A 102,911-nucleotide genomic window follows, 5' to 3' on the forward strand; every position below is an offset into this window, starting at 1 on the left:
AATGAATATGCAAGTGGTGGCTTGCATGTGTGAAACAGCCAGCACAGATCAAGCACTCGAGTCTAGAAAACATGCATGGTACTTCTCAATGTAAGTTGTTCACTCATTCTGCTGTGACTAGTCATTGAATGAGATATATACATGGTCGAAATGAAATAAAAAATAAAATAAATCCTTCCAGTAGCACCTTAGAGACCAACTAAGTTTGTTATTGGTATGAGCTTTCATGTGCATGCACACTTCTTCAGATCAATGAAAGGTCATACCAATAACAAACTTAGTTGGTCTCTAAGGTGCTACTGGAAGGATTTTTTTTATTTTGTTTTGACTACGGTGGACCAACACAGCTACCTACCTGTAACTAATACATACATGGTGTAATTCATCCCTCAATGGAGTAAAAAAAGTACACACACACACACACACACACTATTTTTACTCCATTGAGGGATGAATATATATCAACAGCCCAGAGGAGGGAGGTGGGAATCCATGACCAGCCCATTCCCATTTTGGTGCATTTTGGTTCTGGTGAAATTTGAAAACTGAAAAGGCTTGTTTTGAAAAGGGAGAGCCCTCGTATCTCAGGGTTGGCAACATTTCTCGCCCTCATGACTGCAGAGAGGAAAAAAAGGATGGCAAACACTCCTGACATGGCCTGTACTGCCAAACAGGTTTCATACCCCCTTTCATAAGGTGTCTGTGCTGCTATCATTACACTCTAATACTGAGATGAGCATAAAGCAATTACTGCTAGCATACTTCATGCCTTTTCCTTCTGCCCTCCTGAAACGTTACTTCTGTATTCCTGGTTTAGAGTAGCTAGAAAGTCCTTTGTCAAAAGGAAAGGCCTACATGTGATAATGCCCGTATGTGGGCTGTTACTCCCCCCAGTGTAAGTACATCACCTCCTGTGCGATGTTAACCCTGTGTTAACTCAACTGCTCACACTACATAGAAGGGGTTGTTACAGGAGTCCATGTAGAAGAAAGTCTAGCATGCACTGATGCATCATATTGACTGTCGGCAATGTCTGTAGGGGTCCCACTGTCGTACAATGGAGATCCTGAGGAAGGGGTGGTGACAGAATGAGGGAGGGTGGGATAGTGGGTCATGGAGCCTCGTAAAAACTGGGATCCTATCCCACTGGGCATCCCACCTGACTGTGACACAGGCGAGACGGTGCTGTTGCTGACAGACCACAGGTTGGGATACTGGCTGCAAGAGAAAGAAAGAAAGAGATTTCAGAATGCAAACTTGACTTGGGGCCCCAGTATTGCCTCATGAACAGAATGTTGAACTTGGACTCTCTCCAGTCACATAGGCATTGCATAGCCTTGGACAGTTTATTCTTCCAGCCTCCAAGCCCCAGCTGCAAAAGTTGGCAGGCCGCATCTGGCTCGCGAGCTGTAGTTTGAGGACCCCTTGTCTTAGAATGATATTTTCCCTGGTTTTGACAATTAGTATGCAGATTAGGTTCACAGCAGAATTTTAGGGTCTGCAACCGAATTGGGAAATCCTTCAAAGGGAAATAAAGCCCCACCTCATTAGAGGCCCTTAAGACAAGTCCATAGGAAGGAGAAGTAGTTGCACCCCCCACTCCTTTAAAAAACTAATTGCAAGGAGGCTAAAGGGGTTACAAGTCAGGGGTGGGGAACATGTTCTGTCCAGTGGGCTGGATTCCAAATACCCCAACACACACAGGCAATTTTGACAGGTGGGTGAGACACCCACCTGTTAATCACCTGACATCAGAATGATATTTTCCCTGGTTTTGACAATTAGTATGCAGATTAGGTTCACAGCAGAATTTTAGGGTCTGCAACCGAATTGGGAAATCCTTCAAAGGGAAATAAAGCCCCACCTCATTAGAGGCCCTTAAGACAAGTCCATAGGAAGGAGAAGTAGTTGCACCCCCCACTCCTTTAAAAAACTAATTGCAAGGAGGCTAAAGGGGTTACAAGTCAGGGGTGGGGAACATGTTCTGTCCAGTGGGCTGGATTCCAAATACCCCAACACACACAGGCAATTTTGACAGGTGGGTGAGACACCCACCTGTTAATCACCTGACATCACAATGATGTCTACTGACTCAAAACAAAAAAACCAAATCTTTTGTGGGCACAACTTACATCAGGTATGGGGCAGGTTGGCATGGTTTGGGGGAAATGGCCTAATGGGCCCAACTGGGATGTGTGCTGGGCCTAATTAGGCTTTCAGGCCAGAGATTTACCACATCCAATACCAGTGTTACTTCCTCAGCAGTTTTCCTAATAAAAAGGCACATTCCAGAAATTCGATGGCTTCCTTGCTCAGGGAATACAGCCTACCTGGAGCTGGTTGGTGGACTGGTACTGTGACTCATAGGCAGCATGCTTGTCGGGGGTGGGACACCTAAACTGGACCAGTTGTCATGGGATTGGAGCATAGAAAGGCAGGCTGAAGAACTATCACCATATGCTGCTGTAAAAGAAAGCATCTGTATGAGAAGTGCAGCCCCTATTTTCAGTGCAAATACATGCTCTAGAATTATTTATATTTATACTTGGCAGGGAGTGGGAGAGTCAAAGTGATTTGTTTTCCTCCTTCGGTTTTGTTTGTGGACTATAGATGGAATTATGCACAGACAAGTGTTTTGATTCAGGTACCTGGTTCAGCAAGGAAAAGACTTGACACTGGGCACAGACAGTCTCTAACTGAGTGCTGTGTCTTGCCAGCATTGGTGTACATCTGTGAAATAGGCATATACCAGACTCCCACACAGAATGAACAATAAATGATATTAATAATAGGCTGTCAAGGAGAAGTAAAACAAAAAATCACTTGGCTCTCTCTCACACACAAAGCATTAATAAGCAATAAGGCAGAGTGAAAAATAAATCAAATCACTGTCTGCTACTTCTTGACAACAGTCATCAAGTGCACTATGAACAGTTTTTTGTCCATTCTCTATGTTCATGTTGTTATTTGATCAGCCAGTTGATTTCCCACAATAGCAAACCACCAGAGGCCAGTAATAAATAAATAAAAACTTACTTGGAGAATTGGTTCTATGTGTGTATGGATTCGGATAAGGGGCAGGGCGGTGATTCCTCAGGGAGGAGTACCTTTCGCAACTGTGAGCAGGGGAGAGTGACAGGGGCCCTCCAAACTGTGGATGAGGATTGGCAGGAGGGCACAGAGTCCCTGTTCCAGGAATCAGCCAGCCACCTACTGCAAGAAAAGGAGACATTTCACTAGGCCAACACATAGCAGCAAGACCTGTGCACAACTGATGTCCCGGAGCACCAAGTAACTAAATCCTTTTATTTATAGAGGAGCTACAAAAATGGCATCCTTGTTATAAGTTCTCTCCCCCTCCCCCAACATCCAGGCTGTATTTCAATTATTGGTTTTAACTAGTTTGCTTCTATGACTCTTATTTTATAATGTTGTAAGCTGCCCTGAATCCCAACTTGGGAGAAAGACAATATATAAACGACATAAATAAATAAATAGAAATAATTGCCCCGCTTGTGATGTCATCAAACTGTGCATTCCACTTCCAGCAAGGGTAACATCACACTAAAATACCCAAAAACTTTACACTACCGCCAGTATTCATAGATTTCAATGGGATTTCAAAGAGCATCTTTCAGAATTTGTGAGATGCTTGGCCTAGTGTTTGCATTTTATTCATTTAGGGCAGTGAAACTGCACTATCTGTTCTTCTGTATTTCCAGTCTGTTTTCAGTGCCATGGATATAAATGCTTCCATGCTTTCTTCCCTGCATCAAAGATTATAGATACAGGCCTCTGCCATTAAAAGCAATCAAGAGTTTCAGTGACAACTTCAGTGGGATATGGACTGTTTGTAAGCATAGATTTACTTTTGGGCAAGGCATTATGAAATGTGCAAATTCTATCCTGGTTCAATAAAGTAGTTGCCAGTGTAGGTTGGAATTTAATTAAGTTTTACTCAGAGCAGTCCCACTGAAATTAATGAATGTAACTAAGTTAAGTCCATTAATTTCAGTGGGTCTACTCTGGGTAAAACTTAAGTTGTGAATACATCCCATATTATATTAATTCTTCACAATCCCACAGTTCCCCAGTGTGTGCTTTGGGGAAACTGGATACAGATTCTTCTTCTCCCTCAAAGTTCAAGAAGGAGAAGGGGCAAAAAAGAAAAAGGTTGAGCACTATTACACAAATGAATCTCGCTATAAGAACTTTTAAAAATATACTATAGGTCTTTGTGATTAAATGTACTGCACACAATTAGAAAAATGCAAACCCAGAATATATAGGCAAAAGAAACAAAAGTAGCTACAATGTTTTGGAAAAGGGCACATTTACAAGTCAGCACTCTGACTTGTACTATATTTATGTAAAATATCCTTAGATACATAGCAAAAAAAGGTACCTGAGCAAAGGAGAACTGATTTTGGAGGCATACTATAAAATAATTTTCAGAAGATTGCTTAGACATACATTGCGAATACCCTGACTGCTGACCATCTCCCACTTCATCCATCATGTCCTTGTGGTCACTTCTGCCAAAGAAATCATATTTTGTAGCCAAAAGAGATTAAATTATTTGCAGAAATATGATTCATAAATGCAACTGAAAGCAGACAACAGATCTCACCTTTCTTTTGCATCAAGAAAAGCTTTTGCAAAGGGATTGTACTTAATTTTTAAAGCTGTTATCTAAAAAAAACAAACACAGAAAAAAAAGTCTCAAATTGACATTTTTACACATTTTTTTCCATAAAGTAGTCACACAACATTTCTATCAACTCCCCAGGGTAGTTCACAATGGTTTCTATTGGGAAAATGGCTCAGAATGAAATTAACTAAACAGCAACTAAACAGCTCACACACTGCAACAGCATGCTTTGAAATCATTCTCTCCACCACAACCCACCCCCCTTTGCCTGATTTAAATGCCTGGTTTTATTATCCTGTTAAGGAAGTACATAAGAGGGGGGGATACACTAAAAACAGTTATAAAAAGTTTCAGGTTTCTGGGTAACACAACAGTGAAAAATACATTGATCATGAATATCACTGTCACATTAAAAACAAAGTAGTTAACATCTTTTGAGTTATTAATCAAGCATACATAATATAACAGCAAAGGACTTGTATCACACCTTTACCAGTTGTTATTCAAGGAAACACAAGAAGTTAAAATTTCTTATGTGGGGAACTGCAAGTGTTGCTTGCAGAATTAACAGAAGACTGGTAAACTATTTGGTTTTGGGCTCCTTAACTGCTCATTATGAGTTTCACATAATGTAGTTTTTGAAAACTTATCACTCACTGATATCTAACCATTGTGAAATCTATGTCCGTCCACAACCTGCACACAGTGTTTTGGAAATTATTTGTACTGAAAGGGGTGTTTAGAGGCAAATACATACATATATAACATTCACCACTTGAGGGCTTTTTAGTAACTTGGTTATAAATTTGCCTTTCAGCTTTTTTGGGAAACGATACTTAAGAGTTACTGTTACTGGAAGGATTTTTGTTTGTTTGTTTTGACTATGGCAGACCAACAGGGCTACCTACCTGCTGATCATACAGTTTGATTAGTTGCACTACTTTGGTATCAGTTATGAAAAAAACACTTTTCATTAAAAGTTGACCCAGAAACTGTAATGACAACAAATCTGCTCCCGAGTTTAATTGGATACTGAAAGCTAGAAATATAATAGTTAGATTAAACTTTAGCAACTGATTCAGACGCAACAGGCTAGACTGGTGGTTACTTATTACATTCTTAGAAAGAGGACACATATAAAGCAAGATTAACATTTTATATAAACATACCCAAGCAACACTATTTGCCCTATTTTGGCAACTAAGCAATCACATTATTTACATTCCTTTACACTACTCTAAATGAGAAGCTGTGGGCTTTTAGGTTAGGGTACAGGTTAAAGGTATAAAGCAACATAAAATAACATCACATATTGGTCAATGCTGAAGCTACTCTTGAAATTTCAAGAGTTATTTTCTCACATTCAGTAATCGAGTTTGGGATTTTCCAGTACTCTTTTCAGCTTACAGGGTGGGGGGATGCAATCAAACATTTTAAAATATGGATTTTTACACCCTCTCTCAATTTACAGCCTGTGAAAAGTCGTTTGGTGTTAACGGTATGCAATCTAGGTTCTCTTGAGTCAAACAATCTGTTTACAAGGAGTTTTTCAAAATGAGAATGTTGGATCATGCTGTCACCTTGAAACTATTTTCTACATTAAATATCCTCAAAATCTTGCATGTATTGAGAATCTGTGAACATTTAATTATATTTTAACCTGATTCATTGGCTAAGCACAACATATTAAATTTGATTAAGGTCTTAAACACATCTTATTTAAAAACAAATTCCACATAGTTTGGAGGTGGGGGATTGGAAAAAAGTCCAACATTTAATTAGAATTTTCTACAAACAAGGTTGTGATGTGAAGGCATAAGGTCAGAAAATACAGCAGTTGTTGCTCTTCTTTGTCTGAATAAAAGACAATTTTATTCTGAAAATTTTAACTGAACAAGCTCATTTGACATTCAACTGAAAATGCAGCAAAGGGGTTGCTTTTTTACTAGAGGTATGAAACAAACAAGTTATAAAGAATTATTTGTGCAGACCTCCATGTTATAAAGTCAAGCCTTCCTTAGAATTATAGAGTTGCAAGGGACCCTGTAATCATCTAGTCCAATCCCCTGCAAAGCAGGAATAAGCAGCTGTTCCTACTATGATTAAATATCTCTGGCTGACAGCTACTCAAATCTTGTCTTCAAAACCTCTTTCCTTCAAACAAGGAAATACACAATACACAAATCTTACTCGGCTTAGTCTTCTTATACTTACAACATTTCTCCCAATCTACCTACCTTCCAGACACTCCACTGCTTTTTAATTGTCCAGTTCTAGGTGGAGATGAACAATTCTTACATCTCCTTCACGGCATCCTTTTAAATTCTTGTACACAATCAACATTTCCCACTACCACCTTAGCATCCCCTTCCTTAATGCAACAAATTTCTCCATGCAGGGCTCGTCCTCATTTTGTTCCTACCTCTTCGTTTTGGTAAGCTGTCACAGCTATAAACTGGGTCTCCGGGAAAGAATGACTGGTGATCATTCGCTGCGGGCCACCAACTCTCACTATATGAATCCTAGGCTCATACTTGTGCAAGGAGTTCAACATGATCTGTCAATATAGGGACAACAGTAGTCAGAGAATGTACTATATGGTGTGGGTTTTTCTTAAAGGATGATAAAGAGTAATTGACTAGGATGATAAAGAGTAATTGACTAGCTTAAATATTAAAAAATGAGAAGGGGGGCAGCCAAAGTTTGTATATAGCTAAGTGATACCCAGCATAAACTTACTGAAATAAATAGATATGACTAATTTAAGTATATTGATTTAAGCAACACTATGCAACCAAACTGTCTCAATCACTACCCTTATTTAAAATAATGGCCCAGTTCACATGATCATATCTCAGCTTAATAAGATGAGATATTAACCAATATTTTGCCTGTGCATACAGCCCATTCATGGGTTAAGCAATCAAACCAAGAAGCCTCTAATTAATCAGTTTCCCAGTTCATCAAAATGAGGGGACTATAGTTACCAGCTTTGGAGAAAGTAAAGATCTTAATTAAGCATTAAGTTCGTTTAATATCCAGGATACACAGTGAGAAATGACACTCAGTAAAGACACACATGAAACTATCCTTAATGGAAATAGGTTTTCCTGACGATTGGAGTCTATTCTAAAGTTTCCAAAATTTGCCAATTGCCAAGCAAGCTCTCTGTCCCACAATGTGCTACCACCTACAGTACTTTCTTAGTTAAACAGCATAAGCCTACTCAGGTGAACTCTGAAGTCCCCCTACATTCAATGAGTCTTACTGCCAGGTAAGCGTGCTTAGGGTTACAGTCTCAAGAGAGTTTTTTGAGGTTACATTTGTTAATCCTTCTCTGTACTTGAAAGTCACACAAAGACTGGTTACTGTTATTCCAAAGTGGCAGGCCAAAGACTAGAACGATCAGAGGCTAACTTTGCACTGGCTATCAACTAATTTCTGGGCTTAATTCAAAGTGCTGGTTTTGACCTTTAAAACTTTCAAATCCCATGACCCCAATATTCAAGGACCCCCTCTCTCCAAATGAACAGACCTGCACCCTGCAGTTGTCATCTGAACCCTTCTCTGTGTGCTACTTCCACTGGAGGTCTGCAGGGTAGCAAGAAGAGAATGCCTGGTTGCCCATGTTCCCATCTTCCACAAATTTCCCCAAGGTCTGAACTGGGCTTACAAAGGTGCACATGCATGGGGTCTCTTCAGACAAAGTTGTGGAAGTTGGAAGAGGGGGCAGGCAGAAGACCTGACTCCAATGCCCCCACACTGTGGTCACTGAACACCTGGAACCAGCTAACAATAAATGAACGCAGGGTAGGCTTGTGATGGGGTAGCAATGAGTAACACTGCAGCCTTGGAACAGGGGTCAAACCATGACCTCTGATGTGAGGAGTGTTACACTTACACAGTAGTGCCCCCCCCCCAGTTCTAGTCTATAAAATATAGACAGAGAGACACACAGAGATCCTCTTTCTGGAAACTGCCAATCTCTTCAGGAGGTTCAGAAAAACTGGCAGCCACTATTCCGTGAGGTAACTAGCATCTGGTACCGCCAAATTCTGGAAACCTGTTCATATAGTGCAGAAGAAGGGGAGACGCTCCTACAACCTCTCAGTACTGGACCTCTGCACATCACTATGTCGTGAACTGGAAATGAGAATAAGACTGTAGCCTTAAGCACGCTTAGTTGAAGTTAACTCCAACCAAATCAGCAGCCTTCTTCTGTCCGCGGGGTGGAGAAAACGTGCTAAGAAAGGGCGCGCAAAGGTGCTGCGTTTCGTTATTTCCCATTTAGGGCCTGTTCTCTTTCCCCATAGTGGCGGCGCTCTCGCTTTCGAGGCGGGCAACCGCTGGAGGGAAGGAAGGCCCTCTTCGGCCCCGCCGCCCTCGGCCAACCCCGCCGAGGGGTCTTCCTCACCTGTCCGCCTCCGTTGAGCTTATTGGTGAGTTTGACCTTGCTGAAGGAAACGGGCGCCTTCATCCAGTGCGCGCCGAAGTTGGGCGAATCCGGGTGGATGTAGACGCAGCTCGGGGCCTGTGGCTCGGGCTTGCCGCCAGGCACCCACTCGCCATTCACGTACTTCCAGCGGTGGTTGTCGGCGGCCACGAAGTCCAGCAGGAAGGAGTACATGGCGTTGGGGTCGAGCCCGGACACGCTCGCCTTCAGCACCGGGAACATCCGCCTGTAGGGAAGGAGACGCGCGTTGAGGCCCGGTAAGAGGTGGGCGCGCCCTCCGGCTAGGCCTCGGGGCCCCAAGAGAGCGAGAAGCAGGGAAAGCCCGAGCCAAAGCAGCGCCCGGCTTCGCGGAGAGCAAGGCCTCGCCGCCCTCGGGCTTCCTTTCGCACAGGTTCTTCAGGCCTCAATCAAGACAAATACTGTAGGTCTGATTTCACCCCAACAGGACTAAGCTGTTGGGCTGCCATTCCTACGCGCGGCTGGAAGGAAGCCCCATTGGTGTTTACTTCCAAGTAAACGTGCATGGGGTAAGGTTGGCCGACTTCCACTGGCTTTCACTAAAGCCTAGTGAAATCCACGGGACGGAATTTGCCATACAGGCTCGCCGTCCATTACGGACCCTAAGCCGCCTTATTTTGAAAGGAAGCGCTGGCATCCGTCCGATTCCGTCGCGTTTCCTGACGAATAAACAGTTTTAGGGACGAGGTGCAAATATCTTTAGGAAATTACCACGGAGGTGTAAGCAGCCCATTGCCCTCAAACTATAGGGAAGCCAATTCCATTGAAACGACTTGCGATTTGCATTATGGTCCTCATTGCCTAGGTCCTTTGATTTGGAAGGAAGTCCCAACCGATTTCACTGAAATTCAATTGCGAGTAACGTGCACGCTTGTAAACAAGAAACCCGAGTTTTTGTTTATGTTATTTCTCCGATTTGGTTTTTAACGGGCTTACGGTGACATATAATGCTAGTCTTTAAGGTGCCGCAAGACCCTTTGTTGCTATTGCTGCAAAGGACTAACAAGGCTACACCTCTGGAGGTGATTGTAAAGCGTTGGATCCAGACTTAAGTCCGTCGACCTTAGTTCCCTGCTTCACATAATCTCTGACTAACTTTCAACAGTGGTTTCAGTGGGACCTACGGTCAGTTAGAATCCAACCCAATAACCCAATACTAACAAATAGTTGTTTGTAGGTTGATGGGAAATTCGCAGAATCAATAAACTGGAGGAGACAACATCACAGAGCAAATAGTCGGGGTGGAAGGCAGTCGTTTTTAAAGACTGTCATAAAGCACTGGGGCCAAAGTTCTGAAATTGATAAAACATCTTACAGACAATAAGACGTAATGTAGTGTTGCTTTTATGTAAATATGTTTGGAGCAAGAGTATTGAAGACTTTTTAAAAGGATTGTCTGGAACCAGTTGCTTAGGGTGGTATTTATCTAGGCTTTGCTCAGAGTAGACCCATTGAAATTAATAGACATAATTGAGACATGCTCATTAATTTCAGTGAGTCTACTCATAATAAATCTTAGCCAAAAACCGTCCTTAGTTTTGCCTAGAAGTCTCTGCGGATTGAGGAAGTTTCCATTCCAAATTTACCATGCAAAACCCCCTGGTTTTGCACCTGAATTGCGGGGACCCTTTTCTGCCTTGCAGCAAACGCTCTGATGCAAATGGACGGAAGTTTGGCGCATCGCAAGGTGTATTTTGCACAGGGGCAAAACGAGAGAGACGGCCGCCCAAAAGTGCGTGCAAAATTCGCCTTGAAAGCGCGCCACTGCAATGATAAGTACTTACACCTAAGGAGGCTTTCCAAGAACAGCCGCTACCTTACAAACGAAGCTGAGCTGTCTAGGACAAGTAATTGAAGAGTGAGGTGCATGAGAACCAAAGGCCCTGCCTGAAAAGCTCACCAGAACGGATTGCAAACTGAATTTGTATAGATCAACGGAGTAGTAGCGAGAAGGAACTATTAACGAAGCTTTAGAGGACACGAGAAAGGGCGATGGGAAAGAGAGAGGACATGTAGCAGAAGCGGAGGTGGCCAAGAGGAAGAGAAAGGCAGCCAGCAATGAGGTGTGCTCCACGGAAAACAACAACAGGAGGACACCGAGACGCGACAGCATGGGAGGCATGTCCTCCATCCGTGACCTGAGCTCCAGGAGGATTGGGAATAAATCCTATGAGTTTTTGCTCCTGTGGGGCAAGTCACTGGAAGCAGGGGGTGCATCTTATCTACCTGAGATGGTCCACCTCCACCTGCCTGCCTTCTCCTACCTTCCGTTCTTGGTGACGATCATCTCGTTGGTGAGCTCCTTGAAGCGCAGCCACAGCTCGCTCTCCTCCAGGGTGACGCGCAGCTCCCTCTCGGTGGGGTCGCCCTTCTCGCTGCCCGCCTGCAGCTCATTCTCCACGGCGCTTAGCAGGTGATCCACCCGGTACTGCAGGCTCTTACCGGAGCTGTCCGTGCTCGGAGAGGTCATCCTTCCTTCCCGCCCTGCCCGAGAGCCTCCTTACTGAGCTAGCTCCTCCAGGGTATCTGGTTCCCACGCTATCCACCGTGGAGAACCTGTCCAGGGTGACCCCGCTCGAAGTTGTAAATGGGGAGGAGGGAAGTATAGACGAAGTTGCAGGGGGAGGAGGGACCCGCAGTTTGGGTGCGGAGGGGTTAATTCCACTTGACCTCTGACAGGCGCTACTCGAAACTGCTCAAGCGGGGAGCAATTACGTGGCCCCCTATAAGTAGCTTCCTGGTGACATCACAATGCCGAAAGGGGGCTCACCTGATTGGAGGAGAGTCTCTTTGATGTGTCCGGCCCGCCCACCTGATTGGCTCCCTGCGGTCATATCAGAACGTTGCCCGCGCGGGGGGGGGGGGGAAGCCTGTGATGTTAATTGCAGCCAGTGGGATTAAACGCGGTATATTTTATGTAAATTTGCCCCCAAATGTTTGCACCTCTATCAAAGCCGCCGGTGACTGGGGATGCTGCAGCCCCAGAGGAAATGGGCCATGTCAGCAAGAGCGCCATAACCGGGGAGTAGCATCCCCTTGGCCTGGCTTGGCAGCACCACCTACCCATCGGCAGATGCGGCGGGGCCCTTCAGCAAAGATCAAGACGGCTTTGGGTCGAATAGTTGCGGCCAGACGTTGCGCCCACATTCAGACTTTCGTGCTTTCAGAACCCTTTTCAAACTCTAATCTCCAGTGGCTCGGTGTTAAAACCACATTTCTACGCATATCGATACGATTCGATTCAAAGAGCAAGTAAATGGGGCTGGGTGGCCGTGGAAATAACATATGCCGTCCTCTACGGTCGGCAGAGTTTTCCTATTTCCATGACAATCCTATGCATGTTCACTCGAAATATGTCCCATTGTTTCTAACGGAGCTCCCTCCCAGATATATGACAAGCAACCTTAGCTAGTTTACAGCTCAGGCCTTTCCTCAGTAGTAGTAGGTGGGTGTTCTTCTGCCTCTTTCTGGAAAACTGAAGCCTCCCTCGACCAGCGGCCTGCCTCACAGGTTTTGCTCTTGGGTTTCCTTTCCTCGCTCGTATATACTACGAAGAGGACTGGGCTGCAAGTTGAACGTGTTTGCTGCCACTGTCTCTTGCGCGTCGCATGACTGGTTGGGTTGGGCATTGGGTTCCAGTCTGCTGGTGCCCCATGGAGTGTGTGTGTGTGTGTGAAGTAGATGCCCAGTCGGTTGCCTGACGTGCATAGGAGTCAACTCCTAGGGGCCGAGGTCCCTTTGCCCCATAGGCGTAGCCAAGGGGGGCGGGGGCAGCTGCCCCCCTAAATCAAGTAAATCAATAAAAAGGTTCTGCCTCCCTAACATGAAGCCTGCCCCACTTAACATAAATCCTGGCTACGCCCATGCTTCGCCCCCCTCCCCCCAAAATTGAGCCCCTCCAGTTGGTGGGGATTGACATTCAAATAGTTTATATGCGGCCGCATCGGGATTGATTATATGGGGAGGGGCTTACCTGCCGCTGCCCCCACTCCATATTTTAATCAAGTTGGCACCCCTGCTGCCATGTAAACTCAAGGAAGGGAAGAAGTGGACAATTTCCCACCCTTTCCTACCAATGATATGTCGAATTATATGTTCTATTTCAACTCAGAAACAAAGTATCCGCGGCTAATTATGGTGACTCTTCCTCGGGCGATGGTTCTTTGAAAGCTCAGACACCGCTGGAGAGAAGGGAGACAGGGACCTGGCCGTATCCTCAAATTAATGGTGGTGGTAAAACGCAGGAGGTGGGTCTGGGTCTGCTGCATCCCCGGGGGCAGAATTGTGCCTTGGGACTAACATTGGAGGAAACAGGCCTGGCTGCAACCCGAGAGAGAATGAATTTTATGTTGTGAACCGCCTGAAATTTACAGATGAAGGGCGGTTTACAAATTTAATTAATGTTAAGATGAAAGGGCCAGCGTGGTGTCGTGCTTAGAATGTCGCATTGGGACCTGGGAGACCGGGGTTCGAGTCTCCTCCATGTCATGATGCTCCCTGGGTGACTTTGGGCCAGTCACTGCCTCTCAGCCGAACCTACCCCACAGGGTTGTTGTGGGGATTAAAGGATTCATTGAGCAGGAGCAACACCAGGTACAGCTCCTTGGAGGAAAATATGAATAGACCCCCCCAAAAAAGAAACTCCTCCTGTGCCTGAGGAAGTGGCTTCTACCAGCCATTGAAATACCCGGCCCGTGGCCCCCAGAGCAGCGCTTTGGCGGAGCAGGGCTCCCTACTTTAGGTGGCTACGCGGCTCCCGTTTCGCAAGAGGCTCCTTGTTTTCCATCAGGTTCCCCGACCCATTTCCTGCCCATTGTGCCCTCCCGCTCCCGCCCCGCCTTCCCCGCAGAGATTCCCACAGCAGAGTCATAAAACGTCTCCCTTCCTGGGAAGGCCCGACCGCCAAGGGACAGTCGGGGGACTCGCCCGCGCCGCAGTTCCCCTTTCCGCGCAGGCGGCGGAAAAAACCCTGACGGCGAAGGGCAGGAAGAGTCCGTCGGAAAGGGGCCGCCTTGGTCGGAAGACGCAGCACATAACGGCGCGGGGTTTCTTTTAGGCAGGCTGGACAGAAGGTCGCAACTCTGCCAGGGGCTGCGCCACCGCATTTCTTAGACATCACCGTCGTTCATACACCGGTTATTCCCATTGAAGCTTTGGGCATGTGTAGATTGCATTAGATGATCGGTGTTCGCGTTACCCCAGGAACTCTCCTGGTCCTGCTTTGCCCCAAAGAGCTTCCAATCTTCCCATTAAGTACACAGCGAGTCAAGCTTAGAAGTCTCTGGCCCCTCCATTCAGTTTAACTCATTTGGGCGAAGGAAGAAAAGAAAAGTTATATAATAACATACATACATACATACATACATACATACATACATAAATTAATAGCAGCCATATGAAGCAGGGGGATTGGATCGCATATGGAAATGTGATAAACCATTTCCCCGTGGGCAGCTTTCCTGTGCCCAGCCCTTTTCCCGATGTGCTTAGGAGACCGAGGTTCAAATCCCCATTTAGCAATATATTGCTGCATTGCAGAGGGTTGGACTAGATGATCCTCAGGGTCCCATCCAACTCCGGCGTTGTATGATTCTGTGACTTTATCTCCCCTCGGAGCCAAGAGCCGCGCAAAAAGCTTTCAGTTTGGTTGAGTCTCGCAGGTGGCTCAGCCTTCCGAGCGGGCTGCCGCCTTGTTCCGGGTGGACCAGCAGCCGCAGCCCCTTTGGCTTCTGCTGCTCTCCTGCGGGCAGAGGAAGGACGAGAGTCCTGGCGGAGAGGCGAGAGGACAGGCTTCTGGCGCGCCGCGTGCTGCGCGCTTCTGAGGGCGCAAGAGGGATCAGCCAGCATCCCATAAAGCCCTCTTGTCCTTTTCTCCTCGAAAAACTCAGGGGAAAAGTCACGCAACTACTAGGAAAGTGACTGTGAAGATCCTGAAACAACTCGGGTGAATCAAGCCCATTCCAGCCATTTCCTCTGGTTCAGTAAAGCAATTTCAGTGGAAGTGGAGCTGCATAGTCCAGCTTAGTTAGTCAAGCGATCCACAGAGCAGTTTAGGCTCGGTCCTTGCCGTTAAGACCGCGATTCGATGGATGCTTAATTCTCAGTACATCCGATTTGGCTCACAAGCGCAACCCCAGGCGCTCCTGACACCATTACTTGGACTAGAGAGCCCCACTTGATGTCGGTGGAAGGCACAGACCCATCATGCCCAGGTTTACTGGGAAACAGTCCGAACTCGGCGGGACTCACAGTTCTGCGAAGACAGGCGGAGGGCTGCTGGTCAAGGGGCTGAAGGAAATCCTCGTTTTTTTAAAACTCATTCCTTGAGTAGGATAGAATGTATGTACGTATGTATGGTATATTAGTATAATAAATTAATACACTCACGTTATAGGGAGGAGGGGGAGGCATTAATCTGTGTGTGTGTGTATAAATTATCATAATCATTCCACCTTTTCTCCAGACAGGAACTCAAAGTGGCTTAAAGATAAAATAGAATAATGTAAGAAATAAACATTTCACGTATACATATATACATGCACACACATACTATACACTCAGAGAGAGGGGGGGGAGAGAGAGCGCATTAACAGGCTATTGCTTATTGAGGTTTATTCAAAAATACAGGTTAACTCAGAATTAAGTCCCACTGAGCTGAGTAGGATTTACTCGTTTGCAAGTGGGCCAAGGTCTGTTTTATGCTTTTTCAAATGGTTGCCTCTTCCTACAAACACGCGTCCATCTTGACCCAACACGCAACAGCGTACAGTAAACGTCCACTTACTGCAATTACGTTTGTTTCCAAACAAGTTTGCTTAGCATCGCAACCTAGCGACGAGAAAACGGACTGGCCGGTAAGCACGTGTAAATGCCATCCTCTTGCTGGGGGAAAAATCAATTTGGGGACATTGAGCTGGATTTATTCACATTCTATATCAAAAAATGTGGTATTAATAACTCTTAACCTATGAGAGAGATTTGTATGGAACCAGCAATACCGATAATACAGAAGGAAGAAAAACAACCACCAAGTCGCTTATAACACACACGCATCCCATACATAACTGTGATACGGAACACACAAGCACACTTCTAGACACGGGATGTAGTTCCACAAGTTGCAGCAAAATGAGTGAGAAGGAAATATGCTGAGAAAGTTATTAACTTGAATACGGCGTCGTTTCCAACTTCTAGAATTTCTGTTGAGGAAGACGCAAGTCAAGCATTCAGTCTAATGTGTGAGCAATCTAATTTGTATTGAATTTATGCTGTAGGCTAAACCGCACTTAGGTCTAGGGCGGTATACAAATTTAAATAAATAAACAAATAGCTTTGAAATGTTAAAAAATATATTGTATGGCTTGTTCAAAGTGGAGATCTGTTTGGGCACAATCCGGGAAACACTCCTCATTTGTAAATCTGTTGGCGTTCAGAGGGAAATGCTTAAACACCGGTTGTTTTCTTCCGTGGAGCAGCTTGCATCGCGCTTTTTGAGCAGCGAGAGATGCGCTCTGGGGCTTTTGAATTCTGAAGGATCGCGTGGCGGTGGCCGGACCCACATCGTGGTACTCAGACCTCATTGGGCTTTCAAATCCCCCTCCATCTTCTTCCCCCGCCCTTCCCGCTCCTGTTTAATGCCCATCGCAAAGCGAAGCGGTGACGTTTTATTTTGCCACTAGTAAAGATCCCTTTGTTAAGCGGAGCCGTCAATAGCTTTCCCCCAAAGAGCCCTTAGCCCCGTTCCGTAGACGGCGCGCACGCGAATCTTGTTGAGGTTCAGCTACTGCGCAATCTCGCGCAGGAGGAAGCCCGTTGGGTTCAATAGAGCCTACTTCTAGGACGCGGGCTCCCGCACGTCTACTCAGGAGTAAGCCCCGCTAAGTTAAAGGGGGCTTCCTCCTCCCAGGTCAGTGACATATAGGCTTGCCACGTTCGTGGCTTTACGCGGGGCCATAGGAGCCAAGTCCTAGGGGCGGAGGTCACTTCGCACCCCCTAAAATATTTGAGAGGTCTAGGCCCCCCAGAGTTGACAGACCATTTTCCATTTCTGGAAAGGGCACCGTGTCCTGTGGTCGATTAAGGGGAGCTTACCTGCTCGCCCCCATATTTTATTCTAGTTGGCACTCCTGCTGCACCTTTGCAGCTACTTGGTCACAGGAGCGAGCCATGAAAGAATGACAGAATCAGAGCAGGGACCCCGAGGGTCATCTAGTCCAACCCCCTGCAATGCAGGAATATTGAGCTGCCTCGGACAGGGATCGAACCCGCGACCTTGGAGTTGTCAGCAGCGCGCTCTAATCAGTTTAGCTGACCAGTCTGTTCCTGAAGAAGCCCCCGCCTCTCAGCCCCGCCCCGGCCTTTGTAATGAGGCGCCCCTAGCCCTTCTCCTCCCCATCTTTTCCCCTGAGTGATCTTAATGGCGCTTGGAAGAAAAGCAGCTCCCCACCTTCGCAGCCTTTTCAGCAGGAGCTGCCGTGCATGACCGTTTATAGCCAAAAACTTCCTCCAGCCCCACGGCTGTAAAATCTCCCGATTTAGATCGCGGCTCTCCTTTCGTTACGCTAGGCGAGGGACGGGGTCCGCTCTCTCGCTCTCTCCAGGCCCGGCTTGGTGCCGCGCTTCCTCCGGTACCTCCTTCTTCCCCGCTGCCCAGGCCAGTCCGAAAGGTGCTTGGCGAGGGTGTCGGCTCTTTGGGATGCGCAAAAACCCTTGATCATGCCTTGTCAGTTGAAAGCTCGTCCTCCCTGAAGTCAACAGGTGTTTGTCCAGTGCAAAGATTTACAGTACCTGACTTGTCTGTATGCCTGCGAATTTAATTAAATTTATTCTATCACATTTCTATGCCAACTTTCCCTCTAAAGAAGCTCAAGGTGCGATGTACCGGGTTCGCTTCCTCCCCATTTCATCCTCACAACAACCCTGTGAGGTAGGTCAGGCTGTGAAATGGTGACTGGCCCAAGGGAACCTATTGTGCTCTGTCTGCCAAGTGGTCCCAACACTCTAACCATTACATTGCATTGGCCTTCATGGAAGGAGAGGGGCGTTTACTGCTCCATTCTGGTTATAGGCAAAAAGTGTCTGTTGCCTTTCCAAAGCCATGCTGAAACCAGTGGAACTTCTGAAATTAGCTATATAATTATTTTCAAATAAATCAATCTCATTTTTCATGAAAGAGTTTAAGGTAGACTTCATGGGTAGCCACAGAGGTGTGTGCATGTAAGGCCCCGGAACTTGCCCCCTTCAGAATCCAAACTATATTTATTTTAATGTACACACACCCCAACCCAGCTAGTCAGCAAGAGATTTAGAGTGATCTCTGAGACCTGAGTGGCTGCCAAATTCAAACTCTCTGCACTTCTTTTGGCTGAGAGCCTTCCTGGGCCAGCAAGCAGTTTGGGTCAATGCTGCTTGTTCCGATCTAATGATGCTTCTGCAAATCTTACAAGCTTTGGAAATCCTAAAAATGCCATGATAATATCAGCAAAGGCATTGTGGTGCCTTTTTTGTGACCAGGTGAGCTTAGGGGTGCTGCTGGACCCAGCCCTGCTTTTTGAAGGACAGGTAGCAGGGATGTGGCCCAGAATAGAAGCCAAGAGTAACCCAGCAGAAGAGAAACCAAGAGTGCTGACAAGGTATACCGGAAATGGGCAACAAACATCTTTTTTACTGGGAGACAGAAATTTAACGCTACTGTTTTGATAGGTTGAAGGTTAAAAGAAAGGCACAAGGATTCTCTATAATATAAGGCTGCTAGAGAAAGCAGAGAAGCAGAGCTGCTTGTATTTGTATAGCTGTGGGTATCTGAAACTATTTCAAAAAGCAGAAGACTGCTACAGAGCCCCAGACACATACTGAAGATGCATTTGTGAAAGCTAACGCTTCCATGAGATTCTCAGTTTTAGCAGATGAAACAGCAGCTATTTCTGGCTTAGAACAGCTGTCTCCAGGTGTAAGATTTGTGGAAGAAACTGAAAGGAATGCACCTGTACATGCGGAATTCCTTGCTTTAGGCACAGCCCAAATGCAATTTTATCTGCTTGTTCCAATTTTGGACTAAAGGTCAATAAGCTAGTTGAACAAGGATATGATGATTGTACAACCAAGGTAGCAAAAATGGTGAGGTTCAAGCATACATCAGGGCAATATATCCTCAGGCATCCTTTGTCCTCTGCCTATCCCCTGGGACTGTAAATTATCTAAACAGTGGAAGTAATGTCGTGAACTGCTCTGAGAACTATTAGTATAGAGCAGTATACAAATTTAATTAATTAATAATAATAATAATAGGATGTGCACTATGAAAGCCATCATAACTTTTCTCCCATGAAAGCATCCAAAGACAACATCTAATACCCAGCATACCAATGCTATGTGAAATATGGTGAACTAAAAACGTCAGAAAGGTACACAAGTATTGTCTCAGAACTCAAACTACAGTATTGGCAGGATCAAGCAACACCAAGACCAAATAACTTTTGTACCAGTTGTGTGCTTCAAGGACATTAACTTTTATTGTCTGTTTTGTGCTCATAAGCAAATATTCTTCAGTACTGGAGATGGTCATTCAGACTCTGAAATATGTGAAAGTTAGATGTAATGGAAATAAGAGCACATGTATGCGACTTGCTGGGAGTTACAGAACAGCACAGGAATGCTAGTGAGGAGACCTACAGCACAATAACAGAGAAGTGGAAGAAAGTGGCTGTAGAACTTAAATCATCAAACCATACAACAGAAAAACTGCCAATCATCTCAGCCAGTCCACAGAGTTCTACCAATCTGCATTATTTGCCTGGTTACAGGTAGGTAGCCGTGTTGGTCTGCCATAGTCAAAACAAACTAAAAAAAATAAAAAAAATCCTTCCAGTAGCACCTTACAACTTAGTTGGTCTCTAAAGTGCTACTGGAAGGAATTTTTTTAATTTTTTATTCTCTGCCTGGATATGCTTATTACCTCACTGAAATGAGGTTGCAGGGATGAAAACCAACCTGCTTATAGTTTGCTAAAAAAACCCCACAAAACTAAAAACCTTGCACACAGGATCAAGGATGTTGCTTCCATAAATATCAGGCTGAAATGCTTCAATTCGGACAAATGTGAACTCCCAGAAGCATTAACCATATAGTACCAACAATCTGTGAAAATGGAATAAAGAAAAACTAAGAGAAGGAGTCCCAAATCATCCACTTCTCATGTCACTCAAGTGGTCAACAATAAGAAAAATTCGGTGCCTCCTAGCAGAAGTACAGTGTTTTCAAATCCTGCACCACAGCCACCTTCACAGAAACCAAAGTTTAAAAGGGGCATGAAAGGGAAAACTAAAGCACCAGGAGCAGAAAGCAAAGGAGCACAGTCTGCTCCAGTCCAGCACTCATTTCTCACTGATGTATCAGATGTTCAAGAGATGGAGAAAGGACTTCTGAGTCTTCTGAGTGACTTCCACTCTGACAAACTTCAAGCATTTGGAAATGAATGTTCCATAGAGCAAATGGAACATGTAAGAGGAATGCAGGAGAAGCTGGCCTGCTTGCATCTAGAGCTTTATGGGGAGTTGGAAGAACTTCCTCCAGATAAGAGAAAAGTAGCTAGTGACTCCAGTCTTGATAGACTGCTGTCAGATCTGGAAGAACTGAATTCCTGTATACAAAAACTTCATTTAGCAGATGTTCAAGATGTTCCGAATACCAGCAAAAGCTAAAATGCACCTTGTCTTTGTTTGTGTTTCGGAAACCCAGGGTGTCTTATTTCATTTCCAGTGGACTCTCTCTCTTGCTTCTGCAGTAAACTATTTATATGCAAGTGAACATATTCACACATTCCTCTTAGCAGATGCGAGTTCTGCATATCTGTCAGGGTTGGAATCTAGGGTACAGGATGACCATGTCTTGCTGCTATGCTTTGCATTGCTGCCTTATCTACCATGAAGTGTTTGGAAAACTTGAAAATGTGTTTTTATGCTGAGTGTTCAGATGATTTTGAGTTCTATATAAGTATGATTTTTAATATAACATGTTCAACTTTAATTAAATTAATAATGGAGCGTGGTGTTCCTGCTGCTTTCCCACAGTGCAGACAATCAGCTTAGACGTTCCTGTGTGTCTTTTTTAGGTGATGCTGTTAAATGAGTGTTTATTTCAGCAATAAAATAATTCTTAAAAAAAACAACCTTGCACACAGACCACACCCATTTCCATGCATCTCTCTCCCCTATTCTGAAATCCTTTTGCGTGCACACCCTATAATGATGTATGTTACTATGTATGTTACTGTATCTTTTAAGAGGAATTGAAGCCTATCAGTTTGTTGAGTTAGAGGTTAAATTCATCTGGTGGATGTTTGGTGTTTGCTTGTTATATACAATATCTCTTCTAAATTGTTGCGTTGAATCTGTAACTTCGTGTTGAGGACAACACATGGTACCAGAAGTGAAATAAATTGTGTGAAAGTAAGGTAAAGGTAAAGGTATCCCTGACCATTAGGTCCAGTTGCGGACGACTCTGGGGTTGCGGCACTCATCTCACTTTATGCCGAGGGAGCCGGCATACAGCTTCCGGGTCATGTGGCCAACATGACAAAGCCACTTCTGGCGAACCAGAGCAGCACACGGAAACACCGTACCTATTTATCTACTTGCACTTTGACGTGCTTTTGAACTGCTAGGTTGGCAGGGGCAGGGACCGAGCAACAGGAGCTCACCCAGTCGCAGGGATTCAAACTGCTGGCAAGCCCTAGGCTCTGTGGTTGAACCCACAGCGTATGTGATATTTGAGGGCTCCACATCCTTTATCTCTTTCACATGAGGCAGCTGAGGAATGGAACAAAGAGATGTTCCCCAAGACGGGCTGGGGGTGGGGAGTGGTGGTTTTAAACAATGGGAAAACTTTGATTGAAGCAGGGAAGGAGCTAATGAAGAGAGCACAATGACAGACCTGTGCTATATATTATAGAGACATGCCATCTGAGGACAATGCTTAATTGCATCTAGTAGAGTGGACTGCAATCTACAAATGCAAATGCTGTAATATGTCTAATGTGTCACAAGACTCTTTGTTGTGTTAGGCCAGGCTTCCTCAACCTCGGCGCTCCAGATGTTTTGAGACTACAATTCCCATCATCCCTGACCACTAGTCCTGCTAGGTAGGGATCATGGGAGTTGTAGGTGAAAAACATCTGGAGGGCCGAGGTTGAGGAAGCCTGTGTTAGGCTGTAGTAAGCCCCATCTATGCTAGTTCTATACACACATACCTGGAACTAAGTGGGGCTTACTTCAGAGCAGGAATCTCTATTCCTGCATAGTCATGTAAACTGGTCTAAATAAGTTGCCAGAAGTCCCTGGGACTAAACAGGCTTGAATCCACAGATGAATTGTACTGAGCATGAGGATGTCAGTGACATTACCGTAACTTTGAAAAGTTGCACATAGCAAAGGCTATTATGTAGACACCTCAGACTCTAAACACTTGTCAAGGGGGAACAGCCCTATTAATTTCAGTGGAATTAGCTGTACTTTCACATCATAGCCTTGACCTGGACGCTCCCTCACCCCCAGGCTCTTGTGATCAGCCAGAAGTTCTGTAAGCTTTTAGGAATCTTTTACAATGGGACGGTCCACTTGTGTGCAATAGGAAATGCCTCCATCAGCTCATAGCTAATCTACTTGTGACCAGAGTTTATATAACAGCTGATTCCCACAGCCACATTGTCATGGTGATAATTTGGGTTCTGAGAGTGAGGTGTACTGTATATGATCATAATGTTTGCTTTCTTTTACCCTTTGACTCAGCCCAACCTGCATTTATTATGCAGTAAATGTAGGTTGAATTTTATTCCTCATGAAGCATTCACATAACCACTTCACCACACAACCCAGATAAAGTCTGACCACATCCTCACATTTCCACTTTGGTCCTGTGAATTGGTTCCCTCACCTTACTTAGTGCCTGCTGTAGTATGGTTCTTGTGGTACCTTGAAGACTAACATATATTATTATGGTGTCTTCCAAGGCAAGTTCAGAACCAATGTTCTGAAATCAGATAGTGGCTTGTTTCTCTTCCCTGTAACTTTATGGTTCTGAGTTTCTTTGTCTAGACAAGGTAACCTTCCCTCTTCCATCAACCATGTCAAGGAACATGGTTGTCCTCTATTGTCCTTTTGGTGCATGTTGAATACATTTCTCTTTCAACAAGTCTTCAAAGTGGAGACTTTTAGCCTAGCTGCTATCTGTATTGGATTGGAAATCAATTTTTTATAGGTGGTGTGTGTGTAGTTTAAAAACTTTTTTACATCCAAATGTCTTACCTGTTTTGATATATGTAGTTGTTATTGTAAGCTTTTATTGCATTGTAAAATGTAAATTGCTTTGAGGTGGCTGATGGGAAGTGATACATAAATGAAATTGATGACAACAACAACAACAACAACAACAACAACAAGGCGGTAAACAAGCTCAGACTGAGATCTAAGACTGAACATAGTGGGGCTGACTGCTGAATGAAGAGGCCTAGGACTGAGCTCCGTGGGTGAACTCCACAAACCAGTATGAATTAATGCCAACAAACTGCTGAATCTACCCAGTCAGGTGACGTTACTTACATACTGATATTCAATTTCACTGAAGTGAATCGAATGGAACTGTTTTAAATCTAGGTACCTTGGTTTATACTCCTGGTTTGTGGCTTCGGCTGCTGGACTCAGTAGCATTTCCCTTCAATCCCCTGCCTCCCCTTTGATCAGGCAATTTTTATTTTTTGCAAACTCCCTTCTTGAAAAAATGGATTTTAGCAAACCTCTGCGGCTTTTTGTTTTTCTGCTTCTCTCTCAAGACTTTGCGCCTCTACAGTTTTACAAAGCCTGTGAGAGGGAGGAGGGGCTCTGGGGGGCGGAGGTTGCTGGCTCAGGAGGACCTCGGAATCCTCACCTTTTGGCTGTCTCAAGTACTTGTCTGCCTCAAAGCTTAATATGATGCAATTAATGAACAGCCATCCTCCGCCCTTCCTGCTTGTCTCAAGACAGATGTGCTGACAGGATGGCACCTTCTTTAAAGGAATTCAGTTTTATGGAAGGTGATGGGCACAAAGGCAGAAGGGGCGGCTAAATGTTTTGGTGGGACTCCAGGTCCTTAAAAGTTGTTATTTTCTGCTGCAGAAGACTAGAAACGTTTATAGAAATGGAGAATGGTCTGTCTATACCTGTAGGGGCTAATAATCAAGTTGTTCTTTAATAACATATCATTATATCATTTATGAACTGCTTCCTATAAAGCATCCTGAGGCTTTTAAGATTAAGTTATCTGAACAAAATGCCAGCTGAAACCTGTAAGGCTAGCCATTGGGTATTCAATTAATAAACATGATTCTATCCCTTGGTGCCCTTCCATTATCCTTCCAGTGGAGATTCTGCCACATTTTTTCACATCACATGCTGATAATAAATGTGCGCAGTATAATCAAGTGCATGCAACCTGTTGCTTTTGCACCAAGTTATATATTTCATTTTATACCATAAATGCACCAGCACCAAGTGACACCTGTGTGCTTTCAAAGTCAAAGGACTGGAGCATTATTGCCTTCGTTTAGTCATTTCTAAAGGCCAAACTGGACATGATAGCAACATGGAACTGCTCCAGCCACATGAGAAGAAGGGGGATACTTAAGGGCAAAAAGGACACATGGTGAAGAAATACAGACTGTCCCTCCTGCTTCTCTCCTTGCAATCTTTGTCTCCAAGCTGTAGGTGTGTGGTGGTGTGGGAATGTTAAGGAAGGTAAAGGGACCCATGACCGTTAAGTCGGCGTAGATGACTCTGGGGTTGCAACGCTCATCTTGCTTTATGGGCTGAGGGAGCTGGCGTTTCTACCGCCGACCTTCTGATCAGCAAGCCCTAGGCTCTGTGGTTTAGACGACAGTGCCAGCCGTGTCCCTAGTTAAGGAAGGTAAAGGTAAAGGGACCCCTGACCATTAGGTCCAGTCGCAGACGACTCTGGGGTTGTGGTGCTCATCTCGCTTTATTGGCCAAGGGAGCTTCCGGGTCATGTGGCCAGCATGACTAAGCTGCTTCTGATGAACCAGAGCAGCGCACAGAAACACCATTTACCTTCCCGCTGGAGCGGTACCTATTTATCTACTTGCACTTTGATGTGCTTTCGAACTGCTAGGTTGGCAGGAGCAGGGACTGAGTAACAGGAGCTCACCCCGTCGCGGGGATTCGAACCATCAGCCTTCTGATTGGCAAGTCCTAGGCTCTGTTTATGCACCTTGTACACCTAATGCCCCTTTTGCTGTTAAAAACTTAACCCATTCCCACTCTCACATCATAGCAACAGGTTCATGTTGTTCACAGATATTGATCACTATCACATTTTCTTGGGCCCTGAGGAGCTGGTGCTTCAAAGACTTGAGCAGGCATCCATTTCACTGCAACTTCAAGGAGGCTACTGATGGGCTTGCTTTGTTATTGCAGCAAATGTTTCAAGTGTTTTTATTAAGTAGTAGCAGACCATTTAAGATTCCCTGCCCTTGAACTCCCTCCTTGCTCTTCTCTTTGGTGTTAGTTCTTCCAGTTACAGATTATTTGCGGAAAATGCAAGGCGCATATTCCCTTCTGCAAGTCCTTGTTGCTGGGTGTGAACTAGCTTAATCCTAACTCTGATCTATGTCACACATCACTTCTCACTTCCTTAATATCTGAACTGCAACCATTTACACTCACCTCTGTTTTTCTTTTTAGGACACAAGAAAATTTTGCTAAAGCTGCTGCAAGCCTCTAACAACTGTCCCCAAAGCATTCCTATTGAATTTGACAAGTTTTGTATTTGTTATATATACTTAAGTACTATTATCCTAGTCCTAAATAGGATTTGACAACTTCAGTTAAACTTATTAGGATTGCAGCCCTCATATATTATACCCAGGGTCTTCTGTAGCCAGTTGCTGTACTAACATCCCATTCATATCAAAGGTTTTGGATTAGCATGAGATGCCAAAGAAGAAATTGCGAGTTGCCAAATTCTCTTACAATATGCTCAGTCTCTTGCCCAGCTAAACAATTGTGCCATAACTGTCTGGTACAGTCTGGAGAGTTTACTTTGGATAACTAAGAAAACTCATTTATTTATTTTTTGCTTATGCCAGCCTGGCCTGATGGGATGGAGGAGAGTGGGAATAGTATTTCTGCTGTGAATCATCCTATTCATGTGTTCTGGTTCTTTGTTTTTAATCAGGGTAGAGGCACACTCCAGTGCTGGAGAAGGGGAGCGCACAGCTTTCAATAAAAACAATTATATAACAACAACAACAATTTATTTATACCACACCCATCTGGCTGGGTTTCCCCAGCCACTTTTGGAGTGCCCATCACAAGTTTATGTTTGGTGTCTTCTTTCTTGCTCTGACTGTCATATAAGATTCATTGTTAGGTCACTTATTATTTGCTGTTGTAGGTTCTAATAATGCGATTAATGGAAGTTAAAAAGTAATAATGCATGGAGGTTGGGGGAAAGTGTTGGCCTTTTGTCTCCATGACTGGAAATACCACATTGTTTCAAAGATGTGCTTCCTACATTGTTCTGCATCAGAAAGCCAGATGTTGCCAGCCTACAGCTCCAACCGCCCATGAACACTGACCATGCTTCTTGGGACCGATGGGAGTTGTAGTCCACAAGGCCTAGAAGACACCATGTTTGCTATCCCTGGAGTAGAGGATACTAGTGTAGATGGACTAGTGGTTTGACTCAGTGCAGGGCACCTTCACATGTGTGCCATTTACACCAACTCTTTACTGCAACAAGCACCAGAAGTATCACAGCATGACAGATTGCCATGTAAAAAGTGTGGCAGTTTAATCTGGGAAGGAAATCCTCTAACATTACTTGCTTTCCAGGAAATGGTCTCCTGCCTCATTCAGAGGCAGCAAAAGTGAACTTGGCTTCTTGCTGTGGTGGGGGTGAGAAGGGGGGGGGGTAGGTTTGCTGGTGAAGGAGCAGTTGGCAACCCAGAGAAGTAGGTGACATGGAAACAGGAGAGCCAGGGAGCAAAACAGAGAAAGTGAGACTGTAATTACAGGAAACAGCCAGGATGCTTTAAAGTACTTAACATACCCACAGGGCAATATACTACCAAACCTTCACACATTTCTAGGACCTGGGGGTAGCTTCTTTCTGATGTGCCCTAGGAAAGGGTTTCTCCTTCAAAGACTATTTAGAGGTTAAGTAATATTCATAAAGGCCAGTTTGGGGGAGATTACCCCCACCCCCCACAGGTTTCTGTGTGTCACCTTACTAATGCACAATAAAAATGTTGGCAACCAACTATTCAGTATAGCAGATTTAGGTGAACTTGCAGAGAATGTTGTCATGTGACATCGAAAGGTTATAGGGAGAAAAAAAAGCAGTTGAAAAGAAGCCTGTTTGAAGGAAAGAAATGGAAATGTAAGAGTGTGCAAGAAGTGGGTAGGAGAAAAATGGGTGGGAAATTATATATGAAAGGCTCTTGGTGAACTTTAAACTTTCTATGGGATACAGGGAACGTTATTTTTATTCACAGGTTGTTTGCGTTGGATCAATGTATTTTGCTTTCCAATAATCTACAGCATCTGGATTGCGCTATCATGTGGGCATATATATGGCAGCTTCAAGATGCTGTGATGTCTTTTATGGAACATGGAAGCAAAGGGACCATACAGAAGCATGCAACCAGCACTGTAACTTAGGCTAGACAGCGCAAGCATGTATTTTTTTAAAGAGCGCAGTGGCGTAGAATGCTCAGATAAGATGAAACTGGTGCACTGCCTGTTATTAAAACTGCAACACCACATACAAACACCCACCCACACCAAACCCAAGCGAGAAATATCCAACCACCAAACAATTTCACAGGCTCCAATACTGGAGACTGATCAACTGTGCAGGCAATAGTTTAAACTGAATCCATCATTTATGGTTTGCTTTCTAAAATTTGAAGCTTGCTTTAGTCTTTCAAGCATAGCTGAAGTATCAGAATATTGGTTTATATTTACCAGGGATAATTCCTTTTTCCTTGCAGCAGCTATTTTAAATGGGAGCCAGGAACCAGCCCAAGATGTCTTGTTGTCTGAGGCGAAAGACAAGAGTTCCTGCCCCACTTTCCATGTACAAAAGCCAATGTGACTGGCAGATGAATCTTCCTTGAACCCTAGTGGTGTTCCTCACTGAGGGCAGCAAGTGAGTTTAGAGGGTGCATGGTAGGCCACCTTCTGCACCTAGAGCTGTGGCCTCTAGTGCTTCACCAGCACCCCCCACTCCATCCTCTGCCACTCCTCTCACTTGGCCTATAATGTAAGGACAAATCTTGGAAGGAGCTAATCAGTAGTCCCAGAGGAAAGGTAGCAGGCATTGTGGCATCAGCATTCTCTTGGCTATACATTTGAGCAGGAGAATCAGTTTAATCTACCTACAAACCAATGGCAGGCATTTGAGCAAAACTGCAATACCTCCCAGCACATGATCGTTAAGAATTGCTGGGAAGCTAGGCACAACACCACCTGTTTCCTTAAGATTATATATTTGATCACTTGTAGCTGTACAAAACCTAAAGGCAAGAATCTTTTGAAGTGGGTATTAAAGGGCATAATTGATTAAATTTGCAAAGTACCAAGATCAGGTAAGTTTCAGGGAAGCTACCACACACTGTCAGAAAGTTTCTCTTCTCTGCTGTTTGCCATACAGTGAAAAATCTACAGGCTTAGCTCATAAATATTTCCCTTCACAGCTAAAAAAAAGCTTTGGGGTGGGGGAGGTGGTCATGTGCACTGGAAGATGTTCAAATAAGATGTATTTACAGCGGTAGCAACCTAAGGCCCGTGGGCCGGATGTGGCCCAATCGCCTTCACAATCCGGCCCACGGATGATCCAGGAACCAGCGTGATTTACATGAGTAGAATGTGTGCTTTTATTTAAAATGCATCTCTGGGTTATTTGTGGGGCATAGGAATTCGTTCATTTCCCCCCCCCCCCCCCAAAAAAAAATAGTCCGGCCCACCACATGGTCTGAGGGATAGTGGACAGGCCCACGGCTGAAAAAGGTTGCTGATCCCTGATGTATTTACCAGTCCAGTCAGTCTTTGCACATAGAACTGACCATGTGTCATCTTTTGCCTCAGGCAGTCCAATGTCTTGGAATGGATTTGCCCTTGCCCCTGCATCATGGCCCCAATTCAAATCGCTCTCTAGTGGCTTCCAGTCATGGAACTCCCACATGACCCCTAAGGTTGAAGAGCAGAGAGCAGGTAACCTGGAGGGTTAGCCCAGCACTGACTGAAGCCTATTAGGGGATGAAATACTCTTGTAAACATATCATAGACAAGGCCCTTTGGAAATGATGATCTCGCAATTAAAGTTGCCACATTCGGTTTCTGAAGTGTGTGTTCCAGCAAGGCTGGTCTGCCTCTTGTGCCCTCCGGCAATAGTGGTGGTGGTGGAAGAAAGAACCTCAGAGTTTCTGGAAAGAGTCCTTAGTACATGTGGATGTTGGCAAAGAAACGTATTTAAGAGTAGGGAATGGAAGGAATAGTCACTTGTGTTCTTCATCCTCTTAATTAATGAAAGAATGATCTTGCACAACTTGGAATTTAAAAAGTTTATATTATTATTATTATTATTATTATTATTATTATTATTATTATTATTATTATTATTATTATTATAAAAAGTATTTATCACAACTGATGCCCCTGCAGATTTGAGCAACACCATAGAAAGGATGCAAAGGGTTGTGTTTTTTTAGGAATTAAAACAAGACTTGCATATGGAATAATGAGAGAGAGAATAAATGCATAACAATAAATCACATTTTGGGGGGAAATACATTGCAATGCCCAATATTTCAACTATGAAAAAAGAACCCTATGCATTAATAAAAATTATACAGTTATCTTTTCAAAAATGTTCTCAACTTTTAATTAAAGAAAGGGATGGTAGGGGAACACACACACACACCAATCTCAACACTAATCACAATAATGTACAGAACAGAATATTTTCAAAAGATCCCACTTGTAGTTACTGTTTTTTGCTGTTGATGACGGAGTCACTGTCAATATAATTTGTCCAATATGTGTTTAATGGTGTGGTTTCCTAAAAAGCAACAATGTACAGTTCAGCTGTATATTGATAAATATACGCCATACGGTATAATCAATTTAACAACCAATAAAATAGCATATGTGCATGAACAGTAATACAAGCTTGAGCAACAGCTGTTTCACAATGCCAACAATTGTGGTACTGATCCTCTATATAAATGGCTAGAAAAAGCATGTTGTACTTCACACAAAAAAAATTTTTACCTCTGAGATAAGAGGCCTAATTGACTTGTACTGCAAAAAATATACACACGCAAACAATTAGATTAATTCAAAATGTCTGGCAGGTACTGCAAATTGGGTCTGCACAGAATTATAGTAACATTGAGAAGAGGTGTATGAAAACTGGGTTTTTTATTTTACAGAATGCCCATTCACATTAAAGACCCATTGTTTCCTTTTTAATAAGGTTTCTTTTAGATGAACCTGATAAACCAGGTTCTGTGAACTACTGTATTGACCTCATAATAAGTAACGGACTTGATAAACGAAAGGAATAAAGAAGTATGAACCTACCACAACTTGAGCATAGAGAGCAACATCTCCCAGAGTTAAAGGCACAGTAACCATTTCATGCTGGGCAAAGGTAGAGATGTCCTGAGTTTCAACTCTCTCAGGGAAACTGAAAATAACATTGTTAGAAATTACAACTTCATTTAAGTTGTGATATCCATCTACCAGGTAAAAGACTGAATGGACACAAGCCTTTACAGGTTAAGTGTACTCACATTTCAAGAACACTTCTATCTTTATGTTGCTTCAACATCTTTTTGTTTTCCTTCGAAATTCTTAATATTTTGGTGGAGTCCTTGCAATGCATTTCCTGCAGGTTTCTACTTACTAAAGATGGAACCAAGTTTTCCTCTATTAACCTGTTGCTCTGATTCGTTCCAGATCGTTGATGGAAATTTGGATACAAATAATTCATCTTGAGACAATGAAAACAACATTAGTATAATGCAAGGCTTTTAAAAATGTCATTTTGAAGCAATTAAAATGATTAAAAATGAGTCTAACATGAAATCTAACAATCCTATTTACTAAATTCAAAACCCAAACCTACTGCTATTTGAACCTTAGCAGAGGAGAATTGTGGATCCTTCTAACTTAATACAGTTGACCACACACAACCTCCAAAGTGTCAGGTCGGAGGTGTGTGTGTGTTATGAAGGATCGGGATGGCTCCCATTATAATTTTGTAGTAGTAATTAATACACCCATCTCTCAGGCATCCCCCCCCCCGGTTCTCTTCCAAGATTCATCTACTGGTAGTGAAAACTCTTACTTTTGTCAGCTGTGCCCTGCTGCTTCTATTGCTGACCAATCTCAAATGGGGCCAGCCTATCCTTGAGGCAGACTGAGGAGGCATCTGCCTCAGGTGGCAGAATCCAGGGGATGCCGCTCTCGGACGTGCCGCACTGCTGCCAGAGAGGCAAGGAGAATCAGCTGCAGCAGCATCCAGGTTCTGGCAAGATTGCTGTGGCATTTTTCAGGGGTCTCGCAAAACAGACCCAGAAGCTACAGCTGTGCCCATGTAAGCAAGGCTTTGGCAGGGGAGGCAAGTGGGGGGCAGGCAGCACGTGGTGCACGTTCAGAGCAACACCTTCCCATTTCGCCTCAGGCGGCAAAACACCATTTGTGTCTTTCCTGCTAAAATACACGAGCAAGCATGGCTCCTGGCATTCTCCACCTTACTTAGTTAGAACTAGGATCTTTCCTATCGAGCACATATTTCCTGCAGTAAACTGAGGTGTCTTATTTTCCTAAATACAGAGTTTCCATGTGGTTATATCCCGGGTAAAGTATGCTCTTTGAAGAGTGGTTCAGTGCTGAGTTCAACCTCTGCTGGCACGTTTAAGTGCTAAATGCTATTAACACACTTGGGGGAATTATTTATTAAAACTCCACAGGTAAATCAAGTTTACTTTAGTGTTACAACCTTTATCAAGTTACAGGTAGGTAGCCATGTTGGTCTGCCATAGTCAAAACAAAATAAAATAAAAAAATCCTTCCAGTAGCACCTTAGAGACCAACTAAGTTTGTATGTGCAAGTTTGTTGGTGAGGTTGATGGACTTCCATCAAGTTTCTTGGTGAGGTTGATGAAGTGTGCATGCACACGAAAGCTCATACCAAGAACAAACTTAGTTGGTCTCTAAGGTGCTATTGGAATGATTTTTTGTTTTGTTTTGTTTTAACCTTTATGAAGTATCAAGTGGCATAAACAAAGAAAGGGGCCTAATTCATATCAAAGGCATATTGAGTTATGTTTGCCTGTATAGAACGCAACATATATATGTAGCTGATTGTTGTGATTACTAACCAGATCATGCACACTTTGCTGTGTTCTGACATCTGTAAACTGTCCATTTTGTTCTAGGAGCCTAGATAGCACCAAACAAAAAACAAATCAAGAAAAGAAACATGGCAAAGTTGACCAATATAGTAAGACAAAAACCAAAAAAGGTAATTCAAAATCAATGGAAGTGTTTTAATGAATATCTAAGTAAACAAGGATCAAGTGAGAGGTTTTGGTTGTGTTTAGGGTAGTGTGTTTAAAGTTGATTTATGGTAATATCAAAATAATGTATGGTGTTGTAGGAAAGGATGGTATAAAATGTTTACATAACTACAGGTAGTGAAATGCAGCGTTGGCAGTCAACTATTGTAATTTTAAAAGTAAATTTTCTTTTTCTTCTCTTTTAAAATCTCTTTTCTTTCCTTTTTTCCTTCTTTCTTTCATATTGTGTAAATTAGATTGTTTATGTAAATTTGTAATACACACACACACATGGAATAAATAAATAAAAAAAGAAAGAAAAGAAACATGGATTATAGATTCTTAAAAACAGAGCAGGTATTGTCCTAGCTGCTTTTAGTTCCCACCCACAATCTACTTGATTTAGTGGCAATGTATTATAGTTGTTAAGTGTGCATGAAAGCAAGGAAGTCAATTGTTGCCCTGGGGCACAGTCGAGTTACACATTTTGCCCCCAAAGGATCTCATTAGAGTTTGATCCTTCCACAACTGATCGTAAGAATGTTTCTTGGCACCATTTTTTTTTTTTTTTGGACACGTGTGGCTAATACAATGCAGGAAGAGTCATTTTTAATTTGAACAATAGCCTGTCGGTACCTTCTTGTTCCTGTGAACTGATGTGGGCTTCAATATACGTATCACTAGCCACCACCCACCATTTTTGCAATAAGGAGGCTATCCTCCTTGGGTGTGGCCAGCACACCAAGACAGCCAGTCAGCAAAATATATTTGCTAAAAAACACTGAGCATCACAAAAATGAAACAGGTTGAAATTCATTTTAGTGTAGGTGATCCCCAGCTCACTGGACCCCACATGTTGTGCAATGGATTTTTGTCTAATCCGTTGAGCTGCTAAAAGGAAATGTATAAACATTCATTCTATGTATTATACACAATCCCACCCGTTAGCAAGTTGCCAATACTCTCCCTACTATTCAAAAAGGAAACTGTCCAAAGAAACTCTTTGAGAGATCTACTATTATGAGAATGTATCGGGCCTCTTCCAGGGCAAGGGAGGAAGGGCTTTATTTATTTAGCAAAGAAGCAAGCAAATGGGCAAACTCTTTGCTGCCCAGGCAGGACATTCCTCAGCAGCTGTGCAGCCAGAAAACCTCAGCAACAGAAGGAGCAAGGATAGAGAACTATGGTTTTTGGTTTGGCTACCAAGTCCAGCCAAAGATGGTCAGCTACTGTAAATTTGTTATTTCATTGCTTACTTCCACTGAATGAACATTACTTTAGATATTTATTAAGGTTGCAAGCTGTGACCATAACAGTCTTCACCATCATTTCAGGAAAACAGATTATGAATTCTTAGGGTGATTGTTGCTAGACTCTGTTGCTAATGCCTCACCCTAACTCTTCTGAAAAAAAGATTTATAGCCTCTAAAAAATCTGTTATTCATTGCCTATAGATTTTAAAGCCTTTTTTTTGAAAGATTTTAATGCAACAACTGTTTGAATAGACAGCACTGTTTTTTATAATTAAGTCAACTCTGACTAGGTTTATTCTGAAATAAGTTTTGATGAGTTCACTTATGGGATTTAGTTGCATGAAATCACAACTGCTTTTTACCAGGATCCTTAAATGGCTTCTTTTAGCTTTGGCAAAACTACAATAGGCTTTGCCAGCATGGTAGCTTAAGCACAGGGTCATAAAAGCCATTTATAAACTGGCATACTAAACAACAACAGCATGCACAAATTGCCTCTATGTTGTGCAAAGTTATTACCAAACTCACCTCCTGGATAGTGCCATGTTAAGAAGAGAAAAATAATGCATATGATGCAATGAATGAAGTTGCTGTTCATATTTCCCATTTTGTTTGCATGTTTTCTTCTGTCAGTAATAATAAAAAGCATGTTAGTGCTTATACAATAGCCTATCTAAGCTTCCCTTTTAAGGTGCAAAGGGATCGCACACTGCTGAACTCACAAACATGAAGGAAGGAAAATATCTAATAAATATATCATCTCCTAGCATGTAATCACATCCCGACAATCTGCACATTCATTTTTTGGAGCCTCAGCCTTACTTAATGGACAAAATATGGAATGCATGAGAATTGTCTCTGTGAAGCAGTTTCCAGAGTTTGCCAGTTCCAATGGAATTATGAACTATAGTGTGACATAAAACAGGGAAGGAAGGAGAGAAATGCAGTGTGCAAAGGGGGAAGAAGAGAGCATGTGAGCCCACTGATCCTTCTGGGCTTGTTCACTTGGTGCTACATGCTTTGGTGAATGAGCTTTGAAGGCTCTGTTCCATCTCAATCAGCTCAGGGATAAGCAGAGGAGAGGAATGCTAAAAGTATTTACAAATGTTGGAATGGGAATATCATTCTGCCGACAGAAAGTGACACTGTGGTTGCAGCCTGCTTCAGTACTACTGAGATGTTATGTCCTGGAGGGATGACCTGCATGGAGACCTTGAAGTTTTGAGGAGGGTGAGTTTGCAGCTTTTAGAAAGAAAGCGGGGGAAGTCACAGGGTTGTATGCAGAGCTGCCTCAGCAGAGTTCTGCTTACACATCAAGACTTCCCCTTCCTCTGCTCCCCCTGTGTGCTCCCAAAATCTGGAGGGTTCTCCAACCTAATGGAGAAGATTTTGAGGGCATGTGTGGGGCTGGGGTGGAGAGAGGAAGGGAAAGTCCCATTGCACAAGTGGAAGTCTCTTGCATGAGCGGAACAGCGGCATTTGACACAACCCATAGTGAGCATTGGACAGTGTTCTCAAAGCAACCAACGTGAGTCTTGACCAAACTGCGGGAAGACAGGAGTGCCTGGTGTGCTCTGGTCCATGAGGTCATGAAGAGTCGGACACAACTAAACGACTAAAGAACAACATAGTGAGCATAGAAGCAGGCATACAACTTAGAGCTGCATTCATGGGCAAAGTCCAATTCTATCTACAGATATATGTGCTCTACAACCGTATGTATAAAGCCACCAATGCCAGCAGGACTACTCCAGAATAAATTGTTTGTAGATCATTCATGGCTTGGCTCCTTCATCTCATCCTTATTTGTATTGCAAGCTTTTCTCAGGAAACTTTCTTTAGCCAGGAACTCTGTGCAGATAAACATCACCTCCTTGAGGCAATGGAAATGGATAAAATGAAGAGTACTTTCTTTTATCCCCAGTGTAAATTGTGGGATCTGGGAAGTTTTGAGATGCTTAATTGCATTTCTCTTTCTTGCCCGCCCTCCCCAGCCAATTCCTCTGTTTAACATCTAGCCTGATGAAGCACTTGGGATAACTTCAAAGTTTGGTCTACAGAGATACTGGCCAAGTCTAGATTATGGAATATGCTTAAAGCATATCACAATTCCAACTAACTAGGAAGCAAAAGGTAAACCACCATTTTTCAGCCTTGGTTCTCATCTGCAATATGGTGATTATAAATACTGGTCTACCTCTCAGGGCAGTTTTGTAAGGAATGCTAAGATAATGTACATGATGTGTTTTGAACATTCTCAAGTGCTATTTAATTATATGCTAAACAATGTTCTTGTTAAAGCAATACCACTACAAAGGGCCTAAGATAACTTCCTATTCAAAACTTATTTAAGGCTGCAGTTGTAACGCCAGTAACCTGGGAGCAAGAAACATTGAATTCAATGGGACTGAGTAGACATGGTTAAAATGGCACTGTAAGATGTCAGTGGCATATTAACAGAACAGGGTTTGGCTGAAGTAGGTCCTTTTCAAAACTTCAGACCTCCATTGAACACTTTCATTCATTCAGTGGCACCCACCAAGTGTGACAGTGTGCAAGATAGACAATGTATTTTACCATACTTCACATTTTTATTGACCTGAATAGCAAAATACCGGTAATAAAGACAGGTATGTCATATGTATCTTACTTTAAAATGCAATAGTTTTCTACCCTCTACCAAAAAAAATCAGAAATCTTATTCTGTCCTTGTATGATTAAAAGACCCACTTTGTCAGTCCATTCGAATTTCAACTACCGGTATTTAAAGAGGAAGAACTGTTCTCTCTCACTGTGTAAAATCCAATTAATCCATTAATGCAGAAATCACTGCAATACTTTGGAGTTGGTATGAAGGAACAATATCAATCTATTATTGTGACTCACATTCTTATATAACAATACATATGATGCTTGATTCTTATTCCTTGGGAAACATTGTGGTTTGAAATAATCTAAATGATGAAACAGTAATAATATAAAAGGGTTTCAAAAGAAAGACCTACAAGAAAAGGTAATCAATGTAAGCCAAGGTTTATAGTCCTAAATGGGAGGCAGCCCCAAACCTGCTCTCTATCTACATAACTGATTAGGAAGCCTGATTATACCTTTAGGAGGAGGCTGAGTATCCTGGAGGAAAATGCAAAAGGGGAACCTTTTGAAAGAAAGGCAATGTTGACCCAGACTTGGAAACACCCCTGGCATGGTTAAGGAGCAAACCTCCCAAAAATTAACTGATTCCCCTCACCTCTCTTTACAATGAAGGGTGCATGGACAATTAGGCAAACTAAATAGTATCAATGCCTGCGTCCCTAGTTTTGCTGCTGTTGAAATAAAGTCCCACCAAAATCAATTGTAGTGCAAAGGGCTTTGTTTGCTTCTTGGTATCAGACTCATGATTTTAGGGGTTGGGGGTTGGGAGAGTAAATGGCACTATGTTGAGTGCCAAACATTTATCATTTAATAACCTCACAGGCTGGGCTGATAAAAGCAGCAATCTTGGAGAGTCAGAACGGTTGAGTTGGATGAGCTCCAGATAAGAGAGTGAAACCCACCACTCCCCCTTGACTTTGTAGTTCTCTAATCATCCTATGTAAAGGAGACTTGTGAATCTTCCTAGCAGGAAGCAGCTGAAGGCACAGTAGCCTAGCCCCATTGTGAGAGCTCTTTTAACCCAGCTCATCGCTATTATCATAATAAAGACTTCCCTTTTCCCTCCTTTGGGCCTCAGCTTGAGCTTGACTCTTCGGAAATTCTCCTCCATACTGTAACACTCTGGCTTCTCCAGACAGAGAATAAATAGGACTGCCCCCACTAACCCGTGTCCCCCCCACCTCAAAACAACAACAACAACGACTATTACTACAAGGCTCCCATCTTCCTCTGAAGACAGAGGTGGGATGGGGCAAGCCTGATAAAGATTACAGGAAAGAACTCACCACCTGCTGAGTCCTAGATGGCTCTCCAAGTCTTTTCTGCACTTCAGAAAGCCAAGAAAGCAGCAACTGTGGGAGGGAAATTGGGAGGGAAACCCACCTGTAAGCAAGGGGAAAACACACACCTACCCCCACCTCAAAAAAAGAGGTTGCAAAGGCAACCATATGATCCATTTTTCTTTTCTGTTTTTGCTCTGTGACAAATTAACACAGTTGCCTCTTCGGTTCTGTCAACGGTTTTTTTAAATTATTATTATTAAAAATCCATTAAAGTATATGAAGATGTAAGAAAGATAAACTGTTAGCCAAGGCAGTACATGAACGTAATTACTCTTGCGGAATAAAACAGTAAATCACCTGACTTCTGGCAGCATTCAAGAATATTTGAAGCAGTCTATTCAATAATTAGGGACGTGGGTGGCTCTGTGGGTTAAACCACAGAGTCTAGGGTTTGCTGATCAGAAGGTTGGCGGTTCGAATCCCCATGACGGGGCAAGCTCCCTTTGCTCAGTCCCAGCTCCTGTCCACCTAGCAGTTCAAAAGCACGTCAAAGTGCAAGTAGATAAATAGGTACCGCTCTGGTGGAAAGGTAAACGGCATTTCCATGCGTTGCTCTGGTTTGCCAGAAGCGACTTTGTCATGCTGGCCACATAACCCGGAAGCTGTACGCCGGATCCCTCGGCCCTTAAAGCGAGATGAGCGCCGCAACCCCAGAGTCGGACACAGCTGGACCTAATGGTCAGGGGTCCCTTTACCTTACCCTTTATTCAATAATTACTGGTGAATGCTTTTCTGCAGTAAACCAATAGAGGGCACCCATGGAAACAAGACATTTTAATGTTGGCCAACCTTGAGTTCATTGATAAGGCAGTTTTTCTTATTGAGTTGTGTGACTCGTAATTCCAGGTTAATGCACTGCAACTCTACTGCTGTGACTTTATTCAAAGTGATGGGGTGGGAGGGAAAGAAGGAAAATTAATTATACACCAGGATAGGAGTTGAAAATATTCAGACTTCCACAGACCAAACTACACATTGCTTTAATCCTGTTTTTTTTAATGTGTTCAATACTTTCACTTTTATTCTGAAGGATATAAAGTTGCAGAGCCCTGCTCCTGATCCAGTTTCCTGTCAGAAATCCCCCAGCTGCTATTTTCACCCCATGATGCAACCTGCAATAAAGAACAAGTCAAGCAATCTATGCAGAAGCCACTGAGTAGTTTTTCTTTCTATGCGAAATGATATAGAATAGAATAACTACTTATTTAAAAGAGCCGGTTCAAAATGAACATAGATGAAACACCAGAAACAGGGGCAAAAATGAAAGTGCAGGGCTCATTTGGTGGTTGGCGAGTCGCAAGGAATCCCAACAATGTGAGGCTGCTCCTAAGAGCAACATTCTTTTAATGACATGGCAAGCTCAAGTGGATGTTCCCAGCTGATTCTAGACACTGCAGGAGTAATGGAGACAGTGGCAGGGCCAAACTTCTCATGGCGGCAACATACTTGTTCTATTGCAGGCATGTCCAACAGGTAGATCGTGATCTACTGGTAGATCACTGGACATCTGTGGTAGATCACTGGTAGATCACTGGCTTCCCCCAAAGAAGCTCAGCAGCTTCGGCTCCCCTAAAAAAAAGCTCTACATCTTTGCCCGGAAGCCCTCCAAAAGGGCTTTCCTTCCTGAAAAAAGCTTAGCCTTGACCTGAACTGCTCAAAACACGGATGGCTTTCCTTCCTAAAAAAAGCTCAACAACCTCGATCTGAACACCCCAAAAGGGGGGTAGATCACTGTCAGTTTTTAACTCTGTGAGTAGATCGCAGTCTCTTGGAAGTTGGCCACCCCTGTTCTATTGAAACCCAGATCTTCCACAATCACAGAATCATAGAATTGTAGAGGCGGAAAGGACCCTAAGTGTCATCTAGCCCAACTCCCTACAATGCAGGAAGATAAGGTAGATAGGTGTCCCATTTTTAGAAGAACATGGATGTGTGGGTGAGGAGAACTGAATTCTCCTTATGCCCGATGCTTATCGTACCTCCCTCCCTCTGATAGAAATTGCCTTGTAATACAAACCCTCTCTGCATCAGGCCCAGAAGATTGGGGTTTCACCCACAGAGCAACATATTGTGCCCAATGAATGTGCAGGAAGTCCAAAGTGGGCCATTCTGAAGGAAAGAGAGGGGCTGAGGTGGATCCTGAGCAACCCCCATCACTTGATGGTGTCAGGCGCTAGCTCCAGACTGGTACAGCAATTTATCTCCCCTTCCCATTGCTTTCTTTCCCACCAATGTAAGCAACGGGATTCAGATGTATGGTGATAATGGTAAAGGTAAAAGGCAAATGACCCTTGGGCAGTTAAGTCATTTATCTACTTGCTTCAGAACTGTGAGGTTGGCAGAAGCTGGGACAGAAGCAATCGTGCGGACTCAAATTGCTGACCTGATCAGCAAGCCCAAGAGGCTCAGTGGTTTAGACCACAGCGCCACCCGTGTACCTTGCATATGCTGTAGTTTCAAAAAATACTGTGAGCTCTATCTAGCAAGTTATGCAGCTTTAAGTTCCATTTGTCTCCATGGGAATGTTTAGCACATACTTAAGTCTCTTCCACAAAAATCAATGAGACATAAGAGTGCTTAGGTTTCGCTGGATCATGCCCACTGTATTTAGATTTTACTTCAACAATGCAATCCTACGAAGCATGAAGTGGTTGAGATGCCTGTGACAGTTGAGCCATATGGCCAATCCCAACCCAGTTGTTTTGACAGAGTAAAAATGGGCCTCATTGATGGGTTTTGTTGTTGGTATGGCAGCAGGTGCCCTGTTCGGCACATTTTCTTGTCTCAGGTTCGGCATGAGAGGGCAAAAACTGATGGGTGGTGTTGGCAAAACCATGATTCACTGTGGTTGAACTTTTGGGACACTTATTGCAATTGGCATAGGAATTCGCTGTTTATGTTACTTTTATATCACGAAGACAAGTGCCCCTGCAAGTTGAAGTTCTGCCATGTAGTAGAATAAAAATCTCTGCATCAAGATCAAATAATCAGTAAAACAACAACAACAACAACAAGAACAACAACAACAACAACAACAACAACAACAACGGTGCAATCCTATATGTCTCCTTAGAAATAAATGTGGCTCACTCCCAGGTAAGCGTGTGTAAGAGTGTAAAAAAATCTTTCCTTCACGTGATCCTGCAGGTAATTCTGAGTATTAAGCTCCTATGTTATCACTTCATGCTGCATTCTTACCAACTTTATATCAATTAAAGAGTAACACTGAAAGGGACTTCTGCTTGTAATCCCATAACGTGCTCCAGTCTTTCCAACTCACACCTTGGATATATCCAAGTAATTTCGCGGCATTCAGAAATGTCGCTCACTTCCATCCATTTAAAATGCATCCAAGCAAAATAACATTATCCCTTGTGATAAGAGTCGATTTTACGTCTTAAACGTACACTCCACACTTCCCATTGCTGCTTCTGCCAAGGTAGAGTCACTTCAGTCAGGTTAATGGAGAGTAAACTTAACGCCACATCACTGACTAATAAAAATACCACATATGCATAATTCTGGGGGGATTACTGTTGCTTTAGAAACACTAACTATGAACTTCCTGCCTTGCATGTGATTCCAACTACTGCTTTAATGCTGAATTTATGGAGCTGTTCACACTTGTTGAACTCAGAATTTGTTTTTAGCTCAAAAGGCTCATTTCCCTCACTAGTCTGGTAATTTTTAAATGCACATTTTTATTTTTATTTTGAAGGGTCTTATGAATCCACACATTACTGTTAACATGCGTATTTCCAAACAAAACAAACCCTGTCCTAGTGGCTCATATCTTAATGTACCTGAGACAGATAATTAAAAAAAAGAAGTGGTCAAAGTCCTTCTGTTTCCCCTTTTTTCTTTTGGTAGACTTCAAAGGTGATCTCTCCCCTTCCTCTCCTTTACATTTTAGTGTCTGCTGTTCTGCAGCTGTCAGCTTACTCCAGAGTTTCATGGCGGCAAATCTGCCTCCTCATGGCCCATAAAGCTACAGCATTGGGGATGGTGGTATGCAGGTGTGGAAAAGGGAAAAGTGCAGGATGAGCCTGTTAATGATTTTTCCATCACCCCATGCTGTGCTGCTAGAGAAAAGGGCTGACTGCAGAAAGCCACCTTTCTTTGTTTGGAAAGGTATCCTCCCCACTGCAAAGGTGTTGGTTTTTCACGTCAAGGGCTGTTTACTGAGATGATTCACCTTATATGGCTTTTTTAAATGCTTTGAGACACTAATTAGACATAGAAGTGGAGTCACACAACAGCGAAGACTTTTACTTTCCCGTTAACTTCACCTTGCAAATGTCTAAATCAAATGATAACTCCAAGTTGTTTAGGTTGGCTTCACTGTCTGCTGGAAGCAGTGTGGGAGGCAGGCAAAGATCTATTCTTCTGAAGACCTAACACAACTCTCCTACTATCCAATTAAAGTTAGTTGTGACTAAGGCTGAATGAAGTCGTAAGGTGTTTACTATGCAGTAAGACCCACTGAAAATAGTGGGAGTTGCTTCCAAGTTAACGTGTGGAATTATACTGAAGGCCTCACTAAAACCAGAGGAACTAACTTAGAAGGCTTTCAATGATTCACAATAACCATTAGCTTTAGCTGAATCGGACTGCTCACATTTAATTCCCAGTGGAAAAGTAGTTCTGATTTTACCGCAACTGCTACGTGCTGTGAGTCAGTGGCAAAGTAAACAAAATAAACCCTCTGTCATCTTGATTTAAAAATGTTTTGGTAATAGTGTCATCACCAGAACATATTATTTCAGAATACAGTCTTTAAAAAAAAACCCGAGGAAAAATTGTGTGTGTGTGTGTGTTTATGTATGTATATACCGGTATGTATGTATGTGTATGTCTGGATGTATATACAGTATGTATGGATGTGTGTGTGTGTGTGGATGTGTATGTATATGTGTACACACACACACACAAAACTAGGTACCCAGTGCTTTAGACAGAGGGAATAAGTAAAAATTGGCCTACGTATGAATTTTCTGTGCCAGCTAGTCTTGCTTAGAATGGAATTTTGTATTTTATAGTCTACCTATTCGATAATCCATTGAATGTTTGGAAAAAAGTATACAACTAAATTATCGAAACTAAAAAAAGGCTCCACCAGGAATGCCATTAATGTCAAGGCTCTGACCACACAGCAAAGAGAAGGGAGGCAAGAGAGGCTACAGGGCAGATTATATGTTGGCTCCACATCTCCTTTCTTTGAGATATTGCAAATGGAATTCTCAGAAAAAAAGAGGATAATATTATCATGAGTCATTGCTCTGGCAGTTTTCCTTGGCTGCCAGACTTACCCGTATTTACCCACCCACTAGGAATGAGTAATGATCTTATTCTCTGTTTGAGCAGCTAAATGGTAATGTTGACTTGTGAGAAACAAAATCTCAGTTTTGAAGCACCTCTGCCAAATGGTGCAAAAAGTTGAGCCTTGCATGCAGTCCAAGCTATTACAATAACTCCCTTCTTCTGGTCAGTTATGTAATAAAATGGAATAATTACATCTTCTTTATTAAGAAATTATTTTGGCATGGAATATTATTCAATGAGCCACTTCTGGCAGTTTGTTCAAAACAGGTATCAATAATCATTACAATGGATTAGCAAGAGCTATTAAAATCTATGGATCATAAAAGAAATATTTGCATGGCTAATGCAGGCTTGTATACAAAGTTCTTTTCCTGCTCACCTTGGATGAGTAGGCATTGACTCTAGGCAATCAGACAATGACACTGGGAAAGATGGAGTTCCACACCCTCTCAGGTCATCAATTTACCAAAAAAAGGACTAAGAAAGAAATGTGTGGGCCGACTGGCTACTAAACAGTATTTGCAAACAAAGCCTGATGAGAACAAGGGAAAATTCAAACTGGCACAAGCCGTATCATACTGGTATTTAAGATTTACCATAATTACAGAGCAGGATAGAGGATGCAGAATGTGCACTTTTCAACCTGTCCTAGGATGTGTTGGGAGGAGGGCTTTGAATCCAGTGGACTTAAAGGCCCCACCTTCCCAATAGCTTTATTTCCTCCTCCTACCAGTGGAGAGAGCCAGTGTGGTGTAGTGGTTAAGAGCGGTAGACTCATAATCTGGTGAACCGGGTTCGCGTCTCCACTCTTCCACATGCAGCTGTTGGGTGACCTTGGGCTAGTCACACTTCTTTGAAGTCTCTCAGCCCCACTTACCTCACAGAGTGTTTGTTGTGGGGGAGGAAGGGAAAGGAGAATGTTAGCCATTTTGAGACTCCTTCGGGTAGTGATAAAGTGTGATATCAAATCCAAACTCTTCTTCTTCTTCTTCTTCTTCTTCTTCTTCTTCTTCTTCTTCTTCTTCTTCTTCTTCTTCTTCTTCTTCTTCTTCTCCTCCAACCTCTGGTGGAGGAGGGTCAGCTGCTAAGGTTTTAGTAGCTGCAATAAGGTGTCCCCAGTCATAGCTGTCAACTTTTCCCTTTTCTTGCGAGGAATCCTATTCGGTATAAGGAAATTTCCCTTAAAAAAGGAAAAAGTTGACAGCTATGGTCCCCCTGTGGTGGACCCCCTGTTCCACCTCTGGAGCTCCCTTTGGTGGCAGAAAGGGAGTTCTGCAAAATCATATGGCCTTTGGGGTGCCCTCCTAGAGACAATAGGATTGCACCCAAAAGCATTTATTGTTGTTGGTTCATCCTATTTCATTTCACATGGATGCATTCATACTCCAATAGCAGCACGCAAATGGCAACGTGGGAACAAGGTGTGTAACCTTTTCTCAGATGCCCCTTCCCTTGTGCTGCTATGGGAGCAAGTTGCATATGTCATCAGTTGCCATGTCAACTGATGGGAATGGAGGGCAACGTTGATTTGATAAAATTGTGGAATTTCTTACGAGATGGGAAGCCCTAAATAAAGGAGAACATAAGAAACAGGCTCTAGATGGAATTCTGACAAAAGCAGTAGTCTTCAGTGAATTACAGTTTTTGACAGAATGGAAAAAAATTGTCTGGCGGACAGAGGGCATTGCTGCTCAGACTATAACCTGGTACTTTCTATGTACCAAATATGTCACAAAACTGTACATTTGTTGTCAGAGTAACGGAGTATTTTGAACACAGTTCCCACGCAAGCTACTGAACTGTTTTGCAATGTCAGGAGAATAAGTGTAGGAGTAGCAGAAGTATAACTCACCTGTTCTAATCTAATCTTTTTAAAGGACAGGAAGGCCTGAGGTTTTCTCACCTATCATTGAAAACATTTGCTTAGTTTCTTGCTGGGTCTTTACCTGTTTCCTCATATGATAAGCCGGAGACTGGCAGGTGTCAACAGACGGCAGCAAAGAATCTGTACTCTGTCGGGAAAATAAGAGGGGAATCAAATGCTGAATTTCTGTTGCTCAGCACACACACAATTCACAATTTTATGGTGAATTTATTAAATGCATAGTATTTTTAAAAATTCACCTGCCTCAAAGCTGAAAACTACAAATAACCAAAATAGAGAACAAGACTGATTTATGGTTCTTGTTTAACTTATTTAGCTGAAAAGGCAGACTGGGAAGAATGAAGAATCTATTCATCAATAAATAGGGATAAATCTTATTTTTCATTAATATAATCCTAAACCTTGTAACACGTTAGACTAGTCAAGGAACACCTGTTTAAAAATATATGGTCTTATGTACATTGTTTAGATATTTATTACTTAATTATATTATTTAAAATGTGGATAATGATGATTAGCAGCAGCTGCTGTTGTACTGAATTTGGAATTTGTATATTTGGAATTTGTATATTTGTATATTTATATAATGTTGTTTTTTTCTGTGATATAAACCACTTTGAGATTTTCTAAAATATGAAGCAGCATACAAAAATAAAGTGAACAATAATAATATTTACTAGATTTTACTTTTCCAGGGAATGAAAACTGAGTTCTTATATGCCAGTGATTTTACTCTATTTTCCCGTCTAAGGATGTTGGGGGAGAGATTTATATATAGGATTTACAAAGATACATTTTTAAACGGATTGCCATATTTATAACTGTGACTAGGATTCACCTTTCTGTAGCAAACTATAGAAAGCAATAAAAAAATATGAAATGACCAGAAAGAACAGTGGGATTAAAAAACATAAATCAGATAAATTAGCTCTTCTTGTTCATGGTGCAAATATATATATATCAAACTCTGCCTGGAAAAGTAATGCGTTTTAATAGAAATTTGAATTAGCCCTGGTGCAAATGAAAACAGTCAACCTAAACTGATAGATATCGAGTGGGGGCGCGTTATTGGTCATTTCAGGACATGTGACTAATAGAACCCAACTATTCACAATCTCTATGGAGGCAGTGAGAATTCCAGTGTTGACTGCTGCTAGCCCAAACAACTAGGAGAAATCAGCCCATGTGAGCAGTAATTGGATCAGACTGGCGATCGGCACGGGGTGATGAAGTGGCTGTAGCACCTATCCTACCCCAGTGCTAGTACCAACACTTCTACTACGTGCCAGTTCCCCCACTTCCAGTTTGTTGCTTTAAACACTCTTCCAGCTGATGGTGGGAAATGTTACGTGGTAATGTCCTTTGCCATGTAGAAACTACACTTTTTCATCACTTTATTAATATTTCGGATATTCAGTGTAAAAATGCACAAAGGTGAAATGGCCCAAGTGTTAAGCACTGGGAATAAAGTGTCCAGACTTCCCAGAGCCTTAGGGAAACATTAGAAGGAAACAGCAAAAAAGGAAGTGAAAGGGAGTCCTGCATTTTCTTTCAGCGTTTCCTACAGAACATGAGGAAGGATGAGATACCGGTATGTGGTGAGATGTATTAGCCCTCTTCACCCAACCCACGATTCATGTGGGGGCCACTTTCCCATAGTGCCTCCCACAAGGCTGCAGCATATATGTGAATATTGCTAACCAAAGGGGCAAGGCCAATTGGATAGGTCTCTTTGCACTTCCGTAAAATCATGGCAGTGATCGTAAGCGAGACAGAAAGAATAAACTGAGCAAGACTGCAAGAAAAATTAAGGTTTCAAAACAGTAGATTTTATTGCATATGTGACTATCACAGGTTGGTTTTCTTTTCAGTTAAAGAATGCCATGCAAACTGATATTATTAGTACTGCTATAAACAAATCAGGGCAGCATCAAATTTTGCAAAAAGGCTGACATGTGCAGCTAGTTTAAGGTTACTAGACGTCCCCGTTTCCTGGATACAGTCCCCGGATTTACAAATCAGTCCCCATAAAAAAATCCACTGAAGTTGAAAAGTGTCCCCTGATTCATTGAAAAAAATCTGGTAACCTTAAGCTAGTTTGTTCCTGACTTGCTTACACCATCCCAAACCATGATGCCATAATTGTTTTAACTCAGGGGAACTAGTTGAATTTCTAAACAAATTTATCCTGAGTTGCAAAAAAACAACTTTATTGGAAAATGTTTCACGAATTAAGTCCGCAAGTCTAGATTTCCTGTTACAACTCCTAAGTCACAAGACTGCTGTGTCCTGACTCTGTACGCATGCAGGAACCATGGCAAACATCTTTGTTACAGCAGATTGTTTAGTTTAAGCACAAGACAGCTGAACAAAGAGAGAATGGGATATTAGTCTTCCTGAGTGTGTGCCACATGTTGGCCATCTATTTTACTGTTGTTCTACAAACAATAAACTTCTCTTTGAGAAGCATCCCATATTCCATCCCTTCCTTCTAATTCCCCACCCCACATTCTACAAATAAGAGTTAAAAGAAACCCAGAAGTTACACAAAACCTAAACACAACAACCCAAGCTCATCACGTTGTGATGCATGTAGTTTAAATTGAATTAATTTTTTTTTTTAAAAAAAAACAAAAAACCACCAACCCACCAATATCTGATAAATGTGAAAATGAAGATGGTTACTGTTCAGGTAAGAGATGGCTGAAGAACGAAGGGTTTTTTTTATTAAAAAATTGTTTTGCTTTTGCAACAGATGCAAAAGAAAAAGAAGAAAGTTTTAGAAGTTTTGAAGAAATACAACACTGAACAAGGATAGACAGGAAAAGAGAGAAGGATGCATCAATGGGTTTCCAGAGTTGTGTTTATTTGGAAGACTGGGGAATGGTGATATTTGGAGTAGTGATGGAAAAGTATAAGGAGGGATGTATTCTTGTCTAAATTCAAACTCAGATTATGTTAAGCCATTCAAGAGAAAACGTTGAGAAAGCTGGAGACACAGAGACGGAGGCCTAGCTTTAGCTAACGCTAACCTTACACAGAATGAGATGAAAACACAGATTTTGAATAGACCTCCCAGAACAGGGCAACAGGAAGAATAGATGCCGAAACACCCGGACCCCTTCAAGGAGAGGGAGAAGTGGAGCAAAAGCTGAAGAAAATGTTAGAGAAAAAGCTAGAGAATTGAAAGTTGATAACTGACCCAGTTATACAAAAAGCATAGCTCAGCACGATGTGAATGAACAGCAATGAACCCAAATGAAAAGTTGGGCTCATATACTCTCCTTCACCCTGCATGGGAGGACTTCTGATGAGTTTAGGTAGTTCTTTTAAAGAATCTCAGCTTGCTGTGACATTTGAAACAGGGATCCTGGCTTAAAAATCCACTTTAATAATACAGCTTAATAACCCGTGGTTTGAAGCTGGCTGATTATGAAACTGGCCAGAGACCATTTTAAACCAACATCCCTGGTTTGAGCGTAACACCAAGATTATATTCATTAAAAGTGAAATTAAACTCAGCAGAAGCCCGACTGAAAGGAAGGGAAAGGAAGGGAAAGCATGTGAGCCAGACATTTTGCTCATGCTCATTAAAGCGTGTCCACAAAGCACTAGTTTATGGTTTAGCAGTATGTAAGAACGTGGCTGTTATCACAGGAGCCCAAGAAGGAAAGAAGTCACGGAATGACAGAATGATCAACAGCACAAGAAAAGTGGAGAGAGGATTTATACAGTGACTCAAGGAAAACTTCTTAAGTTCAGTTTCAATAGGCTACACTGAATTAAAGGCATATTGGCAAGCATTCATGGAGAGGGTACAAAGCTGATCCAATGCTAGGAAACTATGGGGCAGCAATTTAGAGGACAGGAAAGCTCTAAGGATGATGTCTTAAGGAGAAAGAAGTTATAAGAAGACAGAAGTTAACCTTAAAGGGGGGGGGAGGAATAACACAGGAAGAGATGGAAGTGAAGACACAGAGGGGGGCAAGGTGAACTCATTTGTAATGGGAGCCAGGAGAAGAACAAAAGGAGGGCATGTAAGAAAATTCATACCAGATCTTATCAGTCTCCTTGAAGAAAACAAGAATTTTAGCAGAGTTGCAAGAATGAATTCAAACTCTTGTTTTAAACAGTTTTTAATTATGGTGTTTTAGTGTTGTAACCCACGCTGGGACCTTAGGGTGAAGCCTTCAACATGAAGGGTGGGCAATTAACAACAACAACAACAATCTACGACGTATGAATTTGGAGTTAAGAAATCAGTGGCATAGTAGATGATCAAGTCTAGTCTCTGGCTTCCCTACACCATTTCTGGTAGAATCATTGTTCCGAACAACAGGACAATGAAGAACTGGGTACAAAGACTGCACAGCTTTGGTCCAGCAAGAAAGGAATATGGCTCTATACATCATAAGCAGCGAAAGGTTTTCATAAAAGGAGGAGTCCAAAACTAACCAAACCTCCTTTCAAAATTACAAAAGAATGCCAATGGTCAAGACAAAAGCAAGTCCACAAAACCACACCAAATATCTAAATGCGCTGCTTGCTCTTTTTAAAGTTCTTGTTTCTAGAGGTGTGTGGATATGATACTTATGAGAAGGCGACTACTTGTTTTGTTTTAGTTAGGATTCTTGCACTAAGCAGTCAAAGTGTGCCAGCACTGGAGTGAGCGATATTATCGGGTGTTAGCTGCAGCACTCTGATACATCCTTGAGAACTAGCACATCATTAGTGATGCCTTCACAACTAAATGTTCAGGCCCTAGGTCACAAGGCAGACAAACCCAAGGATACTCCCAGTTTGCACCTACGCTTCACCAGTTAAAGTATTTTTTTAAATTAAAGTTGTTTAGATGGCTTTTTGGCATTTGATTCAAACTTCTCAGTGTAATTACTCTTCCACAGTTTCTGTGTGTTTGTGAATCTAGTTAGCTACCTGGATATGTGAGCAACTGACATGGTCTAGTACCGGTACTTGAATGTACTTCATTTTACAGGTTAGCTGGAATCTACTTGACCGTCTAATTAACAATAACTTTGCATGCTCTGAATATAATTTAAGATATATGCACATATTATTTTCTGTCTTCTTGAACCGAGTATTATTATTATTATTACATTTATATCCTGCCTTTCCTCCAGTGAGCTGAAAGCTGTGTGCATGGCCCCCCCTCCTCCCCATTTTATCTTCACAACAATCCTGTTAGACCGAGAGACAGTGATTGATCCAAAGTTACCCAGTGAAGTTCATAGCTAGTGGGGATTTGAACCCAGGTCCAGTAGCAGAAACCAAATTCAAAAACTGGGCAAGAGAGTGCTGCCATTTGAACGAGTGCTATACCTTTTAAAAGTCAGCCCCACGGGCTGGGATGGAGAATCACATAGGAAAGAATAGAAAACAGACTCCAAAATACAAACTAAGCTCAGTCTTGCACCAGATTTCTTGTGCTATATTGGCCACATTTCTCAAGAATAATATTTCTGAATGAGAGGAGGAATAGGGGCTAACTGTACTTGGATTAAGATGGAAAATGACAAAATAGGCATGCACACATACAGTAAATAACCCTAAAACGACTTGGGGAGAGAGGATTTCCTCAGCTTCCTTTGTCTATAATGTGCATAAATGGCTGGGGTCAACAGGGGTTTGAAGAGAATCAGTTTGGGTGAGAGACACATCCATTGGTGTAATAATTATTGAGACCTGGTTACAAGTCATTGGTTCCAGTAAGTGAACATTTTCACTGCTTGTTCTGGAGCTGTACCAAATACTGCAGTAGATGGAGAAGATTATGCAGGTGTAGGAGCTCTCTATGTCCAGCTTTTGCCCAGAATAAGAAAGGCTTTGCTGGGTCAAATCAGGCTGCACTTAATAAAATACTACATTTCCAACAGCAGCCAGCTTGTAGTCAGTGGCTAAGACTTGCCAAAATCAGCTGCTAGCATTGCCACTGAGCTTCTAACCAACCCCCTTAGTAGGAATCTGTGGTACGCTATAAGGCAGTAGCAGACGGAGGGAGGGATTCCATTACCAAAATTAGTAAGAAACCTATAAGATTTGCAATGAGCTGTTCAGACAAGTCATTTATATTAGTGCAAACTCTTGCTTTTCCATTTGCAAATGTGGCCCCCGGGTGAGAATATTCTGCCCCACTCCTGCCAAGAAGTACTTCTCAACAACTCAAAAACGTGTAGAATGAAGAAGAGAAGTAAAAGAGCAACTTTAGAAGCTGAGTATTATATGGCATACATGGGAAATAATGGTTTATTTTCCTCCTCTACACAGTTATTGGTAAAGAATAAATGCTTTCAAAAATGAGCAATGCCAAGATGCCCAATTCAGCACATATCAGCCACAATTTCAGAAACAAAGTGAATTAAAAGATTTATTATGATGTTGGTTCCAGTTGTTGAAAATATAAAGGTGGAACAGTTCATAAAATCGCTTGGCCTCATTTGGTTGACTCGGCTACATAGGAAGCTGCCTTACACTGAGTAAGTCCCTCTAGGTTCAGCGTTGTCTATAGCAGCTCCCCAGGATTTCAGATGGGGGTTCTCTGTCAGCCCCACCTGGAGATGTCTGGGATTGAATCTGGAAACTTCTGAGTGCAAAGCAGAAGCTCTACCAATGAATTGCATGTTTTTCTGAAAGCAAGATGCACATAGCTAGCTTTATTTATTTCTTGCTTTTAGGTCTTTTTCTATCACACTGTAATCTCCAATAAGATTTGAATTCAGTTCCAAGAGGCCCTTAGGCATTCCAACAATATAAAGGGTGCTTCTCCATTTCTCCATTTTATTTTCTTCTCACATATCTGCGAACACTTTCCCCTGCTTCCCTCAGACACACAGTAATAAGGATTCAGCCAAGATATATTTGTCTTAGGCCAGGCAAACAGGGGCCCATGTGGCCTACCTTTGACTGGGGTAGGATGAAAGGCTAACAAGGCCTTCCTAACGGTTTGGTGACATCTCCACTAATCCTCCCTCCGTTGGGAAACAATTACAGAAGTCACCCAGAGGTACCTGCAGGAAAGAATTTCTAAGGCAAGTCCCAAACAGATTTCAGTTTCAGACCCAAAGTAAAACATTTTCTTCCCATTCTAAATAATGTTGTTGGGTTTGTTGGGAGTTTCTCAGGAATGAGAAGCACTACTGATCCCAATCTGGCAAGGAATTATGGGTATCAGTACATGGAGATGTGATTATTTAGCTTAGACAGATCTTTAAAAGGAAAGGAAAGGCAGATTTATGAAGGATCAAGTCTGTCAACAGCTGTTAGTCGTAGTGTTTTAGACCTGCAAGAAAATGTTGAAGTATGAAGTACTTCTGTTCCACACAGACAGCCATAAAAAGGTAAAGGTAAAGAACCCCGACAGTTAAGTTCAGTCGTGAACGACTCTGGGGTTGTGGCGCTCATCTCGCTTTACTGGCCGAGGGAGCCAACGTTTGTCCGCAGGCAGTTTTCCTGTGTCATGTGGCGAACCAGAACAGCGCATGGAAACGCCATTTACCTTCCGGCCAGAGCAGTACCTATTTATCTACTTGCACTTTGATGTGCTTTCGAACTGCTAGGTTGGCAGGAGCAGGGACCGAGCAACGGGAGGTCATCCCATCGCGGGGATTCGAACTGCCAAATTTCTGATCGGCAAGCCCTAGGCTCAGTGGTTTAGACCACAGCGCCACCTGTGTCCTTCCTCCAAAACACCCCATTCCCCCTCCCAGCCTCCCCACAACAGTTAGCATTCTGTGGCCACTGGGCTGTTTGTGAAGTTCCCCCCCTTAGTTCCCCCCTCAATATTTTTGTACTTCAGCAAACCAGCCAGTATCTCCTTGTTGAGTGGTGCTCTGTTACTACATCAGCAATAACACCCAGAACCTGAACAGCAGAAATAGAGGGAATGATGGTTAAAAAGAAACCTCCATATTCAGAGTGTATACGCCTCCCGGCACCTGGTGTTGGGGGCGATCATCAATCTGTCTCCAGTATCACCTTCATGCTCTGATTGTGGGCTTTCAAAGGTATCCAGTGGCCCACTTTTCAGAAGCAAAATGCTGAGTGATGTGAACCTTGGTCCAATCCACTACAAAAATTCTTAAGTTACCAGCTTAGCGCCTGTCAAGGTTTGGGAAATGGAGAGTGCTTTGCCAATTCACTCCTTTACTTCTTTTTCACTCCCCAATTATATATCCATCACCGAGGCCTCAGGGGGAGAAGGAAAGGAGGTAAGAGCTGCTTTTCCAAACCTACCCTAATGCCCCTCCAAATTCCAAAATTTAACAGCCCGGAGGAGGAGGAGGAGGAGGAGGGTGAATAATGGAAGGTATAACCCAGAAGCTGCATTCAGGGTTGGGGTGGATAAAGAGGTAATGCTTCCAACTCCAGCAGCTGGAGTGAGACACAGGATCTGCTTCCTCTAATTGCAAACTGTTTATTGTGCCCCTTTGATGGGCTACATGACTGTCTCCAAGCTCCTCTAAGGCCATGTTCTACATACAGCCTTGGCGTTGGAAACGGTATCAAGCATCCCAGTTTGTGGTGACCTTGAAAATTTTGCTCTTCTCCGAAAGTATCTTATGATTATGACTTTTTTTCAGGACATGGTCATTATATGCTAATGTTCTACCACCTTTAATCTGTTTGGCTTTCTTTAATATGCTGTCAATCTTCAATCTTATACCAGATTGTGGCCCCTTGGTCACCTTTCGGGGGGCATCGAGAGTCTCATGTTCTCTAAGCACCCACCAAGAACAGACTGAGGTGAATCTGCAAGTTCCTACTGAGGCAAAGCATGTAGTATTGACATATTCCTTTTTATTTCAGCATGGTAACTGTCATCTAACATGTAAAAAGTTATCCAGAAAGTTTAGAAACTTTATTAGATACCTCAAAGCTCATAATGATAAACGGCGTGTCAGACTGCAACATCGTGTCTCCCCTTTTGTTAGAATTCAGAAAATGCAATAAATACCCGAGTAAACAATTCAAGTTGCAAATTAACCCTTTAGGCCAGATCCAGGAACCTGACAACTTTCCCAAAGCACACTGCTTGCTACAGCGGGCTGGAAGCATGATGCGATCATTACACAGAAGTGTGAAGAGCTAAGCCATCCTTGCATCCTTTTTTCAGGGCACAGGTGGTGAACAGGACACATTTAAATGGAGAAGGGCAAGGGGAGTTGGTTAAGGATCTAAGGCAAGTTTGGATCGTTCATTCTTCTTTTAACATTTTCTTCAATGCTCACCCTCTCTCCTAAGAACACGTAATTCAAAGAAAACTGAGTTCTCAACTGTGGTATCTCAGTCTGCTAATCCATGAGCTCAGGAACTCCAAGATGTGACTTGGGCCACAGATTCTGCACAACATGTTTCACACAAGACATCTTCACATGTACCAAAACAGTGACCCTTCTGGTGTTTCTCAGTTTTGAAACATTTTGCAATGTGAGACAAGTTGCTGGGTCTTGTTATCTACAAGTGGCAAACATAATACAATAATATATAATATAGAAACATGTGTACAGTGGTACCTCGGGTTACAAACACCTCGGGTTACAGACTTCGCTAACCCGGAAGTAGTACCTCGGGTTAAGAACTTTGCCCCAGGATGAGAATAGAAATCGTGCGGTGGCGGCACAGTGGCAGCGGGAGGACCCATTAGCTAAAGTGGTACCTCAGGTTAAGAATGGTTTCAGGTTAAGAACGGACCTCCGTAACAAATTAAGTTCGTAACCAGAGGTGCCACTGTATAAAGTATTAGCTGAACTCAGTTTAAATGAAGTAGAAAGCTTTTCAGATGTTGAGCATATTAAAAAAAACCTATATTTTATCACCAGACTCTTCAAAATCTCCCATTTATGTTGAAGAGATCAGCCAGAATCCAAATAGTTGTGTTGAGAGATTCCAAAGATGAAATAGTTTCAGAGCTCCCAGTCACCACACTCCACTTTTGACTATAGCTCCTGACAAACCACTCCTAAAAACCGGAGATTCTTGAAGGAGCAGATTCTTATGCAGTGCAAAACTGTGATCAGAAAAGGAAACTAAGGAACCCTCCTGAGCGCCATGGTGGAAGCAAATGGCATTAGCATGCCACCTGCCCCTTTGCATCATGACCATAGCAAATATTTCCTGTTTCCTCACCTCAGACAGGAAACTCTGTGCCATGGTACCTATTGCAAATGCAGAACAGTTCCAGTCTCACAGAGGAAAAGGGGAAAGCAAGGGTTTAATTTGAATCAAGGCTCAAGCAGGACTTAGCCACGGAACCTCTTGTTGATACCAGGTAATGAACAAGAGAGGGCACCAGAAGTTGTGTAGACAGGTGTTCCCTAAAACACACAGGCATCTAGGGATGGGGAGATGCTTCCAGGCTGGTTGTCCCACCACTACTAGTTTAAGAAGTTAAATACTGAGCAGAGCACCCTGCACAAAAGGTGTTTTGTGTACAATGGTGCTCCCTACCCCATGAAAGCAATTGTTGAGTTATCTAGTTATAAAAATGGTGAATACTGAATCAAAGGAGTAAATAACTCTTCTGGGCATTTTAGGGAAATCTTCTAGCCTGGAGGGAGTCTACTTGTGAATTATAGGTTGGATCCTTCTTAAAGTTGACTTATTGAAAGTAACAGGACACAACCTGACATCAACACAGTTCAGGAAGCCATAGATTTTACAGGACTATAAAATGTAGCTTCATTCAGATATGTCGAAAAGTTAAAGCCTATTTAAGCATCACATGAAGCATCTTATCAGAGAAATCTCCCACCAACCCATCAAGCTGGGTTAAGACTGCTGACTATAATTAGAAGCCTCATAAAGTAGAGTACTTAGAAATCCAAGGTTATAAACAGAAACACGTATTTGCTTACTTTTTTCAGGCTGCTACTGTTTTTAAAGCCATCAACAGGCTGGACTGGACTGGTTCTTGCTGAAGTTGACAGAGGCAAAGACTTTGTAGCTAACACTGTCGATTAAGAGCACAAAGTATTTAAGTAAATTGTTTTTTGTCATTTGTTGTTGACTCTTTGTGATTAATAACAAAATTATGTATTGCTTACTACTAGCAAACTTGTATTTCCAGATGCCTATTGCTCTTGCTTCTTCACCGCAGAGTTTTGTTTTTGTTTTGTTTTAAACATATTTTTATTAAAGATTTCTTGGTTTACAAAAGTATGTGCAATGTCTCTTTTTTCAAGTTACATTTTCTACAGATCATTTTCATTTCTTGAGACATTAGTGTTACATTAGGAAGAAAAGGGGAAAGAGGTGGAGGGGGCCATGGTGAGAGGGGGTGGAGTCGGGTGGTGATGTTTCTATTCTACTTAGTGTATGTGTGGGGTTTTGTGTCAGCGTTGCTTGTGTGGGTTCTCTTTACTATTCTCTTGTATTCCTTTGTGGTTAGAGAGGTTGGGGTTGGCCTATGGTCAGTGGCGGAGCTTCATGCTCCGGCACCGGGGGGGGGGGGTGAAGAGCAGGTGGGTGCGGGACTGGCGCGCGTGCTGGGGGCAGCGGCAGCCGCAATGCCACCCTGCCGGGATCGTGCCTAAGGTGTGGTAGTTTGCTTGTGATTGGCTGTGGTGAACTTTGTTTTCATGTGTGAGTGGGGTGGGTGGTTTTTTTTTGATCAGGTTAGCCATATTGATTTGTATACTGTTGGCAAGTTCTTCTTGTTGTCTTGTTGAGCTGTGTATGTGATAAAGGGGAGCCATACCAGGGCGAAGGCGTCTTCTTCTATTTGTCCCCATGTCAGTTTCAGTTTATTGGTTAGTTTTTCTAGTAAGGCTGTTTCCCATACTATTTGATACCATCGGTCCATTTGATACCTGACAGGTCTCTTCAGTGTCTGGCTAGGATGTTTCTGGCTGCTGAGAGTAGGTGGATTATGAGCTCTTTGTGATGTGATTGGGCTTCACTGCAAAGTTGAATCTAGGGGGTGCAGTTTCTGGGGTAGAGCTGGCAGATGGGAGAAGACCACCTTTCTCCTGCATGCAATTTTCCTCCTGGAGCTCCCTCTCAGGTGGGGTTCTAGACTCTGCTGTTTTGTTGTACAATCTCAAAAACAACAACTGCCCCCCCCCAAAAAAAACCTAGCTAGAATAACAACATTGATGGGGGGACTGCCAGAGGAAAACGTCTTCATCAGGGAAAGCAGTAGTTCAATACAAGTGTGTACTTGAGGGTACTACTCTGATCTGAATGAATCTGCTTCCCACCAAGTTCATTAAATCCATACTGTTACCTATGGGGATGAGACATTTTTTGCTGTTCTAAAATGAAAACATTATAAAGATACTCAGCTTTTTGCCTTTATATCTGGAAGCTTTTCTTTGAGCTTTGAACCATCAATGCCTGCCTGGATGAGTTTCCAAAAGTTTTCATTGTCTTGTTGGTTCTTTAAGATTCCAAGTTTACTTAATTCGTTCTGCAACCCTATAATCTTAGGAGGGAACGAGAAAGAATAAGAGAGGCATATCGATAAGCACCAAAACCAAATCTAACATGGTTTATTTTATCAAGTATCACATCTCGAATTAATCAGAGACTGAATTGTGGGAACTGTGATACTTTTGGATATGCTATTTATGGTGGACAGAAACTGCTGGCTAGACTAGGTTTTGCAAGGCTTGTAAAGAAACCAGAAGCATATGGCTGAAATGTGTGTTTCCCTCTAGTGTTCTTTGCAGTTTATGGTATACGCATTAGCTAAAAAAAGAGGGGCACAAGAGTGTCCTAGTCCCACTGTGGCCACCTACTTGTCTGCAGATTAAGAGCCAACGCATTAGCAGGATATATCTGATCCCTGTCAATTTAACAGGATTTGCATTTTATGTTGTGTGCTAAATACAGAAGTGGCTTCTAAGTGAAAGCAAATACAAATTGATTTAAAATATTGGTTTTGAGCATACAGCTTATAGTTTGTCTTGGTATATTAAAACAAACTCCAGTCAAAAAAAGTTACAACATGTAATCCTTTTTAACTGCATCTGTTCAAAGAAACTTTTATTTACAAATTTAAAAATCGATATAATCAGTCACACTAGCTTTACTCGTTTCCCCCTTTAAAATAGAAAACAACTAGCACAAATCAAGTGAATGAGTTGGATTTTTTTTCTTCATCTGCTCTCATAAGTGTAAATTTATTTTTCTTTTTGCAGAAGGTGAATATATTTTACTTCTTCAGCAACCTTTACTTCATTCTTTGCAGTGAGTGAGTTGGAAGTAAATGAGTTAAACAATGAATGAAAGGTCTCTTGCTACAGACTAACAGGACTACTTTCCTGGAATTGGCAAGGAATCTGTTAAAGTTGCCACATGCCCACAATCAAATGAAACAACTCAGTAATAGAACATAACACACAGGGAAACAGACCATTAGAGAAAATTGCACGTAATGATAAGGTGTAATAATATATATAGTATCAGTGCATACACTACTTTTGAACTGAAAGTCATTTTTCTCCATGGTTATGAATTGTTTTCCTATTATGTATCCAAAAGTGAAAATCTGCATTTGAGAAAGTACTTTAAGATATGTAGATTAAGAGCTAGTTCCTGAAGATAAATTGCATTTTCACAAAGAGATGTGAGTAGCTGTTTAAGATCAATTTGTAGTTCAAACAAAACAAAACAAAACAAATCTCCATAAGGGCAGCAGATCATCAAGAAGATCTGCATAAAAGTCAAAGTCTTATCCACTGTTTACTCCTTGGTGATGCTGTAACTTAAAGCAGATATCTGCCAACAGCTATGTAGCCAATTTTTAAATTTCAAGTTTATAATTTTCCTAGTGCTAACAAACAATCATGGGGTAGTAGGCAGGCTTGAACAGATATTAACAATGGAAACCAGTTGGAAGTTGTTGTCCTTCCGAGTGCTTCTGGGGAGAGGCCTGGGAAAGCTGAAATCAATGTTAAGCTGCACTGTGCTTACTGTCTGGATACACAGAAGTCTTTAATGCCCATGAATTTCAGAAAGGATTTAATTGCTCAGTGATATTGGTGTCCATCTTGTGTTGAGCAAGCAGATATATTGTGCTGTGTTTTAGATTACTTTTTCTGCGGATGAACACTTTTCGTACATTACGACTGTAATGTTTTATGTAATATTTTTAGGCACTTCACATTTCATTATTTTAAATTGCTTTTGGAAACCTTTTGATACGTGAATTGCTTTGGGATGCCTTTGGATATGTGACTATAATAAACTAACTAACTAACCAAGGCGACTCCCAGACACTTAATAGGAATCAGATTTGGAAGTGCTCGTTTCTGGCTTCTGGCTGCCTGAAGTCCAGATCTGTAGGGTACTTCAATTTCACATTAGTTGCTTCTGCCGCATGTGGTTGGCAGTGACAGATACAGAACCAACACCCCGGAAAAAAGAACACTTGGGTATTCCAAAGAAAAAAGAGAGTAATCTTTCTTGGGATACTTTCTAGTCCTTAAAACATAGTCTAAAACCAACCACTTACAATAATAAGAGCAAGCTGAGACCTGTACCTTACCAGGTAACTTTTTGAGTGTGGCATGGACTCCAGGTATTTTGCATCATGAGACAAACTGCAGAAGGGCACTCTGGGACTGGAGATACACTTTTTCAAAAGAAGATTTAAAAAAATTGGTCAGTATTTTTTCCTTAGTAGCTGGGAAACAAAGCTCAAAACAAATGACAAGTAAACATTCAGCCACAGGAAGCCATTAACAACAGTGGGCACCAATTAGGGCTCAGCAGGTATCCCTAACACCCCCTGGTGTTTTTGCCCCACCCCAAATGCTTTGACATAAGACTCACAGACTCGGGCTTAGGAAGCAGGCTGTTCCATTTACTCAGCAATTTGTAGCCACATATTCCCCTTGATAGGCTTATAAAACCTGTTTGTAGTCTTTTTTTCTACTTCCCTTCAAGTTTGTGTCATTAGAAGGCACAATGGCTGTCTGCCCAAAGGAAAATACTTTGGAGGCAAGAAGAAATTAAGCAGCAGCAAGAACTTCCTTTGTCTTCTCCGTTTTCTTCCATGTACAACCGTTATGTAGATTTAAAGCAATATTTGTTAAGAAAATGTTTGCTTAAAATAAAATACCCTTCAAACCTCTTCTTTATTGAAAGTACTTTCAAAAGGGCAACACCTTAGTGGAATGGAAGAAAAATTATTTTTGGATCAAAGTTCAGCAGAAGGCATAAGCAGCATACAGCTCAGTCCTAAACATGTTCACTTGGAAATGTTTTCGGTGCACAAAAAAGGAAGTGAGAGGAAACAAGAGAGTCTGAAACTTGCCATGACTCCGCCAAGGAGGAGGAAACTACCATTTTCTGTTACATCTGAACCAGGCCATTGAGTTGGACCATTGGCCCATCGAGCCCAGTGTTATCTGTTCTGAAAGCAAAGCATCTACAACACCCCTTTCCCACCACCTCTTCCCTGATCCTTTTAATGAGCCTAGAACCATTTGCATGCAAGCTCCCAGTGAGTTACAGCCCCACGTCCACAAAGTCACTGATTAACCTTAGGAAATCCCTATATTCTCAGCCTCGTCCCCATTCACAACTGCGAAACGAGGATAATAATTCCAGACTACCATGCAGAGTTAATTTGTTTATTAAATGTGTATACCAGTACCAGCCACCGTTCAAACGCAGATCTCAGAGCGGTTCACAAAAGGCAAGATAAAAAACAAACAAACATATAATAAAAACAAACCAATAATCTCACCTACTTAGTATTTATATAGCATTTCACACACATATCTTGTTTTAACATTGACAACAATCATGTAAGTTTAAAGAGGGGCTGAGATCATATTGCAGACAAGTGGCTGTGACTGAGAAAGTCTGGCCTGCTTAATGCAATCTAGTGGGTACATGGCAGAGTGACGATTCAAACTGAAGAGTTCCTGATCCCTTGTTTTGTCTCCTAGCAACTATAGGCTATTTTGGAAGGTACTATTTTAACAAGCTCGTCATCTACTGATCAAAGGTAGGCTGATAACGGTTGATTGTTAAATTGTTTTAACTCTTCTCATTATAACATCATTTTTGTATAGGACTTTTGCTGTTGTGCTAATTATTTATAATTGAAAAAAAGGGAACCGGCACTTAAATGTGAGTGAATCAAAATTTAGGCATTAATTTGGTAACACTGGAGAAACATAAACTTAAGAGCAGTTCCTTTTGAAGCAGGCCCCTGTGGAAAAGCGAAGAAACTGATTCATGCACTGGACCTGTAAATGGATTATGAAAGCTAAAGCAAGCCTTTATGGGGTGGCAAGGTGGGGGGAGGACGGGGACGCACAGCCTTTTACTACCACTTGATTGTTCTAACTTTCTCCGCACTTTAAAACTTTATAGTACCAATAAAGTTACTGAAATTCAAATGGTAGGGAGAAGAGCATTTGCCTGTATTTCCTTGTCATTTCATCATAGCCTAGCTCTGTTTATTGCTGAACTCTTCCAGCAAGGCAGAACAACAAACTAAAGATTTGGGGAAAGTATTGAGAAGTAGAATATGTAGTTTTGCAGAGTGTTTTTGAGCCCCCTTGGTTGGCTCATTGAGCCTCAGAACATACAGCTAACATGCCTAATGAGTAGAGTGGCTGCGTTTATCCCCAAAGAATTACGACTCATCTGAAGAACCCACTCAAGGCATTCCTCAGTTGCATTTACGTAACCCATTTTTCAACCTCCCGCATCTGTTGCAATGCTGTGCTACCTTTCTTGTTACAATAGAGTGGTATCATTTCAAAGTAAGCACAGTAAATTGATTGTTGCCTTTAGGATGCTGTTAACTTTGCTGCTAGTACGCTAGCCCTTCTGTTTTATAGTATTTGAAAAATTCTGCAAGGTCCACACTTTGCTGTAGGCGATTGTATATGTGTCTCTGTGATATACAGCATTCAAAAAACAAAAAAACAGTCCAGCCAGGGAGAGATAAGCAATTTGAGCACTGGGAATCCAAAGGCTAATACACATTATGATAGTTCTATAGCAATAATCAGCCTATCTCTATTAAGCAAATAATATAAACTTTGTCAAATCTTAACACACACTGGATTTTAATCAAATTCTTAGTTTTATTATAAAATAAAATGTAAAGGCACAAGCACTGAGACCCTTAACGAATTTGGAAATTTATTAAGCACAATGGATAGAGAGGGGGAAATAGTTTCTAAATTGTACTCTATATTGCTTAATGTAACTTATGGATCTATGGAACCCCTCTAAAAGACATGGGAACTAAATATTGGCACACAAATTCTTCCCAAGGACAACCCTTGTCACCAGCTTGGCAAATATGGAATGATACATGATCTGATAAGATCAATACGTCTTTACTTGGACTTTGTTATTTTAACTCATATGCGACTACTCATTCTATGTGCCTATATTACAGTTTTGTTTTACATCTTTTTTTTGCTTGTTGTTACAGCTGTTCTCTCTGTTTTATATACATTATAAAATGAGCTAAAAATGTAAAAGAAAGAAATACCGAATTAGGTTGGGGATGGGGACAACTGAAAATGTACATTAATATAAAATATGAGACAGCAGAAGTACATTTGGGCCTAAGCAGGCAGGTGGTGGAGCACCTGAACCACAAACCTATAATTCTGCATGAAACATCAAGTGTGAGGGAAGAGCTGTATCACTGCTTGTCTATTACTAATAATAATAAAATATGTTTATATGGCACTCTTCTGCTTATATAGCAGAGGTGAATAACCTGTGGCCTTCACAATGTTCTGGGACTCCATCAGTACCAGCCAGCATGACCGTTGGTCAGGGACGATGGGAGTTGTAGTCCAGAAAAATCTGGTGGGCCGCAAGTTCCCCATCCCTATTATGGAGCAGTTTACAACAGTGAAAAATACAACAGGCAACAATCACACTGTTAAAACAATACAAACTAGCCAACAAACATTTAAAAAAAACCACACACAGCAGAATTACACCGTAAAACTCTACTGAAATACATATGTTTCTGTCTGAGTTACAAGAAAGCCATCCAAATCTCACTCAGGGGAAATGCCGTCACTACAAGGCCCTGTGTCTCACAAGGGCAATTTTTATGGATGGCTGTAAGAATTCCCTTCCTTTGGAAGAACACTGCTCCATTTTATGTGGAAGCAGCAAGTGTAATCAGTCCACAGGGGAGAGGCTTACCTAGCTCACCTGTGCCTGCGTAGGTACGTGACATCTCTCTTGCTAAAATAGCAATTTGGAGCACTGGATGGAACGATGGTGCAATAAAAGCCCTTTTCCCGGTCTCCCAAGTTGATCTTGATGCTGAGCTCTGCTGCTCCCTCGTTACCTGCAATGGAGCTGCACTGAAGTCCCAAATCTGTTGTGAGGGACCTGTATTGCATTTCCCAAATATTTTCTCAAGTGCAGATTTTCAGAGAGTTCTGGCGGACTGGAAAATGTGAGAGCACTGTAAAAGTCATGTACATACAGTTGAGGTTTCTGGAACCCTTAATGATCTGTTGAGTTACTTTCTCTGCCAGAGCAAAATACCATACTCCTCGTGAAGCACCCTGAGATCTACAGGTATAGGGCAGTATACCACTCCTGAATTGTTTTTTCATTTACAGATTCCCATTTCATGGCTAACTCTCCCATACTATTTTATCATCTGGTGCTTATTCTTATTCCTGGAAGGAAGGAAGACCAAGTGAGGCATGGCCAAAAGGCTCAGCCTCTTTTCTTTGGCTTTGACCCCACCCCCAGCTGGCTGTCCATTGCCCTACCTGGCCGAGGGCGGGTCAAAGGCCAACCTAAGCCGGGGTGATGGCACCCGTCCAGGTAATCCCTGCTCAGTGCAGCAAACCCCACCCACCAGTGTGGGAGGGAGGGCAGTAATTCTCCCTCATGCACATCTCACTGGCTGCCTTTGACAGGGTTGGGAAAAGCATAGGAAGAAGCTGTCTCGGCATGTATAAGGTGCCCAGACGTTTGCAGGGCATGGGTGTAGCCAGGATTTATGTTGGGGAGGGGCAGCCTTCAAGTTAGGGAGGCAGAACCTCAGTTAGTTAAGCAGAGTCATGCCTTGGTTATCAAACAGAATCAGTTCCGGAAGTCCATTCGACTTCTGAAAACGTTCAAAAACCAAGGCGCAGCTTCCGATTGGCTGCAGAAGCTTCCTGCACTCAATCAGAAGCCGCGTCGGAGATTCGGCTTCCAAAGAAGGTTCGCAAACTGGAACACTCATTTCTGGGTTTGCGGCGTTCAAAACATTTGAGTCGCAAGGCATTGGGGATCCAAGGTATGACTGTATTTTTATTGATCTACTTTACTGGGGGGGGGGGAGAAAGGAAAATTCAACACAGAGATACTGTTTTTAAGTGTTAGCCTCATCTCAAGTTCCACACACAAAAACACAATACAAGTTTGTAGATATATGATGCTTTTTGTTTCCACAATGCAGGGGTCAGTTTATTTTAACACTCTTAACATGAACTTGTCTATATAAAAAAAAATGCATTGTGTGAAATCTGTACAAAATGCAGTTGTATGAAGTAAGTGTGCTGCTTGTCACCATTTACTATAAATAGTAATACTAGGCACTTTCAAAACCAAAAGGAAATTTGCAAAGCTTGACACAACATACTAATGGGTTGTATCCAAAGTTAGTCATACTGAGAGTAGACCCATTAGGGCTTATGGGCATGTCCAACGTAGATCTATTCAGTTTGATACAACCCATTTGTTTGATACAACCCATTGTGTCATAAACAGATTCAAATTAAATTAAAACAGTTCTTTTCTGTTGGCCAATCCCTGCCTCCAGCAGGAATTCTTCTCTCACTCTGCCTGAAGTTATCAAAGTTTTATTTCTTAAAGAGAGATCTTTTTTAAGAAATGGTATATACTTTATTTCTGATGTTTTCTAAAGAAAGACAAACTTTTTTAAAGGGCAATTACTGAGGTTGTTATTAAAATTATTGTTCTCCTTTCAGATGAAAGCAAAGTCCAAACTGTCATTCAAAATGACTTTTCCATTCATGTCAACATTAAAAACAACAATTAAAGGAGTATCTGGTCTCTTGGTGATCACACAACTATAAAGATAGTTCAATTCAGAATTTGCCTGTTAAATATGGATAAGTGTTTCCTTTAGAAGAGGAAATTCTCTTAAGGAAGTTGTTTTAAGATAAATAAAAGTTCAGGATGAAGCCAGCAAAAGGTGTTAAGGATTTCTCTTTGATTTCCCAATCTGTGTATTTGGGCTGAGACACATACTACATTTTATGCACATATTAATAGGATGCTAATAAGCCTACAGTCTCTGTTTTAACATCGGTTTGCAGAGACAGCCTGATATATTAGCCTTCTCAAGACAGAAGGCGTCTTCCTCCCACCTTGCAGTAAAAAGCTCAGGCTCTGCTCTTCAGAGTCATATGAAGAGTCAAATGAAAGAAGCAACTCTTTATTTTTATACAGGTCTGCTTGGTAACTAAACTAGCATCTTAAAACTGACTTGCCTTTTCAACATAGCGGTTCCAGATTATTTTAGAACATATAATGTATTTCTTCCCTGTGTTATTATGATTAATTGGACAAAAACTGTGCATAGTTAGTGTGAATAATAATCCTCATTTTGTTACACATGTAACAATGTTTGTGATGGCTGTTTAAATACTTGGTGAAAACCTGATGAACAATTCTGCTTGACCTGGTTCAATTCTTAAATATTTCAGAAATGTGCAAAGAAAGGAAGGAACAGGTTTTTTTCCCTAAAGTTAATTTTATAACCATTTATGATGTCACAAAAATTGAAATGTATCGACTTGGCAGTAGAAAACAGAAATAGAAGAAAGTGTCTTTTTAGCCTTTTAAAATGCAATGTCGTTATTTTCTTTTTTAAAAGTAAAATCAAAGTCCCACAATGTATATGGAAGGTCCAAATGTGCATTGCTGAATAAATTCATTTTGAATTTATACTTAATAGGCACTCTCAACACCAAGGAAGTCCATCCAGGATTGCAGCCATTAAACGACACTATTTACATCTTATATTATACAAAGTTAAATCAGAAAAAGCAATTTCTCTGTGTGTGCTTAATTCCTTCCAAACTAGTCAATGTACGCAATGTGTTTTCAGTTTATCAGTTTCATTTGTTTTACTTTTGGATTCTCAGGCTTAAAAATTAACAACTTATTTAAAAATAAATAAAATGCTTTAAAAACCTTGAACATACCAGAAAACACCATCATTTAAAAATTGACATTTACTCTTAATGACATGAATGTCATATTAGATATATGTCTGGGGTTGTTGTTTTTTGAAGCTCAATCCTGCAAACTGCAGAGGAGTCTTTAAAAATGCAGCAGTTTGCCTTAGAACATGATAAAAAATGTACAAGCATCTCAAATAAAACCACACAAGCATATGAATTACTATCTTGTGAGGGTACTGCCATTTCTGCCACATGATGCACAAGCTATTTGTATAGTTCTATTTGCACTGCTTGGTGCTAGCAGAAACACACACACACACAAACACACACACACCCTCCACAAATGCCTCTCTGAGTTCTGCGTCAGAAAGTACAAGTCCTTTGTGACTATAGCGTGAAAACAAGTACATATTCTATGTTTGGCCTTCTGCAAGTAATCCATACGTATTGAAGTACCAGCTCATTTTGCAACAAAGGTTTTTTCCCCAGACATTCAAGCTCCACAGAGTGCCTAAGGGGAAGGTGGCAGTGGGATCACAGCAACAAACTCCATCTCTACCCTACATGAATTTCTTTAGAGCAGGGATGTGGAACCTGGGAAACTGCAGGTGTAGCTGGACTAAAACTCCAATCCATCCTTGCCAACATAGCCAAGGGTCAGGGATGATGGGAGTTGGAGTTGAACAACTTCTGGAGGTCCACATGTTCTCCACCTGCAATTTAGAGGTCTGAACAGAGCCTATCTGTGTATAACCAATCTGTTTTGGATCTGAATTTATATTAGGCATGTATGTGCTTTTGTTATTTTAAACTGGGTTTTTTTTGTTTATAATTGTTTTTATATGTGCAATTGTTTTCACTGTTTTTATATATGTAACTGTCTTATCTATGTTACACTCATGGGAAGTGATTCATAGATGAAATAAATAATAATTAAAAATTTAATAATAATAATAATAATAATAATAACAACAACAACAATAATAATAATTAATGGTGCTAAAAATAATACAACTGTACTGTATGTGAATATGTGGCAAAAGTTAAGTTTCAATAGAAGAACTGCATGGCGGGTCTTTATGTTTCCAGAATCCATGTCCTCCTTTGAACATTAAGCACTGGGATTTCAATATTTTTTTGTGGCTTATCCTCCTTCTGGCAGGTCCTGGAGGTACCATTCCAATCATGCTACCTTTATGCCACCTGGTACTCCAAAGACCACATAATGATTCCTGTGTGCTCTGCACACCAGACCAAGGAAGCCAGTGGGTCAGCACAGATGGCAGAATAAACAAAGCAGAACAGTTTACAAAACTCTGAGTTAGCACGATTCCAGCTGCCGCCCCCTCTCTTTTTTTTTTTGCAAGTTCACTAAGGGACCAAACTGGAAGCACTATATAGCAAAGATGGGGAAGCTGTTGCTCTCCTAGACCAGTGTTTTTCAACCTTTTTTGGGCAAGGGCACACTTGTTTTATGAAAAAAATTACGAGGCACACCACCATTAGAAAATGTTAAAAAAATTAACTCTGTGCCTATATTGACTATATATAAAGTAATTCTCTTGAATAGGAATCAAATAAACACAATTTTTCCCACGGCACACCAGGCAACATCCCGCGGCACACTAGTGTGCCACGGAACAGTGGTTGAAAAACACTGTCCTAGACTACCACTGCCATAATTTCTGACCACTGGCCATGCCAGTACAGTTAATGGGAGTTGGAGCTGGGCTGCCTGCTGGTTTGCTGCATGGTAGCCAAACATTCAGTTTGGTTGCATATTGAAGCATTTCAAAAGCAGTTACAGTAACTGCTGATAGCCTGCTTCTTTCTTGTCTGAGAGTGAAACAACAATATTCATTCAAATACAGGGCACCGTAGAACAGACAAAGTTTGGAAGGAACTAGCTTGTCTAATAAACAGATTCACGAGGCTAAAATGAGGACTGCTGGCACCCCAAAGGCTTTCAAGATCAAAAAGAAGTAAAATATTCAGCAGATTTTAGGGTCCCCGGTCAATTTCTCCCATGTGCATGGAGGGATGGGTATTTCGACTCTGCACTGTCAACAATAGGTTCCAATGAGCTACATTTAAGGCCCTGTGTGCACCAGGAGGTTTTGTGAAGTCCGTGGGAAGCTCTCAAGTAGGATATTCTCTAGACTTGTTATTTTATTCCATGCCCAGCCCAGCCTTGGCACATACCACCCAACATCCATGCATGCGTATGGTTGCCCAATTTCTGCAGTTACCTAAGACACCTTAGTGCATGGGTAGGCAACCTAAGGCCCGGGGGCCAGATGCGGCTCAATCACCTTCTCAATCCGGCCCGCGGAAGGTCCAGGAATCACCGTGTTTTTACATGAGTAGAATGTGCCCTTTTATTTAAAATGCATCTCTGGGTTATTTGTGGGGCCTGCCTGGTGTTTTTACATGAGTAGAATGTGTGCTTTTATTTAAAATGCATCTCTGGGTTATTTGTGGAGCACAGAAATTTGTTTATTCCCCCCCCAAAAAAATATAGTCCGGCCCCCCCACAATGTCTGAGGGACAGTGGACTGGCCCTCAGCTGAAAAACTTTGCTGACCCCTGCCTTAGTGCATCAAAAAAGGAGTGTGCTGTTATTAATTATGTGTTTTTAATCAAAGTGAAAATCTTCCATTCTGCAGCAAATTTCCTGTTTGTAATAAAGGCATATTTCAGCAAAGTAGTTTGATGATGAAACATACATATTCTGCCATTTTGTAAAGGCCAAAGCAAGAATCTTTCTGTTGATAGGCTAGCTTGAAGTGTTTACTAGAACTGCTTGCAAAAACGTTTTTGCACAGGACCAGACAGAATGCTCATGAAAAGCTGAGACAACTCTAAAAAATAATGTTGACTTTATTGTACAACTCTGCACAAAATCAACAAAACACATGGGGGGGGGGAGAGAAAATTCTAAAAGCTTTCTCCTCTCTGTGGCCATGATTTATAAGACCTCAAAGTCAATGCAAATTCTCAATTGGGCAAATGTCAACCGGGCAACTTCTCCTTTTCCTTCTACAGAATATCATCTCCTACCTTTTTCGTTTTCTGTTTAAGAAGTTGTTGGCCTCTGAGATCAGACATCTTGATCTGAATCCGTTGCTTTCTAACTTTCTCATTCAACAATGTCCTGTAGCGTTTACTCAATAATTTTTTCAGCTTATACATGTTCTCATAGGTTTCAAGATAACGCTGAAATGAAAGAGATTTTCAGCATTACATTTTTAGATTCTCATTGAAAAAGCCAAAGAGAAGTTTAATTTGCAGGAAAATCATGGTAGGGAATTTGCAAGAGTAGATCCACTTGGCAGTTTTCTGCACTGCCAAACCAGGTGCTTTGAAATCCTTTATACAGAATTCCCAGGGTGGTACAGCAGCTAACCGCAGCACTTTTCGTGCAATCAATTTATACTGCAACAAACCAGTTCCGTGCGTGATCCAGATCATTTCCCTCTAGAAAGTGCTTCAGCTTGGAAGGTATCACATTTTGCAAGCACTCAAACTATAACCTGCTACTGCTAAGAAAGTATTATTCCCCCTCCAACTAGGTTGCTCCTCTAGTGCAATTCTTCACTGCCACCTACTGTCATGCCTTTCTATTGCACTTTAATCGGGATGAGTAAATGAGTTTTACATCAGTGTGACACCTTTACTCTAGTATATGGCAATAAATCCTGTTTATGCTTCCCTTAATCCATGCATTCCCAAACACGTATTTTTTTCTTGTACCATGCAACCTTACACCCACCAAAGTGTAGTTTCATGCTGAAGAGAATATTCTGTGAAACATCACAGCATATGTACTAGAAGCCGTGTGGCTTCTTTAAAACCCCTTTCAATAGTCGCACCATTTTTCTTGTGATAAAACGCTATTATAACACTTGTTGCTCCATATAAGTCTAGATGACAGCATGCATGTTGCAAAAGAGACACAGACTAAGATTTATTACTGGCATACATTTCTCCTTAAAACTGACATTCCTTCAATACTGCACAATGTCAGAGTCATTGTTTTTAAAGGTGTTTTGTAAATGTTTCTTCTTTTGTCTTTTGATGCACCGTCTTTTCATTGCGTCAATAAATTACAGATATAGCTTCTATATTACATTAACAACCCTAAATTCCAATCTTAACCATTGAAACAGCACTTCTACTGTAACAACTTTGTACTGTACTTCTTAGTGGAAATAATAAATGCTAGGTACATACAGTGAGCCTCCAACAGATGGTGCTATTGAGTGCTTAAATGCAAAAGTCCAAAATTCATTCAACGTTTAGCTTAATTCCTTTGCCTATTTGTGAGATAAAATCATACTTTCTCTGAATGATTCTGGAAGACACCACAGTTCCTATAACAGCAGGTTCCGTAGTTCACTAGGTGATGTTGGGGCAGTCATGGTCTCTCAGCTTTACGGTTGCGCTTGAGAATAAAATGGGGAAAGGGAGAACCATTTACTCCACCCTGAGTTCCTTGGTGGAAAGATGGGTTATGAATTGAACGAATGAATGAACAAACAACCATGAAATCATTTAGCAATTCAATAGAAGAAGGTATTTCTGCAGAGTATTGCAGATCTCTTCCCTGAATCACCTTCCTTAGGTCTGTATAACCCTTATCGAGGGATAAGCAAAATAGTTCTACCCAACTATTCAGAAAATAAATCTGTCTCACCTTCCAGCAGTTTTTGGACCACTGAGCATCAAGACGCAGAAATCTGGTAAGCAGAAATCTCTCAATTAACTTCTCTTTAATGCACAGTGAGCAACTGAGAAGTTACAACTGTGGAAGTTACAACAGTTTTACTGCAATTGAGAGGCAGGCATTGATTTTAATGATTTGAAAACAATTTGGTGAGCTCTTGGGAAAACTGCAATTTTTACTTTTGCATGCCCCTCTTGGATCATTTTTCCAGGAGTGTGGGAGCTGCCAATTTCTGACCATCTCAACACTTCTGGGAGAACATGTAAAATGACCCAACATGGTCTGATCCCATGTCTCTGACTCATGGAATTAGCACTGAGAGGGCTACTTCTTCAGGAGGGGTGGGAGGGAGTATGCAATTTACTCTGTCTGCTTGCTTGGGTCATTTAAACACTCACTCAGCAGTGCTTAACAGAAACTGCTTGTGGTTCCCGGCCTTGGAGAATGTCCAGAAGGACACATTGGATCACAACTACGGTATTTAGGATTCTACACCACTTCAGGTGTTTTGGTTGTTTTGTTGTTTGAACAATAATGCCAGTTTAGCTCAACAAGGTATGGAAGACACCAGGTTACCCTCCACACCCACCCAATTTAAGGACTCAGTCAACAAATAAAAATTGTATTCTTTTTCAGTTTCTTGCAAAAGAAAATTAGAAGGGCAACAATGGCATAGTATAAACTGAATCAATACAAACTCTCAGCATGATTGAAGTGTTCTACCCAAATCTGAAGAACCTGCATACTGAATAGGCTGGCTGCATATTAGCCAAATGCTCCTGTTTGACATAACAACACAAAACAGTAGAAAAGTCTCTGTTCTTCCCCATCAGCCATGATGTAGGGGTCCATGCCTACCTAGCAAACAGTGCTTAGAAACTGGCTCCATCCCTCATTCAATATACAGAAAATGGGCTAGCTGTAGTAACAGCTTCTCTGGACACATTTTAAGCTGCACCTTCAGAATTAGAGAAATCATCAAACACATCATTTATCATGGTGGACTGTTACCTTTTCTTGCAGAGACCGCTGGATGAGCTCATCTTTATCTTCATCACTTAAAACATGTTTGTTGTTTCTTGGCCTCCTTTTATCGTCTGTTTCTATCGTTTGCAGGTTCGGACCATTCTAGACAAAAAATAAAGTACACAAAAATTGAAATCAATCACAAATGAACAACCACCAAAGGAACACAGGCAAACAAAAGAGAACCTGAACAAGCAACGCTGACATCAAACCCTACATATATTAAGTAAAAGAGAAACGTCACCCGATCCCACCCCCACCCATCTTTCTCCCCCCCCCTCCACCTCTTTCCCCCTCTTCTTCCCAATGTCTCAACAAATGAAACTGATTTGTAAAAAAATGATACCTGGAAAAAATACGAGAGAGAGAGAGAGAGAGACATTGCACATACTTTTGTAAATCAAGAAATCTTTATTAAACAAAATAGAAAATTCTTTCCAGTAGCACCTTAGAGACCAACTGAGTTTGTTCTTGGTATGAGCTTTCGTGTGCATGCACACTTCTTCAGATACACGAAAGCTCATACCAAGAACAAACTCAGTTGGTCTCTAAGGCGCTACTGGAAAGAATTTTCTATTTTGTTTCGACTATGGCAGACCAACACGGCTACCCACCTGTAACTATCTTTATTAAAAATACTTAAAAAAAAAAATTGAAATCAAGCAATTGCATTTAAATTTGCCTCTCACCCTAACACGATATTCACTTTCTCTTGCGTGGCATTAGAGGATATAAGCATGTTATGTACATCTGAAAGGTAACTCAAATTTCCTCCCACCCCATAAGACATCGCAAGCATATTTTCAAGTGTGACGCAGATTTTTAAAAAATAAAAACATGGCTTGAGGTCTCTCTTATATGTAAGGGAGGCTGTGTGGGTCTCCAGGATGCTCGTGGGGTGAATCTTAAACACTGGAAATTCAGCACCACAGTCCAGTGAGGAGAAAGCATGCTCTAATAGCCCTCCTTTGTGCCAGGACTATAACTAGAGGCCTAAGTGAGTTTACTTATTGGTTTTTACAAGCCTTTTGTATCTGCTTGTTGCAGTTTAGCCGGAGGCAATATGCTTCTGAATACAGTACCAGTTGCTGGAAACCACAGGGAGGGAGAGGGCCGCTGTGCTCAGATTCTGCCTGTGGGGTTCCCATAGGCATCTGGTTGGCCACTTAGAGAACAGGATGCTGGACTAGTACATAACATTTTGAAACCATGCAATAAGTAGTTAGCACTGGATTATGCAGGCCTGAAATTGTACTATTGACCTGGGGATGCACTTTCTGTTTGGAAAACACTGTGGTGTTTTTTTTTTTTTTACATCTCCATAAAGTCGATGTACACCAAAACTCTAAAAATGGACCAGCAGAGCTGCCACAGGTCATTACATACGTGCTGCCATATGCTGAGGTGACCTACATGCACAAGATATTTTTTGCAAAGCTGCATTCAGTGACAAGGGTCTTACTGGAGTTTCCCATGACTCCATCTCCACACCAGGAGAAGCCACAACGATTGAATTTCTGCCGGCCATGCAGATGTTGAAGGCAAAGGAAAAAGTGGCAAACCTGTTCCATTCCACACTGGTCTGTCTTTTCAAACCGTCTGAAACAGAATACCGTCAAAAGACGCAGGATCGGAAATTCAGCTCCAAGAAAACCCAACCACTAATTAAGTAATTAGATGCCATTTAAAAAGGATATAAAATGCATTTGTTCGCAAAGCACAAATTAACTGTTACAAGCTAAATTCAGTAAATAAGTGTGAGAAATGCCACTTGCTTCGAGGATAAATAAACCTGGTATTTTCCTGGAATCTGCACACCACAGACATGACCCTAAATCACCCCTACATGGTGCTGTGCAGGATTACCGGTAACCGTGGTCACCTGCAATGCAGAATGGGTGAAGCTATATCTTTAATAGCCTATGTCATGTTTGGAAGTGCATATCTGAGGTACACAGAAGTTGACAAAACTTGTCTTCAAATTCAGTGTTTCAGAGGACTTTTTTTTTAGTTGTGTGTCAAATCTGGTGGGGTGTGTTACCCTGGCAAAACTGAGCCTTCTTTAAAGAGAAAAGGAGCAGAAACAAACTATCTCTAAAATATATGATCAACACTACATTTTTAAAAAATGGAATAAGAGCATCATTTACACCTACTGGTTCCCAGATAAAATAAATGAAAGAAGAACATATGACGTAAGAATTTGGGTAACACATTTAAATAAGAAAATAAATTCCTTTTTCTTTTTTAAGAAAGCACGTTTACGGCAAAAATTTCTTTTCGGTATCAGAAACTTGAGCATATTCATTCTCCTGAATAATGCATTGCAATTAAGTCAGAAAACAATATGAGTGAACACAATGAGAAATAAGAAATGAAGCTCAAAGGACATAAGTAAAAAAAAAATTACTTGTAAAGAGAAGTTATTTGTACATAAGACACCTTTCCAAACTTAAAAAGTTCTTTAGTGATTTCTCCTCTCTGTTTATAGAAGGAACCTTTGTCTCTGGATGAGAACCAACATACTGCTTAATAAGCACATTGCTCAGATTGGCAAGAACTCTCCTCACATTGTGCGTCATTCTTTGCTACCAAGGACACACTGCAAACATGCATAATCCTGGCCATTCCAAGAAAGGTCTACTTGTGTAAAGCCTCAGAGTTTACAAAAGGGGCCAGAGGGATGGAGCAGCCCTGCAGAGGCAACAAAATTGAATGGGTGGTGGAGGAAATTTTAAAGTAGCCAGCAAATTCAACCTTCCCACAATGGTAGAAAAACTGAGTTGCAGTTATGAAAGGTCTGCAGTTCAGTACATTGGACTGAGAGGAGAAAAATGAAGGGAACACATCAATAAGCCAAACCCAGGGATGTTCTGCAGCCAAGGAGCCTGACTCTAAAAGACAAGCTGTAGCTGCTGCAGCTCAAAAAGTATTTTTCATCCTCCCAGCTGAACTAGAATCATATGCCTCACCATCTCACCCCATCATACTATACACAGCATCTCGGTATCATATCTTTAGGCCAATACAGAATTCAATGGTTGCAGTTTATTCAATAGTGTCACAACAATAGCACTGTAGAGCATGAGACTCTTAATCTCAGGGCTGTGGGTTCCAGCCCCGTGTTGGGCAAATGATTCCTGCATTGCAGGGGGTTGGACTAGATGACTCTTCAGGTCCCTTCCAACTCTACAATTCTATGGCTTCTACGGATGGGCAGCATTAAGTGCTGACAGACTCTGACACAAAAGTCAAGGTACCAGCTGTGGCCTTCCTGCCATGTCACAAAACGACTGCTTCATTCCAAAAGCTGCTTTTTCATGTAGAGGAAAAGGTAAACGTTTAAACGGTACGTGTGTTTCTTTCACAGCAGGGCAAATAAAAGTGAGGGATTTGATTTAGGAAAACAGTGCAGTGAAAAGGGCTCTACTCCGCAGTGTCTAGCTGCTTTTAACTGCTTTTAACATAGGAGATCTAGTTATGGATCTAGTTATGTGGTTGGGCCCCAAGTGACACCATAGACAGATAGAAGAAAGAAAGATTCATTCTAGGGATTGTACGTGCAACTCTTTAACTTCCAGCTCTTTTCAAGGCAAAACCAGGACACTGTGCCTTAAAGGAGAAAAATATCATCCCTTACCGGCACATTTCACAACTATTTGAATATCTCTGTTCCAGTGAATGGGGTGCATTTCTGAGCAGGGTCCTAAGATAACATCACCCTACTGGGAACAGAGATGTGTGCTATATGATTATATCCTTATTCCAGCATTCTTCCACTTTTCAGATAAAGCACCCGCTTGAACTTAAAGCTGTAACAAGGGGCTTATTTGTAATTTATATGTCTGATTTCCCCCCTGTCCCTGCCCCAAGCTCAGACATGGTGAGCCTCCAGTCTGTTGGCCAAATTAAACTCCAAAGACATTTCAAAGGGGTTGCCTCTAACCGACCATTAGCTCTCAGCTAAAGGGAGCCAGGCACACCAGGAGTCAGTCTTCAAAGGAAGTTGCTCTATAGTAATTTCCTTTGAACTTCTGAAAGGTGTCAATCATCTGATGACATTATGATGCCAGATGATTGGCAGGCAGGTGGTCCTGCCCACCTGCCAAAGCTGTCGTTAGTGGGTGGGGAAGATAAAGACCTGCCTGTCTACTGGGCCACTCCAGCTATCAATGATCATGTAAGGATGCAATTTTAAAACCTAGGTGTACTGGATTTACAAGTCACCACCGCTTCTGCAATACTCAAGAGGGGTGCCTCAACTACATTTAACTTCAGTGTTAATAAATAGGACCTGTTTGCATCCTTCCTCCACACTTTGCAATGAATGGCTATATTTATCGCCTCGTTACTATGGCAATATTATGAATGACGTATGCCACTTTCATCATCTTTGCACTTGTAACAGATCCTTTTTGCCTCTTGCTTTGAAGGTGTTTCTGGCTCTAAAAGTGATGTTTTGGAGTAGAAAATGACTTTTTTTAAAAAAAGTTTTTACATACAGATCTGTGCCTTTGACAACACCCCAGACACTGAAATAGCATTGTGTACCTTCGTGGTAATAAAGGTAATTCATTAGTACAGGGTCATCGGGAGAGTTATCAGCGCTGCTATAAAGTAATTTCCCCCCCTGCTCCAAAATCCATCACCTTTATCAGACCAACCAAAAATATCACAAAATAGGGTGCATGCTTTTGTGGTCTCCAGAACTCTTCATCAGACTTGATCAAGGTAGCTAACCTTTTTTTGGCCTGATGGCCATGTTCGCTATGACCAAAGCTCCCCAAATTATACATAAATTAGTCCCCTTTGATACAGAGTCATGCAAAAGGAATATGCCTCAATGGTCAACAAGTCCAAAGGCAACCCTAAGCTATCCTAGGCCTAGATCTTGATGGAGGATATGAGAGCATTCCCATTTTGTGTAACTGGGATTCTCCTCAGCCTGGCCAGTCTTATCTGTTTTAAATTTGCATCTATTTACAGCAAGCCACCAATCAGAGGAATCATTTCAGTAGTGCTTTTGTTTCTCCTTGTTTGCCTTGTAACTTCTGTACATAGTGAATTTGGGCTGAAAAACAATTAACATTTGTAATGGAGAAGAGGAACATGAGTTGAGCATGTGACAAACACATACTAGTTCTATCATGGGACTTTCTTAAAAAGAAGAGAGGAAGGACACAAACTTATTCCAGAGTTCACATAAAATGATTCCAATGACTACACTGAAGGCATTCAAGGCCAATGGCACCTTTTAAAAGATTACCTGGTTCCTAGAATTAACTGGGAGGTACCTATCCAGAAGTGGAGGAAGTGTACTCTTCTTGTAAAGGTGCAAGCAGGTTGCCATATCACATTACTGTGAGCGAAGTACTGTGAAAGAAAAGAAGGTAAACAAATTTATACATTGCAGAGAACACAATATTGCCACATCTAATTAGGTTGGACTAGCCAAACACTTAAATCAACATTAGGCATTTGTATAATGGCTTTTGTTCCAAACCAACATATTGTTCACCTGAGCAACAGGTGAGTTACCTGAGCAACCCAGTCCTCAAAGTGTTTGTGCACCAGATTAAACAAACAGGGTGCTGCCTCCACCATCGCCGCCGGTAAAACTGCCCGAGGACTGTAATTCTGGATTCTGCTGTTTAACAATTACGCACCAGTTCATTGATTTGTCATCCCCCTTTGTACAGTTACGGTTCTCTTAAAGTAAATATTGAATGCTCCTTAGAGTTATACTTCACATAGAAGAATTTTGTCAAAAGGCAGTTCTAGTTCAAATACATTTATTCAAGGAATTACCCTCCAACTTGTTGTGGTAAACCCATTCAGTCTGTAGCTGTGTTCATTCTATACTTCTAAAGTACCCCCCCCCCAAAATATCCCTGGGAACTGTAGTTTGTTAAGAACACTGGGAATTGTAGCTTCATGAAGGGTTAACTACCATTTTCAGGATCCTTGGGGAGGTGCTTTAAATGTATGGCATGGACAGTCTGTGCCACAATCATTGTGCTGGGTTTTAATGTAGGCTTCAAATCGCTGCTCATCTATGAATTAGCTCGTGAATGATGTTCCATATGTTGCTACTGGAGGCATGAACACTAGGAGACGGTATGAGCCACAGCCCCTTCATGTGCCTATCTAACAAAACATGAATTGTTGGTGTGACTGCAATAATGTCCCACAGCTGTGTTTCAGAATTGGCTAGCGATATCTTGTTGGCATCCATCTGGCTAGAGAGTCAATGGAATGCGCCTCCAGGGGTGAAGTCAAACTGCTGTGTTAGCAGCACCAAAGTGACCTCCCCCCCATGGTGCAAGCCTGGGCAGTGTGTATGGAGGTCCTAGGCTGCCCAGACAACAAGACACCCTCTCAGCATCACAGATGTGGTCCAAAGGAAAGCAGAGCAATATGGTTGGCGCCAGCGTGGCTGCAGGAGTTGCTGGGAGGAGGCTTGCAATATGCCATCCAACAGAATATATATGAACACTTGCTTTTCTTCTTTTAAATCAGAGTGTGGAACCTCATGCCCCCTACCCAAACACCCACTTTCAGCCCAGGAAACCCCCTCATTGACCTTGCTTCACACTCTCCTTGACTGGCTGGAATGTATGCTTGTGACTCTTGCTTACATGGATGGAAGACAGAGAGAGGCATGGGAATGAGCTGGCCTGCAGCACAAAGGCAGCATGTGTACATTCATTTACAGTATACCCACCACTGGCATGTGGCCTCCAGAAGGTTGTCCAAAAGGGAATGTGGCCCTTGGGCTGAAAAATGTACTCCAACTGTTTTAAATGGTACCTGCAAAGCTGGGTGCACCTACACATGCAGGAAACTTCCCTTAACACACACACACGGCCTATCCACACAGAAATGTGTAGCAACATTAACAACTTGCTGCCATTATGCAAGTTCAGTCCATTCCACTGTGAGATGAAGTTTTGTACATGTCTACTCAAAAGTAGTTTGGGACTCAGGTGGCGCTGTGGTTCAAACCACTGCGCCACTTGGACTTGCTGATCAGAAGGTCGGCGGTTCTAGGCCCCGCAACGGGGTGAGCTCCCGTTGTTTTGTCCCAGCTCCTGCCAACTTAGCAGTTCAAAAGCACGCCAAAAAGTGCAAGTAGATAAATAGGTACTGCTCCAGCAGGAAGGTAAATGGAATTTCTGTGCACTGCTCTGGCTTCGCCAGAAGCGGCTTAGTCATGCTAGCCACATGACCCGGAAAAACTGTCTGCGGAAGCAGACAAACGCCACGCTGGCTCCCTCGGCCTGTAAAGTGAGATGAGCACCGGAACACCAGAGTCGTTCGCGACTGGACTTAACTGTGAGGGGTACCTTTACCTTTACTCAAAAGTAAGCCCACTGGAGAATTACTCCCAGGTAAGTATGTACAGGATTACAACCCAGGGCTGCAATCTAGTACCCATTCATTAGGCAGTGAGCCCCATTAAACTGATCGGGACTTGCATGTATCAAATTTTGCTAAATACTTTTTGGTAAACATTCTTAAGTTTTCGGAAAAAACATTTTTGAATTTTAGAAAAAAAATATTCCCTTTCCTGTTTCAGAAGTCGGTGAAGGATAAAGGCTACCACAGAATAAACAAAGACCATGTAAATCAGGCATTCACCAACGTGTAACACTGCCGGCTGAAAGAGTGGGAATCGGATACTCAGGCATCAATCTTTGGTTTGAGAACAGGGATATTTTAATCACCTAAGGGTGTCCCAATTTTCTTCTATGAAATATTGGAAGGTTTGTAGTATGGAACTTCAGAATTCTTCCAACAGGAAATACTATTTATTTCCCCCGACATCCCAAGAGGGTAGGTTAGGCATACAAGATGCTGCCTTCTCTACTTCGCCTCAGCTCCCCACCGTTTCAGACACAAGTCTCTCCAGGGCTACTAGTATAGTGAGAACTGAACCTGGAATATTTTACAGGCAAAGCACATGCTCTAGCCTGGAGCTACAGCCCTTCCCCTCCCACAGCAAGGAGAAGGACAATCATTCCCTCTGTGAGAAAAAAGATTTCACATCAGCTCAGTGAACTTGAGTACCTTATCCAGGCTGGCTGTTCAGGCATCCTTGTGTTGAATGAGGCATGGAGTGGGCAGGAGCTAGATCATCTGGACCTAATGGTAACTCTCTGGGTGATGTACAGCAGATCAGCAAGAATGTCTGGCTCCCGATTGTTTAAGAAGAACAGCAACAAAGCGACTCCCCTCCCACTCTAAATTATACCGCTGCAATGAATAATCCTTTGGGGGTAACTAAGAGGAGGTTTCTGTGCGGAAGAACTGTGATCTCATTTCAGCTCTGCTTCAAATCCATGGGCTCAACTTTCTTTAATGTAAAGTGTGTATTTTTGGCACCTGGCTCTCATTGGTGAATCTTGGAGTTGTAGTAAACCCACCAAGCCTGAGCTCTGCTTAACCCCTGAAATAAAGGACTGTGGTCTGTAGTTCCCAGACCTTCAATTGGCCAGATCCCTTCAGCCCCCCAATATAATATTTGATTGGGCTACACCCCCCCACACACCAGATTGATGGACAGTGCGATTCAAATAGGGGGTGGGGGTGTACCCTGTCATGTGATCGATTATGCAGGGCGGGGCTTACCTGCCCCCCAATACTTTATTCAAGTTAGTACCCCGACCAGATTACTGGTTCCAAAACTTTTTCGGGCCACGCTATGCAGAACAGCGGCTTGCACGACCCACCAAGGCAGGCAACCACCCAGTGAAATTCAAAGCACAACCGCACATTTTATTCAAAATCCAGTTTTTAAACTATTGAGTTTTTAACTAATTCAACGAAACTGATTAACTGGACCCAGTGGAAGCAGCTTTCCAAAGGCAGCGCCCTCTGCCTTTTAGCGCCCCCCACCCATAATCCCACTGCTCCTCCCAGGGCTTGTACCACTCCACACGGCGGGCAGGAAGGGGAAAGGGGCTGCTTTTCTCAGAGGGGGGGAGCCCTCAAATTCCCCAAGTCCCAGGACCAGAGTCCAGAGACTCTCACTCCGCGCACAGAGGCCTCTGGCAGGAGACCCTCCCGCCGCCCCCGCGCCAACTTACCGCGCGAGGCGGCTTCCCGGCTCTCCCCGCCCGGAGCCCCGCGAGGCAGAGGCGCGCCAGTCTTCTCAGCGGCGTCCGCTTTCGGCACCGCCCTCGCCGGCGAGAAGCGCGCCCTCAGCGCCTCAGAGGACGCCGCCGACCCTGCTTCTTTCCCGCGCTCACTTTCTCCCAAAGTAGTGCTTCACCGTGAAACGGGGCCCGTGAAACAAGCCCTGGTAAAGAAAAGGCATGAGGAGACCTAGCGAGCTATTCCTCCATGAACATTTATGCGGCCACTGGGATGCGTTAAACTCGGGGCGGCTAATGTGAGGGGTGGGTGGGCTCCCCAAGGTTGCTTGACTACAAGTCCCATCATCCCTGACCACGGACCGTGCGTGCTGGCAGGGACTGATGGGAGTTATAGTTCAACAAATGGGGAGCCGCAAGGTTCTTTTGGCCTGTCCGAGACAGAAAGATGAGGAAGTACGAGGCCAAACATTTTCATTTGTGAACAAAGGCTCTTCTTTCCCAGCCAGGCACAGTGGAAGTGGCTAGGGATAACATACCGGTACGTATCGTAGGCATTAACCGACGTTTAGGCCAGCTGCAACCAGGCACTTTGAAAAGTAGAGTGATGATGGGTGAGCTTTTTACGAAGTTCAGAGTGGAAACACAGCTAGTTCTGCACTGTGTACAAAAGAGCAAATTTGGCAACAAGTACAGGAAAGCATGTTTGCAAGAAAGGCATCTTGCTGCAAGATGGTTGCCCTTGTTATGGACGTGCTTCCATGGCGCTCCAAAGGGAACAAACCACAACATCCCGTTGTGTCTGATGGAATGCAACAAATATTCCAACTGAAGTAAATAAAAAGTGAAAGCTAGCTTCTTTGAGACCCCCAAAATAAAGTTGCATAGAAGAATTAGTAAGGACAATGCTGTATTGTAAGAGCATTTCTCCAAAAACGACCAACTCCGTTTTGATGCTGATATCCATTGGTAGGGATCTGAGCAAAAGGGTCCATCTACCTACTTAATATTATTTTAGAACTTTTTGACCCTGGTTCTGAAAGTTAACTGCACAATATTTTCATGAGATTTGAATAACTTTTTGTTGGTAAATAAAAGCCTTGTCCCCTAAACACATTAGGTGGGTATATTTCAATTCACTTCCGCATAATATCAAATGGCTTTATTTGGAATTAATCTCATTGATGTTAATGGAACTTGCTTGCAAGTAAGGCTACTTAAGATTCCCTGGATGCTGCTGGACTCTGAATCCTAACGGTCCCAGCCAGCATGGTCAATGGTCAGGGATGATGGGAGTTGTAGTCCAGCTGCATCTGAAAAAATATAGGTTCTCCATTCCTAATTTAAACACTAGCCTGGGAGCATAGATGACCCAATAATTTCATGCAGGCAAGCAAGTGGGCTGGCAGAGATGGAATTTAGCTCTCTAGTCTCTCACTGCGCAACCAAGCAGGTTGCTAAAGCAGAGGAACCCTCTTCTCTGTGCCCAGCACATAAATGACTTCTCCATCCCTTTTCTGTCAGCCCCCAGGAGGCTAATCAACAACAACAACAACAACAACAACAACAACAACAACAACAACAACACACAGGCTTAACAAAGTTAACTCCATAAATATTTCAACTGTGCTCCTGTCATATAGATAAGGGAAATTATTTTGGTAGCCACGAGGATTGATCCCAATTATTTTGTTTATCTTCATACTTCATTCTATATTAATTATCCTAGAAGTGACTTCACAATAACAGGGAGATATACACTACTCTGTTACCATATTCTAATCTCATTTTCTATGATTATTTGAAGAGTGAACAAGATTTGTCAAATAATGTTAAATCAGCTGTGGTACACCATCTGATGAATACTCCAGAACAAGGATGTGGAATGTGAGGACTTCACATATTGTTGGACTACAATTCCCATCATCCCTGGCCATTGGGGATGGGTTGGATTGGGCTGCTGGTGGTTGGAATCCACTTCTGGAGTACCACAGGTTCCCCATACCTGCTTTAGAACAACATGAGAATCAAGCCCTATTGATTATTGCCCTCATAGGTCATTAGATCTATTGATTTCTGGGTTTCCATTTTCTGAAAATTACAAGACTCCTCAATCCTATCCGTGCCAGATGTGGAGTGGTGCAGGTGGTTCCTCCACACAGGGCACTGAGCTGAGGGTGCACAATATTAAGAAGATCTATAATTGAGAAGATCTATGGGGTGAGAGCAGGCAAATTCTGGCCTTGCTCAGGGCGCTGTATTACCAAACATTACCAAAGTCCACCATTGATCCTATGATTGCTTACTTAGACTTAAACTCCAATAAGTATGTTCAAGATTTCTGCCTAAGTGAAAAAAGTATTTACATAAGATATAATTTTAACACACAAAGCCTGAAAATAAAAATTTTAATGGCTCAAATATATAAAAACCACAAATTGATATATAAAGCATTTTAACAGTACATACATGGATCAACAATACTTAATATTACTACGAACACTCATCACTTGTTGACACTCTCCTCCCTGGGCTGCTTAACATACAACAGAATTTGTAAACTATTTAAAGACATGGTATGAGGTTATATAAAAATGCAAATCACCACTGGAAGTTAGTTATCCAGAGAAAAGCCAGTCCAAATGTGCAAATGTACACAGCAGGGGTGTTTATGGGTACTTGAAAGGACTCAGGACATAGGCCCATGACACAAATACTGTACATGCTAATTTGCACATGTCAATTCATGTAGATAAGATGCCTCTGGAAAAAGTTGACAGGCAGCTGCTGTCTGAAAAGCTATTTTAAAAAAAGAAGTTTAAAAAGAAGGAAAGGGGCAGGAGATTCAGGGCTCGTCTGGGATTCCATTTGGGCCATGATTTCTAGGCACAGGTCTGAGAGGTCTTTCTTTTGTCCTTCCACTTTCCCTGGAAAACCCTCAGTTTACTACAGAATTGAAGCAAGCGTCGGTTGGGGTTTCTGCAGTTTGGCATTTATTCCAATGCAGCAGTAAACTGTGGGAAAGTGGGGCAGGACAAAAAACAACAACCCTCTGGGACCCAGAAGTCACTGACCAAACAAAAGAAATAACGAAAGAAGTCCCAGTCAGCATGGCCAATGGCCAGGGATGATGGGAGTTGGAGTCTGATGACATCTAGAAGGCCACAGGTCATCTACTATACGTCATAGCACACTATGCAAGAATGAAATGAGGTAGAAGCAAAAAAGCAGTATTAGGATTTCTCAGAATCACAGCTCTGATGTCTCTTCCCTCTCCTTAAGACTTCAAGGCTCATTATAGGGCAGATGTGGGGGAACTTTGGCCCTCCAGATGTTGGTAAACTACAACTCCCATCATCCTTGGTCATCAACCATGCTTGCTGGAAGTTGTAGTTCAGCAACATCTGGAGGGCCAAATGCTCCCTATATATGGGGCTGGGAAATGTCAACAGTTCTGTTTACTCTGGCTGGCTGTTGATCCCATACTGAAGCAGTTAACTTTGACAAGACTTGGAGAATAACTCTAGGGATGCCATAGTTCAAAAAGTGAAAATCTTACAACTTTGCCCAAAGTTGTGGAGCTTTTTTCCCCTCAAAAAGAAGTTTTGGAGCTAGTTTTAAGGAAATTCACAAAAAATCTAGACTTCTGACATTGGTTGCCATACGTCCGAATTTTCCCGGACATTCCAGCGATTTCTGCCCAGACACTGCTTCTAACTGCAGTATTCTGACTATGTCTGGGAAGTTCTGGACGTATGGCAACCCTACTTAACTTTCCAAAGGCCGTGATCATGTTGTGTTTAACAGGCTCACAATTATGCTCATATTTAATGCTTGGAGTCTAAAAACCTTTTTGAACATGCAATGCACTATTTTGTTCGATCTTAATGTGCAACATAGTTAAAATGCTTCTTTATTGCAGCCGCATTATTGTGTTCCACACCATTCCATCCCAAACTGCCAGTCAGAGAGACATTGCCAAATAATTCTCATTTTCTCTCTCTCTCCAAGCTATAGATGTGATTCCTAAGAAAGTGGTTCCATGTGCCACCTGAGTCATGTGGCAGCTACTGCTTCATTAGGCCCATACTACCCTGGTAACATCAGTTAGGAAGAACATTATGGGCTGGGCAAGGCTGGCAGGGGAAGCAGAGAGAATCCCCATCAGTTGCTGTTTCCATTCTAAGTGCTGAGAGCAGCGTGGGATTCTGCCACATTCAAGCAGCTCCCATGCTGTTCAGATAATGTATGAAATGACCCCTGGTCTAAAGCATTTCACTTGCTGCTGGCATCAATGTTTTGGAGAAATTCATTGCCTGTTGCATTAAAAAAAACCTTCCAATGAATGTGTTCTTTATATTTTAAAATAAGCATAAAACCAGCACACAAAACTAAAGCCACAAAGATGTATTACCGTAAGTTAGAAGCTGAATCATGTCAGGAGGAAAAAAAAACATGTTCAGGCCTCCCCCACTCTCAGAACTCTGGTTGCTGCCTTTATTTGGGTAATCTTTATGCACCAACTCCAGCTAAGGGACTCTGGGTAGAATTCAACAAAGAGCAGACCTATTGAAATGAACGGACCTAACTCAAGTAGAATCACAGAATCAGTGTTCATTAATTTCAATGGGTCTGTTTTAAGTAAAACTTACCCTGAATTTCAATGAAGCCCTACTCACAGTAGATCCACTGACATTAAGGGCAAGATTCAACTAACAAGTCCCTTCCATGGAAGCCCTATGTAGGGACTTCTGCTTGCACAAGGGGGCTCTCCTCGCCACCATGAGCCCCTTGCAAGGGGAGATAGGGTGAAACCCAAAAAAGCACATGGTGGGAGAAGGGCAAAATGCTTGCCCTGATGGAACAATTGCCTTAGCAGTTACTGAATTCCTCCCTACTAAACCTACCGGTAAGCCTATTAACTTCAATACATGTATGCCTGGGACTAGTTGACTACTATGTTGTTTATAACTCTGTGCTACTGTTTTGCTCCATACGAAAGTTTGTTAACAATTAGTAAGAAAAGAGGGTTTGTTTATCCTTCAGGGTCAAAAAAGGTGTTTGTTTCTATCAGTTCTCTTAAGAGACAGGTACACAACACAAATATGGAAGTGCTAAATATGCAGCTCTCATCTAGAGTTCAACAGAAAACTCAATTTTGCTGCAGAGCCTTTTCTTTTTATCTTGCCTCCCTGGCTCCTTTATGCACAGTGATCTAAAAGACATAGCTATCATTCCAGTGTGATATTACCAATCTACTGGGTTTATTTTATAGAACAGCAATTCTTTTAAAAATTCACTCAAAGCAAAGCAATTTGCAGCCCTATCCATTTCAACTGAGAGAGCTTTATGCTTAAATCTCACCCACTGAAATAATAGCACTTAAAAATACAGGATTGTTCAACAGTATATCCTTTATTTCCCGTCCCACCCCATAACTGTGGAGTAGCAGAATAAACAGGCAAAATATGCTTCCTCACCAATTTTAACTGTTTATTCAAATAAATAGAAATATTACAAATTTACAAAATCACTGTGCTATTCATTTACAACGTACTTTTTAAAAAGTTTGTTAGTACTGTACTGAACAGTTTGTGCCAAGTTTTTGTACTGTACACAGCCTCTTTCTTTGGAGTCACCTGCACTTATTCATGTAGCACAAAAGCTCTTTCCTAAACTTCGCAGTCTCAGGAACAGGGAAGAAAAATTGGAAAAACTATTAAGATTCCTTACCTTCTCCTGGACCTCAGGCTGTGAATTATGCTTTTATAAAGTGTGACAAAACATATTCAGCTGTCTCTGTGCACTCTGTTCTTTTCACAGGCTACAAAAATAAAAACGCATTGCTATGTTACCATAATAAGTTACACAAGCATGAAAAAGTTCAACATTTACATTTGGCCACAGTAAAATCTATACACGGAGAGGCGGTACTTCGTTCCCCATCTCCTTAAAGCTATTGTCTCTATTACTCCAGCCAAAAATAACACAAAGGGTTGGTTTTCCATAAGATCATCAGAAAAACTGTCTTTTTCGATTAAGATTTTGAGCAATAACTTTCCTTTTCTTACAACAACCACCCCAAACAAATGTGGAACAGATTCCTAGCGCAGGGTGCCCAAGAGAGAGACACCTCTCAAGTTCAAAAGGGTGTAGGGGGCGATTAAGCACATTTCCTTCCACGCACTATCTGCATAGAGATGAATTGTTCGTCCACTGAAAAAGGGTCGAGATGAAAGCAATTCTTATAACGGACAGAGGCGTGGTTAAGCTTGGAAGCTCATCCTAACGCAACGTGTTATGTTATTTTTCAGAAAACACACACACACAGTCGCAGGCCAGGACGGTGGAAGAGCTTTCCCCCGACAGAGAAGGAAATCCGTTCACAGTCAACAACAGGTGATGTGGGAAGGCGGCCTTTGGAGACGAAGAACGAACCACGACACAACCCCGAGGAGCAGAATGGCGGGCTCTGGTCTGCCTGCTTCTTGGCCGAGAGCTCTTTCTTTCGGGCTCCCGGGAAAAGGCGCCCCCGGCCGGCCGCTCACAGGGTGCCCAAGTGCGGCAGCGTGTCCAGCTTGTCGGCGCGGTCGCGGGCGACGGCGCTCTCGACGCCGCGGAGCCACTCGGTGCACTTGCGCACCAGCCCTTCGTCGGCCGCGCACGCTCCGGGGACGCCGGCCGCCCCTTCGCCGTCGGCCTCCTCCTCGTACTCCACGTCGTCGTAGCGGTGGCGCTCGTTGAGCAGCGACACCTGCAGCAGGGCGCGCAAGTCTCCCCCGGCGGCGGCGGCCGAGCACCCAGCCAGGGGGCGCTTCGCGGCGTCCGGGGAGGCGGAGCGGGGCGTCCTCCCGCGTGGCCGCCGCTGCTGCTGCAGCTGCTTCTCCAGGCTCCGGCGCTGCAGCACCCGGATCGCCTCGGGAGGCAGGCTGAGCGAGAAGCGCAGCGCGGCCTCCCCGCGCCCCGCTTGCGCCGCGGCGCAAAGGCTCTCGCAGGAGCGCGCGCCCGGGCCCGGCAGCCCCACGACCGAGCGGCCTCGCGACGCCGGAGACGGAGGCGGCCCCACGGCCGGAGCGGCTGTGGCGGGCGGGTTCCTGGCGGGCGGCGGCGGCGGCGGGGCGCCTCTGTTGCGCGGCAGCTGCCTCGGGAGAGAAGCGCTGGGCCAAGAGCTCGAGAAGGTGCCGCCGGGGCGCTCCGCGGGGACCCCGCCGCCGCGACCTTTCCGAGGGGGCTTGGCTGGCGCGAGGGGGGGCGCCGGTGGTGCCTTTTTGGGAGCCCCCGGGGTCGGCTGCTGCGCATTCCGGAGCTGGAGTCGGGGCGCGGCAGCAGGTGGTGGCGCGATAGGAGGCAGGGACATGGTGCGGCCGCCGGAGGAGCCCCTTCCCTCCTCCTCCTCCTGTCTGTGTGTTGTAGTTCAGCTCGACATCTTCGCCTCAGAGGAGGCGGCGGCCAGGCAGCCTCTCGCCCTCAGCCGGGGCTTCCAAGCAGCTACCGCGAACGAGCCCGGCCGCGCAGCGAACGTCGCTCTCTGGCACTGCGGATGAATGAGACACGCGGCGGTCGCGGCTGGTTGGAGGCGAGAGGAGGAGCCGAGAGGGTCGGGCGGGGGGAGAAGAGGAGAGGGCTTCGGCGGAGGCCGGCCAGCGAGCCGGGCGCCGTGGCTGCGGGCGGACGGACGGACGGGCAGCCGCCACCTATCAGGCGGAAAGAGAAAGTCCCGCGAGCGCCGGGGGGGGGGGCGGCATCAGGCAGCCGAGGCACGTCTTGCCCCTCCAATAACACGACTGCGCGTCTGTAGTTTGGCTTTCCTTAAAACACACACATAAATATCGTCTCTCCCCGTTATGCCTCGTCTGGTCTGTTGCGCGCAGAGTAAATGTTGCCAGGCTATATAGTCCTGTTGGAGAAGAGGTTGTTCAAGTTGATACGAGCAGCTACTTGTTCGTGGATGTACTGTACTCGCTCCCAAAAGCGCAGTTGGGGAAGAAAAAACAACAAAGGTGTGTACTGAGCAGGTAGGATGCTATAGGCATAAGATCAGCTTGAAGATTCAAACCCAAAAGGGATTGCAGGCACAGTATGTCTCCTCTATAGGTTGCAGTTTTAAGGTTAAGTAGGATTTGGGGAGAAAGAAGGAACAGCTTAACCCCCCATCTTTGTCAACATAAAGCTTGGTTTGTAACCCAGATCTCATCCCATTTGTACATGGAATTAGCAAACCAGGAGCACACCCACACAGGGCCCCAATACACTAACATGACGTGCAAAGAAGCTGAACGAAACATTTATACACTATGTACTCGCACCCTTCATCATTCCGCACCTCTATAAGACATCCATTTTAAAAGCCGCCTTACACTGAACTACAATAGTACCTCTGGTTACGTACTTAATTCGTTCCGGAGATCCGTTCTTAACCTGAAACTGTTCTTAACCTGAAGCACCACTTTAGCTAATGGGACCTCCTGCTGCCGCTGCGCCACCAGAGCACAATTTCTGTTCTTATCCTGAAGCAAAGTTCTTAACTTGAAGCGTTATTTCTGGGTTAGCGGAGTATGTAACCTGAAGCGTATGTAACCAGAGGTACCACTGTATAAGCATTATCCATCCCTTCCTCTACTTGGGAGAGTTTTTTTTTTTATTTAGCAAGTAAAAACACTAATGCTATTTAACTTTTCACCCCACTACAAGGCTTGTATAAATAGCCAACCTAGCCAAATTGGTTGTAGAACCCTTTCTTCCCCTTGGCCATTTGCGTGATGCCAAAATTACATGGTGCCTAAACATCAAAGATGGCGTTTTTCTCGAATTCTAAAGCTTTTATTAACTCTTAAAGTAGTTTTTAAGGTTGCTTGCTAATGCTGGAAATTGTCACTTTATTTAGCATTACTAAGATACACTACAATCCATCTTTAATATTTTATTCAAATAAATCCTACATACGACTTACGTTTCCTGACTTTCAGCAGCACATGATACACATTTGCACCAATGTTTATATACCCTCCATGTGCATCTGTCTATATCCTTAATCTACCAACTGTGTTCTCTACTTCCATAACCTGTTACAGATTCAGTCCCCTGGAAACTACAGTGTACTCACTGTTAAGACCGTGTTAATGGAAGACAATCTTACTCAGCTAAGTAATCTGTGATTGAGTGATCACAGAAGAAGTAGTAGTAAACAGGAAGTATGTAACTGAACGTGTGAAGGGAATGCATGAGCCCAAGGATCTACTATAATGGTTTGGCATGGGATGTCAACCAACCCAGTAATATCCAAGTGAAATTCTACAAAGCAGGAAGATCTTCAATTCAAGAGTGCATATTTTTAAAGTATATTTATTTTGTAGTCAATGATTTAATATATTACTCATAAGCACTTTTAGTCAAGTGTATTTTAAGTATCACAGTACAAAAAGTTGGCATTTAAAATATAAGCTTAACAAGAAGTTCAAGCATTTAAAAACAGCATTACACATTTACAGTCTTTCCAGGCTAACACATACTTTAACTATTCAAAAAGCCCCATTAGCTATAAATTTGGCAAATACTTCATTTTACAATAATTTTAAAATTCTTTGGGAAAAGCATGTAACAATAATGCACAAATGGTACGATAAATAGCAAATTTTAGACAAAAGTATTTACATGCATTTTACCTGAAATCCAAAGACTACTTTGATCTAGTTTTGAGATTAAACTATGTTAGCCAAACCTGATGCAACAGTTTTAAGACTTTGAGATTACCAAATATTTTAAGAACAAATATTTAAAGGTTTCCTGATATGCCAGTGCTGTGTGTTTTTAAAAGATTATTTTGCTAACACAATTTAATCTATTGTGGAAAGTGGATTTCACCATTTCGGGTGCTGAAACAATCCAAGTAAACTTGGGAGAAATGTAGTTGGCTTCCAAAAATATTGCAGATTTCTTCTCAGTTCACTTTAGCCTAGGCAGGACGTGAAACATTTTAGCATTGCATCCCTTTAAAAGAAAAGAAAAAAAGATAATTTCACCATGTGTTGTATGCCTATACTGCATGTTAATTTTATCAACCACATTTATTATCATAACACTCACAACAATTGTGATAACAACATCTAGTTACCAAATGAACTCCAGGAAATCAGATACAGTACCAAATCTGGTTTATATGACTCAATCAAACCTTGACTGCATCTCATGATCAGTAAAGAAATGCCTTAACCACAAATCTGGTTTTGGACAGCATGCTAAGCCAAACTTAGCTTAGTTCAGTGCAAAGCTAAAAAGGACCAGGGTGGAAATAAACACCTGTGAGCATTTCTCCAGGAGTTTGCATGGTCCCAGCAAGTTATAGTTTGACTTACCATGTTGTGTGAACGAGGCTACTGTGTTACTGATGGTCTGAGAAAGGAATCTTCTTCCTCAGTATGCTTTCAATAAATACATTCGCACATGAAATTGTCCCTGTTTTATTTTGAGCAGTATATCATGATGAGCAATATGCTTTCATAGGAATAAACGCCACTGAATTTAACAGAACTTACTTTCAAGTAAGCATGTATCAAGACAGAGCGTACACAATTAGCTGTTCTTTGGTGGCAGGTTGTCAACTAGGCATCACAAGAACTAGTGTGTTGCTTTCAAAATAATCCTCTGCCCTTTAAGGAAGGGAATATTAGAAGCTCTACTTGGTAAGAAGATGCACAGTACAAGGTTAAGTTGAGTGTAACAGGAAATTTGCTTTTTGATAGCAATTGTAAAATACTTATTGATGTGAGATGTGCTAGATTTGATTACATAGAAAAAAATCTGAAGAATAGTTTCTCACAAGAACAGTTTTAAAAAGCTGCAAGATAACTATACAGGCTCTTATTTTTGCAGGGCAAAAGACCAAGCTGACTCACCGTGCATAAGGGATATATGACAGACTGTACCTGAAAGAGAAAGAGGAAAAGTTAACATTAGCTCACTCTTCCTGTTTTACTCCACCTTCTACAATGTCAACCTGTTGCAATATGTCCTTTAGATTACCTATTCAGATTATATGTAAATTTAGAATAAAAGGGCTTTTGAAAGAACTAGGTGTACTGCCAAGGCATTCCTGAATCCACTCTCCATTTCAGATTTGTTGCAAGCAAATTACACAGCCTCCTGCAAGATGGTACACAAGCTGGCCTTATGCAATTGCCACAGAACCGAAGTAGTCCAAGAGGAAGCAAAAACGGCCTTGAAAATAAGCACAAGTGACTAGCCTGCTAGGGTCTGACGGAGGTGGGATGGAACACAGTGTCCTTGCGCTAATGCACTCATTCACCAGCATGAAATACCTTGTTGCACATGGTTACTAGGCTAGTACTAAACAAGGCTGTAATATAATAGGACACTATCTTCGCCCCAACATGCCGTTTAATACATTTAAATTTAGAAAAAGCTTACAGGAAAAAACCATTTGGAATCTATTTCCCCCATCTAATACTGGATGACCTCCAACGGTATATGCCTACAAAAAAATGGACTTCCCTTGCTTTCATTACTCCTGATCTCATTGGGCAGCTCCTGGTAACTTCCACAGAAATCTCAAAGCTCACAAGAACAGAGTTTGAAAACTACTAATATGCACACATACATATTTAATCCTATAGCCCTACTCAGACCTCAAAATCCAAGCAACAGGTGGGAGAGGGTGCAGAGAAGGAGAGAGAAAAGATAAAACAATTCTGCTTTTTTATATATACCTGCAGTAAGTTATGAAGCAGAGGAGATACTTTTTTTAAAAAGGCTATGGATCAAGACAGCAATATCACATTGCATAGCTTGCAAGATAACATACCGTACTTACATGATGAGTTTTATATGACAGTAGTGTTAAAAATGTTTATAATGACTTACCAGGTCATTGCCAAGAACTGCAGAATGCAGAAGAGCAGAGCTAGCCCTTTCTTACCCCACTAGAGAGAGAGAGATAAGGAACATAGGGTGAGCTTGTTGACACTATTTTTAAAATCAATAAATTTAAAATGAGTCTCAAGAAGCGCCAATGGCAAATTAACTCTGATTAAAACACTTGAGCAAAATGCATTGCTATACACTTCCATTAGAGGGCATAGCCCAAAGTATGCATATTTATTAGGAAGTAACTTTTGCCAAAGCCAATGGGACTTATTCCCAAGCAGGTTTATATAGGACTGCAGTATTAAATATGCAAATATTTTCACCAGACTGGCTTACCCCATATAAAATATTATGTTAACTAGATGTTTTCATTAAAAATGAAAGTAAACACTACACGGCCAGGATTACATCAGTAGTAAAAACACTAAGAGCAGGAGTGGGGGACATATTGTTTTCTGCATATTGTTGGACTCCAACTCCCATTATCTCCAGCAAGCATGGACAATGGTTAGGGGTGATGGGAGTCATAGTCCGACAATGTCTGGAGGGCCACAGGTTCCCTGTGCTAGATTCAGAGTGTGTTACACAAGCCCTAAACCCAAGGACCTTTCAGACTTCAGTTAGACACAGCAAAGCCTACAGACCCAGCTTTCAACATTGAACTAACTTATGCTGATGACACATTAAATCTGGTAAGGGGTCACCAGTACGGCACCCCTGGGTGTAATGGTGCTCTTGAGGAATTTCCTTTTTTACCTCTGTGTCTACAAAAGCTTTATGTATTTTATTGGTAGTTTTGTTGTCATCCTATTTAAAATTATGAAGTTTTTCTGCATTGGATCAATGTTACCGTGGTGCTGGCAAACATTAGATTTGCGATTTTTATTGTCTAGTCTACCAATATAAGCTTAATTTGATGGAATTTTGGAGAACCCAGGCAAATTCAAGAGGTCTGTTTTAACTCCACTAGATCAAATTTTTACCCAAACCCCTTGGAAACACAAAGTGTGTGTACTGCACTTTTTGTTGGGAGGGGAATAAACCAAGGGAGGGTGAAGAAGAACAAACAGAGGGGGTGGTGCACTTTCAAAATTCCAAATGTGCCAATACACCCAGAAAGGCTGGCATTAAGACAATATTACTTACCCAGAACACAGCACATAGGGTACAGATAAAACACAACTGGAGAAAAGGAGAGTCATATCAGTATATACTTAAACAATACATAATTTATGCAATATTCTCCCACTAAAACTCTGGAATGTAGAAAATCTATCAAAGTTAGTGCATTCTTGGCAGTTTTATTTAGGATGTTTCCAGAAGCACTATGTACCCATTCCCCTCCATTTTCTCATTTCAAAATCAAAAGAGACCACCTAAGCATTACGTAAGCTCACTACACAGTCATAACCTAACCTGAATTACCTATTCTGCTGACAAAATTAGCTTAATAAAATTGAACACAATCTTCAATTGTCTGCTTGTATCATACCATTTTCTGATTCCTCCTAAAAACAGATCTGTTATACATAACACAATTTTTTTTTTGGGGGGGGGGACATCTCAGTGATCTTATGAAATTCTAATTTAAATAGTGACCCTGCCAGAATAACCTCAGGGAAACTCAACATTACACTTCATTATTTTCAAATGGAGAAAAGATGTAGCTTACCAGCATAACAATTGTCACAATTAATCTTGTTGGTTCAAACATCTTTTTCAGTTGTTTCATAGGGCCCATCAAGAAGCAAGTACTGGTTTGTAAGAAATTAAACAATAAGCATGCCTGCCATTAACTGAACCAAAGAAGCATGTGCATTTGTTGAACAACACTGTTTATAGCTCAAACCCCATACCCCTCTATTAGTGTTAAAAGCATAATGAGAGAACTGATTTACATTGAGAATATAGGAAGAATATAGGAAGAACTTGCAATCCAGCTAGTTTTGGAATTTAATGAAGCAGCTTCCTCCTTGTGGCACTGGCACTCTCTGCTTGTTCCTTAGAATCACCACAGATTTAAATTACTCAAGCATTACAGAGTTACAAGTTTTAACCCAGTTCTAAAAACCGCCAAAAGTTCGGACGCAAGTCATATTAGCAGACCAAAAAAAGGGTACAGCGTTACAGATAAAAACATTGCTTTAAAAGCATAAGGATGCTTTCTAATTTTTAAGAAGTATGGTATGTCTGCAATACCAGCAAGTACCCCAGTGCCTAATTAAAGGTAAAGGTAAAGGGACCCCTCACCATCAGGTCCAGTCGTGTCCAACTCTGGGGTTGCGGCGCTCATCTCGCTCTATAGGCCAAGGGAGCCGGCGTTTGTCCGCAGACAGCTTCCGGGTCATGTGGCCAGCATGACAAAGCCACTTCTGGCGAACAAGAGCAGCGCACGGAAACACCGTTTACCTTCCCACTGGAGCGGTCCCTATTTATCTACTTGCACTTTGACGTGCTTTCGAACTGCTAGGTGGGCAGGAGCTGGGACCGAGCAACGGGAGCTCACCCCGTGGCAGGGATTCGAACCGCCGACCTTCTGATCAGCAAGCCCTAGACTCTGTGGTTTAACCCACAGCGCCACCTAATTGCCCACAGCGCCACAGTGCCTAATTACTCCTAGAATATCCAGATATATTTAATGATCTTTTCCAAGGCTACTGGAAAAAGACACGCACCCATGTTTTACTGGGACAAAGCAGAGAAAGAACAGCAGTAGTTTACTTTTTGCAGTGCAAAAACTTCAGAATTGAAGTTCTTGACAGACACAATTGGTGGTGGAGCAAACTACTTAATCTTGAAGAAGAGGTAAGTACATGGAAAAAATGTGTATGTAATCAGTTTTGCATGTAAATGATTGCCTGGTAGCCATACACAACAAGGATCTGCATGCTGGGGGGGGGGGGTTGGTGAAGAAGGGATGGAGCCCTCTGTCCCTAGGCTCCTATAAGAGGGAAACTTCCTTTGTAAAAGCATAGAAATGGAGCCATCTGCTGGAAGGAGGGTAGAGGTCTAGATCCTTAGACTACCAACCCCCTGCAAACTAGCAACTTATTTGGCAGGCTATTAATTTTTGTGAGGTTATTTACAAGGGTGGAGTGCATACTAGTAATCTACTCAGATAGGCAGGCGTGCCCCAGTTCCTTTTGTGAAATGTCAGTATTTTCTGACTAGATGCATCCTCTCTCTTTTTAAAGGTCTCACATCAAATACACGTAAACAAACAGCAACACAGAAAGGCAGTTTTCATTTTACAAAGAGATTCAATTTTTATTATGTCCTTTCTTTTAAAAGTACCATATACAATGTTTTTCTCGGTTTGCAGTTCTCTCCAAATGAAGTGTAAAACTACACATCTCATTAAAACTTTTAAATAAATAAATCTGTCCATACCTGGCTAATGCAGCAATATTTCCTAAGGTATAGAACACTGCAAAGAGTTTTGTGCCAGCGCCTGGGAGCCAAAGCATTGCTGTCCCCTATACAAAATAAGCCCAGTTGTGAACTTTAGAAGCATGGTGATGGAGTGGTAACGCGTTAAATATTATACTAACGCAAAATCAACACAGCAGCAAACATCTAGCACATTCCAATATTACCCTTTGCTGGCAACTAGATATTCTGATGTTAATTAACTGCCTCTAAGTGTTTAACTGTGACAGACTTAAATATCTGGAATTAATAGAAATGCATGTATATTGTATAAGTCAATCAGTTTATCTACCAATTTATACAATAACTCTTACAAAGTACAACTAAAAAAGCAGAAGCCCAAATTTAAGGCAATTCAGTAAATCACATCTTCCTGACTTCAAGAAACGAATTATTTGAAGTAATATTTCAAATCAACAGCACTTCCTAGTACAGGTTTCTGTCTCTCAATATAAGACCACCAGGAAACCTAGATCTTACAAGGGACCTTCCATTCAGAACAGTAAAAAAGATGTGGCTAGTCTTGTTTAATCTAAAAGTGGCACAGCTCAGGCCATGTATAAATGCTTCCCCATTCTTTATGATCTACGAATGAGACCTTGGCCTGCATGCCCTCATTTATAAAAGAAAGAATGGCCATGATGTGAAGCAGCCCCTTTTCTGTGTGAACACCCAGACTGTATCTGGGAGATCTCTCAGACAAGGAATGGCCATCTCCATCTAGTTTCTGTTCTATGCTTTATTTAAGATCTGAATGCTTTACCTGACAGCTTATGAAAAATGGTTGAATGTTTTTTAAATATTCATGCTGATATTTTTATTAATTGTGAAGACATTTTGGCATATAAGTGGCATATAAATGAATTAAATATAATTTTAATTATCACTGTCCCAGCTCAACTGATTTTAAGAGTTAGGTCTGAAATTGGTCTGAGCTCATATTTACAGGCAAATGTGATTGATAAATTCAAGTGAACAGCAGTATATGAACATATACCCTGTCATGCACAACCCTTACAAGGAGCGCTATGTTTGATTGGCTTTCTCACATATATTAAAAAAAAAAAATCTGCATGCATGTAGAAATTTTATGTATATGCATTTGAGACTAGGTGGCTGGTCTCAAATGCATATACCACTATAACAGCTTTATAGGGACAAGGGGATTTTGAGGTGAAATGTATTCAATTATACAATCTCATTTCAGAATGAAATCAAGAAAGTGCCATGAGAGCTATACCAGTTTCTGAACATCAAGATTTACTATCGCTTGCCCAAGGAATTTTATGTATCTCTAATTTATTTTTTTTGTTCAAGAACAGAAAGTAAAAAGAAGTACAAGCAGAGATCCAAGAAACCAAGTTGCTTTTCATATGTTCTACAAAGTTTTTACTTACAAGAATGGAACACACAATGCCACTTGCAAAGCAGATAGCAAACCATCTGACTCGAGTACTAAAACTAAGAGTTGAAGAATCAAGCACCTGTGGGTGAAGAAAGAAAGAAAGAAATTAGCTTCTAAGAGTACTATATCTTACGACTTAGACCAATTCACACAAACAGGTTTCTCAACTAACGGTTTACTAGTCACATAATTGCTGAATAACAGAGAGCATGTACAGACTATGTATTTGAGCCAAAAGCCTTTTCTCCATGGCTAGGGTTCTTTTTTGACCAAGTGGAAGAGCTCAGTGCGAGGTAAGTAATCTCGAAACTTTAACAACCCACCATTAGAGTTTGTGTACTTCAGCCTGGATCGCTCAGTTGGTTAAGAGCAGGCATAGGCAAACTTGTCCCTCCAGGTGTTTTGGGGCTACAACTCCCATCATCCCTGACCACTGGTCCTGTTAGCTAGGGATGATGGGAGTTGTAGTCCCAAAACATCTGGAGGGCTGACTTTGCCTATGTCTGGGTTAGAGCATAGTGCTGATAATGCCAAGGTTGCAAGTTCAATCTGCGTATGGGATGACTGCATAATTCTGCACTGTAGAGGGTTGGACTATATGATCCTCAGGGGCCCTTCCAACTCTACAATTCTATGATTCTGTAAACCTGAACCTCCAGGGACAGTATTGTGTTCAAGAGCACCAAGCTACCTTTCGGAGGAGTGCAGCCCAGTCCAGAACAGGATGTCTCTTCACCTCCCCAACTCAAGAACTTTGAACAGAGAACACCACTGTCTTTTCAGGATCTGGCTTTTTCTCCAATATGTTTAGGGCAAAATACATTGTTCTTACTCCTCCCTCAAACCCATTGTAGACGGCATGCAAATTTTGGAGATTCAATACAGAAAGTTGAGGATATCTGCAATTGAACATCTTTCATTAATGGAGTTTGCTGTCTTTGAAATTGGAATGCACAATGGCGAATATTGTGAACCAATGTCCTACACGTACCCAGGCCTACCCCTGTCTGACCTTTACACATTCATGAAGTATGAAGGGGGAGCTAGCTACATAGGCTTATCCATGCAACTGGGATCCCCAACAAGGGGCACAATATTGAGGACATGGCCAGGTGAGGTGGCCCTCTTCACAACAAGGTCCAGGACATGAACAGGTCTTTATTTTCAAACACTTCTGCACAGCATTCCCTTTAAAGGTTTAAAGACCTGAAAACTCCAGCACCCTCTTAAGAGTATTGATTGTCCACTAACGCATGTTAATTTACAGCTATGTAAGACACATCACCTAGGAAGAACATTTCCCCTATTGCTGCTTACTCCTTCCCTACCTTTTTATTGGAAGACTCTCATGTCTTGCTCTCATGCCCCCACTCTAAAAAAAGAAACTCAAAACTTTTGCTCATTGCAGACCATGTACTTTACACAGGTGTTCTGCCAGTATAGAGCCAATTAAGGGCTCAAAACCTGCCAAAAACAAGGGCAGGAACTGAAGTGGGCAGAGCAGTTTATGTTCACGTGAAATGGAAATGTTCTTGTTTGCTTTGAGAGCAAGTAGCACAGCATAAGCCGTTAGAAGTCGTAAAAGTATGAGTAAACAAGATTAATCTGATGGACATAATGTATGATGCTCCAAGTGATAGATGGTGGCATCTCCTGGAACCAAGGAGTCCAAGCCAACTTCCAGTTCCTGTTCCCATCCCATCTTGCATCAAACCCTTATCACCACTATATAGGACTTGGCATGCCATACTTATTTTTGACCTAAAATAATTTCTCCCATACTTCATCTACTATATATTTTGGAAAGGGGTGTGTCCATTTGTTCTCTATAAGTTTGGATGCATCTCAAGATATCATCTCCCAACTTGGCACAAGGGTCCCCAAGGTTTGGGCAGCACTCTTCATTGACGTTTGGATACTGGCTGCCATCTTGAATCAAGATGGAGGACCAAAACATGACTTTGGTGTAACTTAACCCATTTTTTAGCATAGGTATTGTTGCCAAACTTGGCAAGAGGGCAGCTCTGAGTACTCCCTGCTAGTTCTTTATATTGAGATGCAACTTTTAACATTATGATCTGTTAAAATTTGTAGATTTAACATGATTATATTCTGGTTTAATTTTGGCCAAGCTATTTATAATTAAATATTTAAAATAAAAAGCCTTATTTTTTTTTTAATCTACCCAGAAGAAACAAGGCCACAGAAAATAACAAAGAAAAGCCTGCAGAGGGGAAATGGAAGGCCTCCTATCTCCTTAAGCATGAGCCAAGGGCAGGGAGGGAGGGAGGGAGGTGGAAGAGACATCTCTTCCACCTCCCTCCCTGCCTGCCCTTGCCTCATGCTTAAGGAGATAGTTGCATCTGCAGCTGTTCTTCAGTCCCCACCTTTAATTCATACAGCTATTATCAGGGACCAAATACAATGTATCACTTTCTTAGGTCATTGTGTTGACTTCCTACTCTGTTAAAATGTCTTTTCCCATGACCAAAACAAATTTAAAGATTTCAAAATGTAACAATGTATAACTTACCTTTTACTATCGAAATCTTTATCCATATATAGGCAGCAAGGAAAAGAAATACAAACATTCAACAGCAGCACCCAAAGGTGAGGTAGCAAACAACTCTGACATTCCTGATCAGAGACTAGGGTTTCCTCATTTTGAGAGGAACTTTGTAAACTTTGAATATCCCAGGAAAATGTGTGATCCATATTTATGGTGTTTAGCCTTGACACAACTATGTATGGCTTACTCTCCGCTTTACTCAGTATAATTACCCTGTCCCAGTAGTGTGTCCATGTATGTTCCATACATTTCTGAAGCTAGTTAAATCCACATTAGGGGAATTTTTTCAGAACTGAAAGGTCTCATGAGTTGCTAAATGTGTAGCATTTTCAGAATATCATATACCGGTACATTTTTACTTTTAAGTAAGACGTTATGAGGGACACGGGTGGCGCTGTGGGTTAAACCACAGAGCCTAGGGCTTGCCAATCAGAAGGTCAGCGGTTCGAATCCCCACAACGGGGTTAGCTCCCATTGCTCAGTCCCAGCTCCTGCCAACCTAGCAGTTCGAAAGCATGTCAAAGTGCAAGTAGATAAATAGGTACCGCTCTGGCAGGAAGGTAAACGGCGTTTCCATGTGCTGCTCTGGCTCACCAGAAGTGCCTTAGTCATGCTGGCCACATGACCCGGAAGCTTACGCCGGCTCCCTCGGCCAGTAAAGCGAGATGAGCACCGCAACCCCAAAGTCGTCCACAACTAGACCTACATCGGGGTCCCTTTACCTTTAAGATGTTATGAAGCTGGTGAATTCTCAAAATAACCCATCATACAATGTCGCAGCTACCGCCATGTAGAAGTGAACAAAACCACTTTTGGAGAAACGTTTTTCTACTGAGCTTTAAAGCCAGACCAGATTAACTTGAAAACAGATAGGAAATATAATCTATATTTGCAGTTAGTAGATAGACAGTTAACCTTGAGGGGCCAATATGTTTCTTTTTCAAGGCCTCTGTTAAACAGATGTGATCATTTGTGCTGTGGTTGCTCATAGGTGAAGCTGAGCGAGCTATTTACTAAACACACTCCACAATTAGCAAACCACCACTCCATTTCACAACTGCTCAATCTGAGCTAAGGGGTCAGACCAAGCTATTCTTTAGTAAGTAAAAGGGCAAGAGATACCAGATGCATCTGTGCCCATTAGCCTTTTGCAGCAGATAGATACCATACTCATACGGTATTCGTTAGCAGCACCGCAAAATAAGAAGCAGTGACAAATTCTTGCCTTTCATGCTCACATCCCAACTTCACCTCCTCCTCCCAACAATGCCTCAGGCTGCACCAGGCATTTCAGATATAAACATTTCCATGTCCTTCCAGAGGAAGCCAGAGTGGGAACCTAAATCCTTCTGTATACAATACAAATGCTCTTGCCTCTGATCTGAATGACCCACCTTCCCCAAGGCGAGAAGGACAAAAGCCTCTTCCCCAAGATCTACATGGATTGCAAAAACTCTCCTTGGTCCTCTGGCTCCTGCAGAAGATTTGGGGGGAGACACCAGAGGAAAAGATGCTGTCAAATCCAGAGTCTGCTCCCTTCCTCAAATCATCTGTACATCCCAGAGGGAAGAAGGGGATGAGGGCACCCACAAATAACCACTGCCTATGGAGGCCCGCAAGAGGTTTCACTGATCCCCCCCTTCTTTGCCCCTTTTATATATGCTCTCAGGATTCCTCCCCCACCCCCCCGCCCACAGATAATAAACAACTTCTCGCCACTAGTTTCCGTTCCCTTAATAAGGCCGAAGGAAAGCGAAAGATTTCGCCTCCCTTGGCTGGGGGACAGAAGGAAGAGCGAGTGGCCGTGAGGGCAAGGGGGAGGAGGCGCCTTTCCTCCGGTGACAGCGCCTGCTCTCGACTCCAGTAAATAGGCGCAGACCCGGCGCATCACGAGTCTTGGCGCTCGTCCTGAGGAAACGGCGAAGGAGCCCGGCCAGAAGGCAGGCGAAGCGTTTCCCCGTACCTGGGACGTCAGCCCCTGCTCCTCGTCGTCCTGCCCGCTCAACACCCGCCGGAGTTTCTCCATGGCCGCGGCAGCTGCCCCTCAGCACCGCCGAACCCCGTCGCCGAGAAGCGCCCACACGTTCCGCCTGTTCTTCCTCGCGGGGCTCTCGGCTTGTCAGCTCCTCTGCCTCAACCGCCTCCTGAGGGAAAGCTAAACCGGAAGCTGGCCGTCGAGGAAAACCCGGAAACACCTTTGAGTTGAGTTCAGCCAACCGTCATGGCTCCAAATCCCACCCTCCACCCGGGCGACATCAGTAGTCCCGCCCTCTCCTTCTCTTCGCCGAATAGCGATCAAAATACCCGCTGGTCACGCCCCCTTCTCGTTTTGCTTCAGTCACACGCAGCAGGGCTCGTTTCCGAAGGCCACCATGTGCGGGGCATTCTTTTCCCCGCACATTCAATGGAGAACCCGA

The 102,911-nt window shown here is 42.4% G+C and overlaps 4 protein-coding genes and 2 pseudogenes across 12 annotated transcripts; 2 read left to right on the top strand and 4 right to left on the bottom strand.

Moving 5' to 3' along the window:
- Positions 1-659: 659 nt before the first annotated feature.
- Positions 660-11,841, bottom strand: TBXT (T-box transcription factor T). Of its 5 annotated transcripts, none has more exons than XM_033144149.1 (9): positions 11,387-11,840; positions 9,066-9,330; positions 7,074-7,208; positions 4,631-4,692; positions 4,474-4,535; positions 3,037-3,213; positions 2,331-2,460; positions 957-1,218; positions 660-857 (listed from the first exon to the last, which is right to left on the bottom strand). In XM_033144149.1, exons 1-9 carry the CDS (start codon positions 11,590-11,592, stop codon positions 852-854), a joined length of 1,305 nt encoding a protein of 434 aa, XP_033000040.1. In that variant the 5' UTR covers positions 11,593-11,840; the 3' UTR covers positions 660-851. The 5 variants fall into 5 exon arrangements, with proteins under 5 accessions (XP_033000040.1, XP_033000037.1, XP_033000041.1 ...); XM_033144146.1 differs by having other exon boundaries at positions 2,331-2,463; positions 11,387-11,839; XM_033144150.1 differs by lacking the exon at positions 660-857 and having other exon boundaries at positions 951-1,218; positions 11,387-11,841.
- Positions 11,842-20,169: 8,328 nt separating this feature from the next.
- Positions 20,170-21,223, top strand: LOC117043922 (annotated as a pseudogene).
- An 8,636-nt stretch (positions 21,224-29,859) lies between these two features.
- Positions 29,860-81,216, bottom strand: LOC117043923. Of its 4 annotated transcripts, none has more exons than XM_033144153.1 (14): positions 81,206-81,216; positions 77,383-77,489; positions 72,102-72,218; positions 69,425-69,580; positions 59,698-59,784; positions 57,492-57,630; positions 56,063-56,157; positions 45,253-45,318; positions 37,931-37,993; positions 34,518-34,615; positions 32,560-32,620; positions 30,967-31,166; positions 30,755-30,860; positions 29,860-30,230 (listed from the first exon to the last, which is right to left on the bottom strand). In XM_033144153.1, the coding sequence occupies exons 2-14, from the start codon at positions 77,464-77,466 to the stop codon at positions 30,156-30,158; spliced, it is 1,347 nt and encodes a 448-aa protein (XP_033000044.1). In that variant the 5' UTR covers positions 77,467-77,489; positions 81,206-81,216; the 3' UTR covers positions 29,860-30,155. The 4 variants fall into 4 exon arrangements, with proteins under 4 accessions (XP_033000044.1, XP_033000043.1, XP_033000046.1 ...); XM_033144152.1 differs by having other exon boundaries at positions 37,928-37,993; XM_033144155.1 differs by lacking the exon at positions 69,425-69,580 and having other exon boundaries at positions 37,928-37,993.
- Positions 40,641-40,923, top strand: LOC117044512 (annotated as a pseudogene).
- Positions 81,217-86,607: 5,391 nt separating the features above from the next.
- On the bottom strand, positions 86,608-88,877 carry PRR18 (proline rich 18). The gene has a single exon (XM_033144157.1). It carries the CDS (start codon positions 88,566-88,568, stop codon positions 87,756-87,758), a length of 813 nt encoding a protein of 270 aa, XP_033000048.1. The 5' UTR covers positions 88,569-88,877; the 3' UTR covers positions 86,608-87,755.
- Positions 88,878-90,537: 1,660 nt separating this feature from the next.
- Positions 90,538-102,685, bottom strand: SFT2D1 (SFT2 domain containing 1). Of its 2 annotated transcripts, none has more exons than XM_033144158.1 (8): positions 102,458-102,685; positions 97,918-98,004; positions 96,482-96,567; positions 94,764-94,845; positions 94,238-94,273; positions 93,089-93,147; positions 92,104-92,133; positions 90,538-91,198 (listed from the first exon to the last, which is right to left on the bottom strand). In XM_033144158.1, exons 1-8 carry the CDS (start codon positions 102,518-102,520, stop codon positions 91,159-91,161), a joined length of 483 nt encoding a protein of 160 aa, XP_033000049.1. In that variant the 5' UTR covers positions 102,521-102,685; the 3' UTR covers positions 90,538-91,158. The 2 variants fall into 2 exon arrangements, with proteins under 2 accessions (XP_033000049.1, XP_033000050.1); XM_033144159.1 differs by lacking the exon at positions 96,482-96,567 and adding an exon at positions 100,459-100,474 and having other exon boundaries at positions 102,458-102,677.
- Positions 102,686-102,911: the final 226 nt, after the last annotated feature.

The sequence above is a fragment of the Lacerta agilis genome, chromosome 3 (genome assembly GCF_009819535.1).
Source record: "Lacerta agilis isolate rLacAgi1 chromosome 3, rLacAgi1.pri, whole genome shotgun sequence".
Lineage (NCBI taxonomy): Eukaryota > Metazoa > Chordata > Lepidosauria > Squamata > Lacertidae > Lacerta > Lacerta agilis.

Coding starts and splice junctions, on each gene's coding strand:
- PRR18 (XM_033144157.1), bottom strand. CDS start 88,568: ATGTCCCTGCCTCCTATCGCGCCACCACCTGCTGCCGCGCCCCGACTC.
- LOC117043923 (XM_033144152.1), bottom strand. CDS start 77,466: ATGGCAACCTGCTTGCACCTTTACAAGAAGAGTACACTTCCTCCACTT. Junction 69,581..72,101: donor AGCGGTCTCTGCAAGAAAAG/GTAACAGTCCAC, acceptor CTTTCATTTCAG/CGTTATCTTGAAACCTATGA. Junction 31,167..32,559: donor AGCAAAGTGTGCATGATCTG/GTTAGTAATCAC, acceptor CATTGTCTCAAG/ATGAATTATTTGTATCCAAA.
- SFT2D1 (XM_033144158.1), bottom strand. CDS start 102,520: ATGGAGAAACTCCGGCGGGTGTTGAGCGGGCAGGACGACGAGGAGCAG. Junction 96,568..97,917: donor GCATTGTGTGTTCCATTCTT/GTAAGTAAAAAC, acceptor TATTTTGTATAG/GGGACAGCAATGCTTTGGCT. Junction 94,274..94,763: donor TTGTGACAATTGTTATGCTG/GTAAGCTACATC, acceptor CCTTTTCTCCAG/TTGTGTTTTATCTGTACCCT.
- TBXT (XM_033144146.1), bottom strand. CDS start 11,592: ATGACCTCTCCGAGCACGGACAGCTCCGGTAAGAGCCTGCAGTACCGG. Junction 3,214..4,473: donor GCAGTCAGGGTATTCGCAAT/GTATGTCTAAGC, acceptor CTTTTCTTGCAG/TAGGTGGCTGGCTGATTCCT. Junction 2,464..3,036: donor ACATAGAACCAATTCTCCAA/GTAAGTTTTTAT, acceptor TTTCTTTTACAG/CAGCATATGGTGATAGTTCT.